This window comes from Pongo abelii, chromosome 16 (genome assembly GCF_028885655.2).
Source record: "Pongo abelii isolate AG06213 chromosome 16, NHGRI_mPonAbe1-v2.0_pri, whole genome shotgun sequence".
Taxonomy (NCBI): Eukaryota; Metazoa; Chordata; class Mammalia; order Primates; family Hominidae; genus Pongo; species Pongo abelii.
Genome location: NC_072001.2, coordinates 49,850,537 through 49,994,715, shown reverse-complemented (window position 1 = coordinate 49,994,715; position 144,179 = coordinate 49,850,537). Strand labels below are relative to the sequence as shown.

Genomic DNA, 144,179 nt, shown 5'->3' with positions numbered 1-144,179 from the left:
GCTTACCGTAAACGTTTATTGTATTGCTCTTGAACACAAACAGATAACCAACAACCATGAGATTCTAGGTACAGCCAATAACAAACACAGAAACAAAAAATAAACGAAACAACTGGAAGTAAACAGAGTCTATACAGTGTGGGAAAAAAGTAATTATTAATTTCCTCAGAGAGGGAAGATAAGATAATAAAACAAGAACAAGGTGTGAAATAAAATGGATATTCAAAAAAATAGCATTCTTAAAAATTAAGAAATTTATTGCAGAAATGTATAACTTAATGGGAGATTTAGAAGGTAAAGCTGACTGCATCTCCTGGAAAAGTTAGTGTAAACAGAGCTGGGAATGAGAAAGGGACAGTTTAATGAATCAAATAATTGGTCTTATAGGGCCAGCAACAAAATACAGGCATTTGGGAAAAGAAAAAAATACAATGAAGTATGATATATATAAATAATTTTTTGAAATGGATATGAGTTAAAGTGTATGAATTTCAGATTGAATGTGTCCACCGGAATTCAAGCCAGTGGTGAAAATAGACCTAGACCAATACACACACACACACACACACACACACACACAAATTAGCACATTCCGGAAAAAAAAAAATACTTCAAATTTCCAGAGAAGAAAAATAAAAATGGTCACTAGAAGACAAGCAAAGCCTTATAAATTGCAAAACAAATTATTTCTAATGCAGAATAGTATGCCCAACCAAACCATAAATCAGATAGGAGGAAACAATAATAAACATTTACAGCATGACAAGATTCTAAAACTCTACATCCAATACATCCTATCTCAGGAATTTACTGGAGAAGAGTTTCAATAAAATGAGGAAGTAAATGAGGAAAGAGTAGGGTATAAAGTACAGGGAATCTCTTGGTTGTTAGATGTATGGTATGTGTACACAGCAATCTGTGTAAATTAGAGCTGTCTAGAAAAAAATTTTTCAAAAAGATAAATCTGATAAAATGTCTAATGCTTCTGAATGCATTATGAGACTCATTAGAAAACTGGGGTAGAGTTTGGAGTTAGTACTTTGATACGTACATAGAAAACCAAACAAAACAAAAATTTTAAAAAATTGTCAGTTTAAGGGAAAAAAATGTTGTGTAGAAATGAAATTCAATCATTTATGCTCCATGTTTCAGGTGTGAGTAACATTTGCCTAATTATAACAGTACTAGTGTTACTGGAAAAAGGGGTCCTGATCCAGACTTCAAGAGAGTATTCTTGGGTCTCACACAAGAAAGAATTCAACGTGCGTCACAGAGTACAATGAGAAGAAGACATAGTTTATTGAAAGCTACTGCCTTTTAGAGTAGGGCGTCCTCAGAAAGCAAGCGAAGGAACACACCCTCTTTGCTTTAAGTTTTTCTGTTATAGGAGTTTTGTCTATGTAAAGACTAAATTGAATTGTCTATGTAAAGACTAAACTGGAAACAAAATAACAAGAAGAATGAATTTATGCCTAATCTTCAAATCATGAGGAATAAAATTCATACAGGACCTATCGCTTAAAGAGTTTCATAGTGGTTACCAGTGGGCATTTTGTGATGTTTATCAATGTGATTATTGAATGTAAAAAGGACTACTTACAAGATTTCATATTTTGAATTAATGTGCAGCATATTATGTTAAATTTTTTAACCAATTTTTAAAGTTTTGAGTTTAAATTAGAAATCTTACTGTTCTATTTATAAATCTAGTACATTTAAAATTATTTTTAAGGGGGACTTTGATTAATGTTTGCTTCCATTTATGACTTAGTTAATTAAACTCCCTTAAAGATTTTAAACTACATTTATAAATTTAATATGTTCAGTTATCTTTGTGAACATTTTAATTATCGGACTAACAAATAAAACCTTTCAGAGTACTTAAACAACCCTTATAGAGCTAATAAATTAAACTCACAAAATCATGAATCTTAAATTATCTTAAATGTTAAACCACTACTGGCAACTTGGTAAAACTGCTTATAATTTCAACTAAAAAAAAATAGTATCTAAAATATTCTGTTACACACTTAAAATTGGAATGTAAAATGCTAATCTATATTTAAATACTAATACAATTATGAATAAATATCACATCTCTAAAGTATAAATATTATAGTTTTGATATACTTCATCATCTCTAAACTTTTTTTCAACGTTTCCCTGGGATAAAAAAAATTATAGAAACAATTACATTCTCTTAAGCAAATGGGGTTATCACCTCAGTGAGTTGTGGCTACTTTTTCAGGTTGTTTACCCATCAGAGATTTTGACTGGAAAATGAGATCTGGAGCTTCAGATACTCAGGGTAATTGTTTGTTTTTCCCTCATTAATATGGGAACAAATTCTAACGCTGTAAAAGTTAATAGACATTCCAAGCCCACGAACTCTAAGTGAGATGGCCATGCAATCCATGTTTTCTAGATCCATGTTGCCTATATCTTTAGCCTGATTTTAATATCTAACCTCCCTACTCTGATTGTTTAGATACTAGATTAATTTCAAAAATCTATTTACTGTATGATTCTTGACAGAGTTCTTTTTATATTCTTCATACTTGGTGAAGTCATAACTTTTCTAGATATTTGAATGACATACAAATTTATTATTTAATCTCATATGTTTATCTGATTCTGTGGTCACATTTCCCAAGGCCAGATAAATGACTGTAGCTAGACAGATGTAGGGCTAGGTGTAAAAAGAGATGTTCCCACAGATTATATAATTGCTGTGTAGAGAAAACTCTCTCTGTGTTTTTTCTCTAGTCTCACACCACAAAGATCAATCAGCAACACAGAAGACTTCTGTGACCAAATATGTGGGTTTTTTCCTCCATACATACACCAAGGAGCAGAAACCAGCTGAGTGTCCTCTAATTCAGTTCTGACACTACACTGTCTACCTGGAGATAGTGTCATATCTCACAGGTCAGTTCCCAAGACTGCCCACCCTCAACCTACCAGCCACAAGTCCAGGCCTCTGAACTTCTGACCTACTGGCTTCAAGTTGGGGTTCTCATGACCCCCTCTTTGGGTTTGATTAATTTGTTGGAGTGGCTCACAGAACTCAGGGAAACACTTACATTTACTGGTGTATTATAAAGGATATTACAAAGGATATAGACGAAGAGACACTTAGAGCAATGCATGGAGGGAGGGAGCAGAGCTTCCATGCCATCCCTGGGTGGGCACCCTCCAGGAACATCCATGTGTTCAGCTATCCAGAAGCTCACTGAACCCTGTCCTCCTGGATTTTCATGGAAGTTTCACGATATCAGCATTCCTTCCTCCAGGGTATAGGGTGGGACTCTCTCCTGAGATGGTCTTAAGACCCACAACCAGAAAGTCAGGAAGATAAAAATGAAAAAAGGCCATGAGAAGGTGAGAGGCCTGCTCCTGGGGCCTAACACACCCAATATTATAACAAAAGACTGTAACAAGGGCTAGGGGAGTTGTAAACCAGGAACTGTGGATGAAAACCAATATATATCATAACACCACAGTTGCTGAGAAAATATTCATGGAAAACAGATCCAAACTGATACTGCCTATTGACATAATTTACTTTACTGATCTTTTCCTTCACCATTTTAATAAATAGCTCAGACAATAATGAGTCCCATTCAAAGATAATAATAGAAAAGATACCAGCACTGTGCCTGTGTAACATATATTTGATGTTAGAGAAAAGCAAAAAAGACAATATAACATTAAAACACAGAAAAAAATTACATGCCACATTGACTATCATTGAGTCACAAAGTGAATACAAATTTTTAATGCATTGTTTCATTAAATCAAACTCCCCTACCCGCACCAATACAACTCCTCTGATGTAAGTGACCTAAAAAGACATAAATATGTTTTAAAGCAGATATAAGATAAATGCAATATATGTAGCGTGAGCTTAGGAAAAGATAAAAGAGAAAATAAATGTATTTTATCTGAGAAATATATACCACACTAGAAACAGCAAAAATGAAGAACAGATATTTTCAAAACTTACTCAAATAAATCATGTGTAAGAAAAAAATTGAGCAAAACAAAATGAAAAGAATAAATAAATAACAAGGGTAGAACAATATTTATAGTTGTTTGAAGACAGACAAAGCTGACCTAACATATGTTACCATGTATATTTTATCCAGTTTTACAAGTTTGTTTTTATTGCTGGAAGGTTAGTTTGGTCAGAGTTACTTCACCATATCAGCAAGTATAATTTTGTAAACTGACACCCCTTACTTTTTATATCTTATTTTTTATCCTATTATGATTACACATTTTATAATATTATATATTCCATACTGAATTATACAGTAAATAAAAAATAAAATATGAACAAAACGATTTCATAGAAATGCTGAGGTATTTTTTTTAATTGAAGCAGAAGTTCATGACTTGAAAATAGAATGATGCAGTAAAGAAATAAACTCAATAACTCACTTTATGGAAAAAGTGAAAACAATTGCAACATTAAAATAATTAATCAGAACCTCAATCCAGATAAAGAAGGAATAGAGAATAAATATTAAAATTGTAAGGCAATGAAAATATAATCACAGATATTGATCAAGTAATTAGATAAGATCATTTTTTTAATTTTACACAAATATATTGGAAACCCTGGATTATATGATTTTCTTCCATATGAAAATATAAGTGACCAAAATGACTACAAGAGTTATAAAATCTCAGTATCTTATTAATGCAGAAAAAGATGTTGAAGATATAAAATTCTGAACATTCTCCTCTCAACAAACAGACAAATCAGCAGGCATGAACATTTTCAAGAAGAAATGTATCAAGGCATGAAAGTACTGATAACTCAATGCTATTTAAAGTTTTCCACTTCTAATTCTAGCTATGACAAGTTAATTTGTATCAAGCCATCCCACCTGGCAAGAACAATTATGAAAGCTGGATAAAATTAATTAAAAATAAGTAGCTATTTAAGGGCTTCCGATAGCAATCAAAGCATCCAGAACTTGAGTGTCTAAGCTCCCAGAAAGAAGAGAAACACATTGAAGTGATTTCAGCATTCTCCACAACTTTCATTTGGATGCATTTGCTGAGCAGATAGCTAAGAAGAAAATGGTAGCTCAGAGATTTTGGAAATCTGATAGGCCTGCATAGACAAAAATTAGAATTCATGACTATCATGGTGGCCAGGGCTTGATAAAGGGCCAGTAGAAACAAAACAATTTTGTTTTGTTTTTCCTTCACAGCATTTTCTGATTCTTTAGTTGCAGAAGGTGAGCAACTAAGAAGCTTAGCATAAAATAGAGGTACCCGACTAAAAGGAAGTTAAGCAGACCTCTCAGCAAAAGGATAGACAAAATTGGAGTTCAACAAGGAACAGAGGACCTAGAAATCTCCCTAGGCATTGAGACCCCTAAAAAGCTAATCCCTAGCTGAAAAGGCAACCTAGAAATGCACCAGCTGCCACAAAAACTGAAATTTAGCCTCAAGGCATTTCTGTCTGATTGGACCAAGAGGATCTACCTCTAAGCCAGAAGAAAACTACAACTTCTTTGGAGGGAGATTCCATCTAAAGACTTTTTCTCTTAGGTCAATGTCTGGCTTTTGATCATAAATAACCAGGCATATCAGTCAGCAGGGCTAAATGATGCATGTAATGCACACACATGCGCGTGCACACACACACAAAAAGAGCGAGAGTGACAGTGAGAGGGAGAGGAGAAATCTATAGCTTTAAATGTTTCCATGTACAGAAAATAAAAATACTTCCAAATATATATTTATGAATAAATATTGTATTTATAATAAAATTGACCAAAGCTGAACACATGTGTTCTCTTCCCATCCCTTTCCCTTCATCTCTCTCATATACATTACACACAATAAAATACAGGCCTATTCCACTAATAAATATTAATGCAAATATTCTAAAACCATACTTTACAATTAAAAGTTGCAATCACATTAAAATCATACTTCATAATCAAGTAGTGTTCACGTTAGTAAGCAATAATGGATGACCATTAGGAAATAGTTTACTATAATTTATCATGTTAATAGAAAAACAATAATCTCCAGAAACTTCAACATATATTACCAATTAAATAATATTAATAAAATAGTATTATAATGAGATAGATGTAATTTAACCCAAAATTCAGAATTTATGTGATGATGTTTGGATACAGGGCCTTTGGGAAGTAACAAGGTTTAGATGATGTCATGAGGGCAGGGTTCTCATGATGGAATTAGTTCCCTTATAACATAGACACCAGAGGGCTTTCTCTCTTTCCCTGCAATGTGAGGACAGAGTGAGAGAACTTGACTGTCTGCAAGAGAACGCTCACCAGATAGCAAACCTTCACAGAGCCTGATCTTGGACTTTTCAGCCTCCAGATGTGTAAGAAAATACATTTCTGTTTAAACCACTCAGTCTGTGGTATTTTGTGATGGCAGTTCGAGCTGACTAAGACAAATAATGACACCATTCATGATTGTTCCCGTCTACCAGTCACCAAAACAAGTTCTAACAAGGTTAAAGAATAAATTCCCCCAAAAGGTAAACTTCAAGCCTAAAAATTAGAATAAATTGTAAATAAAGATTAAAAATATAACTGGAGGCAATCAAAAAAATATATATCCTAAGGAGATTGTTAAAGCTATATGAAAAATGTATGCTAAAAATCTCACTGGAGCACTATTCATAAATCTAAATAATTATAAATAATAACTGGGTTATGGTTATGTTGATTGAGGTAAATCCATATATGTTAACATAATGTGGCAATTTGTAAATGTTTATAAAGCATTGTTAGTATATTAGCGAAACAATTTGAAGAGTCCAATTAAAAATCCTGAATAAAAAATTACATGTAAGTTATAATCCCAAGTATGTTTGAAAAATTACATATTAAAATAATGGAAGTAAATGCAACAAACTATTTGTAGCAGAATTTTATTTTACAGCAACTCAAAATAATGAAACAAATCCTTTGGCTTACAACTTTCAACTAGGCATTGTGATTTTCTTACTATTCCATTCAGTAGGATATAGGTAGCATGGTTGTATTCTCAGTTTGTCAGTGTTCTCCTGGCATCATTATTAATAGTGTCCCTATCACTTTCAGAAGTTTCCTAGTTTGCAGAATAAATTATGTGGTTATCTGAGATATGGGAAACCTAATTTTCTTCCTTCTTCCCCAGTAATAATCTATACAATTCTGGACAACTCACCTATCCATAAAACAATTTGATCTCTACCTTAAAATAGATATATCTCTGCTAGTTAACTTCATAGAAATATTGTAAGGATTAATGAGGAGATGCTTGGAAAATACTTAGAGCTCATCAGAGAAAAGTGCTATGATATTGCCACTAATAAATTTATTTACTAGCTTGCTGAGTAGAAAGTCAAGGGGAATCAAGATTTTGTGGGTATCAGCAACAAAACCAAATCAATCATGCGTGTTCTGGCAGCCCATTTTATATAAGTTCCCCAGAGTACAGTAGCTAGTGAACATAGAACTTCTCCAAATATATATATATATAATATATGAACATAGAACTTCTCCATATATATATTATATATATAATTTATATATATTATATTATAATTTTTATATAACTTATATATATTATATATATAATTATTATATAATATATTATATATAGTTTATATAAATTATATATATAATATATTATATATATAAATTATATATATATATAATTAGAGACACGTAGGCTAAATTTTGACTCTATATAGGCTATTTAGTTAGCAGTTATGAGTAAATGTATTGAACTTCTCATTCTTGGTGAAAATATTGTGTTCCATCAAGCACTAACCATATGGAATGTTTGGAAGTTGAACAAAGACTGTTCATTAAGCTTGAAAGGGACAGATCTGAGCCAGCCAGCACTTTGTAACCTGCCAGGCAGGACTCAAAATCAAGCCTATTATTTTAGTAGGCCAATTAAGTTCTTTAGAAACTCAGTGGAAAGGTGGCATCTTCACACATTTTCAGCACCTTATAAATTAGGTACTTTTGCCTGGCACTAAAACATCCTTCTTGAACTTAAAAATCAAAATCGATAAATCAATCTACTTCTCAGGCAACAAAGAAGCAGATGAAAGGCAACAACGGGGCAAATTAAACTTCTAGCAGTGAATCCCAAAAATACAGGAGCCTTAGTTTGCTCAAGATGACAAAAAAACACCTGGCAGAAGGGCAGTCAAGTCTGGCTCATGGTCTCTTTGTTCTTCCTAAAACCTACATCCCTTGCATCAACCACAGTACTATACTTGATACTTTGAAGTTGAAGCATAATATCTTATTTTTTCTGACATTGCAAGTATATAACAGATCACAAAGTTGATTCTCTTTTCACTTGTTCAAGTTCTTACCCTGTCTATCTAAAATTCATATCTTGACCTTTCATGTCTGTCTTCAAGAACAAATCATCTCTCTTCCCACTCTCTGTCAATCTGATCTCTTTCTCTTTGCTTTGTTCTGGAGGAGTGAAAGGTGTATCTGTATTATTTTCTTATTTGTCAGAATTAAACAGCTGTTCTTGGAGAGTGGTGAGCAGTTCTTTATGCAAAGGAGAACTAGTTACTTAGTTTTGTGCCATTTACAAAAAAGTAAGAAAATGCTGAAAACCAGTATCTTAAAATATTCATTTTATTCAATTTTATTTTAACTGGGGCACAGATATAAGGGAATATTTTTAGTTGAATAAGGAATAAAAATATTTGGTTATAAATCCTCAAGAATATTTATATCTTAAAATTGTTTTTATATTTCTGTTTCTATGACATTCAAATGGGCAAATTTTTTTCTAGAATTTAGACAGATTTACAAATAATTTTATATGTCTAGAAATTGAAAAATTAAAAGAAAAATACAACAATGAGAATGTGAATTGAACTTGAAAAATACCCTAATTGTGAAAACCAAGCTTTCATAATGTTATTTTAATGTTTTCTGATTTGCATTTTGGGAATTCTTGCCTTCACTGTGGTTTTTTTCCTTAGATTTTCTCTACATACTGTTCACAAAATTCAGTTAAAAGCTATTTTAGAGATTGTCTAGGGAAAGGGCTTTATGCTCAGTCATTGACTGTTACTTACATTGGTACAATTAGGGGTATTAAATTTGAGTTCATTGGATTTATGCTTCTCCCCACACAGGCTGACTATTGTAGCTGTTGCTGCTTGGAATACATATTGGCTTAATTAATCAGTACTATTTGGAATTTTGTGAAAATGCAAACTAATTATGAACTTTCCCTGATAAGAGACAATTTTGGCTCCTGATTATTTGCTTTTCCCTACATTTATATAACAGCAATCTCATGAAATCGAGCCTTAGACCAGCATGTTATTGATTTGCATTAGGCATGTGATTACCTCTGAATTGCTTTCCTTTCTGATATCCTCAGATGCAAAATCTTGAAAGAGAGCATGCAGTCAGACATTTATTTGATTCTGTTTGATAATTGTTTTTCCTCTCTGTTTCTGTTAGCATTATTTGTGGAAGACCATAGCAATGGGAGTTCTTGTCACAGAAATCTTGTGACCTCTGCGTTTGGTAGCTATAGACTGCAATGAGTTTTTCTCTTCATAGGGGAAGTTGAGAAGAGATTACTGCTACCCGCTACCCAAGCTCTGGTTTTCTTTACAAAGCTTCTGCATAAATGACAACTACATAGCTTCAGTGAGGGACCTAACTCTTGCTTGGAAGTGTGGCAGCAGAGTTGATGGTCATGGATTTAAGCTGCAGTCTCTCATCACTAATTTATTTATAGTAAACATTCTGGGAGTGACTTTTAGTGCTAGATTCTGTGTTAGACTCTGGTGTTGAAATATGTGTCAGCTATGGCCTCAGCTCTCAAGGCATTAGTTGTGTTTGTGTGTATTGTGTGTTTTCAGGGAGGTATTAGGTGTTGGTTGGAAGAATGAGGAAGGAGAGCAAGATTTGAGGAGAAAACAAACATGTACACGTACATGGTTTCATTGAATAATGTGCACTTCTGAAATGTCAATACACCCATCTGATTCAGTCATAATTGAATTAGAATCATCCTGAGTGGCAGTGGAAAACATTGAATATTTCTTTTCACACTGAAGCCAGAACTCTTGGGTACCATAACGAAGCAATATTGTTTGCTGGCTGTCACTTAAACTCACAAAGCACCTCTGTTTTATCATCTATAATGAATACAGACACAATATTCTGTTTTTTATATATATGTATATATCTTGAAAAATTATTGTGATGATGAAAAACAAAATGTAATACACACTGAATAATACATAGTAGATGGTAAGCACTAAATAAATGGCTATGTAAGCAGTGATTCCTCTGTTATCTTCATTATTACAATTTCTGCATAGGTTTTATTTCAGTGATTTTTATAGTAATGACTTTGCTTATTTTATAAAAATACTTCATGCCAAAGAGTACAAAGAAAACAAAATAAATCACCCCAAATTTTCAGAAACAACCAATGTTAACAGTTAGTGGAATTCATTTGGGTGAATTTTTTTTGTTTCTTCTTTGCACTTTTTGGTACTATTCAAGTTTAAAAGGAATAAGCATATACAATTATTATAATAGCTATAAAATAGTTATATGTGTTTTAAATTTCATACTCCAAAGTTTGGATATAGATAGAAGATACATAACTATATGTATGTTGAGAGAGAGAGCTAGCAGAATAGATAAAAAATAATTTTATAATAAAAGAATACTGTATCTGTTTTTTTAACTGGAAGTATTAAATTTATTTATGTGACTTCATTATTTCCTAAAAGGTCACATTTAAAAAAATTTTAAAAATATTAGAAGATTAAGTCATTATAATTTCTTTCTTAAATTTTAATTATATATATATCTATGAATAATTTGTGCATAAACATATATATGTAAGGTCAAGTCCTAAGAAAATTTATATACCTTAAGGAATTACTGCAAAACAAATACCTCCACAACTACCACTCAGAATAATATTTTTTGGTTTTTTTTCGCAACATAGATTACTTCTCCTTTATTTGTCCTCAAAGATACCCACTATTTGGAGTTTACTTTTCTTAATGTTTTGATATTTATATACCCACTCTGTGGCAGGCCAATAATGCCTTCTAAAGGCATTTCGGTGTCTTAATCCATGGAGCCTGACCTTCTTTGAAGTAGGACATTTGCAGATGTAGTTAAGAAATTTGAGGCCGGGCACAGTGGCTCACATCTGTAATCCCAGCACTTTGAGAGGCTGAGGCAGGTGGATTCACCTGAGGTCAGGAGTTCGAGACCAGCCTGGCCAACATGATGAAAACCCTGTCTCTACCAAAAATACAAAAGTTAGCCGGGCATGGTGGTGGCGCCTGTAATCCCAGCTACTCGAGAGGCTGAGGCAGGGAGAATCACTTGAACACAGGAAGTGGAGGTTGCAGTGAGCCAAGATCACACCATTGCACTCCAGCCTGGGTGACAGAGCAAGACTCTGTCTCAAAAAAGAAAAAAAAAAAAAAAGAAGAAGAAAGAAATTTGAGAGGAGATCATCCTGCGTTATCTGAGTGAGCCCTAAATGCCATCACAAGTGTCCTTGTAAAAAGGAGACAGAGGGAGCAGAAGGCAATGGGACCTAGCAGCACATCAAAAAGCTTATCCACCATGATCAAGTGGGCTTCATCCCTGGGATGCAAGGCTGGTTCAATATACACAAATCAATAAATGTAATCCAGCATATAAACAGAACCAAAGACAAAAACCACATGATTATCTCAATAGATGCAGAAAAGGCCTTTGACAAAATTCAACAATGCTTCATGCTAAAAACTCTCAATAAATTAGGTATTGATGGGACGTATTTCAAAATAATAAGAGCTATCTATGACAAACCCACAGCCAATATCATACTGAATGGGCAAAAACCCTAGAAGAAAACCTAGGCATTACCATTCAGGACACAGGCATGGACAAGGACTTCATGTCTGAAACACCAAAAGCAATGGCAACAAAAGACAAAATTGACAAATGGGATCTAATTAAACTAAAGAGCTTCTGCACAGCAAAAGAAACTACCATCAGAGTGAACAGGCAACCTACAAAATGGGAGAAAAGTTTCGCAACCTACTCATCTGACAAAGGGCTAATATCCAGAATCTACAATGAACTCAAACAAATTTACAAGAAAAAAACAAACAACCCCATCAAAAAGTGGGCGAAGGACATGAACAGACACTTCTCAAAAGAAGACATTTATGCAGCCAAAAAACACGTGAAAAAATGCTCACCATCACTGGCCATCAGAGAAATGCAAATCAAAACCACAATGAGATACCATCTCACACCAGTTAGAATGGCAATCATTAAAAAGTCAGGAAACAACAGGTGCTGGAGAGGATGTGGAGAAATAGGAACACTTTTACACTGTTGGTGGGACTGTAAACTAGTTCAACCATTGAGGAAGTCAGTGTGGCAATTCCTCAGGGATCTAAAACTAGAAATACCATTTGACCCAGCCATCCCATTACTGGGTATATACCCAAAGGACTACAAATCATGCTGCTATAAAGACACATGCACATGTATGTTTATTGCGGCACTATTCACAATAGCAAAGACTTGGAACCAACCCAAATGTCCAACAATGATAGACTGGATTCAGAAAATGTGGCACATATACACCATGGAATACTATGCAGCCATAAAAAATGATGAGTTCATGTCCTTTGTAGGGACATGGATGAAATTGGAAATCATCATTCTCAGTAAACTATTGCAAGAACAAAAAGCCACACACCGCATATTCTCACTTATAGGTGGGAATTGAACAATGAGAACACATGGACACAGGAAGGGGAACATCACACTCTGGGGACTGTTGTGGGGTGGGGGGAGGGGGGAGGGATAGCACTGGGAGATATACCTAATGCTAGATGACGAGTTAGTGGGTGCAGCGCACCAGCATGGCACATGTATACATATGTAACTAACCTGCACATTGCGCACATGTACCCTAAAACCTAAAGTATAATAATAATAAATAAAAAAAGATAAAAAACAATAAAGTTATTAAATTAGACTATTAAAAAAAAAAGAAGGCAATGGGACAATGGAAACGGAGAAGTTTGAAGATGCTGTGATGCAGGCTTTGAAAATGGAGGAAGGCCCACAGGATGGAAGAGGCCATGAACGGATTATCTTTTGGAGTCTCCAGTGAGAATACAGCCCTTCTGCCACCTTGACTTTAGGTCAGTGAAACGAATGTTGCACTTCTGGTCTCTTTAACTGAGAGAGAATAAATTTCTCTTGTTTTAAATCACCAAGTTTGTGATAAGTTGTCACAACAGCCCCAGGAAACAAATACACACTGTTTTATTTTCTTTTATTGCTTAACATTATGCATGTGAGATTGACATATGTTGTTACATGTAGTTCTAATTTGTTCATTTTCATTGCTGAATAGTATTCAGTAGGCAATTTTTAAAATTCATCCTTTTTTTAAAAAACAAATAATGCTGCTATGAACATCCTTGCTTGTATCTTGTGGTATAAATATGTAAGTGAGTAGCTGCATCCATTTACTTTTTCTCTAGCAGTCTATGAGAATTTCCCTTGTTCTGTATCTTCATTTGTAATTGTTATTGTTAGTCTTTTAATGTTAGACAAACTAGTATGTGTAGAATGGTATGTCATTACAGTTTCAATTTAAATTTCTCTAACAAATAATGAGCTGTTTTCATCAGAACTGAGACTAGTGTGAAGCAAGAGAGGCATCTAGGGTACACAGTTTAAGGATGTATTTATTCCCTTTCCTTTCTGTCCTTGATTGTGATGCATTATTTCTACCTTATCAAACAAAAAGTGTAATAGGTATGCAATTGATTTTTGCTTTTTATACATTTGTTATAAATCCAGTCACTTTACTAAACTGGCTTTTATTTCTAACTGTTTGTAGATAATTTTTGACATTTGTACCTGCAAAATAGCATTTACCTTTCCTTTGCAATATTTACAAATTTAACTTCTTTTAATTGCCTTATCACACTAGCTGGGGCCACTAGAAATCTTTTATACTTCCTTTGATGTCTATAGAAATTGTAGTGATGTCCTCTCTTTTGTTAATTTCTCACACTGGTAATTTCTGGTCTCTCTTTCTGTCTCACTGTTTATCTTTCTGTCACTCTCTTCTCCTCTTTCTCCATGTGTATGTATGTATGTGTGTGTGTGTCTGTATAAAATAATTTAAATATACAGATAGTCCTTGACTTAATGATGATTTGATTTACAATTTTTCAACTTTACAATGCTGCAAAACAATCACAATTTCAACATAATGTACCATATTCAATACATTACATGAGAGATTCAACACTTTCTTATAAAATAGGCTTTCTGTTAGATAATTTTGCCCAACTGTAGGCTAATGTTGGTGCTCTGAACATGTTTAAGGTAGGCTAGGCTAAGCTATGATGTTTGGCAAGTTAGGCGTATTAAATGCATGTTCTACTTATGATATCTTCAATTTATATTGGGCTTATCAGGATGTAACCCTATCATAAGTTGAGGAACCTCTGTACTATAATTAGGTAATTATAAAGAGATTCATTATTTTTTTCCAGGAAAAACATTTTTGGTGGTGATTTTTCTCTTATATGTCTGCTGTATTAGTCAGTTTTCAAATTACTATAAAAATACTACCTCAGACTGGGTAATTTATAAATTAAAATGATTTACTTGATTCACAGTTCTGCATGGCTGGGGAGGCCTCAGGAAACATACAATCACGGCAGAAGGTAAAGGAGAAGCAAGGCATATCTTATATGGCAGCAGGAGAGAAAGCAGGAAAAACTGCCACTTTTTTTTTTTTTTGAGACAGTCTTGCTGTGTAGCCCAGACTGGAGTGCAGTGGTGTGATCTCGGCTCACTGCAACCCCTGCCTCCTGGGTTCAAGTGATTCTGTGTCTCAGCCTCCCGAGTAGCTGAGATTACAGGTGTGTGCCACTACACCCAGCTAATTTTCTATATTTTTAGTAAAGATGGGGTTTTGCCATGTTGGCCAGCTGGTTTTGAACTGCTAATCTGAAGTGATCCACCCACCTCAGCCGCCCTAAGTGCTGGGATTACAGGTATGAGCCACTGCACTGGACAAAGCTGCCACTTTTAAAGCCATCAGATCTCATGACAACTCCCTCACTATCACCAGAATAGCATGGAGAAAACCACCCCCATGATCCAATTACTTCCCACCAAGTCCTTCCTTCAACACATGGAGATTACAATTAGAGATGAGATTTGGGCAGGGACACAGTGCCAAACCATATCATCCTCATTTTTTTTTCAATAATTTCTTCATCATATCTCGTCATGTATTTATTTACATGTACTTTTAAATTGAGTACTAGGCATTATATATAAAAAACTGAAAGTAATTTGAGGCCCTGGAAATGTTAACATTCTCTAGAGAGGAATTACATTTGCTCTTTGCAGTAAGCTAAAGGCACTAGCAGGTTACTTTAATGCACCCATAAGTGTACAGATAATTGGACACTAGTTTTATGTCCCTGAGTGGGCTGGTCTTTATCGAGTGTAGTCCTTGCCCCCAACTCAAAGCCTGGAGGGTACTGTACTCCAATTCTCCCCACCACATTCCCTTGCACACTCACACAGTTAACACAGTTACATGCATTTGGCTGCCAAAAGTATTCCTTAGTTTTGCAATCTATTTTTTAACTTCCTAGAATCAGTAAAAATCTTGAGCTGAAAAGTGATGCTCAATGCCAAGCTCATCTATTGTATCTGGGCTTTGCAATTTTCCATTGCTTTGTTAACACTTAGTGTCTTGAAGAAAATTTTGTTGTTGTGTTCCATGGGAGAGTTGATATCAATTACAAATCTGCAGTTACTGGTAGAAGTTCCTGTGGTTTCTATTTTACCTTCAGATTTTACTTTTAGACTGCTTGTCTACATCTTTTTATAACAGATCATGTTGTCAGGACAGTTTTTTTTTTAATTCTCTTCTGCAACCTCTGGAGTTTTGTAACTTGCATTATTCTTATTTTACCAAAATTTATGCTTTTTATTCTATAGTCTGCAAGAAGTTTTCTTTAGTTGCTTAATCTTTGTGCTGTACTTATAGGACTTATTGTTCATCTGTCATTTCATAAAATGTCTCTATTTACTTTATCCTTATTTTGGCCCATTCTTTGGCTAGATTTTTGCGGTGATGTTATCTGAGACCTTTTATGTCTATTTGTTGCTTGAATGACCATTTTGGTTTTACATAATTTTTTTCAGCCATCCTCTTATTTTCTTAAGAATGTCCCAGTAACATGTTTCCCCTATAAATCTATATCCAAATCCTTTCTTGTTTTAAGGAATCACTACATGATAGTGAAATTTTAATTCTCTTTTATTCCAATTTGAGTTATCAATGTCAGTGCCAATTATTCTTATTAAAGATATTGCCTGCACTCTTCACGTATTGTCTTGTTTATAATGACTTGAATCTTTTTGTTTATTAACATACATAGCTACACACTCCCCAGAGGAATAGGGAACTCACATATGCAAAAGAAAATCCATGGGAACACCCACAACACAATTTATCCATCATCCAGAATTACTGAGTAAAGGCTCTTGGAATAAGAGTTTTCAACACAAATAGAATATGAAAAACTATAATATGCATACAAAATGTGAGAGGACTTGGACATTTAGAGAAGGACTTCTGGTCGAAAACTAATGTGTAGACTAACTGGAAGAAAAGATATAGGTGGAATTGATGAGCATAAAATTATTAAATAGAAAACAAAAAATATAGGAGTACATGATAAATATTTTCAAAGTATGATATTTGAAAAGGCCAATACAATACACTTTTGACAATTTCCAAAAAAAATAGAAAGAAGGAAGAAAATTTTTAAAATAGAAAAAGATAGTACACCTACAGATATGAAGAAATTTTAAAATCTCAAGCTGTAGTCATTAAATATGATTATTATCTGAATTTTAAATGCATGCACTCTTTGACTCACCCTTTGACTCTTTTTGTTACCATCTCTAGCAGATGCTTAGCGGTCTAATAGGATCAGTAACAGCACAGCACCATTGCCAAGCCACATGGAAGCATGAAGCAAAAGAAAACCTCAGTGATATTGATTTTGTCTTAATTTACAATGTTAATATGTTGTTCATCATGGATTTTCTGCATTAGTTTTGGTTTAATAAAATATTACATTATCATTTACCTTGATTACTGAGTTTATTTGACATCCATTTAAGTTTCTCACCTGAGGCAGCAAGGTCTTCATGTTCTTCACTCTGAGTCTGGACCTGCACAAGGCCTAAAAATTTTACATTTATGTCCACTTAGGCAGTCGAGGTTTTGCCTTCTAAGTTTCTCTATAGCTCGCTACAAAGAAATGGTGTTGATGTAGGGAGAGGGCTACATTCTTGCAGTGCTAGTTCCAGGAAGATGCCTATGTGCCCCTGATAGCACTACAGAGTTTAGCAATTTCTGCCTTCATTGCTTATTTTACTTTTTCTCTTCCTCAGTTTGTTTCCCTTCCAGACAACCAGGTCATGGGCACTGGAACTAGATGAATAAGGATTGAAAGCCCACTTATGTAACCTTGAATGAGTTATTTTACTTGTCTAAGTCTCAATTTTCTTATATATTAAGTGAGGATAATTTTTAATTTATAAGATTCTTATATAAATAAATATATACAGAAAGTCCATCATACACCTAGTCCACTGCATGGACTTAATAAATGTCATTTATTTTTTCTACTCTATTTCTGCTTCCCATTCTTCAACTTACTACTACAAAGCTAATCCATTATCTAGTATATAGTAGAAATTGAAAAAAATTGAAATGCATTTCTTTTATTGCTATAATCACAAATATGTTACATAGACCTACCTCAGTGCTAGAGTTCGTCCATTGAGTTGGTTCAGTTATGTTTAATATTAGTTTAATATTTCAAACATAGCAACAAAAAGTTTATTAGTTACTTATAATAGGTGGAGGAAAGTAATCAATAGGCTTCTTAGAAACACTCTGATTCCTGATTTAAACCCCAATCTTCAGTGAAATTGTTTTGATAATGTATACAATTTCAGAAATTTATATTTTTGCTTCTAAAATCTCAATGTATTTAGTTAAGAGAAATAAAAATAACTTTAGCTGACTTTATAATATATAAAGTTTATTTTAAACCTTTGCCTTTAAATGAAAAAAATAATGTTATTAAAGGTTTTATATTTTTCTGTATATAACATCAGGCTAATTTTCACTAGACTATAAATATTCTTATGTGGACAGGCAAATCGGTACTGACTATACAATAGATTTTCTTTTCTATGGATTGTGCTTAAATTCCATCAGTTTAGAACAAACACATTTAATTAAAGCCAATAAATTCAGGTGTTCTACGATTGTTATACTTGTTTGTTTTCAATGAAAAATAGCCAGACCTGTTCACTGGGGCTTGTTGTAATTATGGATTTTAATGTGAATAAGCTATCATCTGATGTTCCACCAAGAAAATGTTTTTCCATTTTAAAGAGCTTTAAGATTTGTTATTTGAGCTACTGTCTTTTGAATAATGGCTGAGAGAACAGTTTTTTTTTTTTTTTCAATTACACATGTATTTCTTCATCTATTTAGAGGCTCTGAGATCAGACTAGATTAAAAACACACACACACATTTGTCTCAGGTAATGGTGGAAAGTTACCTCCTTGGTGACTGCAGTATGCAAGATTGTGTGTGGTTTGGTTTTTAATCTTTCATTTCTTTCCAACATGAAAATAAATAACCTTCCCAGGCAAGAAAAAAACATTGTACTTGGGGAGTTGCTTTTGATCAAAGAAAGGGGTAATAGTTCCTTCCTGAAAATGGTGACAAGAATGAAAAATGGAAAGAAAGATCCATTTTAACTAGAAGTAATGATTTTGGGGGAGGAATCGGGAGAGTATATGTGAGGAAACAAGGAAGGAAACTGAGAGCAACAGTCACTGATGCCAGTTTGTGAAAGGGATGATGTTGACCAACATGCCTTGAGGCCATATCAGAAGATTTTAGTTTTCATATAAAATATTTATATTTCCATCATTTTTTTCCTATATTACTAGGGCAATCAAAAGAAGAATTTTGGCTTTGTACAGAATTTTCCTATGTGTTGATGAAGTAAAAATGCCAAGTATATTCACATTCTCAAGGTTTTACTGAGAATAAAGTTTATACCTAGAAATGATTTTAATACAAGCAATGGGATGTTCTAGGAAAACAAAACAGAGAGAGATGGTCTAACAGGAATGATGCAGCAGAATTAACATAAAGGCTGATATGCTTTGGTTCTGTGTCCCCACCCATTCCCACGTGTTGAGGGCGGAAAGTGATGGGATTATGGGGAGGTGGTTTCTCCCATGCTGCTCTCGTGATAGTGAGTGAGTCTCATGAAATCTTTTGGTTTATAAAAGAGGCAACTTTTTCCTGTGCTCCTGCTTCTCTCTCTCCTGCCACCTTGTGAAGAAGGTGCCTGCTTCTCCTTCACCTTCCGTGGTGATTGTCAGCTTCCTGAGGCCTCCCCAGCCATGCAGAACTGTGAGTCAATTAAACCTCTTTCCGTCATAAACTACCCAGCCTCAGGCAGTTCTTGACAGCAGTGCAAAAACGGACTAATACAAACGGAAAAGATATTATCAATTTTATCCTCCCCAGAACTTTCATGTTTTCACTAGATTTATGAGATATATTTTTCAATCTCCTTGAAAATCAACACAAGCCCTTCATGATCCAGTCTCATTCTAAAATAATGTATTTGTTTTATATTGACAACATGACAATTTCAACAAAATTAATGGCTTCAGCAACATAAAGTATTACCTCACACTTCTGTAGGTCCGAAGTCTGAGTGGGCTCAACCAGCTCCCCTGGTTCAACATCTGGCAAGGTCCAAACGAAGGTGACAATCAACAGGGATCTTATTGGGAAGTTCTGGTAGGAGTACATTTCCAGGTTTATTAAGGTTGTTGGCAGAATTTAGTTGTTTGCAGTTGTATCAGCATTCCCAGTATCTTGTACAGTTGTAGGTCATTGTTTTCTTGCCTGTGTCAACTGGTGGTTGCTGGTGTCAGCTCCTAGTAACCTGTCTCCAGACTAGCTATGTGAGCCTCTACATCCCAAAACCAGCAATGACGCCTCCGAACTTTCTCAGGTGGAATCTTTCTAATTTCTCCCTCTGCCAAGCCTCTCTTTCTCCAGCTGAAGAATGTTCTCTGCTCCTAAAGGGTCATATGATTAGATTGGGTTCACCTGGATACTTAAAGCTGCTCGCCCTATTTTAAGGTTTATAACCTTAGTTACAGCTACAAAGTCCATTTTGCTATATTCACAGATTCCAGGAATGAGGATGTGGACATCTTTGGGAGGCTACTGCGCATACCACAAATACTAATCTCGCAATAATCTGTTTATGGCCTATTTTTTGGCCATTACTTCACTGAAATTCATACTCTGCATTTTGTTAAATATTCACTCTCTGAGCTGAAGCACAATAATACAGAAAAACCTAGATGATTCAAAATGAAAAACATGTTGATAGAGTAAAAAGAATATCAGAAATCATTGGTTTTTGAGACTAATGTGCAAAAGTTTACTTTTCCATATTTTTTGATAGTATTTTTTGCTTGTTTTTAATTGTGGTATACTTCAGATACGGTGAAATGCACAGATTTTAAGTCATTATTCAGTGACTTCTGATAAAAATATATGATTGAGCAACCCACAGCCCACAGAACATCGACATTACCCCAGAAATTTCTCATGCCACATGCCAGTCAATTCCTGTCACCCTCCAGCCATTACTCTTGTTTCTGTCACTACAGATTGATCTTGCCCATTCTGAAACTTTATATGGATGTGATCATACAATACATACTTTTGGTGTCTTTTTTTGTAGTACTTTTGAGTAGTTTTCAATTATTTGACTATATCACAGCTTTTTACAATCCATTCTCCAATTTTAGGGGCCTTTGAGTTCTCTTCAATTTGGGGTTATCGAGAATAATTATACTGTTATCTTTATTACTGCTAGGCTTGACAATATTTCATAACATGTATTCTTAGAATAATGTACAATTTATTTATTTAAGCAGTCATATTGATTTTTAGGTAAATATTTTTTAAGATTACCTGCCCACAAACATAAACTACCTATTGAGCCCTGCTTGTATTTTGATAGGCATATGCACATATACACTCAGAGTTAAATGTGGCCACTTTAAATGACTTCTGCCATTCTCATAAAATAATTAGCAGATTATCCAGTTTACAAACTTGATGACATTGCTATATAAGATACTGGAAAACAAATTCCATTATATAATATTTACAGAGATAAGTTTTTGAAATTGATAAGCCACTTTTCCAGGATTTTTTATGCTAAGTACAGTTGTTTGGATAAGGACATTCTTGTAGATACCTGGCTTCATAACGAATACAAGCAATTTATCATAACATACCCACAGTTAATTTTTTTCTTCACTTTTGCCCTACAATGGGTGCTCTTAAATTCCTTTGTAATACCTTTAAAGGCACAGAAGTAAGAAATGGAGAGAAAAATAAGCCTGAGAAGTCTTTGGGCTCCAAAATCTTTTCTCTTGGTAACCATAGCACTCGTGACTCAATAAAATGATAAAAAGACTTCATATTTTGGGGTTAAAAAACTTGAATATGTTAGTTTTTCTGACAAAGACAATCATATACGACAATTACTAAATCAGGATATTAACCTAAAACTATCATCTCAGGATAACAACAATTATGTATTTTGCTGTTGAAACTTTAGATTCTTTGTTGCTGTCATTGTTCCTTAAGGAAAACCTATCTGTCCTTGTGCCCCACTAGCACTCCACATCTTTGGTAGACATGAGTTTACATTTTTTTGAGCTTTATTATTATTATTATTATTATACTTTAAGTTTTAGGATACATGTGCACAATGTGCAGGTTAGTTACATATGTATACATGTGCCATGTTGGTGTGCTGCACCCATTAACTCACCATTTAGCATTAGGTATATCTCCTAATGCTATCCCTCCCCCCTCCCCCCACCCCACAACAGTCCCCAGAGTGTGATGTTCCCCTTCCTGTGTCCATGTGTTCTCATTGTTCAATTACCACCTATGAGTGAGAACATGTGGTGTTTGGTTTTTTGTCCTTGCAATAGTTTACTGAGAATGATGATTTCCAATTTCATCCATGTCCCTACAAAGGACATGAACTCATCATTTTTTTATGGCTGCATAGTATTCCATGGTGTATATGTGCCACATTTTCTTAATCCAGTCTATCATTCTTGGACACTTGGGTTAGTTCCAAGTCTTTGCTATTGTGAATAGAGCCACAATAAACATACGTGTGCATGTGTCTTTATAGCAGCATGATTTATAATCCTTTGGGTATATACCCAGTAATGGGATGGCTGGGTCAAATGGTATTTCTAGTTCTAGATCCCTGAGGAATCGCCACACTGACTTCCACAATGGTTGAACTAGTTTACAGTCCCACCAACAGTGTAAAAGTGTTCCTATTTCTCCACATCCTCTCCAGCACCTGTTGTTTCCTGACTTTTTAATGATTGCCATTCTAACTGGTGTAAGATGGTATCTCATTGTGGTTTTGATTTGCATTTCTCTGATGGTCAGTGATGATGAGCATTTTTTTGTGTGTTTTTTGGCTGCATAAATGTCTTCTTTTGAGAAGTGTCTGTTCATATCCTTCACCCACTTTTTGATGGGTTGTTTGTTTTTTCTTGCAAATTTGTTGGAGTTCATTGTAGATTCTGGATATTAGCCCTTTGTCAGATGAGTAGGTTGCGAAAATTTTCTCCCATTCTGTAGGTTGCCTGTTCACTCTGATGGTAGTTTCTTTTGCTGTGCAGAAGCTCTTTAGTTTAATTAGATCCCATTTATCAATTTTGTCTTTTGTTGCCATTGCTTTTGGTGTTTTAGACATGAAGTCCTTGCCCATGCCTACGTCCTGAATGGTATTGCCTAGGTTTTCTTCTAGGGTGTTTATGGTTTTAGGTCTAACATTTAAGTCTTTAATCCATCTTGAATTAATTTTTGTATAAGGTGTAAAGAACGGATCCAGTTTCAGCTTTCTACATATGGCTAGCCAGTTTTCCCAGCACCATTTATTAAATAGGGAATCCTTTCCCCATTGCTTGTTTTTGTCAGGTTTGTCAAAGATCAGATAGTTGTAGATATGTGGCATTATTTCTGAGGGCTCTGTTCTGATCCATTGGTTTATATCTCTGTTTTGGTACCAGTACCATGCTGTTTTGGTTACTGTAGCCTTGTAGTATAGTTTGAAGTCAGGTAGCGTGATGCCTCCGTCTTTGTTCTTTTGGCTTAGGATTGACTTGGTGATGTGGGCTCTTTTTTGGTTCCATAGGAACTTTAAAGTAGTTTTTTCCAATTCTGTGAAGAAAGTCATTGGTAGCTTGATGGGGATGGCATTGAATCTGTAAATTACCTTGGGCAGTATGGCCATTTTCATGATATTGATTCTTCCTACCCATGAGCATGGAATATTCTTCCATTTGTTTGTATCCTCTTTTATTTCCCTGAGCAGTGGTTTGTAGTTCTCCTTGAAGAGGTCCTTCACATCCCTTGTAAGTTGGATTCCTAGGTATTTTATTCTCTTTGAAGAAATTGTGAATGGGAGTTCACTCATGATTTGGCTCTCTGTTTGTCTGTTATTGGTGTATAAGAATGCTTGTGATTTTTGTACATTGATTTTGTATCCTGAGACTTTGCTGAAGTTGCTTATCAGCTTGAGGAGATTTTGGGCTGAGACGATGGGATTTTCTAGATATACAATCATGTCATCTGCAAACAGGGACAATTTGACTTTCTCTTTTCCTAATTGAATGCCTTTTATTTCCTTCTCCTGCCTGATTGCCCTGGCCAGAACTTCCAATACTATGTTGAGTAGGAGTGGTGAGAGAGGGCATCCTTCGAATCCAGGAACACATCAAAAAGCTTATCCACCATGATCAAGTGGGCTTCTTCCCTGGGATGCAAGGCTGGTTCAACATACAAAAATCAGTAAATGTAATCCAACATATAAACAGAACCAAAGACAAAAACCACATGATTATCTCAACAGATGCAGAAAAGGCCTTTGACAAAATTCAACAACGCTTCATGCTAAAAACTCTCAATAAATTAGGTATTGATGGGACGTATCTCAAAATAATAAGAGCTATCTATGACAAACCCACAGCCAATATCATACTGAATGGACAAAAACTGGAAGCATTCCCTTTGAAAACTGGCACAAGACAGAGTTTACATTTTTATCACTACTCTTCTGCTTGAAGAGCATGCTTTAACATTTCTTATAGTGCTTTTCTGGTGGTAACGAATTCTTTCACCTATTATTTTAACCTTATTAAAGTGTTAATTTTGCCTTTTGAAGATTATTTTCACTGGATATATAATTCTGAAATGACTTATTATTTCTTCTCTATACTTTAAATAATTTTTAGATTTTCATTTAGCTTACATTTGTTCTGATGAGAAGTCAGAAGTATTTTTTACCATTATTCCCTTTTCTATTATGTGCCGTTTCTCCTGCCTACAATTAAGAATTTTGAATTGTGTTATTTTGTTGATATTCTACATCTCTCCACTGTTCTTCCATCTTTTCTTCTAAATCCTTGGACATATTTTAATACCAGCTTAATAATGCTTGTTTTTATTCTTAACAACATCCTGGCTATCTTAGGTCTGTTTCTATTGCTTATTTTTCTCCTAATTTTCTCATAGTTTTCCACTATTTATGCATGTTTAATAATTGTTTTTATTTTATATTTGACATTTTTCATATTATATTATTTAGGTTCTAGACTTCTGTCTTTGGTAGAAGTGTGTTGAATTTTATTTTGAGCAGACAGTTAATTTACTGGCACATTAGTTTGATCCAGTTGGTGTTTATTTTTAAGTTTTTAAGGCTGATTTTAGAGTATTTCTTCTGATAGGAGTAGATGAGCCCTACTTTGGAAGCTGACTTTCCTGAATTCTTATTTAAACACTGGGAGATGCTTAGTGAGTCTTTTCACTTTGGGTAGTTGAAACTCTAATGGCTCTCAACATTGTTGAACCAGTGAAATCCTCGTTCAGCTCATTGCCTCTCAGAAACTGTTCTCTGTGTGGCCTTCTGAAATCTTACTCTGTACATGCGTAATATGTTGTTCACTCAAAAAATTCAAGAAGACTTCATTTGTAGATTTTTAGATCTCTTTCTCAGTTTGACTCTTTCTTCTCTGGAATCTTCTTTATAAATTCCAGCCACCTCAGCTGCATCCTACAATCTGTTTCTCCATTAAGAAAAATTGCTACTATCTATTTAGGCTCCTCTTTCCTTTTCTGCAGTTTTGGAAGTAGCCTTATATAAAAGGCCAGCTTTAAATTTGGAGTTCACTTCAAGGATCATGACTCTATGCTGTGTGTTGTACATTGCTTTAAAATGGGCACATCATACATTTTGTCTAGTTTTATAGTTGTTTACAGCAGAAGAATCAGTCTGAAATCCATTATTTTATTATGGCCAGAACCAGAAGTCAAGCACTCTGTTTTTTAAAAAAGCACATATTGTGTACCTGCTATCTTCCACGTACCATACCAGGTGTGTTCAAATACATAGTCAAGTCAGCTTTTACTATTTGTTGTTCCCCATGAAGGGCTTACATTTTATATTTTTTTCAGAGAGAGGGCTTAGGCAGATTTTTATTCAATATCTATGCATTTGCTCATGCTGACTATTTCTGGTATATTTTTACATACTTCCTAAATACTGTTTGTCTTGCAAGATTTATGGCACTTCTTTTTTGCATGTTTTTCTAATTCATCTCCAAAATCAACCTTTCCCAACTTCATTTGTTCATAAGATACTTTTAAATTCACCTCTGTTATAGCATTTACCCTGTTGAATTATAGCTATCTCTGTATGTGTTATAAAAACCTTGCAAAATTTTAGGCTGCAACTGCCACTTTTTCATCTTTGTAACTCAGCTTGTCACAGTTGCAAGTGCACATATTAGGCCATTTCTAAGGGTTCGTTATACTGAATACATGCTACCTAATTTAAGTCATATAATAATCTTGTGAGGTATATAGTATAATTATCATTATGTTTAATAAACGAATTGGGTCTCAGATAAGTTAATTATTTATTCTAATTTACTAGTGTCTAATTTACTAGCTTGAATTCTGAATTCAAGCTCCATGTTTCCAACTCCAAATTTAGTAATCATCACTATACCACATTTATCATGCATTGCCTTCACTCTTGTTAGCCCGACAAATAGGAAAATAATACAATAATCCTTAAATATCAGTACTATCTCATACAATTTCATATAACTCATACAATTTTAATCACAATTGAAAAGGTCTACACAGCTTAATTAGTCTAACTCCCCATTCAATGGCCATATTTTCTCTAAAGTATTTCTAACCATAAGACTCTGTTTTGACCCTTCTGTTTGTGTCCCCCATCCCTTAAAACAATTCATGTATGATAATAATTATTAATTCCTTATAGTAGTTTACATATGCCATCCTAAAACTTGTATCCACCATTTCTTTCTTCACCCTTAATGGCTGTATAAAATTTGTCTCTTGGTCATTCATTGGCAAGCCTTCAAATATTTGATAACAACTCTAATGTTGCCTTAAGTCCTCTTTCTTTCAAGCTAAGCATCTTTAGTTGCTTTTCTTTGCTCTTATTCTTAGATTGGTTTCTACTCTTTACATGAAATATTTTCTGTTTGTGGCCCAGATTTTAAGAAATCTAAAACTATAAAACATACTGTCCTGTATGATCACAGTAATCTGTGAGGCCATTATTATCTTAGGTGTTATTACAAAGCTCTTACTTTCCCTTTCCAGGATGAACAACATAACAACATGAATAAAGAAAATTTTCCTTCTGGTAACTAGAAGAGTTAGAGTAACTATGATTTACAGATGAAAACCTAGGGCCAGAGCCTTCCTGTAGAACATTAGACTTCCTTTTCAAGAGGTGGCCCCCTATATAATATTTTTAAATTATCTGCCCTCTTCCTTCAATTCTGTCACTCTGTTATGCTCTGTTGAAAAGAGGCAGTGAAGGAATTATATTTGGAAATATGCCCCATATTTTTTCTGGTCACTGGAATGCAGAGGTGAATATGGATTTTATGAGTCTGTAGAGTTAGGGAGTGCATATTTTCAGTAATTAATTCTACATACTTAAAAATAGCTCTCACTGTAAATCAACAGCTGAATGGTGGGAGTTGGACATAATGGAGAAAATATGGACTAAAGAGATTATGAATAGGTATTGTAGAGAATCCATATTTTAATTGAGTGAATTAGGTAAACTCTTGGATGGACTAAAAGGTTAGGCTCTGGTTGGATGTGGTTTTCCATTAAGTTCCAGAAATATGTCAACTCCCGATTTACAACAAAGGCCCAGATTCACAAAAAGGGAAAGGCACCTCCTTCCCTACTTAGTAGAAGAAACTAATATTGCCATCAGACAATCCATATGCCATTATTTTGTTATATTACTCAGGCTATAATAGGCAGTGAACTTTCAATAATATATCACCTGATCTTTTGGTGTTTATATTAGAAACCTGTAATCTTTCTCTGATAAAGAGAATGAGCCCATGAGCTGATATACCTGACAAATGTGTAAAGGCAGGGGCAGTGCCCAGGTGTCCCTGAGAAGTCTATCTCTGCCACTACTTTCTCAGAGCCCCGGAGGGTACATATCTCATGCAAGCACACACTTGCACTCACGTGTGTGCATGTTTACCCTCTGGATTAGCCCAGTTCTCCATTCACCTTTAGTTTTGCCTCATATTTGGGGAGTTCAGATTAGAAAACTGATCTAATCCATCCACATTTCTGGCATCCCTAAGCTTATATGGGATCAATGACCTCATGATCCTTTAGATTTATTATTAATATCTGAGTATTTACTTTCAAGGGTTAATTAACCAAGGTGAAATCTTAAAACCTTCAGCTAAAGATATACTACATGACAGGCATACAATTTTGGAACTGCTTTGTTATGAACCTATACAAGGTAAATTGGCAGTGGTCACATATTAAAGTGGCTGCTTGAACAAACCTTAATGGCACAGCTTCCATCTCAGGACTTACTAAGATCCAGTGGTTGCTTAAAGAGAAATTAGTTTGTTTGCTATAATTTGTTGAGGAAATCTCCAATACAATATGCCATTAGAATGCACATATTTCTTATAAGATACCTGTGGTAAAACTCTTCATGTCATCCTAAACTGGAGAACGTACTGAAATTAGCTTGCATCATGGAAGTTTAGATGCAGCTGAAAATTCAGAGACAATTGTTTTATCTTAAAAGCTATTTTCACTTTTCCATTGCCACATTTAAAAGTTAAGGTTTATAGAGAAATATTCTCGAGTGATTATGGAACAAGTGCAGGAAAATAGAAGAATAAAAATATGTATTTCAAGGCATCAATTCTAATTCCGCTTCTAAAAATAGTCAGTGTGCAAAGCTGCGGTTGCTGGGGGATTGCTTCAATGAAGCTGCATCATCACCATCAACTACATTTTCAGGATCCAAAATCTTCACAGATATACTTTATTTTTTAATATTATAGAGGAAGAAAGTGTAATAGTTTGGTGGGAATTTCTTCCAATGTATGATATAGGAAGGTAGACAAATTAGCATCTGCCTGTGCTATGATGATCACAGGAACAATCTTGCAACTGACAATGCCAAGAAATTACTGTCCTTCAATAATGTCAAGCTTTAAATTTTTGATTACCAAAATTTCAGTAGCAAATATTGCAATCAAAATTGAATTTCATAACACTTTGGATTCATTCTACGATAGTAATATTCAGCTTCAGGTGAATAATGATGTTGATACTCAGCCTTTCAGTGTTCAGCCAAATATTTATTTGGTGCTTCTCTACTTTATATATATTTGCAGATTTAAAAATATTTTTTCTGCTGTGTATCATCATAACTGATACACATACACATATATACAAACAAAATCTTATGGAAGGCAAATGCAAACATATACACAAAGAACATGTTACAGGAAAAGGTGAAAAAAGAAAACATTCAAAGCAGAGATCATTACATAGATGACAAAACTCAAACTAAACATATCTTCACTGTTATATGTAATGAAATAAAATTAATAATTAAAGCAAAAGACTTATGTTGGACAAGAAAAAATGTGTTGATAATTCTGTTAGCTCCACCCAAATCCTTTATCTGACTTTCGGTACTTTGTTCTGTGCTCCAGGAGGTGAACTCCTAAGACTTTATCATTCAGGTTCCTCTGCCAGCTAGCTCATTGTTGAACTGGATTAATGTAAGGCACTGGCAGTGGGTCAGATGGCAGAAGGAGAGAGAGAGAGAGAAATCCTGATATCTATTCCCTACTTTCTTCCTAATTCTGCATGAATATAGTTGCTACCAGATAAATCTTCTCCACAGCACCAGCTCTTCCTAGGCTTCAATAATGCAAATTATACACCTTGTCCCTTTAGGTCTAGGGATGGTAACAGCGTTTCACTGTTCCTGGTGTCTGAGTATTACAGAATCCTTTGCTGGGGTTTTAAATCCTGCTCTAACTGAGGTAAGTAGTCCATTCACCAAAGTGTCTATTGTGGACTATTGAAGCAGATTTCTTTTTCTTTTCTTTCTTTCTTTTTTTAATAATAGTGAAGGGTCACTGTGTTGCCCAGGATGGTCTCGAACTCCTAGGCTCAAGTGATCTCCCTCCTTGGCCTCCCAAAATGCTGGGATTACAGGTGTGAGCCACCATACCAAGCCTGAAGCAGATTTCTGTTTTATACAAGGGTCCCAATTAATGTAGAAGCTATTACAAAATGGGGTATGTAAGAATATCTCTTTCTTAGGGAATAACAGGTAGCTATACCTTGTACTGCCTACCACACAGAAAGAGCAGAGTGACTGAGAGGCTTCTCTGGATTTTGGAAGTAACATTACTACATTTGTGTGTATTCAAACCTATTTACAGGCTAACTCACAAGTCTACCCATTTAGAACAAAGAGCTCTTTGCAGCAGGTTCAGTCTGTGCTGTAGGCTCCTCTGCTGCATGGGTATTTTGACTCAGTAGATCTAAGTATCTGGCTTAGAGTAATGCTGTTTGAAGCTTCTAAGTAACCCCTAGAAGACAATCACAGTTCACCTAACTAATGATTTTGGAACAAAACTATGTCTCCTTCTGCCAAATACTTTTATCTATTTAAGAAGTCTGGCTTGTCACCATGTAACTATGTGATTTGAAGTGTTCACCATCAACTGGGTGCTATCCAATTTATCAAATCTTAAAATTGTGCTTGAAAATTAGCAGGTTATTATATAATGGAATTGATATGGGTGACATTAAGCCTGAACAGGAAGGGGAGTTACAAGTATATTGAATGAGCAGGTGGTTCAGACCTTTGTTAGCTATTCCTGCTTAGTTATCAAATTTTCCTCAACTCTCATTCATATTCAACACGGGAATCCCCTAAAGAGAAGGTGCTCAACAATCAGGTAGATTAGGTGTCTGATCTTTCCTGTTGATGTCTATCAAGCTTTCTCCCAGTGATACTGGTGCTTACTTAGTGGAACCATGCAAAAAGTAATCATAGTTGCATGGATGGTAAATATGCATGAACTCAACACAGTGGACTACCCTTTAGCAACCCTGATCTGTCTACTATCACTGAATGTCTAACTTGTTAATACCAAGGGCCAATGTGTTCCTGATAGGGCACCATTTCATATGGACACCGACCAGTCACCTGGTGCCAGGGTGATTACAGTGAATCCTTTATATTGTGGAGTAAGCAATCATTTGTCCACATAAAACCAAATATATATTCTAGAAATGTGTTTCTCTTCTCTGCCCTCAATGCTTCTACCAGTGTCACTGTATGTCACCTTATAGAATGCTTTATTCATTGCTGTAACATCCCATACTACATTGCCTTTGACAAGGAAACTCATTTTGTAGCAAAACAATTGTCACAAAAGATCCATGCCCATGAAATTCATGTTTCCCCACGTGTCCCATCACCAGTAAGCAGCTGGCCTGATAGAATGATGGAATGGCTTCCTAAAGGCTCAGTTTCAATGCCAGCTGTGACACAATATTGTTTGAAATTGTGGTGCTGGCCTAACAGATTAAACTATTAGCCAATATATAAGCCATATTTCCAAAGGCCAGAATATGTAGGATCAGGAACTAAGAAGTAGAATTATTTTGCCTAATATTCTATTTATGGAATTTTGTTTCCCTTCCTGGAAACTTGTATTTGGTAGCTTTGGAGGTTCTCTTTTCCAAGGAAGGAACATTTCTTTCAAGAAATATAGCTATGTTTCCTTTAAATTTGGACCTGAAATTGCACCCTTGCTATTTTTACCTCCTAATACCATTGACCTAACTGGCAATACAGAGTTTAATTATACTGAGTGGATCGATTAATTCTGATTAACAAAGGAAAATTAGGCAAGTAGGCCTAGTTGGAATCCAGGAGATCTGCTGTGGAGTCTTTTAGCACTTATATGTCCCATAAAGAGCCACCAAATAAAGACAGGATCACTAGGGACTTTGATCCTATGAAATGAGGATTTGGGTCATCCCATGAGACAGTAATTCCTGTACTACAGAAGTAGTAAAGTGTTGGTTGAAAATGGGATGGATGGTAGAAAAAGGAAATTATGATGATAAAATTTAACCTTATGACGAAAAGTGAAAACAGTAGTAGCTAATTTACATATTTATGTTAACTGAATATTTCTTTCCCCTCACTCTCCTTGCTATCTCATATAAAGAGTACTGATAGTGGGTGACATTAACATTTATAATCCAGTTGGGAATAAGACTGAATTGCTGACACCCTGCCACAATTTAAATTATGCTAGGACTGTGGTCTCCCTGTAATGGGGATCCAATTTTCTTAATCTAAGCAAGAGGCAAGAATGAATGCGAAGTCGGAGTAATGTTCTGGTAAGTTTCTATTGACTTCATGGATTTATTTTCTTCCTTTGTCTAACTTGCTCTGTGCTCATGGATGCAGAGCCATGCAGTCAACATCATCCAAATTCCTTCGTAGCCTGAATTTCAGCAGAAGGCACTCAGTGGGAGGCTCCTGTAGGGTTCAAGTTAGGTGGAGAGGAGAATGGGTTATTTCTTCCCCGATTCCCTCTGCTTTGGTTCTGTGCTTCTGCCAGGGGCTGCATCTCTCCATAGCTAGAACTCCTGCTATGTGACCTTTCCTTGCAGCTCCAGAACTCACTTAGCTCTGGTAATACTATCTTTTCTCTTGTCCCTTTATGGCTTCCTGTGGTTGGTGTCTTTGTTCCTCTGCATCTCTCTCTCTCTCTCTTATTTTTTTAACCCTAGCTACATCTCTGTAAACAGACTCTTTAGGTTCTTGACAGTGGAAACTCTGAGAGGAATCATAATTCCTTCCAGGATTACATTCAGTAACAAAGCCAATGATTTATTGCATACAAGCAGCAACTCTAATAAAAATTAACTCAAAAGCTTGAAAGTGAAGCTTTGGGCAAACGAATTACAGGCAAATGGAAATTAAAAAAAAAAAAGCAAAGATCACAATATTTAGAACAAATAGGTTTTATTCATGATTGGTAAAAAATACGAAGTAGGACAAAGGCACTTTGTATCAATAAAGAGGTCAATATAATTAAGTAACTGTCATAAATATTTATTAAATATGTATGCAAAATTCAGAAAGCACAAACTTCAGAAACATTTTTTAAAAGACAATTTATGATGCTATTTTTCAGCTGATGGAAGATCAAGTGAGAAAACATAAGTGAGATTTAGGAGGACATAAGCAATTAATGGAGGATAACTAATATGTGCATATTTATTCAAATACTCATGGAATAATAGCCAAAGTGGACAAAGTATTGGGCCTCAATGAAAACCTTAGCATACTCCAAAAAGTAAAAATAGTGTATAATTTAGTCTATGATGACAATGTAATCAAACTGGAAATTATTTCTGGGAAGTGATATTGCCTGCAATTGTTAATTTCTACATTTTTAAAAATAATGATTCTATTATTTTGTTCAGTAAACATTGTATATTTTTATAGTTAAAATATCAAAATACCCAAATATATATAAAAAGTTCATAATATATAATTTTAAAAATACCATACAAATATCAAAGCATAAACAATTGTAGCTGTGCTAATAGCCCTCAATGAATTCAGAATTTTATAATTAGATCTTAAAAGGAGGGTAAGAAGTACATGTATAGTAACTGGACAGTGCACAGCCACAGTTGGGTATAGCCCTATAAATTGTCTATTTTAAAGTATACATATATAGTAATTTGCTATTCAGAAATGTTGAATCATTTAAAAATAATTTTATCATTACAGAAACAGTATATGTGCATCAGAGAAAAGTTTTTAAATGTGGAGGAGAAAAATGTGTTGAAATAGTCCTATAAACAAGAAACCACCATTGTTAGTACCTTTGCCTCTAGCCTTACATGTTATTTTTCATCAAATATACACTTTGTAACCTGTTTTTCAATCAATAATTTTCACATTTTTCTTTTCATTATATATAATATCCATGCTGTATTTAGATGATTTTAATTAATTAAACATTTTTCTTTAGGGCTGATTTCTTTAAACCAGTCTCAGTGCAGTCCTGCACATTATATCTAATTGTCCGTCCCTTAATTTTTTTAAAATCTAGAATTACCCCCCTTTTTAAGTGGTACTGACTTGTTAAAGGAATGAGGCCAATTTACCTACAAAATGGCATACCTTAGGGCTTTGCTTGATTGCTTTCTGTGTCTAAATTTACACCTAATACCTTAATGGCTGCCAGTTAAACATGCTTGACTAGATAAATCACAGGTGAAATTTTGTACCTCATGTAGTACTACATCAGAAAATTTGTAATCTCAGGTTGACCTACAGTTGAGACAGTAAGAGTGATCATTGGTTTGTGTGATATCTGATATCTGATACTGATATCATCCTTCAGTTAGATTGCCCCTTTTGCAAGTATGGGATGCTATGAAGGTCTACTTCCCCATAAGCCTTCACTTAATGAATTTTAGCAGCAATGTTTCTCTTTCTTAAGCTTCCACTGAAATATAATATAATTGAATTGTGCAAATCATAATTGTATAGCTCAAGGAATTAGTTCAGAGTGAACACACCCATGAAACTACCAACCTGGGTCAAGAAACACTCAAAGGACATAGGAGGCTCCTCATGCCCCAACCACATTACTTCCCTCTCCCTTCTCCCAAAATGTAACCCCTGTCCTAATGCCAAATGGCAAAGAATAATTTACCCCCTATAAATAGACTAATACAGAAAGTGTTTGTATTTGTTCCTCTTGTTCAAAATTATGATCAAGATTCACAGATGTTATTGTGTGTATCTTTATAATATTCATTTTGATAGATGTAAAGTAGCACAATCTATTCATATACCATATTCTTTCCTGTCTCGCTGGACATTGCTTTCCTTCTGTGGCTAAATAATCGATTTGTGAACATTGTTATAAGTTTCTATGACTACATATGTGCATACGTTTCTGTTGAATGCATACCCAGAAATAAAATTCTTAGATCATACAGGACTCATGTGTTCAAATGTTGTAGATAATATGAAACCTGTTTCCAAAGTGGTTGTTTGAAATTCATCTGATAGCATTGTAAGAGATTTCCAGTTGCCTCAAAACCACATCAACACTTTAAATTGTTTCCTATCTTTTAACTTTTCTGGTGAATGTATAGTATTTTTCCCGATGGACTTAATTATTATTTAAGGACAAGTGAGGTTGAACGTCTTTTAAAACGTTTATTAGATATTTGTATAATCTCTTTTGTAAACTGCTTTTTCAACATACTTGCCCATTTTCCTATTGGGTTGCCTCTCTTTTTAATGTTGGAATTTTTATGTATTCTGCATATAAGCCATTTGTCAATTATATAAACCGCAAATAATCTAGTTTCACTTGCTTTTGCTCTCTTACTGGTGCCTTTTTAGAGAAGAAAACACTTAATTTTAATACAGTTCAAATCATTAATGTTTTTCATATCCTGCTTAGGAAATCTTTGCCTTCCAAGGCCCTGAAGATATTCTTTATTATCTTATAAAATTATTGCTTTTCCATTCCCATTTAGATCTACATGAACGAAATGGTTTTGTGAATGAAGTGAGATAAAAATCTAGATTTCTTTTTCCATACTGATACAGGATTCTATACTGTTATATTGGTCTATCTATGCTTGTGATATTTACCTTTCTTCATTACTATGGTTTATGTTATAGCCTTGATATCTGGGACTGTAAGTACTTTGTTCTTTTTTGAGATGTTAGCTGTTCTTAGCAATTTGCATTGTCATCTAAATTCTAGAATCTACATGTCAATTTTTGAAGATAAAGAAGCCTCTTGGAACTGTGATTGATATTGTAATCAACAGATGAATTTAGGAAAATGGACATCTTTATAAATTTAAGTTTTCAATTTATGAACACATTCTATCTCTTCATTTATTTAGGTTTCATTCAATATTACCCAATAAAGTTATATAGTTCTGTAGAGATTTTGCATATATTTGATTAAACTTATCTAAAGTATTTGATGTTTTGATGCTATTCAAACGGGTATCATTTTTTATATTTTAATCTTCTATTTATTGTATAAAGAAATACAATTTTAAAAATATTGGCCTTATATCAGAAACCAAACAAAACTGTGATATTAATTCTAATAATTAAGTAGAAAATTATCTTGGACATTTCATAAACACAAATGTATAGTGTGAAAATGGGAGTGGCATTTTACCTTTCTGGTCTTTAGTCTTTACTCCTTGACCTCTTGCACTGGCTATGAATTGATTAAAATAAAGTAGGATGGACTAATGAGAATAAGTTATCTAGGCTCATATTTTATCTTGCAGACAAAATGTTTAACATTTCACATTAAGAAGGATTTTGCTGCAGATTTTTTTCTTTTTTTTTGAAGATTATGTTTATCAAATTAAAATGCTACAGTTTGCTGAGGTTTTCAATTCTAAAAAATACTATTATCAGAGATTTTAGACAAACATCTGATTTTTCTTTTTATTCAGAAGTAAATTGCACTAATAGACTTTTAAATGTTTTTGGCAAATTTGAGCAGAAGGAGGATAACCTTTCAAACACAAAAGCTGCAAGAAAAGTATAAGAAACCACAGAATATTTTTACTGAGATTTTCAGATTCACCAGTTGTTTATGTTTTGCTCCATTTATTTATGATTTTTCCTCCTCTCTCATTCTTCTCTTTTTTTAAATTATTTAAGACTAATATGTCAAATTTGCCCTTCTACCCTGTTAGGGTTGGCTGTGTCCCCACCCAAATCTCACCTTGAATTCCCACATGTGTGGGAGGGACCCAGTAGGAGGTAATTGAATCTTGGGGGCACGTTTTTCCCATGCTGTTCTCATGATAGCAAATAAGTCTCAAAAGATCTGATGATTTTATACAGGGGAATTTCCCTGCACAAACTCTCTTTTCTTGTCTGCCACCATGCGAGACGTGGCTTTCACCTTCTGCTGTGATTGTGAGGCTTCCCTAGCCATGTGGAACTTTGAGTCTATTAAACCTCTTTTCTTTTGCAAATTGGCCAGTCTTGGGTATATCTTTATCAGCAGCATGAAAACTGACTGATACATACCTCCAAATGAATCAATTTGACTTTCTAAAAAAAGGACATCTCCCTATAACCAAAGTATAATTATCAAAATCAAAAAAGTTTACTCATTGATTTTTTAATGTTAAAACATCCTTGCATTTCTGGAATTAAAGGAAGTTTGTTAGTCTACATTAAACTTTTAAAATATGCTACTGAATTTGTTTAAAAATTTGCATAAGATTTTTACATCAATTTGTATATGAAGCCTGGATTTTGTTTTTCTTTCGTGTACTGCCCTGGAAGATTTCCTATCAAGATAATGTGGCCATCACAAAATGTGTTGGAAAGGGTTTCTGCAATTATAGAAACTAAGTGTTATAGAACTCTAAGTGTTATAAAAAAATTACTATTCCATTATTAAATCTTTAGAAGAATTTGCAGGCAAATCCTGGCATGGACTATTCCAAAATTGAATATGTTAAATATTTAATTTCATTAATATAAATCAGATTACTCACATTTTCTTTTTTTCCAGTGTCTGCTTTAGTAAGTAGTATTTTTCTTAGAATTTGTTCATTTTTTCCTAAATTTTCAAATTGTTGCCAAAATTTGTTCATACCCTTAAATTTTTAAAAATCACATGTATTGATGTATAATTTACATTCATTAGAATTTACTCTTCTTAGATATCCAGTTTGATGATTATTGATAAATTACATTCATTAGAATTTACCCTTCTTAGATATACAGTTTGATGATTATTGATTAATGTGTATAATCATATAACTACCACCGCAATTAAGATACAGAATACTCTCATCATCCCCATAGATTCCCTCAATTTCCTTTGTACTAAGTCTCCAAATCCTACTTATATATCCTGCAACCACTGATCTGTTTCTATAGTTTTGCCTTTACCAGAATATCATATAAATGGAATGAAACAGTGTATTGCCTTTCATGTCTTTTGCAAAATTATGTTCTTTCATGGATTTTAAGTTCCTTCCTTTTAAATTGCTAATATTAACCTACTATCTGTATATAGAAAACTTTGTTTATCACTAGCTGATTGATGTACATTTGAGTTGTTTCCAGGTTTAAGGTATTGTGAATAATGCTGCTATAAATATTTGCATATAGGGATTTACATGAACTTCCCCTGCTCCCTTTTTTGGGGGTAAATTCTTAAGAGAGGAATTTCTAGGTTGTATGTAAGATAATATTTTAAAACGATAAGAAACTGCCAACCTGTTTTCCAAAGTATCATTTTGCATCCCGCTAGCAAACTGAGAGTTTTGTGGTCCACATCCTCACTATCACTTGATACTTTCAGTTGTCTACAATTTTTAAATTTTAGCCAATTTAGTTATATGTGTAGGGGCATCTCATTGTGGATTTAATTTACATTTTTCTAGTGAATAATAATGTTGATCATTTCCTATGCTTACTGGCCATTTGTATGTCTTCTTTAGTTAAGTGTTTGCTCAAATCTTTTCCTACTTTAAAATTTTAAAAATTTAAAATTACTTTATATTCTGCTAATATTTTACAACTGAAGTTCACAAAACACTGAAAGGGTTAATTCAGACAAACTGGCAGAAACTGCAGTATCTGATAATCTACATATATTACTTACCAATAATTGGTACAGAGTTCTGATTACTGATTACTAGGACAAAGCACTTCTGAGCCTTTAGAGAACTTATTTTCTTGGACTGGATTTGCCAAAACAAAATTTATCTTTGGCTATATGTTTTTGGTCATATCTCAAAGAATAATATCTTTAGGAAATAATTCAAAATATCCAGAAAAATGCATGTCTCAAAGTCTACTTCTGAACCTTTAAACTTGACCCAACCTCCCACATATGTTTTCCAGGCAATTACTTTGGCTTTCTCTAATTCATTCTCTAGTCAGGATCTTAACTTTTTTTTCCCCCCAGCTTTCTTGAACTAATAGTGTCTGTGAAACATATTCTTGGAAAGCAAAGCAAACAAAGAAACACATAGTTAACCAAAAGTTAACAATTTGATGAACAATATCATGCCAAATGTTAGAATACCATACTAGTAGTATGCTTCTGTTGTTTGCTTGAGGATCTAATGAAATCATAACATACGACTCTCAGAAAACAGCAAGGTAAAGATGACTTCTTAAAGACGTCCTAGGCTTAAGAGTGATCAGGTTCTAGGTAGGAGACTGGGTCCAAGTGCTTTTTAACTTTCACTCCAGTAAGATTTCATCTTTATCAGAAGGAATGATATTTTTTAAATAGTAGTTAAAAACAGGTAAGAAATGAGCGATTATTACACAACAGTACACTGTATAGTATGTGATAAACATCTCTCTCTTTTGACTTAACAGTCTGAATTAAAATACTACTATTTCATTAATCAATATGATATTTAAATCACCAAATTAAAAATGATCACCGTGTGTTAAAATTTGCTCTGATGACACTTCACTATGCAGAACATGGTAATTACTTTATGAAATCAGCTATTCCAAGGTAACTGGGCAGTTACAATATTTTATCAGGTAAATTACCAGTCACCATCAACATTCATCATGGACTCATTTGGATTTTATTACAGATTGACATTTACTTATTTGCCCAATTTTTAAAATTACAACTGTTGCACGATTGCCCCAGGGTGCAACTGTAGAAAATTAGCACACTAATTACATTAATTATCATAAATAAAATGTTATTAAAGAGTAGCATGTAATAACATAGCATTTTTTAAAAGCAACTTAGGGCATCCCTATAATAGCTTAAATTTAGGTATTACATTGAAATTTTCAAGACTGCTTTACCTCTACAGTTTTAATCTTTAACACCTCGGCCATAGGAGTGTTATTATTAATGCCATTTCAGAAATGAAGAAGCCGCAGCCAAAACAGCTGTGTGATTGCCCTAAGATCATATACAGCTAGAACATTTTAAGGTCAAGTCAAAAACCATATTTCCTAAACTTCCAACATTCTATTTTTTGCCCCTATATTTTTCTGCCTTTTAGGGATGAAAAGTAAAATATTTATCTTTTATGCTCCAATGTATCAACACTTTAAGTGAACTGAAGATCAAAAAGTTATTCTGATCTGCTTGCTTTTTCCCACCTCTATTGCTACCGACCTAGTCAAGCAAACATCATCTTTCCTCTCCAGTACCTGTAACAACTCCCTTCCTTCTTGCCCCGTAAAAATTTGTATTATACAGAGAAACCCAACTGACTTTTAAAATATGAATGAGATCATGCCCTTTTTTTTTTTTTGCTTAAAATGATCTGTGGATTCTCAACATATTAGAATGAAATCTAAATCACCAAGTCCTATAAAATTCATGTAATCTGACCCCTTCTCCAATTTCATCTCCTATCACTCTGTATCCCCTCATTATTCTGCTTTTTTTTTTTTTTCCTGATTGTTGAGCTTATTGCCAAGATTGAGCCTGCCTGTGAGTCTTTGTTCTTCTATTTTGCTCTGTTTGGAATGTTCTACCCCTAGGTTTCTGCAGAACTGGTTTCAAATTACTACTCCTCAAAGAGACGTTCTTAAATAACTGAACCTAAACTGACCTTTCCTCTTTCTCCTTCTTTCCTACAGCCTATCCTCTAGTCATTCCTTATCACCTTCTGTTTTATTTTTGTGTCATTTTTCTTTGCTCTCAGAAATTATCAACTCCCACACCTTAGAAGTCCGCAGAAGAGCTTGTGTATCTTGATTACTACCTGTAACAGAAGCTATGCATTCTTCACTCCTATCTCTAAAGGCTGCTCTGGAAATCACCTGCAACTTCAGTTGATGGTTCTCATATATTCCAAAGAGCTTTCTATCTCAACATCTCTCAGCCTGAGGCCACTCTCTGAGTATTCTTCCTAGCAGACAAGAAATGCTAGGAAGTTAATGGTTCAAGGTACTAGGTTGGTGCAAAATTAATTGTGGGTTTTGCTATTAATACAACCTTTAGTCCATAGATAAAATCAGGAAATTACTATGTACACAGCTCCTTCATTCCTCAGGTGGCCAATTATAAAGGTGTGTTCTACATCTTTCACAGTCTCCAGCATGACTGAACCCTAGCTGCACACAGTAGAAACCAGCTTATTCGTGTGCACTTCACTGCCTTTCATTTCTCTATCTATTTTGTTGTTAAATAAAATAAAATCACACCCACTTCCCTGTCCCCAGTGCCTGATTGGACACATCGTACATACTATTGTCCTCTTCCCTGCTCTTTGTTTTCACCATTTTTCTTCCCCACTGGCTTGTCTTGTCTCCACTAATAATCTTTCTATAACTTTCCTCTCTGAGCCATATGCTTTTATCTCTCACCAATGTCCTGGGTCACTGTCTTAAAGGTGGTTATTTCCACACGGACTTTTTGTCTTCAAGTTTTGATAACTAATACTGCCCTTCATCCCTTCAGGCCTAGAGAAGGTAACAGTTGCAGGGTACATAGAGAATTATCCCTTTTGGTTTATCTATACTCTATCCACAGCTTTTAAATTGCTCTTTTATTATATACTATTTAAATTAAACAACTTAAGTGTGTTGTATATTTTCCCTAGCACACTGATAAGTACCATTTGTACATTCAGGTTTTAGTGTATACTCAAAGAGAGATTTTCCTTTCTTTCTTCCTATGAGATTTTTCACTTATTTCTTGAAATTGGTTTAAAGAATACAGCATATCCAGGTTTTAGGGGAAAAGAGAATCAGCACTAAAAGCAGTAATACTTTGCTATGCACTAAATTCACAAGAATAATTTTTTAAATCTATTTCTGCTTTTTTAATTCCTAGAGAAACCACTTTCTGTCTGATATATCTTCTTTCTTCAGAAACCTTATTTTTGTTGTAGTTCAAAGCAAACCTCTCGTGCTTCGCTTTTGGAGGCAAACCTTCTCTTTGGAGTAGCATAAAGACATTGTACTCTTAGTTACTTCTCTTCAGTTTTTTTGTTTTATTTTATGAGGAATTAAATGTATAGAGTGAAATATACACATATTAAAGTTATACACCCATGTGACGCACATCTTAATCTGAACAGAAAACATTTATTTCACCTCATGAACTTCTCTCATGCCCCTTTCCAGTCAACGTTGTGGCAACATAAGGCAACTGGTGATTTGGTTTCTATCACCATAGGTTAGTTCTGCCAATTCTTGAACTTCATATAAATGAAACCATAGCACATGTAATCTTTGGGTCTAGCTTCTTTCACTCAGTGTAAAGTTTTGGAAATTTGTCTGTTGCTCTGTGTCTTGATAGTTTGTTATCTTTTGTTACTGAACAGTGTTGACTAAGAGTCAAACTCTGTAAAATATTTGAAGAGATTTATTCTGAGCCAAATATGAATGACCATGGTCTGTGACACAGCCCTCCTCAGGAGACCCTGAGAAAATGTTCCCAAGGTGGTTGGGGTTCAGGTTGATTTTCTACACTTTAGAGTGTTAAAACAAACTAAATATGGCCTGAGAAGGACTCCATACTTCTATATTTGAATCTTTGTGGACAAACTGCAACCTAACTTAATAGGTAGACAAGATTGAAAAACCTAACTTAGGAGTATGCACCTGTAACAATAGCTGAGTGTTGGCCAATCCCAGCAGATGTACTTCAACCACTCTTACACTACTGAGTGTTCAAACTGTGTTCAACTAAGGCAAATGCTAAGCTGTAACCAATTCAGTTGTTTCTGTACCTCACCTCCAATTTCTGTACCTCATTTCCCTTTTTATGTCTATAAATCTTTCACCATGTGGCTGTGCTGGAATTTCTCTGAAACTGCTGTGATTCCAGGGACTGCCGTATTCACGAATTGTTGATTGCTGAATTAAACTTCTTTAAATTTAATTCAGCTGAAGTTTTTCTTTTAACAGATGGTGTCAGAAGTGAGATCTGAAGTGGCACCTTAACAATTCCCAGGAGTGCTGAGTGAACAAGCAAGGTACCTGCAAGGACCTACTTTTGTCCCTTGATCTCTCAAAGTGGCTGGGGATCATGGGTAAGTTCTCTCAGATTTCAGAACTCCATGGATTTTTATTTGGAACTCTCCGAGTTTCTTTGAACAAATTTGTGATCCAAACAGTTTGAAAGTCAGGACAGAAACTGAACTGGGTCTAGGATCGTATTTGGTCTGGTAATTAACTGATTTGGATCCAGCTGGAGGACTCTCTCTCTCTCTCTCTCTCTTTTTTTTTTTTTTGAGATGGAGTCTTGCTCTATCACCCAGGCTGGAGTAGAGGGGCGTGATCTAGGCTAACTGCAACCTCTGCCTCCTGGGTTCAAGCAAGTCTACCATCTCAGCCTCCTGAGGAGCTGGGATTACAGGTGCCCACCACCATACCCAGCTAATTTTTGTATTTTTAGTTGAGACACAGTTTCACCATGTTGGTCAGGCTCGTCTTGAACTCCTGACCTCAAGTGATCTACCCACCTAGGCCTCCCGAATTGCTGGGATTACAGATGTGAGCCACCATGCCTGTCCCAGTAAGAGGCCTCTTTACCTTTGGCTGAGTCAGAAAGAAACTATTAGTAAATGGTAATATTGCAGTGGTTGTAAAATTTGGCTTTTAGAAATGCACAGGGATTTTTGAGTTCTACCCCTTCATTTCATTTTTCTTGTGCACTTAGGTAGAAAAAAATTATTGGCTAAGTCAATCAAGGGAACCTAAGATTAAAGCCAATATTTTAGGTAAAAATGGGATTTCTTAATTTTTGAAAGTCTGAGTTCCTTCCATCTTATTCATTAGGCCTAGGAGGCAGCAAAGTCTTACAGAAATGGCCCAATCTTACTAAAGATAACTTACAGTGGAACATTCCAGATGAACAACAATGCACTGAAGTGCATTTTTTTAAGAATGAGGACTTTCACATTAGTGTCGTCTAGGGATGCCTATTGATATGCAGAAACTTCTAAAAGGGTTTCAATATTTTTATTTAAAGACTTTATGAAAGGCAAATAAAAAACTTAAGTGACTAATTGATTAAAAATTAAATCTGCCTGCCCTTTAGCTTAGTTACTATTTTGATCCAAAGGAAATAGATTGCAGCACGAATTGGCTGATGTTAGTTAAGTAATGGGGTACATGTTACCTGAGTAAAGGAAGGGATTGGTTTAGCGGCCCTCCCCTCAGTAAAGTCTCTCTTGGTTAAAAGTGGATTAACGATGATGTGGCTCAACAGGAAGCAAGTTGAGCCTTACCAGTTCAATAATTGGTGCTAAGCAGAGTGGCTAATGTCTGTGTTTTGTCACATGTATTTTGCTCTGGCCAGAATGGAGAATGTTAATTTGGTTACTCCATGCAAACTCTTGGGCAGCATCTTGCAAAAATGAGAGGATTTTGCCTATGGTTCCATCATTTTCCTTTGTGATGCAGCTTGGCCCCTGGAGCTATTATGTGGAGAGCAGGATCGCTAGGGCCACTCAGGGAAGGGGAAACCAGAAATCTGACATGCCAGCAAAAGGGTAAGAATTTCCTACCAGTTAGACTTCTGGTGTCTCTCTGTGCAAACCAGTTAAATGAATTGTAACAATCACTGTTTATCTCTTCTGTAAAGTTTTGATTAATGCAAAAAATAATTCTGAGGCTAGTCTTGAGCTGTAGCAAATCTGGTGTATTTTGTGCTATGAATTTGTCTTTCTGTGTTGTTCTGTCATGAAGAGGGGTACCTTAGGATAGAACATGGGCTTAGGATCCCATAAGCTCACTGTGGAAGATGGCCCAGCAAGCTGGTAAGTAACAAACTTTGCTGCAGTTCCCTGAAGCAAACAAGCAAAAAAACTGGATGAGGTCTCCATCTTGTTTTATGTCTTAGGGAGTTTGGCCTTGTAACCATGTGGCAGTACTTTCTCTTGGTCTCTGCCTTCCAGGGAACACGAATTTTAGGGTTTAATGTCATAGTTAGCTCTAAAAATTATCTTGAGTAGTTAAAAGCCTTTGCAAGCTCAAAAATAACTACTCTAGACTCCTTCCAGGAAGGGCAGTGGAGACTGCCAAGTGCCATAGCTCAGTAGCTAAGGTTTTGTTTTTTCACACCGGTGGCCAGGGTTCAATTCCCAGCTTAAGGGATGTGTCTTTTCTGACTTAGGGAATGAGTCCTTTCTGGTTCGATATCTGTGTAATCTTTTCCATTTGTTGATTCTCTTCCCCTCCACAAACCATCTTGAATTTTTCTTTGAGCACCTAGGAGGGTACCTTTGGTAAACTTCAAAAGCCAGAAATATTGGCAGTTTGGCATGGCTATAGTCCAGTAATAAATTTAAAAGGACATTTTAAAAGAGCACTATGGTTACAAGGCAGCTTAATTGAAAGTGGATATTCAAGCTCTAATAGCCTGGGACTCCTTGGCAGAAACAGGAGGCACCACAGATTCCGTTTTGGAAAAAAACCTCTGTTTTCCTCATGAAACTCCAGGAATGGGAGGTGGATAGATCCCTCTGAAAATCTAAGGCTAAATATACCTTTAGTGATGGCTAATGGCAGTTATGGGGGGATTATGGGACTCCATGTTTGAATCAGAGAAACATGCTGTTAGCCACCTGCAAGGTGTGGTGACATCCCTACCCCCAAAGAAAAATAAGACTCCCATGGGGGATGGGCTATGTGCAAAAAAACAGGCTAATTGGTTTTGGGTAGCTGTGCAATAAAATGCATGGTAAAAGCATTGTACTGTCTTCTCCTATAACATTTCCCTCTTTGGGGGGATCTAAGATCTGATATAAAAATGAGACCCTTAATTTTAGGGATCTGTTTTTGTCTTCCAGCTGTGCCTGCTTATTAGTCCCTATAAACTGCATGTTTTCCTAGCTTTGTTTCTCGAAGGGCTCCACCCTGAGGCCAGTAAGCCAATTAAGAAACTGGCAAATGAAAAATTCTACAACTACTGGTTCTTCTTCTGTCTGTATAGTTATATATGTGTTTTATGTATAATGTTTATATAAAAGAGCTCTAATTAATCGGCTTAAAGAAAACTAAGCACTTAAATATTTTGAAAGAAAAAAGTCTAATGTCTTTTAATTCACGTAATCTTTGGGAAATAAAAACGGCTTTAAGAATTATTGATAAAATAAAGATATCTGGTCTAAATTAGTTCAGATATTAGGTCTGCTAAATGCTGTAAGGATTATGGGGACCCTGGGTAAAAAGCATACTCCAAACTCTTGGTATTATCCTCCCGATAGTTACAATAACAGTCTCTTTTGTGTGCTATATTCCATCAAAGGTTTTAAATGTTTGCATACAGCCATGGTGGTGTCTCTTCAACTGTAATGACAAGAGCTGAAAGAAATGTACAACCATGAGGGCACCATAACCTATGATTGACATAATGAGACTGGAAAACCAAAATGATGGTAACTAAGAGTGGCACTAAGGCCCGAAGTTTTGGTCACACTCTCACCTAAGTGAGAAACTGGCCAAAAACGGGGACTTCGTTTTTAAACAAAATTGTGAGATGGCATTGTTTTAGACTGAGCTCATACATTATACCCCAAATGACCAAACCAAATCAAAATGGAGTCACTCGTGCTAAATATGCCATAATCAAACTAACTCTTTAAGGAAACACATAGATCCTAGAACAGACCAGGTTTTGTTTTTCCCTATAAACAGGACGTTCCAGCATAAGGGAGTTACCCTTTACTCAGTCCTTGTTCCTACCTTAACAAAACTCACTGTTCTACTCTTTCCCAGTGGGTTTTAAGACCAAATAAGTACATTTGCAATGGTAACAGTTACATCAATGGCTAAAGTTTTGGTCAATCTCTTAAAATTGAGAAAGTGGCCAAAAGGAGGGAATTGTTAAAGGGAACTAAATATGGCCTGAGGACTCCATACTCCTATATTTGAGTCCTTCTGGATGAACTGCAACCTGATTTATAGGTAGACAAGATTGAAAACCTAATTTGGAAGTAGGCATCTGTAACAATAGCTGAGTCTTGGCCAATCCCAGCAGCCATACTTCAACCACTCTTACACTGCCAAGTGTTCGAACTGTGTTCAAATAAGACAAACACTGAGCTGTAACCAATCTACTTGTTTCTATACCTCACTTTCCTTTTTTTGTGCCTCATTTCCCTTTTTTTGTCTATAAATCTTCTTCCACCATGTGGCTGCACTGGAGTGTATCTGAGTCTGCTGTGATTCTGGGGACTGCCGTCTTTGTGAATCATTGATTGCTCAATTGAACTCCTTTAACTTGGCTAAAGTTTTTCTTTTAATAAAGGAGATGTGAGATATCAATCAAATACATTTAAGAACTACATTGGTTTGGTCCAGAAGGTGGGACAACTCAAAGGAAGAGGGGGCTTCCAGGTTATAGGGAGACTTCAACATTTTCTGATTGGCAATTGGTTGAAAGAGTTATTATCAATAGAAAAAGATGTCTGGGTTGCAATAAAAGGTTGTAGAGACTAGAGGTTTATCATGCAGATGAAGCCTCCAGGTAGCAGGCTTCAGAGAAAATAGATCATAAATATTTCTTATGAGACTTAAGGTCTCTGTTGATGTTAATGCTGCCGGGGTATGATAATGAGGCACGTTTGACCTCCACTTTCCATCACGGCTCCAACCAGTCTTTCAGGTTAAATTGTAGAGTGCCCTGGCTGAGGAGGGAATCCATTCAGATGGTTGGGGGACCTTAGAATTTTATTTTTGGTTTACAATAGTATTTTATTGTATGAATAAACAACAATTCGTTTATTCTTCTGTTAAAGAAAATTTGATTGTTTTCAGTTATGCTTCTTCTTTTTTTTTTTGAGACGGAGTTTTGCTCTTGTTGTCCAGGCTGGAGTGCAATGGCGCAATCTCGGCTCACCACCACCTCCGCCTCCCGGCTTCAAGCAATTCTCCAGTCTCAGCCTACTGAGCAGCTGGGATTACAGGCATGTGCCACCATGCTCGGCTAATTTTGTATTTTTAGTAGAGATGGGGTTTCTCCATGTTGGTCAAGCTGGTCTCGAACTCCTGACCTCAGGTGATACACCCGGCTTGGCCTCCCAAAGTGCTGGGATTACAGGCATGAGCCACCACACCCGCCCCCCCATGCTTCTCTTGCTCTCTACAATTTTTGTAATGATGAAAGTCTCTGGCAATTAGTGGATAAATTTGATTTTCCTTCCTATTAGTGCCCTCTCACCATCTGCTTCCAGCCTTGAACTCTGGGTTAATGTCTAATTCAGAATTTGAATTTGAAGGAAGCCAATTATTTTGATTAAAAAGTAATTTAATATGGTTATACTACTTACACAAAATTCTAAATTAACATAATAAATATACTTTATTATAAGTAGGAACCTAAAAGTGTAATCTCTAGCTTTGGAGAAATAAGTTTTAGAGATCCCCAATAACATACATGATGCCACAATTATACCTGCTGTCCTGATGCAAAGCCACTGCATAAGGTTTTACAGGTTGCATCTTCTATGAGGATGCCCATCAATGGGGAAAGTGGAGCACAATCACACTAATGCTGTGCTCTCCAACTCCGGACACTGAACTGGGACTGCTGGAAAGCAGTTTGCAGCAGATAATGAACCTCGTTTTCTAATTTTATAAAGAATACTTAGGTGAGGTAAGCTATGAGCTTGAGGAGGGTATATACCTGGAGAGTCTGTCTTTCTCCAAGTCCATCAAGAAAGCTATTTGGGATAGCTGCATGTCATTTCAAAGGGTCTGCCCTTACAGACATGAGTGTTTGTAATGAATAGCATATTTTTATAAAGATTCTTAAATACATTTACATATGGTGCTGCGCTCTTTTTTAATTTCTAAAACTTAAATGGAAAGACAGTAAATTCAAAATTTTGGGCAAATTTCTGTTCCAAGGAGGTTGTCACATGAGTTTGCCTTTGACGTTTTCCCTTTTTTTCTGAAAAAGAGCAAAAAAAGTCATTTAATTATGCATATATAAAATGAGTATTCACCCATTATTCCAGGGAAAAGCATGTGCTACATTAAAAAGAATCTTTTTAAGAAGACATAGAAATGGCTAATAGGTATGTGAAAAAAATGCTCAACATCACTAATCATCAAGGAAATGCAAATCAAAACCACAAGATATCACCTTCCACCTTTTAGAATGGCTATTGCCAAAATGATAAAAAATAACAAGTATAGATGAGGATGTGGAGAAAAGGGAACTCTTATACACTGTTAGTGGGAATGTAAATTGGTACAGCCATTATGAAAAACAGTGTGGAGGTTCCTCAAAAAATTGAAAATAGAATTAGCATATTACCCAGCAATCCCATGTCTGGGTATGTATCAAAAGGAATTAAAATCAGTATGTCAAAGAAATATCTGCACACTCAAGTTTATTGTAGCAATATTCACAATAGCCAAGATATGCAATCAACCTAAGGTCCACTGATGGATGAATGAATAAAGAAAATGTTGTATATATAGACAATATTAATCAGCATTAAAAAGAAAGAAGTTGGCTGGGCACGGTGGCTCACACCTGTAACCCCAGCACTCTAGGAGGCTGAGGCAGGCAGATCACAAGGTCAGGAGTTTGAGACAAGCCTGGCCAACATAGTGAAACCCCATCTCTACTAAAAATACAAAAAATTAGCTGGGTGTGGTGGAAGGTGCCTGTAATCCCAGCTACTTGGGAGGCTGAGGGAGGAGAATTGCTTGAACCCAGAAGGTGGAGGTTGCACTGAGCCAAGATCACGCCACTGCACTCCAGCCTGGGCAATCGTGTGAGACTCCGTCTCAAAAAAAAAAGAAAAAAGAAAGAAGTTATGTCATTTGCTAACAACACAAGTGAATCTTGAAGAAATGCTGAGTGAAAGAAATTAGGCACAGGATGACAAATGCTGCATGATCCCACTCACATAAAGAATCTTAAGTAGTTGAACTCATAGAAGCAGAAAATAGAATGAACGTTGCTGGAGGGGGACGGGGAGGAGGAAATGGGGAGATGTTTGTCAAAGGATTTAAACTTTTAATTATTCAGAATCAGTAAGTTCTAGAGTTCTAAAGTACATCATGGTGATTATAGTTAATATCGTATTGTTTACTATAATTTGCTAAGAGGATAGATCTTAAGTGTTCTCAACAGACACACACACACACACATGTAATTATGAGGTGATGATACATTAATTAGCTCAATTGTGGTAATCCTTTACTGCATATATATATGGTTGGTAAATGTGAATGGGTGTCCATATATGCTGATATTCTGTTTTGAGGTCAGCTAATGGTTTATTTTTTTCATGTAAGGATTTAGACTTTGCTATCTCTGAAAATCATCCCTTAATCCTGGAGGGAATGCCTGTGTTTAATCTTTTTCAACTAGTTATTTTATTAGGTAGGCAAGTAGTCTCACAGAGATTACAGAAAAAAAATGTTCAAGCCCAATTTTCATCCCAAGGCAGTGGATAAGATAGTAAAAAGGACTGGCCTGGACCACTGAGGCTTAACTTGGAGCAGTCTGATGGTGCCTCAGGCATGACTGAATACCCAGGCTTAGGGAAGATGCTCCTATCATGCAATTATGTGCTGCTGGATTACTCCATGGATGCTCATCAATCAAGATTGTCTGAGGATGTGAGGATAAGTGGGTGTTCTGAAAGCTTTGGAAATACCCACCATAAATCATTCTTGGAAGAGAGGACAAAAAACATGGGCTAAAAAGGAAAATCTTGCACTCTGGTGATGAGGGGTTTTTCCCCCTCTCTCTGAATTTGTGGTTATCACCTTGGATTCCAAATAGAGTATACATCGTTCTACAGAAGTAATTCACCCCCTGCTTCAGAGCAGTTGTCAGGGACCTGGACAAGGATACCCTATTTGATCTGTGAATGAGTCTGGATTTAAATCTACATGCATGTGGGCTGATCACATCTAGCAGCACTTTACTACCTGTGCTGTACTTATATTTCTTCCGTTATTCTTGAACTTTTGCAAAAATTGTTTAAATATGGAAAACTGTTCCAGCTATCATTGTTGAAAATTAGGGAAAGTGTTTGTCCCCTCATATGGAACAAAAGTAATCTTAGATTTTTAGTCTGTACATAAGTACTTCAGAAACTGTTGAAGTGGTCAGCAGTGGAGCCAGCCAAATGGATGGTTGAGCCACAAGAGACATCATTACAGATGTGTGAAATATATAAGCCTGTTCTGGGGAATCCAAAAAGTATTTGAGGAAGTAAGATGAATGAACAAATCAAAAAAACTGAAAAGGAAAGGAAAGGAAAGGAGGAAAGAAAGAAAAAGAATAGAAAGAAAGAAAGAAGAAAGAAAGAAAGAGAAAGAAGGAAAGAGGGAAGGAAAGAAAGAAGGAAAGAGAAAGAAAGAAAGAGAAAGAAGGAAAGAGGGAAGGAAAGAAAGAAGGAAAGAGAAAGAAAGAAAGAAGAAATGTACTTACTATAGAGTAGAGAGATGGGAACTTGAGTCATTGTCACTTAAGGACTGACAAATAAGATGACCTTGTTTTGTGGTTATAAGATGGAAAATACTTTGTCATATCTAAATATGTTCACTTTATTCTATTCTTTTGTAGGATATAGCCATCAAGGTTTGGTTTCTCTGTTCTTGGATGGCTTCTTACTGAAAGTGGAAATGTACTAAGCAGATTCCTACCCTTTTTATAGTACCAACCTGGGTAGGGGCTGAGGGATAAGAGTAAAAATATGAGGTTCTAGAAATTCAGATTACATTCTTTTCTCCTTCCATTTATTTACAGGTAAGTGAAATCTGCTTAAAACAAACATCAAGGACACCTTCCTAGGTGAAAACAATTATAAGGGTTCTCAAAAATGGGCAATTTGTAGGCAAGCAAGGGGTAATCATCATCATCATCATCATCATCAATTTATAGTAATAACTACCATTTACTTAACACTTACTATTTGGTTTGCATATATATTCTTCAATCCTTTTTACAATCTAAATAAAGTGTTATATTCCTACTTATTGTTATTGATGACCAAGCTGATGCTCAGATAAGTTAAGTGAGTTGGTTAATATAGCTTAGCTAATAAGTGACTGTATCAGGATTGAAACCTAGTTTGGACGGGTTCCAATGCCAGGGAGTATTTCTGCAAACCAGAATGCAGCCCAACACAGTTTTCTCTAGATTGTATATCTATGAATTCTTAAGTGCTTTTTTAAAAAAACTTTTATTTCATAAGCTAGCAAAGTTCTTTTCTTCTCATAGACCTGCCTATGACTCATTCATTTAATTGATAAGTCTAATTTGTCATTACCTATGGAGATGTCTCTGGAATCCCACCAAAGTTAGTCCATAATTTCCAATATGTACCCAATTTATTTCTTTTCAATGAACAGAAGACTAGAGGCTCCTTGACTGACATGACATCAGTTGCTACATCAGTTCCTAAACTACTTGAATTGTTTGTCTTGTGCATCTATACTTGCAGCTAATCAGAAATTGACTAGAGTTAGAATAAATGAAATTCATATTAAATCAAATTATACCTTTATTTAAATCATTAATCAAAAATATTTGATTTATGCCTTTCCTTCCTGTACTCCACCAGAAACATTTACTACATGACATAACTTAAACCATAATACATAATTTTCACAACTCAGACAAGAATGTCAATTTAATTTTTAGAACTTACACAGTGCACGTTTGCCATGATTTATAGTGTTATTTTACCAGATTAATTCTGCAGTTGCATCAGAAAACTGCACATCTAGATTTGCACATGTAGACAGCTGTACATTTATCATCTTCAAAGCGGTTTCTTCCAGAAAGGAGCATTTTTCACAAGGGTTAATTTGAGCTATTTCTTATGTGAGTTGTTTGAATTTTACATAAATGCTTGTCTCTTAAATATGGAGAGAAAATTCACTAAAATATTCTGAAACAGAAAGGTCACTTTTTGCTTATACTGCCAGGGTAGGTTTTGCTTGTTTCATACTATCTTTTCATGAAATATCAAAGTAATGAAGGCCAGTACAAATGAATACAAATAGCTTACTATTTAACATTCCCATTATTTGCTAAATACTGTGATGATCACATTCCTTCATTATTTTATTTACTTCTTATGTCAACATTCAGAAGCAGGTTTTGCTATTCCTATTATGTTTATGGAAAAAAGGCACAAAGAAGTAAGAGTTAATAGGTCAAAAGCTGCACTGTAAATGTGATTCAAATCTGTATTATAACTATGATTTTTAAAACCCATGCCATAACCAGGATGTTGAATGCACTTCTGGGTCATCCTGAGAATTTAGCTCCTTATTGTTTCTGGGCTGTTAACTCAAATGGTTGCACCACCCTTTTATGGCATCTGCGCTCCTTGATTTGGCTTATACCATTCCTGAAAGTTGCTTTACTCTTTTGAAATTTGGTAAGTTTAAAGACTTTGCTTCAATTGGACAAAAAAGAAGAAAAATGGATCAACCTAAGTGAAAAAGTAAAACAAAGAATCTGTCCATTTTGTTTCTGAGACAAGTTCATATGCAGGAATATTAAACCACTTATATAGGTATCATGAATGACAACTAGGGCCAGAAAAGAGGCCCAGTCTCTCCTTTGCTTTATAATCCTTTCAAAATATGTTTTCTTGACCTTGTGAAAAGAAACACTAAATTGCATGATCTCAAAGATACACTATTTAACAACAGCAAGTCTCACTTAAAACACTGTAGAAAAAGATAAAGTTCAGAGATCCTCATCTCTAAAAAGAAAGCATAAACAGGCCCAGCGCAGTGGCTCATGTCTGTAATCCCAGCACTTTGGGAGGCCGAGGTGGGCAGATCACCTAAGGTCAGGAGTTTGAGACCAACCTGGCCAACATGGTGAACTCCTGTCTCTAATAAAAATACAAAAATTAGCTGGGCGTGATGGCGGGTGCCTGTAATCCCAGCTACTTGGGAGGCTGAGGCAGGAGAATTGCTTGAACCTGGGAGGCAGAGGTTGCAGTGAGCGGAGACCTTGCCCCTGCGCTCCAGCCTGGGCAACAAGCAAGACTCTGCATCAAAAAAAAAAAAAAAAAAAAGCATAAACTTTGATTTCCTAAGATTAGGATCCAAAACAAACACAATGTGGCTCCTGGTCTAAAAAACTAGGGCAATCATGAAAAGGAAAGAAAATTGAAGTAATTATTACTTTTATTTATAATTAGAAGTTACCCGTACCAGAATTTATAATTATTAATGGAACAAATATTAGATACAATGGATAAATATAGGAAAACCTTCCAAGATAAAATTAACACAATATGATAAATTTAAAGAATTCAACAAATCATTAAATCTACAACTATTTAGTAATTCCACTAAAAAATTTGTAATGTACCCATAAGAGTCCATAGTAATTGAAGCACTGAGTGAAAATTCAAGCTGTAATTTGAAGACCTTGAGACAGTTAGGTAATACATGAAAACACATGTGCAATTAGCATTGACTCAGAAAAACAACAACAAAAAAGTTTAGTTGGTATAGTCAAGAAACTGCACTTATCTAAAAAAAAACTAGATGTCATCCAAATTAAAGAAGAATTATAAAGATAAATTTAAAGAATATAACTAAACACACAAGTTTCTAGAAGTCTTAAATCACTACTAATGATACAGCACTCATTAAAGGGTTTTGGCAGTGATCTAACATTTTGAAAAGTGAGGAGCAAAATTTAATTAGACTACAATAAATCTCGTTATTTTAAAATGTGAAGAACACATTTTTGTTTTCTATTATTTTGGTGTCTTCTGACACCATGAATAAGTTACATAGGAGATATGGCAACACTCAAATATGTTACATTATTATTTTCTTACTCATTGTCTCATAGGCAGTATATCAGGCACAGCTAACTTGTCCCTAGTCACTTTCACCTCCCTCAATTTGTATTCAGCTTCAGAATTCACATTTGCCCCATCTGATGCTGACCTTAACCACTTTCTCTTTCTGTCTACTTCATTTGGTCAGTTCAGGCATCATAACTAACTAAGAATTTGTTGTATTGATACATCAAATATATAGAAAGATGACAAACTAAATATCTCTAACTAGGCTGATTCTATATAAAAATACAAAAACCCCAAATACCCTGTTTAGGTGCAAATTGTAGTATAATTTTGCAAAGATGAGTGACCAGTTTCAAGTTTTATATGCTACTATAAGAATCTGACTTTGTTTCATTTATATGCTACTATGAGAATCTGACTTTATTTCATCCATTCTTTGTGGTTATTGCTCTTTTCATTCAAAATGATAAATACATAAAAATATTAAAACAATATTTTATATATTTATAAACATACATTTATATAAGACATATTTATATAATACATATATTTAAATTCACATGCCCTCAACTGTCTTTTGAATAAGTTCAATCCAAATACAAACTGCAGAATTTTTTAAAATGTAGAAATACAAGGCTTCTGGATTAGAGAACCATTTTCACAGACATAAATATTACCTCAGTTACATGTCTAAAATATATTTTATAATCATTTTAGCTCAATGACCTGTTATAGTTTCATCTGATTCAATGAATCTTGCAGTGCTGAATTGGATAAGAAACTTTGGGACATATTAGAAACAGAGACTGAAGAGCTAAGTGTGTCTACAGATAAACATTTTTCAAAATAGTAATTGGTCTTGGGTAACAAAGCTTTTTTGTGATAAAAAGCTTGCTAATTGAAACTTTTAATCTGAATGTTGTCTGAATCTTATTAAATGTTACTTTCCTGCCTCAATTCATATTTTCTTGATCTTCATTTTCATGTTGAATATTGTTATACTGTCTGCCTCATTATGCTAAAGAAAGATGAAGTAAGCCATTAAAATTCTGAACAGCCTATGAGATGTTATGATATAGAATGTCATTCATTTTTATGAGTTAGCTGTCAGTTCAGGCTTCAACAAACTTATAATTCTTTCCTGGCAGGATGTGATGTCTAGTGCTGTTGCAAAATCCTTATGAAAATTTCAATAATTGTAAATTAAAGGAAAAGTAAACAGGACTTTTATGAAATGGTTGCTTCTGAAAGTCAAGTGGTACAGAACAGGACTCTACAAGATGGACATTATTTGCTTTGTAGTTCTGAATCATCATAAAGCCAATGTTATTTTCTTTACCAAAAAAAAAAAAAAAAGTTGTGACTCAAGAGTCATTCAGTCCTTTCAGCTGCAGAACCTGACTTGCCAGTGCTGAGGGAAAGGTGAGATGACAAAGCAGCATTATTGCTAATACCAAGTCTACTCTTAAATTGCTGCATGATGTCATTTGCCTGAAAACCTGAAAGTTGGAATTTGAAAAGGAAATTTTTCCATTTAAACATTTGAAAGAGAAGGGGCAGACAGTGCTTTACACATTATCTCATGACCTTATTAAATGAATATGTTAATGTGGCATTCAGTTTGCAAATTTTCTCACACAATATAGGAAATAGCTACAAGGAAAATTCTCCTAGGATAGATAATGCTGTGTTATTTAAGTATGTGTTACTAAAAAGATGCAAACTGTCATTCAAAACAAAGAAATTTATACTCAGAGCTCTCTTGTGTATTCATTGTTTAGCAGGCTGAAAAGTATGCAGCTACAAAGATAGAAAATATTTAAAATCAAGTAGATGACAAATTTCATTATAAAGAATATGATTGGGAAAGAGGATATAAAAGACTGTAGTCGGGCACGGTGGCTCACGACTGTAATCCTAGTACTTTGGGAGGCTGAGGTAGGCGGATTTCCTGAGCTTAGAAGTTCGAAACCAGCCTGGGCAACACGGTGAAACCTCATTTCTACTAAAATACAAAAATTTAGCCAAGCATGGCAGCGTGCTCCTGTAATCCCAGCTACTTGGGAGGCTGAGGCAGGAGAATTGCTTGAACCCGAGGGCGGAGGTTGCAGTGAGCTGAGATTGTGCCACTGCACTCCAGCCTGGGAGACGGAGCGAGACTCTGTCTCATAATAAAAAATAAAATAAAATAAAGTAAAATAAAATAAAATACTAGTAATTTAATGCCATGTATCTCATTGCATTTACTCTCATCTCTATCATCTTCTTAGATTGCAGTAGCTTGCTGATAGAAATTTGGTGGTTTTTAAGCTCTGTTTAATTTTGTTTAGTGCCAGTAAGATAGAGTAATCAAGATCAACTTGACAAATATGTAGATCCCCATGAAATACAACTTGCCTAACAGTATAAAGACAGCCTGCCTAAAAATAGCTTTACCCACTGAGCTTTCAGGGCACCTTAGATTCTACCACTACCACTTAATAAAAAACCTTTATTACGAGTTTTTAGCTGTGAGTCTTTGGTTAGTATACACTAGTATTGTAGTAGTAGATATTTGTTGTTTAACTCTCAATTTAGAGGTGGGGTTGGTGAGATTTTTCCACTATATTCCAGAAGAGTCATGTCTTCTAGACCACAGTTGCCATTTTCATGACTTCTACCAACTCAACCTGGTGGTACTTGGTTTTGGTATAAATAACTAAGAAAGTACAAACTATCATTGAATCAGCAAAATATGCCTACTCTATGAAAATTCATTAGAGTTGCAGCTTAGTTGCTTCTATAAGTGAAATCCATAGATCACATGCATCAGAGTCATATGGAATGCCTGTTAAAATGTTGATTTCAGGATGCCACCTCAGAGCTACTGAGGTAGAATCTGTGTGACTTTTTTTTATTAGTAGACTATTTTTTAGAGCAGTTTTAGTTTCACAGCAAAATTGAGTGGAAGGTACAAAGATTTCCCATATATACCCTGCCCCTACAGTTGCATCATCTCCTCCATGATCAATATTCCCATTACAGTGGTAGATTTGTTACAACTGATGAACCTACATTGACACATCATTCTCATGCAAAGTCTATATTAGGGTTCACTCTTGGTGTTGTATGGATTTGGCCAAATGTGTAATCACATGTGTCCATCATTGTATTATCATACAGAGTGATTTTGCTGCCCCAAAAATCTTCTGTGCTCGGTCAGTTCATACCTCTCCTGCTATAAAAATCTTAGTGCAGGTTTTTGTGTGGTCATTTTTAACTCCTTTGTGTAAACACCAAAGAGTGCAATTGCTAAATCGTATGGTGAAAGTATGTTTAGTTTTATAAGAAACTGCCAGTGTCCTGCTAAAGGACTACATCATTTCGCATTCCCACCAGTGATGGATGAGAGTACCTGTTGCTCCACATCTTTGCATTTGTTGTTGTCAGTGTTCTGAATGTTAGCTATGCTAATAAGACTGTACTTATATCTCACTGTTGTTTAAATTTACATTTCCCTAATGACATATGATGTGAAATGCCTTTTCATATACTTATTTGTCCTCTATTATGCTCTTTGGTGAGATGTCTCTTAAGGTCTTTGGCTTATTTTTAAGGCAGGTTGTTGGTTTTCTTATATTTGAGTTGTTAAGTGTTTTTTTGCATATTTTTGGTATAATAACAGACACATAGACACACAGAATAGTATAGAGAGCCCAGAAATAAATCCATGCATTTATGATCAATTTGTTTTCAATAAAGATGCCAAAAACATAAAATGGGGAAAAGGACAGTCTCTTTAATAAATAGTGCTGGAAAACCAGATATCTACATGAAGAAAAATGAAATTAGACCTTAATCTCACACCATCTATAAAAACCAACTCAAAATGGATTAAAGATTTAAGTATAAGACCTGAAACTAAAAAATGCTAGAGGAAAACGTAGGAGGAAAAACTCCATGATATCGGTCAAGGTAAAGATATTTTTGGACATACAAACAAAAACAGACAAATGAGATTGTGTCAAACTGAAAAGCTCCTGCACAGAAAAAGAAAAAAATCAACAGAGTACAGACAATCTACAACCTACAGAATGTAAGAATATGTTTACAAACCATACATCTGATAAAGAATTAATATGCAAAATATGTAAGACCTTCAAACAACTCAACAGCAAATAAACAAAGACCCCAGTTAGAAAGTGGGCAAAGGCCTTGAATATATATTTCAAAAAAGAATACATATACATACCAAAAGTTATGTGAAAAATACTCAGTATCACTAATCATCAGGGAAAGGCAAATCATAACTACAATGAGATATCACCTTACATCTGTTAGAATGGCTATTATTGAAAAGACAAAAGATAACAAGTACCAGTGAGAATGTAGAGAAAAGGGAAACTTTGTACACTGATGATTAGAAAGTAAGTTGGTACCATCATTATGAAATAGTATGGAGGTTTCTTAAAAAGTTAAAAAATATAATTAACATATTACCTGGCAATTCCACTTTGCCATTCTATCCAAAATAGTTCAAATCAAAATCATTACACTGAAGAAATATCTGCAATCCCTGTTCACTGCAACATTATTCAAAATAGAAAGTTATAAAATCAACCTAAGTACCATCAATAAATGAATAGATAAAGCAAATGTGGTGTATATATATGGAATAGAATACTATTTGGCTTGAAAAAGGAAGCAAATCTTGTTATTTATGACAATATGACTTAACCTGGAGGGCATTATGTTAAGTGAAATAATCCAGGAACAATAAAACAAATGCCACATGATCTCACTTATATATTAAGTACAAAAATGTTCAAAATGGTGATTACCAGACCTTTGTTGCATGCATAGTTTGTGAATATTTTCTCCCATTCTGTAATGGGCGTGTTTACTCTGTTGATATTTTCTTTTGCTGTGCAGAGCTCTTTGGTTTGATTAGGTCCCACTTGTCCATGTTTTTTTGTTGTTGTTGTTGCTATTGCTTTTGGGGATGTAGCCATGAATTCTTTGCCAAAGCTGATGTCAATATGGGTATTTCCTAGGTTTTCTTCTAGGATTTTTTTTTCTTTTAGCTCTTACATTTACGTCTTTTAATCCATCTTGAGTTAAGTTTTGTATATGGTGAAAAGTAGGGGTCTAGTTTTATTCTTTTGCATATGGCTAGCCAGTTTTCTTAACACTATTTATTGAATAGGGAGTCCTTTCCTGATTGCTTATTTGTGTCAACTTTGTCAAAGATCAGATAGTTGTAGCTGTGTAGCTTTATTTCTGGGTGCTGTATTGTATTCCATTAGTCTCTGTGTCTGCTTTTGTCCCAGTACCATGCTGTTTTGATTACTGTAGCCTTATAATATAATTTGAAGTTGAGTAATGTGATGCCTCTGGCTTTGTTCTTTTTGTTTAAAATTGCTTTGTCTATTTGGGCTCTTTTTTTTTTTAGTTCTGGGTGCATTTCAGAGTAGTTTTTTCTACTTCTGTCTAAAACGATCTTGGTATTTTGATAGACATAGCATGGAATCTGTAAATTGTTTTCGGAAGTATGAACATTTTAACTATATTAACTTCCTATCCATCAGCATGGAATGTTTTTCTATTTATTTTTGTTATATATGATTTATTTCAGTAGTGTTTTATAGTTCTCCTTGTACAGATATTTTACCTCCTTGCTTAGATGTATTCTTAGGTATTTCATTTTTGCGTCTGTCTATTGTAAACGGGATTGTGGCTTAATTTGGCTCTCAGCTAGAATATTATTGGTGTATGAAAATGCTACTGATATTTTACATTTTTTTCTTTAACCTGAAACTTTACTGAAGTCATTTCTCAGTTCCAGCAGCCTTTTAAAGTTCCAGGGGTCTTTAGGGCTTTCTATGCCTTGAATCATATCATTAGCAAAGAAAGATAGTTTGACTTCCTCTTTTTCTATTTGAATTTTTTTTCCTTTACCTGATTGCTCTGGCTAGCTCTTCCAGTACTATGTTGAATAGGAGTGGTAAAAGTGGGCATTCTTGTCTTGTTCCAGTTCTCATGTTTCCAGCTTTTTCCCATTCAGTTTGATGTTGGCTGTGGTTTTGTCATAGATAACTCTTATTATTTTGAGGTAAGTTCCTTTGATGCCTAGCCTGTTGAGGGTTTTTATCATGAGGGATGTTGAATGTTATCAAAGGCTTTTTTCTGTATCTATTGAAATGATCATGTCATTTTTGTTTTTAATTATGTTCATATCATGAATCACATTTATTGATTTGTGTGCGTTTGAACCAAACTTGTAACCCAGAAAGAAAGCCTACTTGATTGTGGTGAATTAACTTTTTGATGTGCTACTGGATTCAGTTTGCTAGTATTTTCTTGAGGATTTTTACATCTAAGTTCACCAGAGATATTGGCCTGAAGTTTTCTTTGTTCAGTGTGCTCTGCCAGAATTTGGTATCAGGATGATGATGGCTTCACGCAATGAATTAGGGAGAAGCTCTTCCTTCTTGATTTTTTTGGGAATAGTTTCAATAGGATTGGTACCAGGTTTTTGTTGTATGTCTGGGAGAATTTAGCTGTGAATTCATCTGGTGCAGGGCTTTCTTTGTTTGGTAGTTTAATTTTTACTGATTCAATTTCAGAATTTGTTATTGGTTTGTTCAGGTTTTCACATTCTTCCTGGTTCAATGTTAAGATGTCGTGTTTTCTTGAAATGTATCTATTTCCTTTAGATTTCAAATTTTTATGCATAGAGGTGTTCATAATAGTCTCTGAGGATCCTTTGTATTTCTGTGGCATTGGTTTTAATGTCATCTTTATCATTTCTGATTGTGCTAATCTGGATCTTCTCTTTTTCTCCTTGTTATGTAGCTGATGGTCAACCAATCTTGTTTATTATTTTGGAGAATCAACTCTTGGTTTCATTGACCCCTTGTATGGACTTTTGTTTCTCAATTTTATTCAGTTCTTCTCTGATTATAGTTATTTCTTATCTTCTGATAGCTTGTGGTTTGTTTTTAATTTTTTTCTAGTGTCTCTAGGTGCAATGTGAAATTGTTAATTTGAGATCTTTCTAACTTTTTGATAAAGGCATTTAGTGCTACAAACTTTCCTTTAACAGTGCTTTAGCCAAATCCCAAAGATTTTGGTAAGCTGTTTCTATAATTTCATTGATTTCAAAGAATTTAATTTTCATTTCTGCCTTAATTTCATTGTTCAACAAGAGTTATTTAGGAGGAAGTTTTAAAATTTTCCATGTTTTTGTGTAGTTTTGAGAGAACTTCTGGGTATTGATTTCCACCTTTATTGTACTGTGGTCTGAGAGTATGCTTGGTATGATTTTATTTTATTTTTGAATTTATTGGGACTTCCTTTATGACTGAGCATGTGGTTAATCTAAGAATATGTTCCATGTGTGGATGAGAAGAATGTATATCCTGTGTTTGTTGGATGGAATATCCTATAGATGTCTATTAGACCCATTTGGTCAAGTGTAGAGCTTAAGTCCAAAATTTCTTTGTTAGTTTTCTGCCTTGATGATCTGTCTAATGCTGTCAGTGGACTGTTGCAGTCTCCCACTATTATTGCATGACTAAGTCTTTTGGTAGGTCAAGAAGAACTTGCTTTATGAATCTTGGTGCTCCAATTTTGGGTGCATATATATTTAGGATAGCTGTATTCTTGTTGTATTGAAACCCTTACCTTTATGTAATGCCCTTCTTTCTTTGTCCTTCCTGATTGTTGTTGGTTTAAAGTCTGTTTTATCTGATATAAGAATGGCAACTACATGTCTTTTTTATTTTCCATTTATATGGTAAATCTTTCTCTATCTCTTTACTTTAAGCCTGTGGGTGTCATTATATGTTAATTCAGTCTCTTGAAGCCAGCAGTGAGTTGAGTCTTGTCTTTTTATCCAGCTCGCCACTCTATACCTTTTATGTGGACATTTAGACCATTTACATTCAGTGTTAGTATTGATATGTGATGTTTTAGTCCTGTGTTGTACCATACCATCATCATACCATACCTGTCATCATACCAGCTGGCTGTTTGGTAGACTTGTTTGTGTAATTGCTTTATATTGTCTGCAGGCTATATGCTTGAGTGTGTTTTTGTGGTAGCAGGTTTATTACTCCATTAAGGACCTCTTGAAAGGCTGGTCTGGTGTTAGTGAATTCCCTTAGTGTTTGCTTGTCTGAAAAGGATTTTATTTCACCTTTATTTATGAAGCTTAGTTTCTCAGGATATGAATTCTTGGCTGGAATTTCTATTTTGAGGATGCTGAACATAGGCCCCCAATTTCTTCTGGCTTGGAAAGTTTCTCTTGAGGGGTCTGCTGCTGCTTTGATGGGATTTTCTTTGTAAGTGACCTGACCATTTTTCTAGCTGCCTTTAAGATCTTATTTTTTGCATTGCCCTTGGTGAATATGATGGCTATGTGCTTTGGGGATAGTTGTCTTATATAGTATCACACAGGGGTTCTCTGTATTTCTCAAATTTGCATCTCCACCTCTCTAGCAAGATTGGGGAAATTTTCATGGACTATATCTTCTAATATGTTTTCTGAGTTCCTTACTCTCATTGTCTCTGGAATGCCGATGAGTCATAGATTTAGTGTCTTTACATAATCCCATATTTGTTGGGGGTCTTGTTCATTTTTTAAAATTCTTTTTTCTTTATTTTTCTCTGACTGAGTTGACTTGAAGAACCAGTTTTCGAGCTCTGAGATTTTTTCCTCAGCTTGGGCTATTCTGCTATTAATGCTTCTGACTATATCAGAAATTCTTATAGTGAATTATTCAATTCTAGAAATTCAGTTTGGTTCTTTTTATTTTATTTTATTTTATTTTATTTTTTGAGATGGAGTTTTGCTCTTGTCATCCAGGCCAGAGTGCAATAGTGCAGTCTCAGCTCATTGCAACCTCTGCCTCCCAGCTTCAAGCGATTCTCCTGCCTCAGCCTCCAGAGTAGCTGGGATTACAGGCACCTGCCACACCAGGCCTGGCTAATTTTTATTTTTTTATTTTTTTATTTTTTATTTTTTGTATTTTTAGTAGAGACAGAATTTCACCATGTTGGCCAGGCTGGTCTTGAACTCCTGACCTGAAGTGATCCACCCACCTCAGCCTCCCAAAGTGCTGGGATTACAGGTGTGAGCCACCATACCCAGCCCAGTTTGATTCTTTCTTAAAATGGCTATTTTGTCTTTTAGCTCTTGGATTATTTTACTGGATACCTTGGATTGTTTTTCAACTTTCTCTTGGCTCTCAATGAGCTTCCATGCCATCCAGATTCTGAATTTTATATCTATCATTTCAGTCTGGTTAAGAACAGTTGCTGCGGGGCTAGTGTATTCATTTGAAGTAAGGGGACATTGTTGTTTTTTAAATTGCTAAAATTCTTGTTCTGATTCTTTCTTATCTGAGAGGGCTGATGTTTCTTTGACTGTGATGTAAGATGAGTATGATCAGTTGACTTCATTTCTGGGTACTTTAAGGGGGACAGGTCTCATATAGGATCTTCATTTATGGTTGAATTTTTGCCTTAGATTTCACAGATACTATTTACTGGCAAATTTTTGGTGTCATTGTTTGGGCTGTAATCCAGTAGATGGCACTGAAGAGTGATGGCTGGCAGATGGGCTCCTTAGTGGTAGCATTCTTTTGTATTTCAGCAAATTCACAGTAGTGCTCTGTGGAGGAGGACAGTGATGATCCCCTTACCGGGTTTACTCCTGCGCCTTGGAGAAGTCCCTTCTGATCACTGGTGCCATGCCTGTGTTTCCTTTGTTAGGTATTTCAAGCTATGGGGCTCCCTCAGGCAGAAGCTGTGACTGGCAGGCAGGTCACATCCTTCCTGAATTGGCCCTGTGGAGTGAGGCATGCCTCATTCCCCTATGGGCCCATGATTACAGGTATCTCACTCCTCTCAGTGTTCTGAGAGTGGAGACTCCTGCCCTGCTTGGACATTGCCCAACCCAGTGAGGCTTGCCTGGCTAGACGAAGTGTGGGTGGGGAGAGTCATCTGGTTCACTGTATAGGTTTTTCTTGGAGAAACACAGAAATTGGTGGGGCCACTGTGCTGGCAGGCCAAGCCAGTGAGTCTGGCCTGATTAGGAGCAGCAGTGGTGCCTGGAGTCACCTGGTCAGGCATCTAGGGGTTTCTTGGGGGAATGCATCTCTTTGCAATGCCGCCAGACTTCAGACATGAGCAGCGTCACTGGGCTGTAAGCAAGACTCAGGTCTTTCCTGGAAATAAGTGGAGTGATCTTATGGCACCCTGTCACCATGATTGCAGCCTCTATTGGTATTATGGCAGCTGGTGCCAGGCTCCTCAGGGATCCAAGTCTTGTGGGGCTCCCCACAGTCTTGAGCAGTGCCTCTGCAAAAACTGTGTGTGGCTCTTTGTATCAGTGTAGATACCCAGGCAAGTCAGGAAGGTTTTCTTTTTCCCAGGATTGCACAGATCCCCAAGGGAAGTGTGGATCCCATTTGGCTCTTACTCTCTCACCCTTTCTTTGTGTCAGGTAGCTTCCCCTGGCTCCATGCTGGTCCCAGGTACATGGCTGCCCAGCTCTGCTCTTCTTTGTTCTCTGTGTGTCCCCTCACTCCCTTGATACATCCTGACATGGTTTCTTAGGTGATCCACCTGAAGAGTCAGTATTTACTCACCACTTTGTTTCCTATCCATGAAAGCAGTGCACACTAGCCACTTCTAGTCAACCATCTTGAAATTGTGTGTCCTTCTTTCTTTTGCTGATGGCACTTAGGTTGAATCCACAACTTGGTAATTGTGATGAATGCTGCAATGAACATAGAAGTGGAAACAACTCTTCAGCATACTGATTCCACTTTTTTTTTTTTTTTTTGGATATACACCCAGCCGTGAGATTGCTGAATTATATGGTAATTTTATTATGTTTTCTAAGGAACCTGCATACTACTTCCATAATGGCTGTATTAATTTATATTCTCATCTGCAGTATATAAGGTTTTCTTTTTCTTCACATCCTCAACAACATTTGTAAATTTTTGTGTGTGTGGTTTTTTGTGTTTGTTTGTTTATTTGTTTGAGATGGAGTCTTGCTCTGTCGTCCAGGCTGGAGTGCAATGGCACAATTTCAGCTCACTACAACCTCCGCCTCCCAGGCTCAAATGATTCTCCTGCCTCATTTCCGGAATAGCTGGGATTACAGGCACGCACCACTGTGCCCAGCTAATTTTTGTATTTTTAGTACAGACGGGGTTTCACCATATTGCCTAGGCTGGTCTTGAACTCCTGACCTCAGGTGATCCACCCACCTCGGCCTGCTAAAGTGCTGGAATTACAAGTGTGAGGCACCACCCTGGCCGTGTTTTTTTTTTGTTTTGTTTTGTTTTTGAAATAATAGCCATTCTAATAGGTGTTATGTGATATATCATTGTACTTTGAATTTTTATTTCCCTAATGATGAGTGATGTTGAGTATTTAAAAATATATATTTGTTGGTCATTTGTATGTCTTATTTTGAGAAATATCTATTTGGATCTTTTGCCCATTTTGCAAATTTTTTTTCTTCTTGCTATTAAGTTCAAATTCTTTGTGTATTTTGGATATTCACTACTTATCAAATCTACAATGTGAAAATTATTTTTTCCTGAGGGTTGTCTCTTCACTCTATAAATTGCTTACTTTGCTGTGCAAATGCTTTTTAGTTTGATGCAGTCTCATTTGTTTATTTTTGTTTTTGCTGCTTATGCTTTTTGTATCATACCAAAGAAATTTTTGCCTCAACAGTGTTGTGGAGGATTTTCACTGTGATTTATTCTAGTATAGTATTACTTTTTTTTTTTTTTTTTTTTGAGATGGAGTCTTACTCTGTCGCCCAGGCTGGAGTGCAGTAGTGCAATCTTGGCTCACTGCAACCTCTGCCTCCTGAGTTCAAGTGTTTCTCCTGCCTCAGCCTCCCAAGTAGCTGGGATTACAGGCACATGCCACCACTCATGGCCAATTTTTGTATTTTTGGTAGAGATGGGGTTTTATCATGTTGGCCAGGGTGGTCTCAAACTCCTGGCCTCAAGTGATCCACCCGCCTCTGCCTCCCAAGGTGCTCGGATTATAGGAGTGAGCCACTGTGCCTGGCCTTAGTGTTACATTTAAGTCTTTAATCCATTTTAAGTTGATTTTGGTATACAGTGTAAAATGAGAATTGAATTTCATTCTTCTGCCTGTGGATATCTAGGTTTCTCAACAGCATTTATTACCAACACTTTCCTTTCTCCATTACATGTTCTTGGCATTTTTGTTGAAAATCAATTGACCATAAATGCCTGGGTTCATTTCTGGGCTCATTATCCTGTTTGATTGGCCAATGTGTCTGTTTTTATGCCAGTACCATTTCTGTTTTGATAACTAAATGGTTGACATAGAGCTTGAAGGCAGCAAGTATAATGCCTCCAAATTTGTTCTTTTTGCTTAAGATGTTTTGGCTATTTGCAGTCTTCGTGGTGCCAGATGAATTTTAGAATTGTTTTTGAATTTTTGATAGGGATTACATTAAATCTGTGGTTCTTTTTGAGTGGTATGGGCATTTTAGCAATATTAATTCTTCTAATACATAAATGTGAGATGTTTTTCCATTTATTTCTGTCTACTATTTTTTTCATAAATATTTTATAGCTTTTCATATACAGATTTTTCATTTCTTTGTTTCAGTTTACTCCAAAGTATTTCATGTTTAAATGCTATTGTGAATTGTATTGATTTCTTTTTTTAAAGATAGTTTGTTGTTAGTGTAAATAAATCTTCTTTTTTTTTCTTTTTTTTTTATTATATGGCCATCAGAGAAATGCAAATCAAAACCACAATGAGATACCATCTCACACCAGTTAGAATGGTGATCATTAAAAAGTCAAGAAACAATAGGTGCTGGAGAGGATGTGGAGAAATAGGAATGCTTTTACACTGTTGGTGGGACTGTAAACTGGTTCAACCATTGTGGAAGACAGTGTGGTGATTCCTCAGGGATCTAGAACTAGAAATACCATTTGACCCAGCCATCCCATTACTGGGTATATACCCAAAGGATTATAAATCATGCTGCTATAAAGACACATGCACATGTATGTTTATTGCAGCACTATTCACAATAGCAAAGACCTGGAACCAACCCAAATGTCCAACAATGATAGACTGGATTAAGAAAATGTAAATAAATCTTCTAATTTGTGTGTGTTTATATTGTATTTTGCAACTTTACTGAATTAATTTGTCAATTCTAATAGTTTTTTGGTAGAATCATTAGAATTTTCTGTATAGGAGATCATGTCATTAACAGAGAATTTTATTTCTTCCATTCCTATTTGAATGTTTCTATTTCTTTTTCTTGTTTATTGCCCTGGCTAGAACTTCCATTAATATGTTGAATAGTTGAGTAGGCATCCTTGTTTTGTTTCTGATCTTAGAAGAAAAGCTTTTAATTATCTGTTACTGAGTGGGAGTTTAGCTATGGACTTTTCATTTATAGCCCTTATTGTATATAGATTCCTTCTATGTCTAATTTCTTTAGAGTTTTTAACATAAAAGCATTTTGAATTTTGTCAAATGCTTTTTCTTTTTATTTTGATGACTGTAATGTTTTTGTCCTTCATTCCATTAATGTGGTTATCAAATTTATTTATTTGCAGACATTGAACCATCCTTGTATCCCAGGGATAAACCACCCTTGATCACAGCGAATGATCCTTTTAAATTGTTGTTGAATTTGTTTTGCTATTACTTTGTTCAGGATTTTTGCATCTATGTTCATCAGTGATATTGGCCTATAATTTTTATTTTCTTGTAGTATCTTTCTCTGGCTTTGGTATTAGGACAATGTTGGCCTCAAAATATGAGTCTGGAAGTATTTCATAGTCTTTGATTTTTTGGAAAAGGTTTGAGAAACATTTGTATTAGTTATTCTTTAAACGTTTGTGGAAGTCTTCTGTGAAGCTATCTGGTCCAGGACTTTTGTCTTTGATGAGAGATTGTTATACTATTGAGTCACCCTCCTTACTCTGACTGTTCAGATCTTCTATTTCTTCTTGAATCAGACTTTGAGGTTTATGTGTCTACAAATTTATCCATTTCTTCTAGGTTGTCCAATTTGTAGGTATAGAATTGTTCATAGTGGTTTCTTAAACTCCTTTGTATGTCTGTCTTATCAATTATAATGACTGCTCTTTCTTTTCTAATTTTATTTAAGTCTTAGTCTCTTTTTTCCTTGACTAAAAGTTTATTGATTTTATTTTTCTTTTTAAAAAATGAACTCTTCATTTTGTTGATCTTTTATATTATCTTTTTAGGATTTATTTCAGTTATTTATGTTCTGATTTTTATTACTGTCTTCCTTTTTCTGACTTTGGTCTTAGTTTGCTCTTTATTGTTTAATTCCTTGAGGTGGAATGTCATTTGTTTGAAATCTTTCTTCTTTTTTGATATAGGCAATTATTTCTACAAACTTCTGCCTTTGTCTGTTATTGTTGTTATATAGGAATACCTGAGGCTGGGTAATTTATTATAAAGAAAGGAGCTTTATTTATCTTATGGTTCTGCAGGCTGTGAAAGAAACATGGTACCAGTATCTGCATGGCTTCTGGTAGGGGCTTTTGTGCTGAATCAAAACATGGTGAAGAAAGTCAACGGGGAAGTGGGCATGTGTGAGGAGCGACAAAATCCAGAGGTTTTCTTCTTTATAACAACCCACTTTCTTGGGAACTAATCCGTTTCCTCGAGAACCAATGCAGCCTCAAAAGAATGAGAACTCATTCACTACAATGAAACTGCCCCCAAGTCATTCATAAAGAATCTTCTACCATGACCAAAATATCTGCCACTAGATCCTACCTTGTAACACAGCCATACTGGGGATCAAATTTCAAAATGAGATTTGGTGGGAACAAACAAACCACAGCGACTATGACCTGGGAATCGCTATGGTTGCATATCATGTTTTGGAATTTTGTGTTTTGGTTTTAATTTGTCTCAATTTTTTTTTAAATTTTTCTTTAAAATTTGTCTTGACCCATTGGTTGTTCAGGATCATGTTGATTAATTTCCCACGTATTTGTTAATTTTCCAAAATAATTCCCATTATTGTTTCCTAGTTTAATTCTAGTATGCTGAAAAGACACGTGATGTAATTTCAATCTTTTTAAATTTGTTAAGACTTGTTTTTTGTCTTAATATATCATCTATCCTAGAGAAAGGACTATGTGTGCTTGAGAAGAATGTGTATTCTGCTGCCACTGGATGGAATGTTTTGTGTATGTCAGTTAGGCCTTTTAGTTCTAAAATGTTATTAAAGTCCACTGTTTCCCTCTGATTTTCTGTTTGGTTGATCCATCCATTATCAAAAGTACTCTACTGTTATGTATTGCAGTCTATCTCACTCTTGGATCTATTAATATTTGTTTTGCATATTTAGATGTTCCAATGTTAGGTACGTATATGTTAAAAATGTTCTATCTTTTTGATGAATTGACCCCTTTATTATTATAAAATAACCTTTTAAAACATTTTTAAAACCATTTTTGACTTAAAGTCTATTTTATTTGTTAAAAGTATAGTCACCTGGGTCTCTTCTGGTTTCTATGTGTGTGGAATATATTTTATCATCTCTTCACTCAGTGTTTGTGAGTCCTTAAGGCTAAAGTGAGTGTCTTTAGGCAGTATATTGCTGGATCTTGTTTGTTTTTATATCCATTTAACTACTCAGGTATTTTGATTGGATAATTAATTTACATTTAAAGGAATTATTAATAGGTAAGGACTTACTACTGGCATTTTGATGATTTTTTACTGATTGTTTTATAGTTATTTTGTTCCTTATAATCCTAGTGTCTTTCTTTGTGATATGTTGTACTTTTTAGTGGTATGCTTTCTTTTTCTCTATCTTTTGTATGACTACTAGAAGTTTTTTTTCTTTGTGGTTACCAAGAGGCTTATATAAAATAGCTTTTATAGCTTAAATTTCGTAATTTCAGTTTGAAGTACCTTATCTTCAATCATATACAGAGATTCTAAATTTATACTTCAATCCCACATTTTATGCTTTTGATGTCACACTTTACATCTATTTATATTTTGTATCTGTTCATTGTTTACAATTATAGTTGTTTTTAATATATTTGTCTAACTCTGATACTAAAAGTGAATTACACAGTGCTTCTACAGTATGACAATATTCTGGTTTTGACTATATATTTCCCTTACCAGTGAGTTTTACACTTTTGTGTTTTTATATTGTTACTTATCTTTCTTTTTTTTATTTTTTATTTTTTTTGAGACGGAGTCTCACTCTGTTGCCCAGGCCAGAGTGCAGTGGCGTGATCTCAGCTCACTGTAAGCTCTGCCTCCCGGGTTCATGCCATTCTCCTGCCTCAGCCTCCCGAATAGCTGGGAGTACAGGCGCCCACCACCACACCCAGCTAATTTTTTTTTTTTGGTAGAGACAGGGTTTCACAGTGTTAGCCAGGATGATCTCGATCTCCTGACCTCCTGATTTGCCCGCCTCGGCTTCCCAAAGTGCTGGGATTATAGGCATGAACCACCGCGCCCAGCCCTTTCTTTCATTTCAACTTGAAGAACTCTCTTTAGCATGTCTTATAAGGTTAGTCTCATGGTGACGAACTTCCTCAGCTTTTGTTTGTCTTGGAACATCTTTATCTCTTTATATTTTTGAAGCACAAATTTGCTCGGTATAGTATTTTTGCTTGGCATTTTTGTTTTTCCTTTAGCATTTTGAGTATGTCATTCCATTCCCATCTTGTTTGCATTTTCTGTTGAGAAGTCTGCTGATAGCCTATGGGATGTATTTTATATGTTTTAAGTTTTTCTCTCTTGCTGCCTTTAAAATTACTTATTTGTCTTCAGCTTTTGAAAACTCGATTGTAACATGTCTCAGAGTATTCTTTTTTGAGTTGATCTTGCTGGAGATTCTTTGAGTTTTCTGAATTTCTTTGTCCATATTTCTCCTAAGATTTGGGAAGTTTTCAGATATTTCTATAAATAAGCTTTCTGCCCTTTTCTTTTTTTCTCCATCTGACTTCTCATAATTCATATGTTTACATATTTGATAGTGTTTCATAAGTCTCTTATGCTTTATTCATTTTTTTTTTTTTGAGTTGGAGTTCCACTCTTGTCACCCAGGCTGGAGTGCAATGGCGTGATCTTGGCTCACTGCAACCACCGCCTCCTGGATTCAAGTGATTCTCCTGCCCCAGTCTGCTGAGTAGCTGGGATTACAGGTGCCTACAACCATGCCCAGCTAATTTTCTATATTTTTAGTAGAGATGGGGTTTCACTATGTTGGCCAGGCTGGTCTCAAACTCCAGACCTCAGGTGATCCACCAGCCTCAGTCTCCCAAAGTGCTGGGATTACAGGCATGAGCCACCGCACCTGGCAGCTTTATTTACTCTTTCTCTCTCTCTCTCTCTCTCTTTTTTTTTTGTTTCTTTAATTGGTTGGCTTCAAATGGCCTGTCTTTAAATTTGCTAATTCTTTCTTTTACATGATTAAGTCTGTTGTTGAAACCATTGAGATTTTCAGTTCTGTCATTATATTCTTCAGATCTAGGATTCTTCGTTAGTTTTTTATGGTTTTTATTTTCTCCTATACTTCACATTTTGTTTATGCATTTTGCTCAGCATTTTGTTCGTGTCTTTCTAATTTTATTTAGTTGTCTACCTGTATTTTCTTACATCTCATTAGCTCCTTGTGGATGACTATTTTGAATTCTTTTTCAGGCAATTTACATATCTCCAGTAACTTAGGGTCAGTTATTGGAGTTTACTAATTTGCTTTGGTGGTGTCATGTTTGTCTAATTTATTGTAGTTTGTATAACCTTACATTGGATCTCTGCATTTTAAGGGGAAAACCCATCTTTCCATCTTCACAGATGAGTTTTTTGGCATGTTAAATTCTTCTCCTGTTAGGTCTCTGGGCTGATGAAGTTGCCTGTGGGATCACAATAACTTAGGGCTGGATAAGGGTCTTGTAGTTGATGCTAGGTCCATACTGGAGAGAAAGTTTTGCAGGGCTGGTACCAGAGACTTTAGTGGGTGTGGGTACTATTTGGTCCCTAGGTGTATTGGACTGTCTACAGGACCTTGGTCTGTGGTGCTGGCCCTGGGATGAGGATCTTTTTCAGGGCTTACATATGGCAGGCCTTTTACCAGGTGTTCTAATGGGTGTGGCTTCCTCTAGGTCTCTGGGAGAGATCCCATTGTATCACCGGATGGGCCCCTGGGCTGGCACTGTACTGCCCTAGTCTGTTGCTGAGACAGACTGGAACTGAAACATGAGGTCATTTTAGCATCCACAGGTGACACCAAGGTCTTCAGGACTGTCTTTAGTGTCACAGATAGGTGTGTTTTCCAGTTTCCTGGGTGAGCAGTTATGCTTTCAGACTGCAGCTGAGAAAGGCTATGAGTTATTTTAAAATGCATAATGTGACTGAGGTCAGGGCATCAGCCTTCAGGGGCACTCCTCGGTGTATCTCCCTCCAGGTCTCCAGGTGGGTATAAACACTCCCAGTCCACTTCTTGGAGGGGCTGAAACTGAGCTTCATGGTTATTTAAAAGTCTTCTATGAGACTTGTGTTGGCAAGCTCAACCCAATGGTACCAAGGGTGAGACTCCAAGCAGATCTCTATGCAGGAAGGACAGTTCCCAGACTACTAAGTCATAGACTAATTTTCAGGTCCACTGCTGAAATTGATGTTGGCAGGTAGATGAGCCTGTCTGCCAAGGTACTAGAATGTGTTATTCCTTCCAGACTCCATGAAGGATGATATTGGTAGCAGGCTCAAGGCCAAACAGGCTGTAGCCATGCCTTTTGGGGAACAGGGTTGTTTCTAGGTCTGAAGCTGAGACCACAATCAGTGAGTCAGCCACCTGGGTGTGGGTTTCAAAATGACCCTTCTAGGTCTTGGGCTCACTGAAATATCCCAACCTCCTACTTGAATCTAAAGGGTTCCCACAAAGAGATTTTTGTCTGTGGATGGGTACAGAATTCTTGTTGATGTGGGAGGATATGAGTGGGTGACTATGACCTCAAGGAAGGTTCTATCAGGCCTCCTGCCTTGACATCAATTCTTTATGAGCTTCTGATGGGAAGGCTCTTGGAAAAAAATCTGATGAATTTTTGTGAACTATGTATCTGAGGCTTTCAGTGATTTTAAATTTTCATGCTAGGCCATAATGGACTCACGAATTTGTCAAAAATTCAGGTATTATGCTTTTACCTTATTTTTGACAGCTACTTTTTTTTATGCTATGTCAAATGGAAAAGAGATGAGTGATCTACCTCTCACTAGAATAGTTTCTCACTCTAGAATCTTAATCATCTCAATACTCTGATGCACTGAATATTTTGTCTATTATTTGGAACATTCTCACTGTTAGTATGATGTTTTCTTCAAGAATTTGCATTCTATGTGGAAGCAGAACTTCGCTTGTTACTTGATCCCCTCCAGTTACTTTTAACTAGTGTTTGTACATGTAACCTAGCAAATCAGAGGAATAAAACAAATGCAAAATATAACGCAAAATAACAATGTACTTCTCTTAGTATAATTTTAATATTCTCCTTTTGATTATACTTTAATATGTATTCAATCATTTATTAATTCATTTAACAAATATTTAACCAACATATAAGTATTACACATTTTTCAGCAATATTTCCTAAGTACTTACTACTATACTAGTTTTTAGACATATAAAAATAATATCATTTGCAGATTATGTAATTGTATTTCTAGGAACTTGAAGGGAAAAAGTTGTATAAATACTAGAACTAAAAAGAGATTTCAGTTATATGGTCAGTTACCATATAAATACATACAATATTATAATAATGTTTTATAATTTACATTGATTACAAATGCTAAGATAATGAAAGAAAAAGTCTCATTCACAATAGCAACACAAATTATAAACTACTTAGATTTAAATGCAACAACAACTGTGAACAAACTACATGAAAGGAAAGATAAATATTTATGAAATACATTAAATGAGACCTCAGTGGATAGACACTCGTATCCCATTTCCCCAAATGGAAAGAGTCAAGATTTTAAAGATTTTGATTCTTTCAACAAAGCACATGAATAAATTTATAGTATTTTCAATTAAAACTACATAGTTAATTTTTAGGGGAACTTGATTAAATAACATCTCATGAAGGCAAAAAAAAATCCCCAATCAAATAGTAAAGCATAATGAATGAAAATAGTTACTGAGTATCTTTTTATTACAGTTCTTATGTGAGGTACTAGGGACAGTGGATAACAAGATAGACAAGACCCTGCCCACAGAGAAATTACAATCTAAAGGAAGAGTCTTACACTGAATAAGCAATTGCATGAGGATCAGTTTTATCAAATTGTCTGGAAATTCTTCCTAAAAAAAATGGTAGTGAAAGTGAGCATTTGTGTAAGAACCAACTTTTTTGTTTTAGATGTTAACTTTATTTCTTAACTTGAATACTTTCACAGAGAATGGAGACATGAAAAGTTTTGATAAAGTATGAGTATATTTTAGTACTGTCACTGGTCTTTATAAACTAGTGGGTGAAGGAGGAGGAAGATATCTAGTCATTGATGGAAGTTAATTTTTAGGGTGTTCCATTACTTTAAACACATCTAATAGAGGAGACAAAGGGAAGGAAGAGGGATAGAACTGTTTCAACAGTCATCAGGTACCCAAGTGAAATGAGTTCTTGCTGGCATAGTTGGGGTAAAGAGTAGCATCTCTATCAGCTGGTCTCAAAGGTTGTAAAAAACTAAATTATCTGGGCATCACTCATTATAAAGCTATAATAATTAAAATAGACATATAAGCTTAAATGACAGGAATTAAATATATGATTAAATTGGAATTTTAAATTAATGACAAATGGGTGGATTATTTAAAATGTGACAGCCAGGTGACTTAAATTTAGGATTATGTTGTTATCTTACATCTTATGATGAAAGAAATTCAAAATGTATGAAAGGTTTAAGCATGGAAAACACAGAGAAATGAGCATAAGGATAACTATTTGCGTCATTTAAGTATGAAGAGGAATCCTAAAAGAAAGAGATCAAGTAGAGAAGTCATGCAAAATAAAGATTATTTGACTACATAAGAAAAAAATTAAAATTATAAATAAATATATTATGAATAAGTTAATTAGGAAAATAAAAATCAACCTAATAGAAAATCTACATATGATATAAGTAAGAAATTCATTAAGGAAAAATGTAATTGGCCAGAAAACATATTTTAAAATCATGTTTTTTCTGAGAATGAAAATACCAGTTAAAATGTGTATTTATATATTTCATGGTCAAATTGCTAAAACTTGTTTAAAAACAATTCCCTTCTTACCATTTGTAAAAAATATACTTTTATGTACTGATAAAAATTGGTATTGTACTGGCATAATAGCATATAATATTAATATAAAATTAATATAATAAAGAAGATAATTTGGTACCAAGAATTAAAAATATTATATATACAGTTGCCTATTGCTTTGCCTTATGTCTTCATGTATTTCAACATAATACATTTCTGGAACAGAAGTGAAATTTTACCAAGTATTTGGCTATAAAGATGTTCATCAGAGTGTTATTTACAGTAGAAAAATGGGGAATTGGTAAAATGAAACAAGATAATTCTATATAGATATTTAAAGTGGTGCTTTGAAATGCATTTGCTGATATGATATACTTGTCTTGCCTTAAAATATTAAGTGAAGAAATACATTTTAAAAACCTACTTATAATATATATTTTATTAAAAACAAAAACAAAGATAAATAGGTTGGACTTAATTAAACTAAAGAGATTTTGCACAGCAAAGTAACAGTCGGCAGAGTAAGCAGACAACGCACAGAGTGGGAGAAAGTCTTCACAATCTATCCATCTGACAAAGGACTGATATCCAAAATCTACAAGGAACTCAGATAAATTAGCAAGAAAAAAGCAAACAATCCCATCAAAAAGTGGGTTTAGGACATGAAGGCAATTATCAAAAGCAGATATACAAATAAGTAACAAGCATGAAAAAATGCTCAACATCACTAATAATCAGAGAAATGCAGATCAAAACCACAATGCGATACCAACTTACTTTTGCAACAAGGGCCAACATAAAAACAATTAAAAAATAAGAGATGTTGATGTGGATGCGATGAAAAGGGAACAGTTTTACACTGCTGGTAGGAATGTAAACTGGTACAACCACTATGGAAAATAGTGTGGAGATTGCTTAAAAAATGAAAAGTAGAATTACCATGCAATCCAGCAATCCCACTACTGGGTATCTACTCAGAGGAAAAGAAGTCATTACATACTTGCACATACATGTTTATAGCAGCACAATTCTCAGGTGCAAAAATATGGAACCAGCCCAAATGTCCATCAATTAATGAATGAATAAAGAAATTGTGGTGTATATATACGATAGAATACTACTCAGCCATAAAAAAAATGAATTAGTGGCATTCGCAGCAACCTGGATGGAACTGGAGACTTATTCTAACTGAAGTAACTCAGAAATAGAAAACCAAACATCAAGTATTCTCACTTGTATGTGGAGCTAAGCTATGAGGATGCAAAGACATAAGAATGATACAATAAACTTTCAGGACTTGGGGAAAAGGGTGGCAGGAGGATGAGGGATAATTGGCTACAAATTGGGTGATGGATGCACCAAAATCTCACAAATCACCCCTAAAGAACTAACTCATATAACCAAATACCACCTATTCCACAAAAATCTATGGAAATAAAAATAGAATATATATATATATAAAAAATTGAAAAATTGAATATATATTCAATTTTTATTTACATACATACATACATACATACATACATATATATATAGAGAGAGAGAGAGAGAGATAGTAAAACAGAAACTATACATGAAGATGTTTAAATGGTTATTTTACTTGGGAGTGATTATTTTCTTCTATTTACTTATTTTTGAAGTTTTTCTCTAGTAAATAACTTCTTGTGCACTTTTGAGGTTTTCTAAAACAATAAACTTAGTTTGATTCATTTTATGCCATTTATTAGCTATGTGCTTTGGATAGTGTCTTACTTTTCAACTTCACTTTCCACATCTTTAAAACAGAATAGAAATACTCATTGTATGTTGTTTTGAGTATCTTATACTATTAGAAATATCAATAGGTACAGTCATACATCACTTAACAATGGGGACACATTCTGAGAAATGAGTTGTTAGACAATTTTGTCTTTGCTTGAGCATCGTAGAGTGTACATACATAAACCTACATACTAATAGCCTACTGCATGCACATCTAGGCTATATGGTAGAGCCTATTACTCCTAGGCTACAAACCTTGACAGCATATTACTGTACTGAATACTGTAGACAGTTGTAATACAATGGTACTTTTAAATCTACATATAGCTAAACATATAAAAGGTACAGTAAAAATGCAGTATTATAATTCTGTGGAACACTTTCATATATATGGTCCCTCATTGACCAAAACATTGCTATGTAACACATGGCTATATTACTTTCATTCTTCCCTTTCCAAGAGATTTTCTTTGGTTATCATTTCTATCGTACATTTTTTTCAGAATGTTATTTTAGAGATATATATTTTTGCCAAGTTTGCATTTTTGCAAATTTGATGGAGGACATAAATTTCAAAATTTGACCAACAGTCACAAGTCAGAGTAGCAGCAACATCAAAACTGTCCCTGATGATCACTTATTTTCCAACTTTTTCACATGTAAACACTCTTTCCTCAAGTGAAAATGTAATTTGCAGGTGTGGGAGGATGTGGTAGCTTCAATTACTGTGTTTTGGCTTCAAATACCATGTTTTGGAGGCCCAGCAATAGGATATGTCATCACTGGGGAGAAAGCCTGGAGAAATTTGATCAGCCCTGGACATTCCTATTCTTGCCAGACGTATTTTGCATCTAGGTACAGTTGTCCCTAAGATACATCAGGGAATTGGTTCCAAGACCTTCCCTAGTACCGAAATCTGAGGATGCTCATGTTCCTTGTGTAAATGGCATAGTATTTGCATATAACCTACCCACATCCTCCGGTATAGCTTAAATCATCTCTAGGTTACTTATGGTACCTAATACAATGTGAAGGCTATGTAAATAGTTGTTATATTGTATTGGTTTTCATCTGTATTACATTTTTATTGTTGTATGTTATTTTTTATTGTTTTTTTCTCAAATATTTTTGATCCATGGTTGGTTGAATCTGTGGATGAAGAACCCAAGTAGACAGAGGACTGACTATATTGCCAGCAGCATCGCAACCCTGTTTTTACAGAAGCTTTGGACATTGCTCATAGCAATGACTGCAGTATATGAAGAGACAAAGGAAGCAGGGATGCACTCAACAGAATCACATTGCTGTCCAGATCACACATTTATAGTCTTCAACAAGCTGTTCTTGATCAATAATAAACATTTACTGAGTGCTCACAGCATACCACGTTATGATATTTTAACATCTCATTCAGTTCTTAGGAGAGTCAATTTTGCAGATGAGAAGGCAGACTCAGAAAAGTTAAGCAATTTTCCCATAGTCACATAGCTAGTAAAGTGTCTTAAACAAAGATTCGTTGGCCCTGACTTTGGAGGCCCTCTGAAGCAATGTCCCTTTCCTTTTTCCTTCTGAGATTTTATCTTTCCTTCTTCAACCTTTTGGGATGCATAGCAATGTTTATATTTTTTGTTGGCCTGAGCTTTGGGTAGTTCTATGAACAGCCTTCTGTACCCCTTCTGCCTATCGCCTTGAGCGGTCTCCCATGGCCTTTTGTTCTATGCAGCAGCTTGAGTGATGCCCAGCCACACTAGAAAGGCACTCTGCTTTAGAGAGTAAACTGATTCAAATGCTTACCTCATCTAGAAACACCCTCACAGACACAACCAGAAATAATGTTTAGTCAAATATCTGAGACCCCATGATCCATTCAAGCTGAAACATAAAATTAAACATCACACGTCCCAAATGGCTTATATGTATATTAAAAAGAAGGAATAATCATGAGCTTTTCAGGCAAGTCTCTTTTACTAGCTGTGCAATATTGGGCCAGGTTGTTTACTTCCTTCTTCAACTTACCTTTAAAATGTAAATAAGAAAAAAGTGAGTAAGTGATTAATTTCTAACTCAGTGCCTAGAAGTCAGGAGATATAAATGCCAGTTCCCTCCTTTAGCCTCCCCCAACCTCACATACTTTCCATTAACTAACATTTATCTTCTTTAAATTTGTAAAATCAAACAAAATCTCATTTTGTTAGATAGCCAAACAGATGATCACATGATTGTTTCTTAGCAGATATCTTGGTAAGATGAGATCATGGGCACTATTTCTGTTCCTCCTCTTATTAGCTAAGATTATTAAAACAGAATGGAAGAAAGTGAAGATTTCTTTACAGATCTTTAGGAATTCAACATGTCAGAATGCCTTAATAAATAAGGTTTGCGAATATTTGCTTTACACAGTTATATACCCATAACACTAAAAAGAATTCTTCAAATGACTTCCCTAAAAAAAATTGTATCTATGTGCAGCTGCTATCTCTCGTCTTCCCATGATAAAAACAGAAGAGAAACAGCGTGTGTACACACAAATACACACACAAACACACAAAACCCCCACAAAATATATAGATAAATAAGTCATAAAAAATGTACTCACTAATAATAGGGAAAGTTGTCCCAATGAAATCCTGTAAAGTTGCATATATATATACATATATACATATGTGTATATATATATATATGAGCAGCTTTCTTTCTTTCTTTCTTTTTTGATAAGTTTTTTAGTAGTGATTTCTGAGATTTTGGTGCACCTGTCAGCCGAGCAGTGTACACAGTACCCAATGTGTTTTCTCTTATCCCCCACCCCTCTCCCACCCTCTTCCCCAAGTTTTCAAAGTCCATTGTATAATTCTTAGGCTTTGAGTCCTTATAGCTTAGCTTCCACTTATAAGTGAGCACATATGATGTTTGGTTTTCCATTCCTATGTTACTCTTAGAATAATGGTCTTCAACTCCATCCAGGTTGCTGTGAATGCCATTATTTCATTCTTTTTTATGGCAGAGTAGTATTCCATGCTCTATGTATACCACGTTTTCTTTACTTGTTGGTGGATGGGCATTTAGGCTGTTCCATATTTTTGCAATTGTGAATTGTGCTCCTATAAATATGTGTATGCAAGTATCTTTTCTTATAATAACTTCTTTTCTCCTGGGTAAATACCCAGTAGTGGGACTGCTGGATCAAATGGTAGTTCTACTTTTAGTTCTTTAAGGAAACTCCATACTGTTTTCCATAGTGGTTGTACTGGTTTACATTCTCACCAGCAGTGTAAAAGTGTTCCCTTTTCACCAAATCTATGCCAACATCTATTATTTTTTGATTTCTTAATTATAGCAAATACAACAAAAACAAAGATAAATATATGGGATCTAATTAAACTACAAACTTCTGTGCAGGAAAAGAAATAATCAGCAGAGTAAAGAAGCAACCCACATAGTGGCAGAAAATCTTTGCAAACTCTCCGTCTGACAAAGGACTAATATCCAGACACTCCAAGGAACTCAAACAAATCAGCAAGAAAAAAAATAAATAAACAAATCCATCAAAAAATGGGCTAAAAACATGAATAGACAATTCTCAAAAGAAGATAATATACATACAAAAAGGATATTTTCTCCCTGATTATTTTCTTATGTTTATTTTTATATTATTGATTATTTTATAAAAGCAAAGCAAGTAATATGTAAACCATACTACCGATCTATATTTTCTGTTGCAACCTCTCGTTTTTCATAATCCATGCTACTAGTTGTGGGAGTTTGTGGGCAAAAACCTCCCTTTTCTATTTTAGGATTTATTTATTATGATAAGCTTTCACATTTTACAGGTGAATTTGAGGAGTCTGCAAAATAAAGAAATATATATTTTTATGTTATGTATGAAACCCAAGGACAAAAGATTGTGTAGTATGTATCATCACTATAGTCACTAGGCCCATAAAAGGTAAGTAAATTGTCTAAAAGTATTAAGAAACAAAAGGGAAATTTTAGTATTTTCCAATTCTGATGTGAGCTCACTTCGTCTGCAACAATATTGACAGTGGACGTGTGGCATGAAGAGATAATCTGGTGCATGTGTGGGAGGGAGAGCACAGTGATTGTAGAATTTTGCATTGGAACACAGTGCTGCCCTGTCACAGTATAATGTAACACAAGGCAGACTTCAGCTGGTGACAATGAGGAACACTTAGACCACCCCTAGCCAGAGGTGAATCCTCCATACCAGTAGTTAGAATCTGGGTTCTGGCAAGCTCCACCACCATGGACTGAAGAGCTCTGGGGTCCTAAATAATCCTAAAAGGCAATCTAAGCCACCAAGACTGCAACTCTTGGGCAAGTCCTGATGCTGTGTTGGGCTTGGAACCAGTGGACTTGGGGTACATGTAACCTACTAAGATACCAGCCAGCTGGAGCAGCCAATGGAGTGCTTACATCACTCCTCTTCCAACCCCAGGACATGCAGCTTGCAGCTCCAGGAAAGACTTCTTCCTTCTGCTTGAGGAGAGGAGATGGGGAGATTAAAAGGACTTTGTTCTTATAACTTGGATACCAGCTCAGCCACAGTATAATAGGGCATCAGGCAAAGTTCTGAGTCCCCCATTCCAGGCCCTAGCTCCAGGATGATATGTCTAGACACACTCTAGGCCAGAAGGGAACCCATTACCTTGAAGGCAAGGACCCAGCCCTGTAAGGATTTATTGTCTGTTTACTAAGGAGCCCTTGGACCCTGAAAAATCAGCGGTGGTAGTTATGCAGTCCTTGTCATGGACCTTGGGTTAGACTCAAAGCCATGTTGGCCTCAAGTGTGATCCAGCACATTCCCAGCTATAGTGGCTGTGGAGAGAGTCTCCTTCCACTTGAGAAAAGTGGAGGAAAGAGTAAAGGTTATTTTGTCTTCAAGCTTAGGTACCAGCTTGGTCACTGTGGGGTAGAGAAGGTTCCTGGGTTCCCTGATTCCAGGATTTGGCTCCTGGACAGCACTTCTGGACTGCCCTTGACCAGGTAGTATTCCACTGCCCTGAAGGGAGAGACTTGGGACTAGCAGCATTCACCATTAGCTGACTACAGAGCCCTTGGGACTTGAATGAACATTGGTGGTAGCCAGGCAGTACTTGCTATGAAACTGGGGTGTTGGTGGCGATAGGGAGACACTTCTCTGCTTGAGAAAAGGGGAATGAAGAGTGGGAACAACTTTGTCTTGTTACTTGGGTGCCTGCTCAGATGCAATAGAATAGAGCACTAGGTAGATTCCTAGGATTTCTGATTCCAGACCATGGCTTCTGGAAAGCATCTTTGGAACTGCCTGGGGCCAGGGAGAACTTGCTTCCCTGAATGGAAGGAAACAAGCCTAGCTGGATTCACTGTTTGCTGACTACATAGTACTTGGGCCTTGAGTGAACATAGGTGGTAGCCAGGCAGTAGTCACTGTGGGCCTTGGGTGAGATCCAGTGCAGTCCTAGAAGTGGTGGCCAGAGGGGTGCTTGCATCACCCTTCCCCCAGCTCCAGGAAGCTCAGGACAGTGAGACTGTGTTTGGGGGAAAGTAGGGAAGAGAACAAGAGTCTCTGCCTGGTCATGTGGGGGAATTCTGGATATTACCCCTAAACACCAAGGCAATAGCTTTATGAGACTGCAAAAGCCACACAGTTACTGGGCTTCAGGTACCCCCTAATGCAGATATTGCTGCAGAGATAAAAGACTTATATCACAATACTCAAATCCCCTTGAATACCTGGAAAGCCTTCTTTAGAAGAGCGGGCACAAAACAAGCTCAGACTGTGAAGACTACAATAAATACCTACGCTTCAATGCTCAGACACTGAGAAGCATCTGCAAACATCTACAATATCTAGGAAAACCTGATATCATCATATGAACTAAATAAGGCAACAGGTGCCAATCCTGGAGAGACAAAGCTCTATATGTGACCTTTCTAACACAGAATTTAATGTAGCTGTTTTAAGGAAAATTAATGAAATTCAAGATAGCACACAGAAGGAATTGGAATCCTATCAGATAAATTTAACAAAGCTAATGAAATAATTAAAAAGAATCAAGCAGTAACTCTTGAGCTGAAAAATGTAATTGACCTGCAGAAATATGCATCAGAGACTTTTAATAGTAGAATTGATCAAGTAGAAGAAAGAATTAGTGAACTTGAAGAAAGACTATTTGAAAATACACAGTGAGAAGATACAAAAGAAGAATAAAGAATAAAACATGGATATAATATCTGGAAAATAGTCTCAAAATGGCAAATCTAAGAGTTATTGGCCTTAAGGAGGAGGTAGAGAGAGAGATCAAGGTACAAAATTTGTTCAACTATATAATAACAGATAACTTCCCAAACCTAGAGAATAACATGAATATTCAAGTAGAAAAGGTTTGGGCCAGGCATGGTGGCTCATGCCTGTAATCCCAGCACTTTGGGAGGCCAGGGTAGGTGGATCACTTGAGGCCAGGTGTTCAAGACCAGCCTGGCCAACATAGTGAAATCCTGTCTCTACTAAAAATACAAAACTTAGCTACTCCAGAGGCTGAGGCAGGAGAATCGCTTGAACCTGAGAGGTGGAGGTTACAGCGACCTGAGATGGTGCCACTGCACTCCAGCCTGGGTGACAGATGAGACTCTATCAGAAAAAAAAAAAAAAGGAAAAATATTATTGAACACCAAGTAGAAATAAGATTACCTCAAGACTTTTAATAATCAAGGATATAAAAAGGATTCTAAAAGCAGCAAGAGAAAAGAAACAAGAAAAACATACAAAGGAGCTCCAATGCATCTGGCAGCAGACTTCTCAGTGGAAACTTTACAAGCCAGGAATTAGTGGCATGACATATTTAAATTGATGATGGAAAAATCTTCTTTTATGCTAGAATAATATAGCACAAAAATATCCTTCAAACATGAAGGAGAAATATTTTTCTTAAACTAAAGCTAAAGAATTTCAGCAACACCAGACCTGTCCTACAAGAAATGCTAAAGGAAATTCCTCAGTCTGAAAAGAAAATGACATTAAAGAGCAATAAAGACACTACCTGGAGGTACAAAACTCACTGACAATGGTAAGTAGACAGAAAAACACAGAAAACACAGAACATTATGACACTGTAATTGTGGTGTGTAAACCACGAATATCTTGAGTAGAAAGACTAAAAGATAAACCTAACAAAAATAAAAATTACAACAACTTTTCAAGACATAGATATTATAATAGTATAGAATAGAAACAACAAAAAGTTAAAAAGCTAGGGGATGAAGTTAAAGTGCAGAATTTGTATAAGTTTTCTCTTTGCTTGTTTGCGAGTTTGTTTATGCAATCAGTGTTAAGTTTGCATCAGATTGAAATAACAGGTTTTAAGATGCTATTTGTAGACCTCATAGTAACTTCAAATAAAAAATCTACAAGAGACACACAAAAAACAAAAAGCAAGAAATTAAAACACAACACTAAATAAAATCAACTTTACAAAAAGAAAAACAGAAAGTAAGAGAAGGAAGAAAAGACCACAAAAAATAAAACAGGAAATTAATAACAAAATGGGAGGGGTGAGCTATTTCTTATCAATAATAATATTGAATAGGAATGGACCAAACTCTTCAATTAAAGGACATAGAATGTGGCTAAATGGATAGACAAACAAGACCCATTGATCTGCTGCCTATAAGAAACACACTTTAGCTATAAAGACACACATGGATGGAAAATAAAGGGATGGAAAAAGATATTCCACTCAAATGGAAATCAGCAAAGAGCAAGAGTAGCTTGACTTATATCACACAAAATAGATTTCAAGACAAAAACTATAAAAAGCAACCAAAAGGTCATTTTATAATGACAAAGGAATAAATTAAACAGGAGGATATAACAATTATAAATATATATGCAGCCATCATTGGAGCACCCAGATATACAAAGCAAATATTATTAGAACAAAGAGAGAGATATACTCCAATTCAATAAGAGCTGGAGACTTAAACACTGACTTTCAGCATTGGGCAGATCATCCACACAGAAAATCAACAAAGAAACTTTGGACTTAACCTGCATTGTAGACAAAATGGACCTAATATATATTTACAGAATATTTCATCCAAGAACTGCAGAATACACCTTCTTGTCCTCAGCACATGGGTGATTCTCAAGGGTAGACCTTATGTTAGGCCACAAAACAAGTTCTAAATAATTACAAAATAATACTAAATTACAAAATAATACTAAATAATACTAAAATTATATCAAGTATCTTCTCTAACTACAGTTGAAGGAAATTGGACATCAATAACAAGAGGAATTTTGGAAACCTACCAGTGCATGGAAATTAAACAATATACTCCTGAATAACCAGTGGGTCAATGAAGAAATTAAGAAGGTAATTTCAAAATTTGTGGAAATAATTGAAAATTGAAACACAACATACTAAAATCTATGGGATACAGCAAAAGCAGTACTAATAGCAAAAAAATTATAGCAATAAGCACCTACATAAAAGAAGTAGAAAAACTTTAAGTAAACAACCTAACAATGCACATAAAGAACCAGAAATGCAAGTGCAAACTAAAGCTAAAATCAATAGAAGAAAAATAATTAATGTCAGAATAAGTGAAATTGAAACAAAAAGTAACAATAACAAAATCCATGAAATGAAAAGTTGGTTTTTTGAAAAGATAAAATTTGCAAACCTTTAGTCCAACTAACTGAAAAAAAGAGAGAAGATTCAAATAAATACAATGAGAGATGAAAGGGACATACTACAACTGATATTACAAAAAGTCAATAGAATATTAGAGGCTACTATGAGCAACCGTATGCCAATAAATTGGAAGACCTAGAAAAAATAAAGTCCTAGACACATATAACCTACCAAGATTGAACCATAAAGAAACACAAAATCCCAACTGACCAAAAAGAAGTAATTAGACCATTGCAGAACTTTTCACAATAACAAAGACATGAAGTCAACCTAAATGCCCATCAATGACAAATTGGATAAAGAAAATGTGGAATACTATGCAGCCATAAAAAGAAAGATCATGTCTTTTGTGGGAACATGGATGCAGCTGGAGGCCATTGTCCTTACCAAACTAATGCAAGAATAGAAAACCGAATGCAATATTTTCCATTTGTAAGTGGGGATTAAAAGGTGAGAACTCATGGACACAAAGAAGGAGACAACAGACACTGGGGTCTACTTGAAGATGGAGGGTGGGAGGAGGGAGAGGAACAGAAAAATAACTATTGGGAACTAGGATTAGTACCTGGGTTGTGGATAATCTGTGCAACAAATCTTCATGACACAAGGTTAACTATATAACAAATATATATACAAATATAACAAATCTAATATTTCTGTTATATGATATATAACAAATATGCAATGTACCATGGAACCTAAATTAAAAGATTTTTTTAAAAAAGCAGTGAGATCAAAGACATAATAAAAAGTATTTCAGGAAGAAAAGCTCAGGACCCAATGGCTCCACTGCTGAATTTTACCAAACATTTAAGGAAGAGCTAATACTAATTCTACCAAAACTATTCTGAAAAAGAGAAGACAAAGGATTACTTTCAAACTCATTCCATGAGGTCAGTATTACCCTGATACCAAAAAAATTCACACATAACAATATTAACCTTACATGTAAATGAGCTAAACACCCCAATTAAAAGACACAGACAGGCAAATTGGATAAAGAGTCAAGACCCATCGGTGTGTTGTATTCAGGAGACCCATTTCACACATACAGTCACACATGGGCTCAAAATAAAGGGATGGAGGAATACTTACCAAGAAAATGGAAAGCAAAAAACAAACAAACAAAAACAACAAAAAAACAGTGGTTGCAATCCTAGTCTTCGACAAAACAGACTTTAAACCAACAAAGATCAAAAAAGATAAAGGACATTACATAATGGTAAAGGGATCAATGCAACAAGAAGAGCTAACTATCTTAAAAATATATGTACCCAATACAGGAGCACACAGATTAGTAAAACAAGTTCTTAGAGACCTACAAAGATACTTAGACTCCCACACAATAATAGTGGGAGACTTTAATATCCCACTGTCAACATTAGGCAGATCAATGAGACGGAAAATTAACAAAGATATTTAGGACTTGAACTCAGCTCTGGACCAAATGGACTTGATAGACATCTACAGAACTCTCTGCCCCAAATCAACAGAATATACATTCTTCTCAGCACCACATAGCATTTATTCTAAAATCAACCACATAATCGGAAGCAAAACACTCCTCAGCAAATGGGAAAGAACAGAAATCATAACAGTCTCTCAGACCACAGTGCAATCAAATTAGAATTCAGGATTAAGACACTCACTCAAAACTGCACAACTACATGAAAACTGAAGAACCTGCTCCTGAATGACTACTGGGTTAAAAATCAAAATTAAGGCAGAAATAATGAAGTACTTTGAAACCAATGAGAACAAAGAGACAATGTACCAGAATCTCTGGGACACAGCTAAAGCAGTGTTAATAGGGAAATTTATAGCACTAAATGCTCACATTAGAAAGTGGGAAAGGTCTCAAATCAACACACTAACATCACAATTAAAAGAACTACTAGAGAAGCAAGAGCAAACAAATTCAGCAGTTAGCAGAAGACAAGAAATAACTAATATCAGAGCAGAACTGAAGGGTGGAAAAAGATACTCCACTCAAATAGAAATCAACAAAGAGCAAGAGTAGCTTGACTTATATCACAAATGGATTTCAAGAAAACACCATCGTCTCAGCCCAAAAACTCCTCAAGCTGATAAACAACTTCAACAAAGTCTCAGGATACAAAATCGATGTGCAAAAATCACAAGCATTCCTAAACACCAATAATAGACAAGCAGCAGAGAGCCAAATCATGAGTCAACTCCCATTCACAATTGCTACATTAAGAATAAAATACAGAGGAATACAACTTACAAGGGACGTGAAGGACCTCTTCAAGGAGAACTACAAACCATTGCTCAAGGAAATAAGAGAGGACACAAACAAATGGAAAAACTTTCCATGCTCATGGATAGGAAGAATCAATATCATGGAAATGGCCATATTGCCCAAAGTAATTTATAGATTCAATGGTATTCCCATCAAACTACATTGACTTTCTTCACAGAGCTAGAAAAAGCTTTAAATTTCATACGGACCCAAAAAAGAGCCCATATAACCAAGACAATCCTAAACAAAAAGAACAATGCTGGAGGCATCACGCTACCTGACTTCAAACTATACTACAAGGCTACAGTAACCAAACAGCATGGTAGTGTTACCAAAACAGATATATGGACCAATGGAACAGAACAGAGCCCTCAGAAATAATGCCGCATATCTACAACTATCTGATCTTTGACAAACCTGAGAAAAACAAGAAATGGGGAAAGGATTCCCTATTTAATAAATGGTGCTGGGAAAACTGGCTAGCAATACGTAGAAAGCTGAAACTGGATCCCTTCTTTACACCTTATACAAAAATTAATTCAAGATGGATTAAAGACTTAAATGTTAGACCTAAAACCATAAAAACCCTAGAAGAAAACCTAGGCAATACCATTCAGGACATAGGCATGGGCAAGGACTTCATGTCTAAAACACCAAAAGCAATGGAAACAAAAGCCCAAATTGACAAATGGGATCTGATTAAATGAAAGAGCTTCTGCTCAGCAAAATAAACTATCATCAGAGTGAACAGGCAACCTACAGAATGGGAGACAATTTTTGCAATCTATCCATCTGACAAAGGTCTAACATCCAGCACCTACAAGGAACTTAAACCAATTTACAAGAATACAACAAACAACCCCATCAAAAAGTGGGTAAAAGATATGAACAGACACTTCTCAAAAGAAGACATTTATGCAGCCAACAAACATATGAAAAAAAAAGTTCATCATCACTGGTCACTAGAGAAATGCAAATCAAAACCACAGTGAGATAACATCTCACACCAGTTAGAATGGCAATCATTAAAAAGTCTGGAAACAACAGATGCTGGTGAGTGTGTGGAAAAATAGGAATGCTTTTACACTGTTGGTGGGAGTGTAAATTAGTTCAACCATTTTGGAAGGCAGTGTGGTGATTCCTCAAGGATCTAGAACCAGAAATAGCATTTGACCCAGCAATCCTGTTACGCAAAGGATTATACATCATTTACTGTAAAGACACATGTGCATGTATGTTTATTGCAGCACTATTTACAATAGCAAAGACTTGGAACCAACCTAAATGCCCATCAATGATAGACTGCATAAAGAAAATGTGGCACATATACACCATAGAATACTATGCAGCTATAAAAAAGAATGAGTTCATATCTTTTGCAGGGACATGGATGAAGCCAGAAACCATCATCCTCAGCAAACTAACACAGGAATAGAAAACCAAACACTGCATGTTTTTACTCATAAGTGAGACTTGCATAATGAGAACACATGGACACAAGGAGGGGAACATCACACACCGGGGCCTGTCAGCGGGTAGAGGCAAGGGGAGGAAAGACATCAGGACAAATATCTAACGCAGGGCTTAAAACCTAGATGATGTGTTGATAGATGCAGCAAACCACCATGGCACATGTATACCTATGTAACAAACCTGCACGTTCAGCACAATGTATCACGGAACTTAAAGTAAACAAAACAAAGCAAAAAAACAAAACTGAAGGCCAATATCCCTGATGAACATTGACGCAGAAATCCTCAACAAAATACAAACAAACCAAATTCCACAACACATTAATATGATCATTTATTATCATAGGATTTTCCCAGTGATGCAAGGATGGTTCAACATATGCAAATTAATCAATGTGATTTCTATCAACAGAATGAATGACAAAAACATATGATAATTTCAATTGATACTGAAAAAGCATTTGTTAAATTTCAACATCCCTTCATGATAAAAACTCTAAAAACCTGGGAATACAAGAAACATACCTGAACACAATAAAAGCCATATATGACAAACCCAAAGCTGGTATCATAATGAATGCGGAAAAACTGAAAGCCTTTTCTCTAAGATCTGGAAAATTATGATGCCCACTTCCACCATGGTTATTCGACACGGTACTACAAGTCATAGCTACAGGAACCAGATAAGAGAAAGAAATAGACATCTAAATTGGAATAAAATAAGTCAAATTATCCTTGTTTTCAGATGATATGATCTTAATATTTAGAAAATCTTAAGATTCCACCCAAAACTGTTAGAACTGATAAACGAATTCAGTGAAGTTAAAGGGTACAAATTCAACATACAGTAATCAGTAGCATTTTTATATGCCAAGAGTAAACAATCTGAAAAAGAAATTTTAAACATAACCCCATTTACAATAGCTACAAATAAATAATATACCTAGGAATAAACTTAACCAAAGATGTGAAAGATCTCTATAATGATAACTATAAAACATTGATGCAAGAAATTGATGAGGACACAAAAAATGGAAAGATATTCCATCTTCATGAATTGGAAGAATTAACATTGTTAAAATATTTATACTACTAAAAGCAATCTACAGATTCTATGCAATCTTATCAAAATACCATTTTAATCTTCATAAAAATAGAAGAAATAATTCTACAATTTATATCAAACCACTATGAAGACCCACAATTGCCAAATCGATACTGAGCTAAAAGAACAAAACTGGAGGAACCACAATACTAGACTTTCAAATTATACTACAAAGGCATAGTAACCAAAACAGCATGGTATCGGAATAAAAACACACATAGACCAATGGAACAGAATACAGAACCTAGTAAGAAATCCATACATCTACAATGAAGTCACTTTTGAAAAAGAAGCCAAGAACATACAATGGGGGAATCACAACCTCTTTAATAAATTGTGCTGGGAAAACTGTATATCCGTATACAGAAGAATGAAACTAGACCCCTATCACTCATCATATACAAAATTTAAATAAAAATAGATTAAAGATTTAAATCTAAGACCTCAATCTATGAAACTACTAAAATAATACATTGGGGAAACTCTCCAGGACATTGGTCTAGGCAAAGATGTCTTGAGTAATACCCCACAAGCACAGACAACCAAAACAAACATGGACAAACCAAATCCAAAGCTAACGTAAGGAAATTAATAATAATAATAATTAATGAAAATAAAATACCATAAAACAATGTTATTGAAAAGAAATAATAGAGAAGGGCAATGAAACAGAGAACTGGTTCTTCAAAAACAATAATAAAATTGACAAACCTCTAACAAGAATTACACAGAAAACAAGAAAGCACCATTGACAATATCAGGAATGGAAGGAAATATCACTAGAGTCTGTAAACAGCAAAAGGATAATAAGGGAATACTACAAACAACTCTCCACATATAAAATTTTACAACTTAGATACTAAAAATCCTTTAAAAATACAAACTACAAAACTCATTATTTTGAAATAGATAATTTTAATTGCCTTATCACTATTAAAAAATTTATAATTTAAGAAATACCAATGGAAAAAAAAATCTACAAGCTCAGTTGTGGCAGGCCAATTCTCCCTAATAACCACACAAACAGGCCTGCATGACAATCACACAGACAGGCCTGCGTAGCACTTCAGTTACACAGACAAATTTCCACAGAGCAGCACAGACTAACAGTATAGGGAAGCTAGAAGTGGACACGGGGGTGAGGGGACTAGGGGGCTGGAATGCCTGCAGCTGCAAGAAGATGTCTGGGAACAGACACAGAAACTCTCTCTCCTAGATAAGCAAAACACAGCAGCACAAAGGCAACTGTTTGAATAAATTCACTGGAGAGTCTGAGGCAGTTCTCCAGACCAAGCGGTAAAAGAGATAAGATAGAAATAGTCACCCCAGTAACACAATAGACAGGCCTTAAAGGTACTGGGGCTCTCACAGCTTAATCAAACTTAGCAAGCTTCTGACCTTCTAGTTGAAACAAAATTAGTTGCCAGTAGACTTAGGCAAATGCTATACTGTACTTAGGCACATAACGCTAACCAATATAAGCACTAAGAAAATTGTACAACTTTGAGTTGGTCTGGTGGAATTATCTCCAGCCTTCTCCCTGTATCCAGTTACAGCAATGAATTCCCTTCTTTCCTAGTTTTTCTGCTTCTTGTTATTGGGCCTCAAGAAAAAGCAGTCAGACCCAGCTTGGTTCTGGGACCATAGTGAGTTTCACTGGTTTTACCAAAGAAATATACCAAATGTTAAAAATAAGTAAAACAAATTTTACATTGTGTCTTTCAAAAAATAATAAAGAAGATTTCTCAACTCATTTTTAGGAGCTGGTATTACCTTGATTTCAAAACCAGGCAGAACCAATGCCAAAAAAAAAAATTACAGACTAATATCCCTCATAAATATAGAAACAAAACTCCTTAAAATTTTAGCAAATGAAATCTAATAATATATAAAAAAGATTGTACCCTATGAACATGTTAGGTTTATTTCAGGGATGAAAAGCTGATTTCATTCTGGAAAATCATTTGGCAATCTCTTTAAAAATGAAATATGTGATTACCTTATTACCTAGCATTGTATTCCTAAGCATTTACCCCAGGGAAATAAAGACTTACATGTTTACACAAAAATCTGTACAAGAATCTTTTTAACAGTTTCATTCGTAATAGCTTAAACTGGAAAAAGAATGAGATGTCTTTCAGAATGTAAATGGTTAAACACAGTATGGTATATCCACACTACGAAATACCACTCTGCAGCAAAAAGGAACAAATTAGATACATGCAACAACCTGGATGCATCTCCAGAGAATTAAAAGGGGGAAAGAAAGCCAATCCTGAAGAGTTCCATATTGCGTGATTCTATTTATAATAACATTTTTTAAATGGTAACATTATAGAAATAAAGAACACATTAATGATTTTGCCTGGGGTTGAAGAAAAGGTGGATGTGGATGAAAGTGGGTGTGGTTACAAAATGCAAGAGGATCATGCCTGTAATCCCAGCTACTTGGGAAGCTGAAGTGCGAAGATTGCTTGAGGCTGACAGTTCAAAACCAGCCTGAACAACATAGCCAGGCTTTGTCTCTAAAAAAATAAAATTAGCCAGGGTAGTGGTGCGCTCCTGTAGTCCCAGTTACTTGGGAAGCTGAAGTAGAGGATCACTGGAGCCCAGGAGTTTGAGGCTGCAGTGAGCTATGATTGTGCCACTGCATTCCAGCTTGGGCAACAGAAACCTCATCTCTTAAAAAAAAAAATGCATGAGGAAAGATTGTGGTGATAGAGGTGTTCTGTATCTTGATTGTATCAATGCCAGGATCTAGGTTGTGATACTGTAGTATTCTCTATCTTGATTGTATCAATGCCAGGATCTGGGTTGTAATAGTGTAGTATTCTCTATTTTGATTGTATCAATGCCAGGATCCTGGTTGTGATAGTGTAGTATTCTCTATCTTGGGTGTATCAATGCCAGGATCCAGGTTGTGAAAGTATACTATGGTTTTGCAAGATTCTTTTTTGGGGAAATGGTAAAGTGTACATGGGATTTCTCTGTATTATTTTTTACAATAGCATGTGCAGCTATGAGTATCTTAAAATAAAAGGTTTAATTTGAAAAAAAGCATGTCCTACTTACATCTGTTGGATTTTTTAATTAAAGAAAACCTCAAAGTATCCCTAATTTCATCTTCTCAACAGAATAAAATACAGAGCCACGAGATTACCAAGGATATACTGTGATTGGGTATTGATTATATGAATGAATGTCATAATTATTTACAACTACAAGAGATACATTTGGATATGCAGGATTTCCTATGTTTAAAGATGTTAAAAACATTTGTATACTTACAAATATTAAATGTTATAAAAGTTTTTTTTTGTTTCTGTAGACCCCTTAAGTATCTGGCATTAGCAGAAGTCTGTTTTTCTTTCAGTTGACATCTTATTAGGAAGCTCTATAGCAGGAATGTGTGGTGATTCCCATATTTGTGTAACAAAATAAGTGTAAAAATCTGCATAGGCTGGGCACAGTGGTTCACGCCTATAATCCCAGCACTTTGGGAGGCCAAGGCGAGTGGATCACCTGAGGTCAGGAGTTTGAGACCACCTTGATCAATATGGTGAAACCCTGTCTCTACTAAAGATATAAAAATTAGCTGGGCAAGGTGGTGGGTTCCTGTAATCCCAGCTACTCAGGCGGCTGAGGCAGGAGGATTGCTGGAACCCGGGAGGTGGAGGTTGCAGTGAGTTGACGTCATGCTACTGCACTCCAGGTGCAGAGCAAGGTGACAGAGTAACACTCTGTCAAAAAAAAATGCATGAAACAAGAATGTAGATAATCATGATTAAGACAATATTTACAAATAAGAATGGTTTTTATAAGTTGGGACAAAGAAAAAATAAGTAGTTTTTAAAAGAATATATTTATTTGATCCTTTTATAAGAATAGCCCTTTTTCTTTTCAATATCTGACTGTACTTTTAAATTAAAAATAGTGCCCATCTGTGTTTCGGCCTTGCAAAATGCTAAGGGACTTTTTTTGTGAAAGCCTGGAATGGATTTACTACATCATTTGCTACTGGCAGCACTGAGAGGAAGAGGTAATAAAAATATATCTGTGCAGCAGTTCTGGTGGATATAATTCTGGGGATCTCCCAGCTGGAAAAAACTGGCACTTTGTATCTTGGACTACATGTGAAAAGAAACATAATTGTGAAAATCATGCAATTAGACTGAAGGCTATGGCAGAGTCATAGATATGTGTGCATATGTGTGCATGCTGAAAATGTAGCTTGTGTTGTTCCATACACTTCCAAAGAAAAGCACAGATCTCAGTTCTTATATCTGTTCTCAGGCTCTTCATGCACTTTCTTGCAATCTCTGTGTATGCTTAGCACAAGAGAGGGATGGAGTCAAAATGTCACCAGAAGCAAAAGAATCGTGTCAATGTTTTCATCATCCACTAGGGAAAAAGGGAAGTTTTGCATTCATTCTACTGAAGGAAAATACTCCACTCCCCAATCACACATATATTTCTATGTGTCAATGCACTGAAATACTGCAAAAAGGGGGACAGGGCCAAGATGGCTGGCTAGAAGCAGTGGTAAACAGAGGCTTCCATTAAAAAGAACCATAATACCCTGTGAATCCTGCACCAGCTACCAAGGTATCCAGGTTCTCTCATCAGAACTGACTACTTGGCTGGCATGACCCACAGAGAGGAAGGAAGAGCAGTGTGGTGTGGCGGCCCCCCTGAGAACCACATGGGGCTGGGGACCCCCAAACCCCCACCCAAGGGAGGCAGTGAGGGAGCATGCTACCCAGCTCAGGAAACTGCTTTTTCCATGGAACTATGCAACCCACTGATCAGAAGATCCCACTTGCAAACCCATGCCACCAGGGCCTAGGGTCCCAACCCTGGAGCAGGGTAGATTCTCAACAGTCCCTCAGCTAGAATTACTTAAGCCTGCGGAGCTCCTGGGAGGAGGGGAGACTAGCACTACAGCTGTAGCTACCTGCTGTCTAAGCCTTTTGAGCTCTTGTGGGAGCGGCAGCAGCCAGCACTGGGACTCATAACTGCCTAACACACTAAGCTCCCTGGGCGAGGGAAGGGCAGCATCCATCTCTATAGCTCCAGACTGTGCTTTTTCCCTGCTGGAGCCAGGGAGGCTGGACAGCTTGGTCTCAAGAGGTGTCCCCTACAGCCCAAAACTCCGGCTGTGGCAGACTGCAGCCAGAGCGTCTCTTCAGGCCTGACCCTGACTCATCCTTCCTCACTGGGTGGGGCCTCCCTGCAGGAACTCCAACAACTCCAGTCAGAGGCTCAGGGACAGAAAGCTGATCTCTGTGGGCCTGAGACCCTAGGGGGAGGGGTGGCTACAGTCTCTGTGAACCAGCAGACTTAGCCTTTCCTCCTGGTAGTTCTGAGGAATCTGGGCAGCCCAGACGAGTGGGCCTCCCCCAACTGTCGCACACCTTCTCTACCAAGGGACAAAGTGCTTCATTAAATGGGTCCTGTTCTCCATGAACCCAACCTGGTGAGACCCTTGAACAGGGGTTTTTAGACACCTTATACAGGAGCAATCCTACCTGCATCAGATTTGTGCCCCTTGAGGTCAGAGATACTGGAAGAAGGAGCAGGCACCCATCTTTGCTGTCCTCTAGCCTCCTTGAATGACACCTCCAGGCACCCAGGCATGGGAGCGAACCAGATGAATAGGGCCTGAAGTGGACCCCCAGCAAACTGCAGCAGCCCTACAGAAGAGGGACCTGACTATTGAAAGAAAAACAAACAAACAGAAAGCAACAACAACAGCATCAACAACAACAAAAAGCCCCCACCAAAACCCCATCTAAGGGTCAGCAGCCTCAAAGATTGAAACTAGACAAACTCATGAAGATGAGAAAGAATTGACAAAAGCTGAAAACCCAAAAGGCCAGAGTGCCTCTTCTCCTCCAAATGGTCACAATGCCTCCCTGGTAAGGGCACAGAACTGGATGGAGGATGAGATGGTTGAATTGGTAGATGTAGGCTTCAGAAGATGGGTAATAAAAAACTACTGAGCTAAAGAAGCATGTTGTAACCCAATACAAAGAAGCCAAGAACCTTGATAAAAGGTTAGAGGAGCAGCAAACTAGAATAAGCAGTTTAGAGAGGAACATAAATGACCCGATGGAGCTGAAAAACATGGCACGAGGACATCATGAAGCATATACAATACCAATAGCAGAATCAACCAAGCAGAAGAAAGGATATCAGAGTTCGAAGACCACCTTGTTGAAATAAGGCATGCAGACAAGATTAGAGAAAAATGAATAAAAAGGAACGAACAAAGCCTCCAAGAAATATGGGACTATGTAAAAAGACCAAACCTACGATTCATTGGAGTACCTGAAGGAGATGGGGAGAATGGAAACAAGCTGGAAAACACACTTCAGGATATTATCCAGGAAGACTTCCCCCAACCTAGCAAGACAGGCCAACATGCAAGTTCAGAAAATACAGAGAACACCACTAAGATACTCCACAAGATGATCAACCCCAAGACACGTAATCATCAGATTCTCCAAGATTGAAATGAAGGAAAAAATGTTAAGGGCAGCCAGAGAGAAGGGCCAGATAACCTAAAAGGGAAGCCCATCAGACTAACAGCAGACCTTTCAGCAGGAACCCTACAAGCCAGCAGAAATTGGGAACCAATATTCAACATTCTTAAAGAAAAGAATTTTCAACCCAGAATTTCATATCCAGCCAAACTAAGCTTCATAAGCAAGGAGAAATAAAATCCTCTCCAGACAAGTAAATGCTAAGATATTTTGTCACCACTGGGCTTGCCTTGCAAGAGTTCCTGAAGGAAGCGCTAAATATGGAAAGTAAAAAGCAGTACCAGCCATGGCAAAAATACACCAAAATATAAAGACCAATGATACTATGAAGAAACTGCATCAACTATTGTGCAAACTAACTAGATAGAATCATGATTACAGGGTAAAATTTACACATAACAATACTAACCTTAGATGTAAATGGGCTACCTCTATTTACATTTAAATGCCCCAATTAAAAGTCACAGAGTGGCAAATTGGATAGAGCCAAGACCCATCAGTGTGTTTTATTAAGGAGACCCATCTCACCTTCAAAGACACACATAGGCTCAAAATAAAGGGATGGAGGAAACTTTACCAAGCAAATGGAAAGCAAAAAAAAGCAGGGGTTGCAATCCTAGTCTCTGACAAAACAGACTTTAAACCAGCAAAGATCAAAAAAGATAAAGAAGGGTATTACATAATGGTAAAGGGATCAATTCAACAAGGTGAGCTAACTATCCTAAATATATATGTACCCAATACAGGAGCACACAGATTCATAAAACAAGTTCTTAGAGACCTGCAAAGAGACTTAGACTCCCACACAATAATAGTGGGAGTCTTTAACTTTAACACCCCACTGTCAATATTAGACAGATCAATGAGACAGAAATTTAATAAGAATATTCAGGACTTGAACTCAGCTCTGGATCAAGTGGACCTAATAGACATCTACAGAACTCTCCACCCCAAATCAAGAGAATATACATTCTTCTCAGTGCCACATGACACTTATTCTAAAATTGACCATATAATTGGGTATAAAACACTCCTCAGCAAATGCAAAAGAACAGGAATCATAACAAACAATCTCTCATACCACAATGCAATCAAATTAGAACTCAGGATTAAAACCAAACAACAACCACACTCACTCAAAGCCAAACAACTGCATAAAAGTTGAACAACCTGCTCCTGAATGACTCCTGGGTAAAAAACAAAATTAAGGCAGAAATAATGAAGTTCTTTGAAACCAATGAGAACAAAGAGACAATGTACCAGAATCTCTAGGACACAGCTAAAGCAGTGTTAAGAGGGAAATTTATAGCACTAAATGCTCACGTCAGAAAGGTAGAAAGATCTCAAATTGGCACCCTAACATCACAATTAAAAGGGCTAGAGAAGCAAGAGCAAACTGATCCAAAAGCTAACAGAAGACAAGAAATAACTAAGATCAGATCAGAATTGAAGAAGATAGAGACAAAAACAGACAAAGAAACACACAAACCTCCAAAAGAACCAATGAATCCAGCAGCTGGCTTTTTGAAAAAATTAGCAAAATAGATAGACCGCTAGCTATACCAATAAAGAAGAAAAGAGAGAAGAATTAAATAGATGCAATAAAAAACAAAAAGGGATATTACCATTGACTGCACAGAAATACAAACTACCATCAGAGAATACTATAAACATCTCTATGCAAATAAACTGGAACATCTAGAAGAAATGGATACATTCCTGGACACATTAACGCTCCCAAGACTAAACCAGGAGGAAGTCAAATTTTTGAATAGAAACAGATTTTGAAATTGAGGCAGTTATCAATAGCCTACTAACCAAAAAAAGCCCAGGACCAGACAGATTCAAGCCAAATTCTAACAGAGGTACAAGGAGGAGGTGGTGCCATTCCTTCTGAAATTATTCCAAACAACTGAAAAGGAGAGACTCCTCCTTCACTCATTTTTATGAAGCCAGATACCAAAACCTGACAGAGACACAATAAAAAAAAATGTTTGGCCAATATCTCTGATGAACATTTATGTGACAATCATTAATAAAATACTGGCAAACCAATTCCAGCAGCACATCAAAAACCTTATGCATCATGAACAAGTTGACTTCATCCCTGGGATACAAGGTTAGTTCAACATACAAAAATCAATAAACAAAATCCATCACATAAACAGAATCAAAGATTAAAACCATATGATTATTTCAATAGACGCCGAAAAGGACTTCAATAAAATTCAACATTCCTTCATGTTAAAAACTCTCAATAAACTAGGTATTGATGGAACATATCTCAAAATAATAAGAGCTATTTATGACAGACCCACAGCCAATATCATATTGAATAGGCAAAAGCTGGAAGCATTCCCTTTGAAAACAAGGATGTTCTCTCTCACCACTCCTATTCAACATAGTATCGGAAGTTCTGGCCAGGGCAATCAGACAAGAGAAAGAAATAGATGGTATTCAGATAGGAAGAGAGGAAGTCAAGCTGTCTCTGTTTGCAGATGACATAACTTTTTATTTATAAAACCCCACAACCTCAGCTCCAAAACTCCTTAAACTGATAACCAACTTCAGCAAGGTCTCAGGGTACAAAATCAATGTGCAAAAATCACAAGCATTTCTTTACATCAGCAATAGACAAGCAGAGAGCCAAATCACAAATGAACTTCCATTCACAAGTGCTACAAAGAAAATAAAATACCTAGGAATACAACTTATAAGAGACATGAAGGACCTCTTCAAGGAGAACTACTTCAAGTGAAAGAATAGATTACTACTTCAAGGAGAACTACTGCCCAAGGAAAGAAGAGAGGACATACACAAGTGGAAAAACATTCCATCCTCATGGATAGGAGCAATTAATATTATAAAAGTGACCATACTGCCCAAAATAATTTATAGATTAAATACTATTCCCATCAAATTACCATTGACGTTCTTCACAGAATTGGAAAAAAACTACTTTAAATTTCAAAGGGAATCAAAGAGCCTGTATAGCTAAGACACTCCTAAGGAAAAAGGCCAAAGCTGGAGGCCTCATGGTACCTGACTTCACACTATACTACATGGCTACAGTAACCAAAACAGCATGGTACTCATACCAAAACAGACATATAGACCAATGAAACAGAACAGAGATCTCAGAAATGATGCCACACATCTACAACCATCTGATATTTGACAAACCTGACAAAAACAAGCAATGGGGAAAGGATCTCCTATTCAATAAATGGTGCTGGGAAACTGGCTAGCCATATGCAGAAAACAGAAACTGGACTCCTTCCTTACACCTTATATAATAATTAACTCAAGATGGATTAAAGATCTAAATGTAAAACTCAAAACCACAAAAACCCTAGAATAAAACCTAAGCAATACCATGCAGGACACAGGTATGGGCAAAGACTTCATGAGGAAAATGCCAAAACCAATTGCAACAAAAGCCAAAATTGACAAATGAGATCTAATTAAACTAAAGAGCTTCTGCACAGCAAAAGAAACTATCATCAGAGTGAACAGGGAACCTACAGAAAGGGAGAAAATTTTTGTAATCTACCCATCTGACAAAGGTCTAATTTACAAGGAACTTGAACAAACCTACAAGAAAAAAACAACCCCATCAAAAAATGGGCAAAGGATATGAACAGACACTTCTCAATAGAAGACATTGACAAAGCCAGCAAACAAATGAAAAAAAAGTTCAACATCACTGATCATTAGAGAAATGCAAATCAAAATCACGATGATATACCATCTCATGCCAGTAAGAATGGCGTCTGTTAAAAAGTCAGGAAACAACAGATGCTGGCGAGGCTGTGGAGAAATAGGAATGCTTTTACACTGTTAGTGGGAATGTAAATTAGTTCAACCATTTTGAAAGACAGTATGGTGATTCCTCAAGGTTCTAGAACCAGAAATATCTTTTGACCCAGCAATCCTATTACTGAGTATATACTCAAAGGAATGTAAATCATTCTTCTCTAAACACACATGCACACATATGTTTATTGCAGCACTATTTACAATAGCAAATTCATGGAACCAACCCAAATGCCCATCAGTGATAGACTGCATAAAGAAAATGTGGTACATGTTCACCATGGAATACTACACAGCCATTAAAAGGAATGAGATCATGTCCTTTGCAGGGACATGGATGAAGCTGGAAGCCATCATCCTCAGCAAAGTAGCACGGGAACAGAAAACCAAACACCACATGTTCTCACTCATAAGTGGGAGTTGAACAATGAGAACACATGGACACAGTGAGAGGAACAACACACATCAGGGCCTGTTGGGGGCTGGGGGCTAGGGGAAAGAATTTAGAGCATGGATCAATAGGTGCAGCAAACCACCATGACACACGTATACCTCTGTAACAAACTTGCATGTTTTGCACGTGTATCCAGAACTTAAAGTAAATTTTTTTGAAAAAGAAAAAAAATTGTGACAAATTATAGAACAATGACGTGCAATAGAAATATATTAATTAATTTAAAATACTATAATTTTACATTAACTGTCCAGTATTATTTTCCTGTCTTTTTATGATTTCTAGCTCAATTTCTCAAAGGCCTTATGAGTTTACAGGTTTAAGTTAAGAATTACCCATTTGTCCATTAAATCTTTGAAAGCTGTATTGTTCAGGTTTCAGTTGAAATAATGTTACATAAAAATAATCCAATACTTACTTGTTTGCCACAATGAGCATTAATTCCTTCTCGTGGATGTGCAAGTAGGCTATAGTTCTTTTAGGCTTGGCTGAGATCAGCTGCAGTCATCTCCTGGATGACATTTGGGTTCAAAACTGCTTCACATGTCTACCTATAATTTTTATTACTTAACCTGCTGCACTTGCTATTATCTCTTATACAATATTAAATAGAAGTGGTGATAGCAAGTTATTCTTGTGTGGTTCACTGTCTCAGAGGGATTAAATTCCATTTTTTACCATTAAGTATAACATATTTTGTGGGAACTCTATCAGTATAAGCAAGTTCCTTTCCTCCATAGTTTGCTAAGAGTTTGTATTACAGATGCTGAAATAGATGAAGAGTTTTATGGTGTATGTTGAAATGGTTTCATGATTTGTTTTCTGCTGATAATACAGTGAGTTGTATTATGTAGTATTATTTCTTGATGTTGGACCAAACTAGCACTCATGGAATAACTCAAATGTTCATATTTTAAATATATTATAAAATTCAATTTACTATTATTTGAAGTAGAATTTGTGTTAATAATGGGAGATTAGTGTGAAATTTTTGCTTCTTTTCACATTATTGTCAGCTTTTGACATCAAATTCATGCTGGCCACATAAAATGGGTTGGGAAGTGTTGTCTTTTTTTAATGTGTGTATAATATGTTTTTTAAAATGTGTGTATATGTATGTGTATTCTGAAGTTTTAGAAGGTTTACACTATTTAATTTTAAAAACTTCGGAAGAACTTAAAAGGCAGCCATCTGGGCCTTATGCTCTATTTGTAAAAACATTTTATGTGCGATTTTGATTTATTTAATAAAATAGGGTTAGATTTTCTTCCTAAGCCAGTTTTCTGTAGTAAAGTGAATTAGTCCAATTTATTGGCTACTTTTCCTGAAAGATTACTTTTATTATTGTTTTCATGTCTTTAGAATCTGCAGGGATTTCTCTTGTGAAAAAATTCTTGATACTCATCATCTGTGATTTCTTCTTTTTATTAGCCTTGCTGTGGATTTATCAATTGTATTGGTCTTCTCAAAGACCAAGCATTTGTTACTACTTTCCCAATTGTACATTTATCTTTTTTATTAATAGCTTCAGTCATTTTCCTGTTTCAATTTATGAATTTTCTTTGAAAATTCAAAAAATTTTGCTGTTATTGAGGAACTTTTTGAAATGGATTCTTATATTAATTTCTACACTTTATTTATTTTATGCATTTTAACTTCTATATTTCTAAGCACTGATTTAGCTGTGTAGCTCAAAGTTTTTCTATTTTTATGTAACATTTCAATTATCATTCAATTAATATATTTTCTAATGCCTTTTTGTTATCTTCTTAAGCTATCGTGTTATTTAAAAGTATATGGCTTAAGTTTAATTAGATCCTATTTGTCAATATTTGCTTTTGTTGCTGGATTAGCCAGGGTTCTCTAGAGGGACATAACTAATAGGATAGATGTATATATAAAGGGGAGTTTATTAAGGAGTATTAACTCAAAGGATCACAAGGTGAGGTCTCACAATAGGTCATCTGCAAGCTGAGGAGCAAGAAAGCCAGTATGAGTCTCAAAACCTCAAAAGTAGGAAAGCCAACAGTGCAGCCATCAGTCTGTGGTTGAAGATCCAAGAGTCCCAAAGCTGAAGAATTTGGAGTCCAATGTTCAGGGCAGGGAGCATCCAGCACAGGAGAAAGAGGTGGGTGGAAGACTAAGTCAGTTTAGTCTCTTCATGTTCTTCTGTCTGCCTTTTATTCTGGCTGCACTGGCAGCTGATTAAGTGGTGCCCACCCAGATTGAGGGTGGGTCTGCCTTTCTCACTTCACTGACTCAAACATTAATCTCCTTTGGCAACACCCTCAGAGACACACCCAGGAACAATACTTTGTATCCTTCAATCCAATCAAGTTGACACTCAATATTAACCATCACAAGTCCACCCCTTGTTAACTTGAAACCATACACATCTCCTGAAATCATATATAAACTTCAAATAAAGACAATATTTAGGTCATAATTGTGCCTAACATAATACAGCTATCCTTTATATAACCAGAAATGCACCAGTCCCCAACTCCAATGCTATTACATAAAGTTAACAACACTTAAATGTTGATATAAAGTCAATAAATCTTATGTCACATGATAAAGGAAAAATAAAGGGAATAAGATGAAGATATTTTCTTAGTACAAGTGTATATATGCACAAACATGTTCTTAACAAAATAAGGAGGAAATACTCCTGACAATTACAATCCTCAGTTCTGCAACTGGTCACCTGATAATAGCTACCCATTCTGTATTCCCTTTGCCTTCAGCAAACACCTCAGCAAATCATGGTTTTTTACCTGGTAGAGTGACCCAAACCTTCATTCCTGAAGGGTCTAGGCCATTTGTAGTCCTGCCTGGATTGGGCTGTCGTAGTTTCCCATTGACCTTAGTCACAGGGCATGGTAATAATAAGAGACGCCCTAAGGGAACCCCTGTATTCCAAACATACTCTTCCTTACCTCCGTTGTGGAGTAGTAGACTGATTGCATCTTGATATTCTGGGTCAGTTACCCCAGTCAACACTGTAACTCCCTTCTTACCCTGTTGACTTAGAGGTAAAAGGAGCCCAAAATGGCCAGGTGACAATTTTAACTCCCAGTTTATGGAACCATTTTGTCTCCTGGTGGCAGTGTTCTTCCTTCTGGAGCTGAGACCTCTAGGCCAGCAGAACATAATGTCACAGGAACAGGAAGCAAAAGTTTTGCTAGTGGGTCATTAGGGGTGATGGTAAGTGGTGCCACTTCCACTTCCACCCCTTGATTCCTGAACACATGAATCCTGGCTATGGGAGAAACAGTACCATATATTGGATGCTGATTCAGAGCATACACAGACTTCTGGAGAACTTTTCCCCGGCCCTGCAAAGTATTGTCACCTAGTTGGCATTGTAATTGAGACTTCAAAAGGCCATTCCACCATTCTATCAATCCAGCTGCTTCAGGATGATGGGGAACATGGTAAGACCAGTGAATTCCATCAGCATGAGCCCATTGCTACACTTCTTTAGCCATAAAGTGAGTGCCTTGGTCAGAGGCAAAGCTATGTGGAATACCATGACAACAGATAAGGCATTCCATGAGTCCATGGCTGGTAGTCTTGGCAGAAGCATTGCATGCAGGATAGGCAAACACATATCCAGAGTAAGTGTCTATGCCGGTGAGGACAAACCACTGCCCTTTCCATGATGGAAGAGGTCCAATATAATCAACCTGTCACCAGGTAGCTGGCTGATTACCCTGAGGAATGGTGCCATACTGAGGGCTCAGTGTTGGTCTCTGCTGCTGGCAAATTGGGCACTCAGCAGTGGCCTTAGCCAGGTAAGCCTTGGTGAGTGGAAGTTCATGTTGCTAAGCCCAAGTGTAACCTCCATCCCTGCCACCATGGCCTCTTTGTTCATTTGCCCATTGGGCAATGACAGGGATGGCTGGGGAAAGAGGCTGAATGGTGTCCAAGAACAGGTCATCCTATCCAATTATTAAAATTCTCTGCTGAGTACTCACATGGGATACAAATATCTTCACAGTTTTTGACCACTCTGAGAGGTCCATCCACATATCTCTTCCCCAGATTTCTTTGTCACCAATTTTCCAATCATGCTTCTTTCAAGTCCCTGACCATTTGGCCAAACCATTGATTATAGCTCATGAATCAGTATATAATTGCACATCTGGCAATTTCTCCTTCCAAAAAAAGTGCACAACAAGGTGCACTGCTTGAAGGTCTACCCACTGGGAAGATTATTCTTCACCACTGTCCTTCAGGGATGTCCTAGAAAGGGGCTGTAGTTCTGCAGCTGTCCGGTTTTGGATGGTGCCTTCATATCATGCAAAGACATCTGTAAACCAGGCCCTTGTCTTCTTTTCCTCTGTCAACGGATCATAGGGAATGCCTCATGAGGCCATCGGTGCAGGCTGGGGAAGAGAAGGCAGGATGGCAGGAGTGGGGACCATGGGCATTTGAGTCACTTACTCATGTAACTTACTTGTGCCCTCAGGACCTGCTGGAGCCCAATCATATATAAACCACTTCCATTTGATGATGAAATGCTGGTGTGCACATCACACTTTATGGCCAGATATGTCAGAAAGCACCCAGTTCACAGTAGGCAGTTCAGGTCACATGGTGACTTGATGACCCATAGATAAATGTTCAGTTTCCACCAGAGCCCGATAACAGGCCGAGAGCTGTTTCTTAAAAGGAGAGTAGTTGTCTGCAGAAGATGGCAGGGCATTGATTCAAAATCCTAGAGACCTCCACTGTGATTCACCTATGGGGGCCTGTCAAAGGCTCCAAACAACATCTCTATCTGTCACTGACACCTCAAGCAACATTGGATCTGTTGGGTCATATGGCCCAAGTGGCAGACCAGCTTGCACAGCAGCCTGGACCTGTTGCAGAGCCTTCTTCTGTTCTGGACCCCACTCAAAACTGGCAGCCTTTCAAGTCACTTGATAAATGGACCTGAGTAAAACAGTTGCAGTGGCTTTTGGTGTTATCATCATGAAATTCTTGCCAGTTCCTATGTCCAGAATGGTGTTGCCTAGGTTGTCTCCCAGGGTTCTTTTAGTTTTTGCGTTTTACATCTAAATCTTCAATCCACCTTGAGTTGATGTTTATATTAATATATGATTTGAGGAACGAGGTCCAGTTTCAACTCCTGCATATGATTAGCCAGTTGTCCCAGCACCATTTATTGAGTAGGGAGACCTGTTTCCATTGCTTGTTTTTGTCAGCATCATCAAAGATCAGATGGTTGTAATTGTGTCACCTTATTTCTGGGCTCTCTATTCTGTCCCATTGGTCTATATGTCTTTGTACCAGTACTATGCTGTTTTTGTTACTGTAGCCATTTAGTATAGTTGAAGTCAGTTAACATGATACCTCTAGCTTTGTTCTTTTTGCTTAGGATTGCCTTGGTTACTTGGGCTCCTTTTTGGTTCCATATAAATTTTAAAATAGTCTTTTTCTAGTTCTGAGAAGAATGTCATTGGTAGTTTGATAGGAATAGCATTGAATTTATAAATTGCTTTGGGCAGTATGGCTGTTTTAATGATATTGATTTTTTCTATTCATAAGCATGGAATGTTTTTATTAAAACAATTAAAAGTAATGGCAAAACCACAATTACTTTTACAGAAACCTAATATATTTGTTTGCATCATCTTTGATTTATTTGAGCAGTGTTTTTAATTCTCATTGTAGAGATTTTTACCCCCTTGGTTAGCTGTATTACTAGGTATTTTATTCTTTTTGTGGCAGTTGTGATTGGGATTGCATTTCTAATTTGGCTCTTGGGTTGGCTGTTTTTGGTATATAGAAATGCTAGTAACTTTATACCTTGACTTTGTATCCTAAAACTTTGTTGAAGTTGTTTATCACCTAAAGGAGCTGTTGGGCTGAGGCTATGGGGTTTTCTAGATATAAAGTCATGTCATCTGAAAACAAAAATAGTTTGACTTCCTCTCTTCCTATTTGGATGCCCTTTATTTCTTTCTCTTGCCTGATTGCTCTGGCCAGGACTTCTGATAATATGCTGAATAGGAGTAGTGAGAGATGACACCTTTGTCTTGTGCTGGATTTCAGTGCTAATTCTTCCAGGTTTGCCCATTCAATATGATGTTGGCTGTGGGTTTGTCATTTTGAGGTATGTTCCTACAGTACCTAGTTTATTGAGAGTTTTTAACATAAATGGATGTTGAATTTTATCAAAAGCCTTTTCTGCATCTATTGAGATAATGATGTGGTTTTTGTCTTTAGTTCTGTTTATTTGATGAATTATGTTTATTGATTTTCATATGTTGAACTAACCTTGCTTAAACAATTTATAGAGTGGGAAAAAAACACTTACAAGCTATGCATCTGACAAAGGTCTAATATCCAGCATCTATATGAAATGCAAACAAATTTACAAGAAAAAAAAACCCAATTAAAAAATGGGCAAAGGACATGAACAGACACTTTTCAAAAGAAGACATACATGAGGCCAACAAGCATATTAAAAAAAGCTCAACATCAGTGATCATCAGAGAAATGTAAGTCAAAACCACAATGAGATACCATCTCACACCAGTCAGAATGGCTACTACTAAACTGTCAAAAAATAACAGACATTCTTACACATTCTGGGTGGGAATGGAAATTTGTTCAACCATTATGGAAAGCAGTGTGGTAACTCCTCAAAGAGCTGAAAACAGAAATGCTATTTTACTCAGCAATCTCGTTACTAGGTATATATCCAAAGGAATATAAGTCATCTTGCTATAAAGACACATGCACATGTTTATTGCAGCACTAATCACAATAGCACAGATATGGAATCAACCTAAATAGCCATCAGTGGAAGGTTGGATAAAGAAAATGTGGTATATATACACCATGGAATACTATGCAGCCATAAAAGAGAATGAGAGCATGTCCTCTGCAGAAACATGGATAAAGCTGAAAACCATTACCCTTAGCAAACTAATGCAGAAATAGAAAACCAAATACCACATGTTCTCATTTATAAGTGGGAGCTTAATGATGAAAATACATGGACACAAAGAGGGGAAGGACAGAAAACTGTGGCCTACTTGAGGGCAGAGGGTGAAAGGTGGGAGAACATTAGGAAAGATAAATATTGTGTATTAGGCTTAGTACCTGGGTGGTGAAGCAATCTGTACAAAAAACCCTCATGACCTAAGTTTACTTATATAACAAACCTGCACATGTACCCTGGACCTAAAATAATAGTTTAGAAAAAGAATAATTATCTGGCTTCTATGATCATACCACTGTACTCAAGCCTGGAAAATAGATCAAGACTTTGTCTCTAAAAAAACAGCCACATAAAAAAAATCCATACATCTGAGGTTTTTCTGGTTACACACACACACACACACACACACCTTGAGGTTTTTCTGAAGATATATCTAGATATCTATATCTATATCTATCTATCTATCTATATGCATATGTGTGTGTGTGTATATATATATATATATATGTACTTTTTTTTTTTTTTTTTTTTTTACAAATTTTTAGTTCAATTCTACTTTGGTCAGAAAGCAACATCGAGCATTTTCTTATGTTTAAGTACCTGGTTATATTTGGTAAATATTCTGTGTGCACGTGAAAAGAATATGTACTCTGCCTTTGTTGGGTGCAATATTCCATATGTGTCAACTGAATTGAGTTTTATCAACACATTTTTTCTTTTTATTAAATACTAAATGATACGTGTGAAAATCTTTCCCTATGATTTTGAATTTCCCTATATCTCTTTTTACTACTGAAATTAGGTTATTAGGTACATAAAGATTATAATACCTTTCTGGATAAAGCAACCTTTCATTATTCACTTTTATACTTAATAATGAATATTCTTGTCATACCTAATAAGGTTTTTATGTTAAAGTGTCCTGTGACTAATATTAGTACAGCAATATCAGCTTTTATTTGATTAGTTTTTTCATCCAATATGTTTTTCATTATATTATCTTCCACTTTTCTGTGTTCTTAAATTTATGCAATATAGTTTTAAAATCTAATTTGAGAATTTAATCTACTTACATATGATTACAGATATATTTGAATTTAAATCTGTCGTCATACTATTTTTCATTGCACCATCTTTCCTTTTTTTCCCCCTCTTGTTTTCTTTTAGGATTAATAAATTATTAATCCATTTCTGTATTTCTACACTGTTGACTTTGTAGTTATAAATTTTAAAATTATTTTCACAATGGTTACCCAAGGTATTATAGCATGAATCCTTAACTAATTAAAGCTTAAAATAAATTGAACATTTACATCTTTTTTGTCAAAGCAAGAAACTTAGAATACTTAAGTCCATTTATCTGTCTACTAAAGTGCTTTGGGGCATATGTTCTAGTCATACACCAATGTTATATTATATTATATTAAATTAAATAATATCATAGTGTAATACAGTCAATATTTATGTTTAACCACATATATACCATTTTCTTTGTTCATCATTTATTTTTAAATTTCCATTGGACATCATTACCCTTTTGCCAAAAGAATTTACTTTGTTCCTTTATTTAGTAAGTCTTCTAGTTAGGAGGGTTCAGCAGGGAATAAATTCTTCCAGTGTTCCTTTTTGCTGTCAATATCTTTGTTGTACATTAATTTTTGTAGAATATTATCACTGCATATAGAATTCTAGTTTGGCAGTGTTTTTCTTCTGGCACTTAGAAGAAATGGCTTTTTATTTTTCTGGCATCCGTCATTTTTGTTGGAAAGTAAACGATGAGTTGATTGTTGTTCTTTGAAGTTTATATGTCTGTATTTTTTTCTCACTGGCTGCTTACAATAAAACTATATTTAGTTTTCAGCAGGTTGGCTCTTTGCCTCGTTTTGGTTTTCTTTGTACTTTGTTGTTGTTGTTGTTAGGTTGGTGCAAATGTAATTGTGTTTTTGCCATTGAAAGTAATGGCAAAAGTTGCAATTACATTTGCACCAACCTAATACAATTCACTGAGCTATGTAAAATTCTAAATGTCTGTTTTTTTCCATCAATTTTGGAAAATTCTTGGACAGTATATTTTCATGTATTGTTTTTAACCCATTATTTTTTTTTCTATCTTTTTGAAACTTCTACAAGTCTTCTCAATTTTCTGCCTGTAACCCACATGTCTTTTTCTGTCTTGTCTTTATTGGTCATACCTTGCTATCTCTGTACTTCAGTCTGAATATATTCTATTGAATTATCATCAATTCACTAATGCTTTTATCTGCTGAATTTCATCTGTTTTTAATCTGATATACTACATTGTCATTTTCATTTGTAGTAATTTTAGGTTTTAAAATTTATATTTGCTATTCTTTATCAGTATGAGTCCTTTGATACAATTTCCCACTTGTAATTTATTCTAATATATTAATCAGAATTAGTTTAAAGTGCCAATTTGAAACTCTAATATTTAGATGACCTGAAGTTTGTTTCTGTGATGTCTCAACCTCTCCTCCCCCATGATATTTTATCACATGTTTCTAACAACGGGTATGTGGGTGATATTTTATGAAGTGCCATCATTTGCTTATAGGCATTTTAGTGAGCTTTATATGTCATTTGAGATATGTTTTTGATGGATACTCTCTTAGTCTGTTTTCTACTGCTACAACAGAATATCTGAAACTGGGTAATTTTTAAAGAAAATAAATTTTTTCTCATACTTCTAGAGCCTGGGAAGTTCAATATCAAGGTATTGTCATCTGGAAAGGGCTATCATGCAGTGTCATACAATGGTAGAAAGTGGAGGAGCAAGAGAGCATAAAAGAGAAAGGGATTATGAAAAAGCAAGAGAGAAAGAGGGGGTCAAACTCATTTTTATAACAAATCCACTTTTGTGATAATTAACCTGCTCCAATAGCAATGACATTAACCCATTGTATTAGAGTTCTCTAGAGGGACAGAAATAATAGGATATTATATATATCCTATTATTAATAAACATCTATATATACATGTAGAGTTTATTAAAAATAGGATATATATATATCCTATTATATATATGTAAAGGGGAGTTTATTAAGTATTAACTCACATGATCATAAGGTCCCACAATAAGCCATCTGCAAGCTGGGAAGCAAGGAGAGCAAGTCTGAGTCCCAAAACTGAAGAACTTTGGAGTCTGATGTTTGATGGCAGGATGCATCCAGCATGGGAGAAAGATGTAGGCTGGGAGGCTAGGCCAGTCTAGCCTTTTCACATTTTTCTGCCTGCTTTATATTCCAGCTCTGCTGGCAGCTGATTAGATGATGCCCACCCAGATTAAGAGTGGGTCTGTCTTTCCCAGCCCACTGACTCAAATGTTAATCTCCTTTGGCAACACCCTCACAGACACACCCAAGATCAATACTTTGCATCTTTCAATCCAATGAAGTTGACACTAAGTATTAACTATCATACCCATTTATAAGGGTAGAGCATTCATGACCTAATCACCTTTTATTAGGTATCACTTTCCAACACAAGAACTTTGGGAGACACATTCAAACTATAGCATTCTTTCCCTGGTCACCCAAATTTATGTTCTTTGTATTTATTTAAATGCAAATGACGTTTAATCCATCTCAATAATTCCAAAAGTCTTACATCATTCCAGCATCAACCAAAAGTTCAAAGTTCAGATTTATCCAATGAGACACATGTTAGATTGGAGGCATGATTCATCCTGAGGCAAATTCCTCTTCTGCTGTGAGCCTGTGAAATTAACAAGTTAATACTTCTCAAATACAATGGTGTGACAAGCATAGAATAGACATTCCCATTCCAAAGGGAGAAATAGGCAAAACAAAAGGAGTCACAGGTCCAAAGTAAGTCCAAATCCTGATAAGGTGCACAACACTAAAGCCTGAAAGCTGGAAAGTCATCTTTGTTGATTCCCTATCACGCATCCTGCTCACATTTTAATGAGTTTGAGAGTCCCAAGGCCTCAGGAAGTTCTACCGCCACGGCTATGCTGGACTCAGTCCACACAATAGCTCTCATGAGTTGAAATCCCAGGCCTGCAGCTCTCCCAGGATGATGCTGCAAGTTAGTAGCTCTACAGTTTTGGGGTCTAGAGAGTGGCCCCACTCCCACAGCTCCATGAGGCATTGCCCTAATTGGGCCTGTATGTGGTGGCTCCAGGCCCCACAATTTTGCTTGTCATTGCCCTAATCAGGGCGTTCTGCAGTGGCTCTGCCCCTGTAACAAGTCTTTACCTGGTATCCCAAGCTGTTCATGACATCCTTTGAAATATAGCTGGAGGTCTGGCAGCCAAGATGGCCAAATAGGAACAGCTCTGGTCTACAGCTCCCAGCGTGAGTGATGCAGAAGATGGGTGATTTCTGCATTTCCATCTGAGGTACCGGGTTCATCTCACTAGGGAGTGCCAGACAGTGGGCGCAGGACAGTGGGTGCAGCACACAGTGCATGAGCTGAAGCAGGGCAAGGCATTGCCTCACTCGGGAAGTGCAAGGGGTCAGGGAGTTCCCTTTCCTAGTCACAGAAAGGGGTGACTGATGGCACCTGGAAAATCAGGTCACTCCCACCCTAATACTGCGCTTTTCCGGCAGGCTTAAAAAACGGCGCAACAGGAGAATATATCCCGCACCTGACTCGGAGGGTCCTATGCCCATGGAGTCTCGCTGATTACTAGCACAGCAGTCAGAGATCAAACTGCAAGGCGGCAGCAAGGCTAGGGGAGGGGTGCCCACCATTGCCCAGGCTTGCTTAGGTAAATAAAGCAGCCAGAAAGCTCGAACTTGGTGGAGCCCACCACAGCTCAAGGAGGCCTGCTTGCCTCTGTAGGCTCCACCTCTGGGGGCAGGGCACAGACAAACAAAAAGACAGCAGTAACCTCTGCAGACTTAAATGTCCCTGTCTGACAGCTTTGAAGAGGGCAGTGGTTCTCCCAGCATGCAGCTGGAGATCTGGAGGCAGCAGACTGCCTCCTCAAGTGGGTCCCTGACCCCGACCCCTAAGCAGCCTAACTGGGAGGCACCCCCCAGTAGGGGCAGACTGATACCTCACAAGGATGGGTACTCCTCTGAGACAAAACTTCCAGGGGAACGATCAGACAGCAGCATTTGTGGTTCATGAAAATCCACTGTTCTGCAGCCACCGCTGCTGATACCCAGGCAAACAGAGTCTGGAGTGGACCTCTAGCAAACTTCAACAGACCTGCAGCTGAGGGTCCTGTCTGTTAGAAGGAAAACTAACAAACAGAAAGGACATCCACACCAAAAACCCATCTCTACATCACCATCATCAAAGACCAAAAGTAGATAAAACCACAAAGATGGGGAAAAAACAGAGCAGAAAAACTGGAAACTCTAAAAAGTAGAGCACCTCTCCTCCTCCAAAGGAATGCAGTTCCTCACCAGCAATGGAACAAAGCTGGACGGAGAATGACTTTGACGAGTTGAGAGAAGAAGGCTTCAGATGATCAAACTACTCCAAGCTACAGGAGGAAATTCAAACCAAAGGCAAAGAAGTTGAAAACTTTGAAAAAAATTTATACGAATGTATAACTAGAATAACCAATACAGAGAAGTGCTTAAAGGAGCTGATGCAGCTGAAAGCCAAGGCTTGAGAACAATGTGAAGAATGCAGAAGCCTCAGGAGCTGATGCAATCAACTGGAAGAAAGGGTATCAGTGATGGAAGATGAAATGAATGAAATGAAGCGAGAAGGGAAGTTTAGAGAAAAAAGAATAAAAAGAAACAAACAAAGCCTCCAAGAAATATGGGACTATATGAAAAGACCAAATCTACATCTGAATGCTGTACCTGAAAGTGACGGGGAGAATGGAACCAAGTTGGAAAACACTCTGCAGGATATTATCCAGGAGAACTTCCCCAATCTAGCAAGACAGGCCAATGTTCAGATTCAGGAAATACAGAGAACGCCACAAAGATACTCCTCGAGAAGAGCAACTCCAAGACACATAATTATCAGATTCACCAAAGTTGAAATGAAGGAAAAAATGTTAAGGGCAGCCAGAGAGAAAGGTCGGGTTACCCACAAAGGGAAGCCCATCAGACTAACAGCGGATCTCTCGGCAGAAACTCTACAAGCCAGAAGAGAGTGGGGGCCAATATTCAACATTCTTAAAGAAAAGAATTTTCAACCCAGAATTTCATATCCAGCCAAACTAAGCTTCATAAGTGAAGGAGAAATAAAATACTTTACAGACAAGCAAATGCTGAGAGATTTTGTCACCACCAGGCCTGCCCTAAAAGAGCTCCTGAAGGAAGCGCTAAACATGGAAAGGCACAACCGGTACCAGCCACTGCAAAATCATGCCAGATTGTAAAGACCATCAAGGCTAGGAAGAAACTGCATCAACTAATGAGCAAAATAACCAGCTAACATCATAATGACAGGATGAAATTCACACATAACAATATTAACTTTAAATGTAAATGGACTAAATGCTCCAATTAAAAGACACAGACTGGCAAATTGGATAAAGACTCAAGACCCATCAGTGTGCTGTATTCAGGAAACCCATCTCACGTGCAGAGACACATATAGGCTCAAAATAAAAGGATGGAGGAAGATCTACCAAGCAAATGGAAAACAAAAAAAGGCAGGGGTTGCAATCCTAGTCTCTGATAAAACAGACTTTAAACCAACAAAGATCAAAAGAGACAAAGAAGGCCAGTACATAATGGTAAAGGGATCAATTCAACAAGAAGAGCTAACTATCCAAAATATATATGCACCCAATACAGGAGCACCCAGATTCATAAAGCAAGTCCTGAGTGACCTACAAAGAGACTTAGACTCCCACACAATAATAATGGGAGACTTTAACATCCCACTGTCAACATTAGACAGATCAACGAGACAGGAAGTTAACAAGGATACCCAGGAATTGAACTCAGCTCTGCACCAAGCGGACCTAATAGACATCTACAGAACTCTCCACCCCAAATCAACAGAATATACATTTTTTTCAGCACCACACCACACCTATTTCAAAATTGACCACATAGTTGGAAGTAAAGCTCTCCTCAGCAAATGTAAAAGAACAGAGATTATAACAAACTGTCTCTCAGACCACAGTGCAATCAAACTAGAACTCAGGATTAAGAAACACACTCAAAACTGCTCAACTACATGGAAACTGAACAACCTGCTCCTGAATGACTACTGGGTACATAACGAAATGAAGGCAGAAATAAAGATGTTCTTTGAAACCAACGAGAACAAAGACACAACATACCAGAATCTCTGGGACACATTCAAAGCAGTGTGTAGAGGGAAATTTATAGCACTAAATGCCCACAAGAGAAACAGGAAAGATCCAAAATTGACACCCTAACATGACAATTAAAAGAACTAGAAAAGCAAGAGCAAACACATTCAAAAGCTAGCAGAAGGCAAGAAATAACTACAATCAGAGCAGAACTGAAGGAAATAGAGACACAAAAAACCCTTCAAAAAATAAATGAATCCAGGAGCTGGTTTTTTGAAAGGATCAACAAAATTGATAGACCACTAGCAAGACTAATAAAGAAGAAAAGAGAGAAGAATCAAATAGACGCAATAAAAAATGATAAAGGGGATATCACCAACGATCCCACAGAAATACAAACTACCATCAGAGAATATTACAAACACCTCTATGCAAATAAACTAGAAAATCTAGAAGAAATGGATAAATTCCTCGACACATACACCCTCCTAAGACTAAACCAGGAAGAAGTTGAATCTCTGAATAGACCAATAACAGGCTTTGAAATTGTGGCAATAATCAATAGCTTACCAACCAAAAAGAGTCCAGGACCAGATGGATTCACAGCCAAATTCTACCAGAGGTACAAGGAGGAACTGGTACCATTCCTTCTGAAACTATTCCAATCAATAGAAAAAGAGGGAATCCTCCCTAACTCATTTTATGAGGCCAGCATCATCCTGATACCAAAGCCGGGCAGAGACACAACCAAAAAAGAGAATTTTAGACCAATATCCTTGATGAACATTGATGCAAAAATCCTCAATAAAATACTGGCAAACTGAATCCAGCAGCACATCGAAAAGCTTATCCACCATGATCAAGTGGGCTTCATCCCTGGGATGCAAGGCTGTTTCAGTATATGCAAATCAATAAATGTAATTCAGCATGTAAACAGAACCAAAGACAAAAACCACATGATTATCTCAATAGATGCAGAAAAGGCCTTTGACAAAATTCAACAACCCTTCATGCTAAAAACTCTCAATAAATTAGGTATTGATGGGATGTATCTCAAAATAAGAGCTATCTATGACAAACCCACAGCCAATATCATACTGAATGGGCAAAAACTGGAAGCATTCCCTTTGAAAACTGGCACAAGACAGGGATGCCCTCTCTCACCACTCCTATTCAACAAAGAGTTGGAAGTTCTGGCCAGGGCAATTAGGCAGGAGAAGGAAATAAAATGTATTCAATTAGGAAAAGAGGAAGTCAAATTGTCCCTGTTTGCAGACGACATGATTGTATATCTAGAAAACCCCATTGTTTCAGCCCAAAATCTCCTTAAGCTGATAAGCAACTTCAGCAAAGTCTCAGGATACAAAATCAATGTACAAAAATCACAAGCATTCTTATACATCAATAACAGACAAACAGAGAGCCAAATCATGAGTGAACTCCCATTCACAATTGCTTCAAAGAGAATAAAACACCTAGGAATCCAACTTACAAAGGACATGAAGGACTTCTTCAAGGAGAACTACAAACCACTGCTCAATGAAATAAAAGAGGATACAAACAAATGGAAGAACATTCCATGCTCATGGGTATGAAGAATCAATATCGTGAAAATGGCCGTACTGCCCAAGGTAATTTATAGATTCAATGCCATCCCCATCAAGCTACCAATGACTTTCTTCACAGAATTGTAAAAAACTACTTTAAAGTTCATATGGAACCAAAAAAGAGCCCGTAACACCAAGTCAATCCTAAGCCAAAAGAACAAAGCTGGAGGCATCACGCTACCTGATTTCAAACTATACTACAAGGCTACAGTAACTGAAACAGCAGGCTACTGGTACCAAAACAGAGATATAGACCAATGGAACAGAACAGAGCCCTCAGAAATAATGCTGCATATCTACAACTATCTGATCTTTGACAAACCTGAGAAAAACAAGCAATGGGGAAAGAATTCCCTATTTAAGAAATGGTGTTGGGAAAACTGGCTAGCCACATGTAGAAAGCTGAAACTGGATCCCTTCCTTACGCCTTATACAAAAATTAACTCAAGATGGATTAAAGACTTAAACGTTAGACCTAAAACCATAAAAACCCTAGAAGAAAACCTAGGCATTACCATTCAGGACATAGGCATGGGCAAGGACTTCATGTCTAAAACACCAAAAGCAATGGCAAAAAAAGCCAAAATTGACAAATGGGATGTAATTAAACTAAAGTGTTTCTGCACAGCAAAAGAAACTACCATCAGAGTGAACAGGCAACCTACAAAATGGGAGAAAATTTTCGCAACCTACTCATCTGACAAAGGGCTAATATCCAGAATCTACAATGAACTCAAACAAATTTACAAGAAAAAAACAAACAACCCCATCAAAAAGTGGGCGAAGGACATGAACAGACACTTCTCAAAAGAAGACATTTGTGCAGTCAAAAAACACATGAAAAAATGCTCACCATCACTGGCCATCAGAGAAATGCAAATCAAAACCACAATGAGATACCATCTTATACCAGTTAGAATGGCAATCATTAAAAAGTCAGGAAACAACAGGTGCTGGAGAGGATGTGGAGAAATAGGAACACTTTTACACTGTTGGTGGGACTGTAAACTAGTTTAACCATTGTGGAAGTCAGTGTGGCGATTCCTCAGGGATCTAGAACTAGAAATACCATTTGACCCAGCCATCCCATTACTGGGTATATACCCAAATGACTGTAAATCATGCTGCTATAAAGACACATGCACATGTGTGTTTATTGTGGCTCTATTCACAATAGCAAAGACTTGGAACCAACCCAAGTGTCCAAGAATGATAGACTGGATTAAGAAAATGTGGCACATATACACCATGGAATACTATGCAGCCATAAAAAATGATGAGTTCATGTCCTTTGTAGGGACATGGATGAAATTGGAAATCATCATTCTCAGTAAACTATTGCAAGGACAAAAAACCAAACACCACATGTTCTCACTCATAGGTGGGAATTGAACAATGAGAACACATGGACACAGGAAGGGGAACATCACACTCTGGGGACTGTTGTGAGGTTGGGGGAGGGGGGAGGGATAGCATTAGGAGATATACCTAATGCTAAATGACGAGTTAATGGGTGCAGCACACCAACATGGCACATGTATACATATGTAACTAACCTGCACATTGTGCACATGTACCCTAAAACTTAAAGTATAATAATAATAATAAAATAAACAAAAGAAATATAGGTGAAAAAAGCGATGCCCCTGCAGCTCTTGCGTTCTGCATTCCTACAGAATTAGCACCACATGGAGACCTCTAATGTTTATAGCTTGTGCCTTCTGAAACAGTGGATTGAGCCGCACCTGGGCCCATTTGAGCCATGGCTGCGGTGGCTGAGAAGTCATGTACTGGAATGCAGGGAAGAGAGACCCAGGTTCTTCTGGGAAATGAGTCTGTGGAAGATTCTCTTGGTGGGGTCACCTGAATTCATTCTGCTGTTTTAGTGCTCTGGACCTACGATGGGAGAGCCAGTCTTGAAGATCTCTAAAATGCCTTTAAGTTTTTCTTCCACTGTCTTGATGAATAACAGCTAGCACTCTTTTATTCATGGTAATCTCTTCAGCAAATAGTCATTTGGCTCCACATGTTGTTTGCTCTCCTGAACACCTTATTTTTAATTGTTTACATGGCCAGGGTTCAAAATTTCCACATCTTTACACTCTATTTCCCTCTTAATTATAAATTCCATCTTTAATTCATTCTTTGGCTCTCACATGTCACTTATGTGGTCAGAAGTAGCCACTGAATAGCCTGAATGCCATGCTGTTTAGATATTTCTTCCAGAGATATTCTAGTTCATTACTCTTAATTTCTGCATTCCATAAAGCCATGGGACATGGACATCATTCCACCAAGTTCTTTGCTACTTCATAACAAAGATAGCTTTTATTCCGGTTTCCAATACCTTGTTTCTCATTCCTGCTTGAGACCTCACAGAATGGCCTTTACTGTCCTTATTTCTACCAGCATTTTGGTCATGACCACTTAAGTAATCGCTAAGAAGATTCAGACTTTCCATAGTTCTGAGGTAGTCTTCTGAGCTCTCAAAAGAATTGCCCTTAATACTCTGTTCACAGCAATCTAGACTTTTTCTGGCTTGGTACTCTAAATTATTTCAACCTCTACCAATTACCAAGTGCCAAAACCACTTTCACATATTCACATATTTGTTAGTAACAGCCCTACTTCTCAGTACCAATTTTCTATCTTTATATGTTTTCTGCTGCCATTATAGAATACCTCAGACAGGTAATTTATTTATTTATTTATTATTTATGTATTATTTCAATAGGTTTTTAGGGAACAGGTGGTGTTTGCTTACATGGTTTAATTGTTTGGTGGTGATTTCTAAGATTTTGTTGCACCCATCACCCGAACAGTGTACACTGTACACAATGCACAATGTGTACTATTTTGTTCCTCCCCTCCACCCTTCCCCTTGAGTCCCCAAAGTCCATTGTATCGTTCTTATGCCTTTCCATCCTCATATTGTAGCTCCCACTTATAAGTGTGTATATACAATGTTTGGTTTTCCACTCAAGTTATTTCACTTAGAATAATAGTTTCCAATCCATCCAGATTTCTGTAAATGCCATTTTTTCATTTCTTTTTATGGTCAAGTAGTATTTCTTTATATATCTATATTTTTTGATGTATATACATTATATCCCATATACATGTATGTATATACATTATATGTATATATGTATATGTATATATGTATACATGTATATATGTACATATATGTATGTACATATATGTATATATGTATATATATGTATGTACATATATGTATATATGTATATGCATAATGATGTATATACATTATATACCAATGTATATATCGTATACATTATATACCAATGTATATATCGTATACATTATGTATATGTATATTTTATATATATATATAATGAAATACTACTTGGCCGTAAAAAGGAATGAAAAAATTGCATTATATATATGGTGCCTATCAATTAATGAGTGGATAAAGAAAATATGGTGTGTGTGTGTGTGTGTGTGTGTATGTATATATATACACACCATATTTTCTTTATATGGTGTGTGTATATATATATATATATATATACACACACCATATTTTCTTTATATGGTGTGTGTATATATATATATATGGTGTGTGTGTATATATATATATACACACACACACACCATATTTTCTTTATCCACTCATTGATAGGCTTTTGGGCTGAAAAAAATCCATATTTTTGCAATTGTGAATTGTGCTGCTATAAATATGCATGTGCAAGTGTATTTTTTTGTATAATGACTTCCTTTCCTCTGGGTAGATACCCAGGAGTGGGATTGCTGGATCCATTGGTACATCTACTTTCAGTTCTTTAAGGAATCGCCATACTGTCTTCCATAGTGGTTGTACTAGTTTACATTCCCACCAACAGTGTAAAAGTGTTCCCTTTTCACCACATCCATGCCAACATCTATTTTTTTTTATTTTTAAATTATGACCATTCTTGCTGGAGTAAGGTGGTATCACATTGTGGTTTGGATTTGCATATTCCTGATAATTAGTGATGTTGAGTATTTTTTTCATGTTTGTTGCCATTTGTGTATCTTCTTTTGAGAGTTATCTGTTAGTGTCCTTAGCCCACTTTTTGATGGGATTGCTTTTTCTTACTTACTTGAGTTTCTTGTAGATTATGTATATTTGTCCTTTGTTGGATGCATAGTTTGTGAAGATTTTCCCCCACTTCGCTGGTTGTCTGGTTGCTCTGCTGATTATTTCTTTTGCTGTGCAGAAGCTTTTTAGTTTACATATCATCTGTTTATCTTTGTTTTTGTTGTGTTTGCTTTTGGGTTCTTGGTGATACAGTTTTTGTCACAGCCAATATCTAGAAGGGGTTTTTATAATGTTATCTGATAGAATTTTAATGGTTACAGGTCTTAGATTTAAGTCTTTGATCCATCTTGAGTTAATTTTTGTGTAATGTGAGAGATGAGGATCCAGTTTCATTTTTCTACATGTGGCTTGTCAATTATCCTAGCACCATTTTCTGAATAGGGTATTCTTTGCCCATTTGTTTTTGATTGCTTTGCCAAAGATTGGTTGGCTGCATTTGGCTTCATTTCTGGGTTCTCCATTCTGTTCCATTGATTTATGTGCCATTTTTATGCTAGTACCATGCTGTTTTGTGACTACAGCCTTAATTATAAAGTTGGGTAGTGTGATGCCTCCAGATTTGTTCTTTTTGCTTAGTTTTGCTTTAGCTATGTGGGCTCTTTTTGGTTTCATATGAATTTTAGGATTGCTTTTTCTAGTTTCGTGAAGAATGATGATGGTATTTTGTTGGGAATTGCACTGAATTTGTAGATTGCTTTTGGTAGTATGGTCATTTTCACAATATTGATTCTACCCATCCATGATCATGGGATGTGTTTCCATTTGTTTTTGTCACCTATGAATTCTTTCAGCAGCGTTTTGTAGTTTTCCTTCATGTAGAGGTCTTTCACGTCCTTGATTAGGTATATTCTTAAGTATCTTATTGTTTTTGCAGCTATTGTAAAAGGGATTAAGTTCTTGATTTGATTCTCAGCTTGGTCACTGTTGGTGTATAGTAGTGCTACTGATTTGGGTACGTTGATTTTGTATCCTGAAACGTTACTAAATTCATTTATCAGTTCTAGGAACTTTTTGGATGAGTTTTATTTTATTTTGAGACAGAGTTTCACTCTTGTCTTCCAGGCTGGAGTGCAATGGCGTGACCTTGGTTCACTGCAACCTCTGCCTCTCAGGTTCAAGTGATTTATCCTGGCTCAGCCTCCCCAGTAGCTGGGATTACAGGTGCCTGCCACCATGCCCAGCTAATTTTTTGTGTTTTTAGTAGAGATGGGGTTTCACCATGTTGGCCAGGCTGGTCTCAAACTTCAGACCTCAGGTGATCCACCCACCTTGGCCTCCCAAAGTGCTGGGACTGCAAATGTGAGCCACCATGCCCGGCCTGGTGAGATTTTTAGGGTTTTCTACGTATATGATTAAATCACTGGTGAACAGCGACAGTTTGACTTTCTGTTTACCAATCTGGATGCCCTTTATTTCTCTGTCTTGTCTGATTGCTCTGGTTGGACTTCCAATACTATGTTGAATAGAAGTGGTGAAAGTGAGCATCCTTTTCTTCTTCCAGTTCTCAGGGGAAATGCTTTCAACTTTTCCCCTTTCAGTATAATGTTGGCTGTAGGTTTGTCATAGATGTCTTTTATTACCTTAAAGTATATTTCTTCTATGCTGATTTTGCTGAGGGTTTTAATCATAAAAGGATTCTGGATTTTGTCAAATGCTCTTTCTGTGTCTATTGAGATGATCATGTGATTGTTTATTTAAATTCTTTTTATGAAGTGGATCACACTTATTGACTTGTGTATGTTAATCATCCCTATTATGAAACCCACTTGATCATGTTGGATTATCTTTGATATGCTGCTAGATTTGATTAGCTAGTATTTTGTTGAGGATTTTTGCATCTCTGTTATTCAGGGATGTTGGTCTATAGTTTCTTCTTTGTTATGTTCTTTCCTGATTTTGGTATTATAGTAGGTGTGAAGTGGCATCACATTTTAGTGTGATTTTTATGATGACCAGTGATGTTAAAAAGCCTATTCATGCGTTTATTTGCCATTAAAAATAAACCTTCTTTGGAGAAATGTCTAAATCCTTTGAAAAAATTTTAAATTATTTGTAGTTTATTGTTGAGTTCTAAAAGTCCTCTACATATTTTTGATATAAGTTTCTTATCAGATATATAATTTGCAAATACTTTCTCTTATTCTGTGGTTTACTTTTGCAATTTACTGATAGTATCTTTCAAGTACAACCATTTTAATTTTGAGAAAAGCCAATTTATCATTTTTTTCTCTTTCATTGCTTCTGATTTGTTGCTATATCTAAGAAACAAATGCTTAATTCAAGGCCACAAATATTTAACATTATTTTTTATTTTTAAATTTTTATAATTGTAACTATTAGATTTAGGACTTTTGTAAAAATTGAGTTAATTTTGTATAAGATGTGAGGTAGGGGTCCAAATTAATTTTTTTGCGTGTGTCTATTTTGTTGTCCTCAACATTTGTTCAAAAGACTATTCTTGGCACCATAGCCAACAACCAAGTTGCCGTAATGTCTGGGATATTTTCTGAACTCCCAATTCTATTTCATTGAGCTTCATGTTAATCTTTAGACTAGCACCAAACAGTCTGCTAATAGTAGCTCTAATAATTTTTCAGCAATTTTTAAATAAATTTCCATTTACAAGATTATGTCATCTGCAAATAGAAACAGTTTCAATTCATTATTTCCAATTGGAATGCATGCCTTTTAATTATTTTTCTTTTCTTTTCGTTTTTTTTTTTTTTTTTTGAGACAGAGTCTCACTCTGTCACCAGACTAGAGTGCAGTGGTGGGATCTCGGCTCACTGCAACCTCTGCCTCCTGGGTTCAAGTGATTCTACTGCCTCAGCCTCCTGAGTAGCTGGGATTACAGGCACCTGCCACCATGCCTGGCTAATTTTTCTATTTTTAGTAGAGACAGGGTTTCACCATGTTGGCCAGGATGGTCTCGATCTCTTGACCTCATGATCTGCCCACCTCAGCTTCCCAATGTGCTGGGATTACAGGCATGAGCCACTGCGCCTGGCCTTTTCTTTTCTAATTGTCTTCCCTAGGGCCTCTAGCACAAGGTTGAATAGAAGTGGTGAGAGTGGAGATTCTTGTCTCCTCCTGATCATGAGGAGAGATACTTCAGTATTTCACTGCTAAGTATGCTGTTATGGGTTTTATTATTTACGTCCATTTTCTAATTAAGAAATTTCCCTTTATCTCTAGTTACTTTTTTCCTAATAATGAGTGTTTTATTTTTGTCAAATACTTTTGCTATAGTTCTTGAAATATGTTTTCTTTTGTCTATTATCTGTTGAGATAAACATGTGATTTTAGTCTTTTATTCCATTAATATAGTGTATTACATTGATGGATCTTTGTATGTTGAAATAAATTTGCTTTCCGGGGATAAATTCCATTTGGTCATGGTATGTTATCCTTTTTACATATTGCTGAATTTGAAATGCTAATATTTGTTTGAAGGTTTTGCATCTATATTCACAAGAGATATTGTTCTGTCGTTTTCTTTTGGTTGGTAGATGCCTTTGTCTGAATTTATTATTAGGCTATTAATAATTTGACAGAATGAATTGGAAAGCCTTCCTTTCTCTTTTACTTTTTATAATAGTTTGTGTGGGAATGGTGTTCGTTCCTCTTTAAATACTTGATAGAATTCACCAGTGACCACTGGTCTTGGGATTTTGTTTGTGAGAATTCTTTTAATTACTATTTCAATCTTTATACTTGTTATAGGTCTATATTGATTTTCAATTTATTTTCATGTTAGTTTCAATAGTTTGTGTTGTCTTTTTAGGAACATATGAATTTCATTTAAATTATCTAATTTTTCAGCATGTAATTGTTAATAATATTGTTTCTAAAAGTCAGTAGTAATGCCCACTCTTTCATTTCTGATTTTAGTAATGAAACAATTTCTTATTTTTCTGTTGGTCAATCTAGCTTTGGCTTCATCATTTTTGTTCACCTTTCAATGAATCAACTTTTAGTTTTGCATACTTTCTCTCACTTATTTGCATTGAAACTCATTATTTTCTTTCTTTTGCTTACTTGGGGCTTAGTTCGCTTTCTTACTTCTAACTTCCTAAGATGAATGATTATTTAAGATTTTTCTTTTTTTCAAATCTGGGTGTTTGCTGCCATAAATTTTCCTCTAAGTTGTGGTTTAGCTGCATGCCATACATATTGGTGTCTTGTATTTTTGTTTAATTCATCTCACTATATTTTCTAATTTCCATTGTGACTTATTCTTTGGCCTATTGTTTAGCAGTGTGTTGCTTAATGTCCATATTGAATTGCAAATGTACTTCTATTATTGATTTATATTATTTTTAGTGATTGAAGCCATGCTTTCAGAATTTCACTTCTTTCAATTTGATTTAGAGTTGTTTTTGTAGACCAATATATCATTTATCCTACAGAATGTTTCATGTGCACTTAATACGGCTTTATATTATGCTCTTGTTAGTTTTCCACGTTCTGTATGTGTCTGTTTGGTCTATGTGGTTTATAGTATTGGTTATGTGATCTATTCTCTTTTGATCTTCTGTCTAGTTGTTCTATACATTATTGAAAGTGAAGCATTAAATTCTGGAACTATTAATTTTTTTGGTCTATTTCTCCCTTCAATTCTTTTTTTTTAAACCTTTATTTTCCAGGTACATGTGCAAATTTGTTATATGGGTAAATTGCTTGTTGCTGAGGCTTGGTGTATGAATGATCCCACCACCAAATTAGTGAGCATAGTACCCACTATGTAGTTATCCAACCCACTCTCACTGCTACCCTCTCCCTTCAAGCAGTCCCTAGTATCTGTTGTTCCATCTTTGTGTCCATGTGTATTCAATGTTTTGTTTCCACTTACAAGTGAGATGTGGTATTTGGTTTTCCGTTCCTGCATTAGTTCACTTAGCATAATGGCCTTCAGCTGCATCCATGTTGCTGAGAAGAATATAATTTCATTTCTTTTTATGGCTATGTAGTATTCCTTGATGTATATGTACTATATTTTCTATATCCAGTCCACCATTGATGGGCACCTTGGTTGATTCCATGTCTTTGCTATTGTGTATACTGCATAAGTCTTTTTGGTAGAACAATTTATTTTACTTTATATATATACCCAATAATGGGATTACTGGATCAAATAGCAGTTCTATTTTAAGTTCTTTAAAAGTCTCCACACTGCTTTCCACAGTGGGTGAATAATTTACATTCCCACCAGCAGTGTATGTGCTCTCTTATCTCTTCAACCTTGCCAGCATCTGTTGTTATTTGACTTTTTAATAACCACCATTCTGACAGATGTGAGATGGTATCTCATTGTGGTTTCAATTTGCATTTATCTAATGATTAGTTTAGATGGCATTTTAAAAATATATTTGTTAGCTGCATGTATGTCTTTTTTTAAAGAAGTATCTATTCATGTCCCTTGCTCAAGTGTCCTTTGCTCATTTTTTAAATGAAGTTATTTATTTTTTGCTTGCAGATTTGTTTAAGTTCATTATAGATTCTGGATATTAGGCCTTTGTCAGATGCATAGTTTGTGAATATTTTCTCCCATTCTGTGGGTTGTCTGTTAACTTTGTTTATAGTTTTTTTTACTGTGCAGAAACTCTTAAATTTTATTAGATCTCACTTGTCAATGTAATTTTTATAACAACTGCTTTTAGGGACTTAGTCATCAATTCTTTGCCAAGGTTGATATCCAGAATGGTATTTTCTAGGTTTTTAAAAAAGATTTTTATTGTTTTATGTCTACATTTACGTCTTTAATCCATCTTGAGTTAATTTTTGTATACTGTAAAAGATGGAGTCCAGTTTCAATTGTCTGCATATGGCTAGCCATTCTTCCCAGTACCATTTATTGAATAGGGAAGTCTTTCCCCATTGTTTGTTATTGTCAACTTTGTTGAAGATCGGAAGTTGTAGGTGTGTGGCTTTATTTCTGGGTTCTCTATTCTGTTCCTTTGGTTGATGTGTGTTTTTGAACCAGTATCACACTGCTTTGGTTACTGTAGCCTTGTAGTATCATTTGAAGTCAGATAGTGGGATGCCTCCAGGTTGTTCTTTTTACTATGGATTGTTTTGGAGATTCAAGCACTTTTTTGGTTTCATATAAATTTTTAGAATAGTTTTTACTGATTCCATAAAAATTGATCTTCATAACTTGATAGGAATAGCATTGAATCTGTAGATTGCTTTGGGCAGGATGGCCATTTTAACTATATTTATTCTTCCTATCCATGAGCATGGACTGTTTCTCCATTTGTTTGTGTCATCTCTGATTTCTTTCAGCAGTGTTTTGTAATCTTATGAGACCTTTCACCTCCTTGGTAAGCTCTATTCCTAGATATTTTATTCTGTTAGTGCCTATTGTATTTCAATAAATGGAATTGTATTTTTGATTTGGCTCTGAGCTTGGACATTTTGGTGTATAGAAATGCTACTAATTTTTGTACATCAATTTTGTGTCCTGAAGTCACTTATTAGTTCTAGAAGTCTTCTTGTGGATTGTGTGGAAATTTCTAAGTATGGAATTATATAGTCTGTGAGGAGAGATAGTTTGACTTCCTCTTTCCTGATTTCAATGCTTTTATTTCTTTCTCTTGCTTGACTGCTCTGGTTATCACTTCTAGTACTACGCTGAGTAAGTGTGGTAAGAATAAGAATTCTTGTCTTGTTCCAGTTCTCAAGAAGAATGCATCTAGCTTTTACTTGTTCAGTATTATGTTGGCTATGGGTTTTTCATAGATGGCTGTTATTATTTTGATTCCTAATTTTTTGAGGGTTCTTAATATGAAGCAATGTTGAATTTTATCAAAGGGCTTTTTCAGCATCTATTCAGATGATGATGTGGTTTCTGTTTATATGGTGAATCACATTTACTGATTTGCACATGTTAACCCACTTTGTATCTCAGCAATAAAGCCTACTTAATCATAGCGAATTAGCTTTTCAGTGTGTTCCTGGATTAGGCTTGCTAATATTTTGTTGAGAATTTTTGTGTCTATCTTTATCAGAGATGTTGGCCTGAAGATTTCTTTTTTTGTTGTGTCTCTTCTAGGTGTTGGTATCAGCATGATGCTGGCTTTATAGAATGAGTTAGGGAGGAGATATTTCTCCTTGATTTTTTGAAGTAATTTTAGAAGGATTGGGACTTGCTATTCATTATGCATCTGGTAGAATTTGGATGTAAATTCATCTTGTCCAGAGTTTTTTTTAAGTTTGTGTGTGTGTGTGTGTGTGTTGGGGGAGGGAGGGGTTGGTAAGCTTTTTATTAGTAATTTAATGTTGGAACTTATTATTGGTTTATTCAGAATTTTAATTTCTTCCTGGTTCAATCATGGGAGGATCTGTGTTTATAGGAACTAATCCATTTCTTCTAGGTTTTCTAGTTTGCATTCATAGTAGTGTTCTTAGTAGTAGTCTCTAAGAGTTGTTTGTATTTCTATGGGATTAGTTGTAATGTCCCCCTTGTTATTTCTGATTGTGTTAATTTAGATCTTCTCTTTTTTAAATTAATGTAGCTAGTGGTTTGTCAATCATATTTAATCTTTCAAATAAACAATATTTTATTTTGTTGATCTTCTGTATGGATTTTCAATCTCAGTTTCATTCAGTTTAATATGATTTTGGTTATTTGTTCTCCTCTTCTGTCTTTGGTGTTTGTTTGCTCTTGTTTTTCTAGTTACTCTAGGTGTGATGTTAGGTGTTAATTTGAGATCTTTCTAACTTCTTAATATAGGTGTTTAATTCTATAAAGTTTTCTCTTAAAACTGCTTTAGCTGTGTCCCAAAGATTTTGGTATGTTGTATCTTTATTTTCATTAGTTTCAAATAATGTTTGATTTCTGCCTTAATTTCTTTCTTTACCCAAAAGTCATTCAGGAGCAGGTTGTTTAGCATCCATGTAACTGTATGGTTTTCATCGATCTTCTTTGTATTTACTTCTATTTTTATTGCTCTGAGGTCTTTGATTGTACCAGTTGTTATAATTTTAATTTTATTGTTTTGAATTTATTGAGACTGGCTTTCTGGCTACAGTATATGCCATGTGTATATGTTGTATATTCTATTGTTGTTGGGTGGAGTATTCTGTAGATGTTTATTATGTCCAACTGGTCAAGTGTCAAGTTTAAGTCCAGAATATCTTTCTTAGTTTTCTGCCTCAGTGATCTATCTAATGCTGTTACTGGGGTGTTGAAGTTTCCCAGTATGATTGTGTGGTTGCTCAGATGTCTTCATAGATCTCTCAGAACTTGTTTGATAAATCTTGGTGCTCCAATGTTGAATGAGTATATGTTTAGGATCATCAAGTCTTTTTGTTTAATTGAGACTTTTATCATTATTTAATGCTCCTCTTTGTCCCTTTTGATTGTTGTTGGTTTAAAGTCTGTTTTTCCTTATATAAGAATCGTTATGCATACTCTGTTTTGTTTTCTGTTTGCATGATAGACCTTTCTCCATCCCATTATTTTTAACCTATAGGTGTTCTTACTTGTGAGATGGGTCTCTGGAAGATAGCGGACAGTTGCATCTTGCTTTGATGTCCAGCTTGCCACTCTATGCCTAAATGGGGCATTTAGTTCATTTACACTCAGGGTCAGTTTTGATATGTGAACATTTGATCCTGCCATTGTGCTGTTGGCTGGTTGTTATGTAGACCTGACTGTATGGTTATTTTTTCATGTCAATGGTGTGTATAATTAATTGTGTTTTCATAGTGACATCTCCCTTCAATTCTGTCAGTTTTTACTTAATGTATTTTGGGTCTCTATTGTTAGGTGCATATTTGTTTAGAGTTGTTATATATTTTTGATGGATTTACTGCTTTATCTTTAGTCTTTATTTCCAGTAACAATTTTTGCCCTGAAGTCTATTTTGTCTGATAATAGTTAAAATGGCTAAAATTAGCCATTTTAGCTCTCTGTTGGTAACTTTTTGCATGGAATATCTTTTCCCATCCTTTTACTTTCAGCTTATTTGTACTTTGAATCTAAAAAGCCTATCCTGATAGACAATACATATTTGAATCTTGGTGTTTTTTAATCCAGTCCGTCATTTTCTGCCTTTGATTTGAATTATTTAATCCATTTATATATTATGTAATTACTAATAAGGTAGAATTTACACCTAGCATTTTGCTATTTGTTTTTTATATGTATTATACTTTTTCTACTCTTCTTACTGAGTTCTTTTGTGTTAAGCAGACATTTTCTAGTTTAGCAATTTTATCTCCTCATCATTTCTTTTACTACTTCCTTTGAGTTTTTTTAGTGGTTTTCTTGGAATTTAAAAATAACACTTCAACATATAGCAATCTGGTTCAGATAGTATCAACTTAAATTCAATAATATATAAAATTGTTGCTCCTATGAACTTCATTCTCTGCCACCTACTTCCTTTGGCTGTTATTTTACATAAATTAAATATTTATCCATTGTATGCTTAACAACATAGATTTATAATTATTGCTTTATCCAGTTATTTTTTAAAAATCAGATACGACAAAAAAGTTATAAACAAAAAGTACACTTACACTCCCTTTTCCATTTACCTATATAGTTACCTTTATCAGAGTTCTTTACTTCCTGTATTTCTTTAAAAATTTATTTTTATTGATACAAAATAATTTTACGTATTTATGGGGTAAATGAGATTTTTGATACATGCATGCATTATGTAATGATCAAATAAGGATAATTATTCATCTTAAACATTTATTATTTCTTTGTATTAGGAATATTTCAAATTTTCTCTTCTTACTATATTGAAATACATAATAAATTATTGTTAACTATAGTCACTCTACTGTTCCATCAAACACTAGAACTTACACTTGCTATCTAACTATATGTTTTTTACCTATTAACCAACCTCTGTTTGCAGCCCCCCCAACTCTTCCCAACCTCTAGCAACTATCATTATACCCTCTTCCTCCATGAATTCATCTTTTTTGGCTCCCACATATGAGTGAGAACATGTGATATTTGACTTTCTGTGTTTGGTTTTGCTTAACATAATGACCTCCATTTCCATCCACATTGACAGGATTTCTTTCTTTTAATGGCTGAATAGTATTTGTTTTGTGTGTGTGTGTGTATGTATATATATATACATATATCACATTTTCTTTATTCATTCACTGATGAACACTTGGGTTGATTTTATCACTTAGTTGTTGTGATTAATACTGCAATTAGCATGAGGGTATTAATTGCACCCTTTGATGCAATCAAAATCAGTAGATTTTCTTCCCTTTGAATAAATACACAGTAGTGGGATTCCTAGATCATATGGTAGTTGTATATTTAGTTTCCTTGAGAAACCTCTATAGTGTTTTCTATAATGGATGTACTAATTTACATTTCCACCAACAGTGCACAAGAATTCTCTTTTCTTTGCATCTTGGCCAACATTTATTTTGTCTTTTTTATAATAGTTATTCTAACTGTGGTGATATATCTCACTGTGGTTTTGAATTGCTTTTCCCTGATAATTAGTGATGTTGAGAATTTTTAAATATACTTTTTGGCTATTTAAATATCTTCTTTTGATTGATATAGGTCTATTCAGATTCTTTGCTTCCTTTTTAACATGATTATTGCCTAATTACCTTTGTTTCAGTCTGAAGGATCCATTTATCATTTCTTGTAGGGCAAGTATAGTAGCAATAAACTCAGTTTATTTTTTTCTTGGAATGTCTTATCTTAATTCCTCCTTTACTTGTTTTTTTAAGACAAGGTCTTGCTCTGACACCCAGGTGGAAGTGCAGTGGTATGATCCTGGCTCACTGCAGCCTCGACCTCCTGGGACTCAAGCAATCCTCCCACCTCATTTATTTATTTATTTATTTATTTATTTAGAGACAAGATCTCACTATGTTGGCCAGGCTGGCCTTGAACTCCTGGGCTCAAATAATCCTCCTGCTTTGGCCTCCCAAAGTGCTGGGATTACAGGAGTGAGCCACTGTGCCTGACCCCTCTCCTTTACTTTTAAAGAAAATTTTACCTGATATAGGATTCTTGATGACAGTCTTTTCCTTTCAGCACTTTGAATATATCATCCTATTGCTTCCTGACCCCCAGGGATTCTGAAGAAACGTCAGCTTGTTAAGTTTATTTAGAATCACTTGTACATGATGAGTGCCTTCTCTCTTGTTGGCTTTAAAAACTTCGGTAATGAGGTGTTTAGGTTTCAGTTTCTTTGAATTTATTTTCCTTTGCATTTATTGACCTTTTCCAATGTATTGATTAAGATTTTTCATCAGATTTTGGACATTTTCAGTCATTATTTTTCCATATTCATTTGCTCTTCTGTTTTCTTCTTTTGGAGCTTCCATTGTGTGAATATCAGTATCTTTGATGATGCCTTATGATACTCTGAGGTTCTGTTCATTTGTCTTTACTCTTTTTTTCTTTTACTTCCTTTGACTGTGTAATGAATTAAACTATCTTCTAGGAAATATATTCTTTATTCTAGCTGGTCAAATCTACTGTTTCACTTCTATGGTAAATTTTTAATTTTTGTGATTGCATTTTTCAACCCTAGAATTTCCATTTGGTTCTGTTTTATAATTTTAATATCCTTATTACAGTCTTCTTCTAGTTGGTGAGACACTATTTTTATATGTTCCTTTCATTATTTAAATATGTCTCTGTATTAGTCCATTCTCATATTGCTATAAAGAACTACCTGAGACTGGGTAATTTATGAAGAAAAGAGGTTTAATTGACTCAAAGTTATATAGGCTGTATAGGAAGCATGGGTATAGAGGCCTTAGGAACTTACAATCATGGAGGAAGGTGAAGGGGAAGCAGGCATATCTTAACATTGCAGAGCAGGAGACAGAGAGTGAAGGGGGAATTGCTATACACTTTTAAACAACCAGATCTCGTGAGTACTCACTCACTATCATGAGAACAGCAAGGTGGAAATCTACCCCCATGGTCCTGTCACCTCCCACCAGGCCCCTCCTGCAACACTGGAAATTACAATTAGACATGAGATTTGGGTGGGGACACAAATTCAAACCATATTAGTTTCCTTTCAGTTTTTCAAACACATCTAAACAAGTTTATTTAAAATATTTGTCAAACAAGTAAAACTTCTGGGCCTTCTCAGTGACAATTTAATTGATTTTGTTATTGTTGTTGTTGTTTACTGGCCATACTTTTGAAGCAGTGCCATAGTCTGGGGTAAATACCTGAGGTTTGTTGCCTCATGCCAAGGAAATCAAGGACACAGACACATGTGGGGTGAAGTTAAGAGTAGAGGGTTTAATAGGCAAAAGAAAAAGAGAATAGCTCTCTCTCCTGCAGAGAGAGATGGGAGCTCTTGAATGGGTCTTCCACCCTGCAGTGGAATGCCCAGGATTTTATAGACAGGCTTGAGGAGGCAATGTCTGATTTACATAGGGCCCACAGATTGGTTGGACCAGGTGTGATGCTTACATAGCATGAGGAAGCTGGCCACCCCATCCTAATCTTCTTATGCAAATGGGCTTTCTACTTGGCTGACGCCATGTTGTCTGCTCCCTACTGCACAAATGGTTGGTGAGAAAAAGGGAAGATAGAACCACCATGTTGAACATGCCTAGTCTCCAGGTAGCCTTTTCCCATTGGCACAGCTGCCAGCGTTCACCCGTGCAAGCTTCCAACTTGCTTGTCTATGTCTGCAGCTTGATTTTACAGACTGCCTTTTGTTAGAAAAGAAATGATTTGGGGGCTGCTTTTCATCAAAAGGAAAACCTTACTGAGGACTTCCTTACCCTCACTATCTGCCTAAATAATTTCTGTCTTTGTCATGTGAAATCTTTGCTTGATTAGCATAGCAGCCTGCTGATGATGGAACAGAGATTTCTTAGATACCTGGAATCAATCATTCTTCAAATCTTTGTCAAGTGGCTATGTGTGCATCTAAGTGCATCTCTTGAACTCTCACAGAGTTTACAACACTGCCTTAGCCTTCACTTCCTGCTTGTGAAGAGCATTGGCCAGAGATGAGAATGTAAAGCCTTTTCACATGTTTAAGCTTTCTTAAACATGTACATAGCTTTGGGAATGCAAAAATCTTGATATCCAGGGCATTTTAGATTCCTAGAAAATTTTCAGAGCATTTTCAAGTCCTCTATTGACTTCTCATTTCCCAGGATTTTAATATTTTGATGACCTTATTGTGTGTTTCAACTATTATCAATTATATCAGGCAGCTGTGATGTTCAACATTTGTCTATAATTGTTTTTTAGGCAAATGCTTTTCCTAGCCCCAGGAAAAGGCTGTTCATATTCTGCAACTTACAGGTCAGTTTAAATAAATATAGCCTTGCAAAAGAAATCTTCCAAAGAACCGCCAGATATGTCAAATAATGAAAAGCTCTGAAAGTGAGACTTTGAAGATCAAACCCTTTTCTGCCCTGTCTAGTGACTACTATATTGCTCACTTTCACTGCATTCACAGGTTGTTCATATTCAATGATATCAAAAGCTTTGGAGGTGGGGGATATGGGAATAGGGAAGGTTAAATTGCCACAAGCTGGCCTACAGACATTCAGCTATTTTTCTTGAATAAATGCTCCCTAGTTTTCTGTAAGCCTTTGGTTAATTTCCAGAGTTCTGAAAAAGTTTATTCTGATGATATTTTTGAGAATATTCTCATTACTTTTATGAAGGAGAATATTTTCTGAGGTCCTTACTCCACCATTTTTATTGATGTCACTTCTAATAAACTTCTAATATTATACCATTGCTGAGTTCCTGGACACAGCTCAATGTGTGGTATATTACACATTGTTGCATATTCTTAAATATTTCATTTAAGATTTTTAGATCGCATTCTCATGGTTTTCCCATTTTAATTGGAGGTGGAAACTAAATCATAGCTTAAAATAGACATTGTCCTGGTGTCAATATATATCCAGTCTAATTATCTAGATTTGTGGGCAATTAAAATGAATGTTCTGAACAATGGCCATTAGTTCTGTAACAACTACACCTTTAAAAATACAGTCATGAATTGCTTAATGACTGGAATACATTCTGAGAAACATATTGTGAAGTGATTTTGCCATTGAGTGAAAATGATAGAGTATATTTATACAAACCTAGATGGTATAGCCCAGTATACACTAGATTATATTGTATAGCCTATTGCTCCTAGGCTACAAACCTGTATAGCATGTTACCGTATTGAATACTGTAGGGAATTGTAATGCAATGGTAAACATTTTTTATCTGAACATATCTAAACATGGAAAAGATGCAATAAAAATTGTATCTTGTAATCTTATGAAACCCCCACTGTTTATATGTGGTTCATCGTTGATCAAAATATCATTATATAGTGTACTTTTATTAAGGGAACTATGAAGAATGGGTTTCTAGATTTTAGAAATGTTTTGTTAGATGCTGATATAAATAGTTGGTGATTTTATCACAGCTAATTTTATCACAGCACTCAACTCCTCAAGCCTTTTACTTAGACAAGATTTTACTGAGCTCTATAAAGATTCTGTACCAGTCTACACAAAGCTCACAAGCACCTGTGACCTACCCACTGAGAATACGTAAAAGTACTGAGAATACGTAAAAGTACTGAGCAGTACTTCATGTTGGATACAGTTTCTAGATCTGTTTCAAATCTTAGTTCTAACTTTTTGAATTATCACAACATCTTTTTGATACATATATACCTTTATAATGTGTATAAAATAAAATTAGCTTGTTCTACAATTTTATATCACACCATTTGAAAATATACTGTGGAATCACTTTAGTAAGATTGATGTCCCTGGTATTTATCCATCCATCTACAAGTTGATTTATTCATTGCCTCCCTCTCTTAACAAAATATTGAATGTTGACTGTGTATCACACATTACATGAGACCCTGCTTATGTAAGAAAAAGTAACAAGCTTTCCTTCTCTGCAAGGAATCCACAGACTATTGAAAAAGAAGGTACATAAGCAAAATCTTGTAATGTTTTGGAATAAGTGCTGTACTTTGGGTGATAATGTAAGTTTGGTTGCACAATGATATGGAAGCAAAATGGAGGGGAAGAGGGACTATTATTTTTGGAAAAGTATAATTTTTATTCTCTAATTTTTTATCTCAATTTTTCTGTGTATCTACTAAATGTTGTCCTTCTGCAACATCTTAGAACTTGGCTGATTCAGTAATTTCTTATTAACCAACTGTCTTCTGACTTTATTTTCTCTTCCCTGAAGTTCTGGGATTCATCAAAGTCAGGATTTAATCACACAGGCTCAGGCCAGACATATGTGAGAACACATTCCATTTGCTACTTGGCTCTGCCAATACACATAAATCTATCCTGTTTTAAGACTGCTTTGTATCAGAGGCAAACATCCACAAAGGAGTCTCTGATCATTCTAATAGGGCCCCTGCTGAAATCACCAGATGCATCTGCTAGTGGGTACTTGGTTCTCATCCAGACCCAGGTTCCTGAAATAAAATTTTCAAAACACAAATCTCTATGTTCGTGGAAATTTTAATGCAACCCATCAAATACAGTTTCTTTGAGTCTTTATTTATTAACTGCAGTAATTTAGAGAGAATAAAAAAGAAAACCCTTGTCAACTTTTAAAAAATCTTCAATAAAACCAGAAGATGCTGAATTTCCAGATGTCTTAAAGATTTGGAGGCTGGATAGAGCATTGTAAGCCAAGCCATTTCTTAGACTAAATCTGCAGAGTGAGCAGGTAGGAATGTGACAAGAATTCTAGGGGTTGGAAATCTCCCTTCCTATAATATACTTGATATATTTATGATAATGTTTTAGTTTATTCCTGTGACTAAGAATTGCTCTTACTCACTTTGTGAATTTCTTTTTTAAAATGTTTAAATTGTGTGTATTTGATTTTTTGAATAGGTAATACATATACATGGTATAAAATTCAAACATATAAAGTATTTAGAAAACACTCTTCAATCCGCCTCTGACCTCAGCCATTCTGCGTACTATAGGCAACCAGTATTTTCTGTCTCTTGCAGTGGCCATGGTGGTGTGCACATCTGTAATCCCAGCTACTCCAGAGGCTGAAGTGAGAGAATTCTCTGGGTTCATTGCTTGAGCTCAAAAGCTGGAGACAAGCCTGGGCAATGTAATGAGACCCAGTTTCAAAAAAGAAATAAAGAAAAAAATGCTTTCTGTCTCTTAAATATTTTTCCAAAAATATTTTATTCATACAAATATATATATATGTATATATATATATATATATATAGAGAGAGAGAGAGAGAGTTGCATGTGTTACTTTAATGGATGGAGCTTTGTTTCTCACTTAAAATTTGTCTTGGAGATAATTTCGTATCATTATGAGCTCTCTAATTCTCCTTTAAGGCCAAATAGTTTTTCAACATGAGGATATATTTTCTCCTACTTGCCTGCCCTCTATCGATGAAGGTTTAGGTTATTTCTAAATCTTATATGCAATACCTTATGTATAACAGAGAGCATATACAATTTCACACTTGTGTGAGTAGATGTGAGGGTGTCTTCTAGTGAAATAGCTGGTTAAAAGAGAACTTTGCGCATTTGCATTTGCTGGATTCTGTGATAGATGATAGATTTTCAACAGCAATATGTGCGGGTACTTCTTTGCTCGTGCCTTTGCCAGCACTGTGAGCCATCAAGCCTACTTTATCTTATACTAAATTCCTTCTACATTTGGATCTATTACTACATTTTCCATTCCATCTCATTATTGTATCTTTATTTTACATGAGCAAATTCCTCATTAGTTTAATTACTTTACACTTATATTAAGTTTTAATATCTGTGTAAGCTAATTATTTCTCAATATTCTTCCCATTTCTTAAGTTCTCTGACTATCCTTGGTTTTTAAGTTTTCCATATTACCTTGACATAGCTTTGCTTATGTGGTTGTTATTAAAATTGTTGTCAGGTTACATTTAAAGATTATCATATGTAAAGTTTTTATGTTTGCAACGTGAAGCCTTCCTATTTAAAAAAACCTTATGTGAATTTCTGTTACATTACTTTTAATCAGAAAAATTTTTAGTTTTATTTGTACATGTCTTGCATATTTCTTAATACACTTATTCCTATATATTTCAACATCTTTTTGCTATCAGAAATGGAAAATTATTTACCTTTAAACTGTCATTGCATTATATATGAATGCTATAAATTTCTATCTATAGCATTGAATGTCATCAAGTTGATATTCACTTACCTTGTAAAATTCTCTTATTTGTTATTGATTTTCAGTTGTAGTTTTTTCATTTTATGATATAAAATAATATTGTCTGAAATTAGTTGTGATTTTACATCCTCCTCTTTTCCCTGCTTTATAACTATACTAATAACACCTTCAGAACAATGTTAAATAATAGTAATGACAAAGGACATCTTACCTAATATCATATCATCCTATTTTATATCATAATATAATCTCATTCTATTAAAATTTTTAAAAATCAAGATTGAAAAATAAATATTATGAATTTCTGTCTAATCTGTGGGAACTATTTTCCACTTCAAACTATTAATATGTTTAATTATATAAGTAGATTTCCATTTTATTTTTTATTATTTTTTAACATCTTCGCATTCCTAGAAAAATTTCACTTGGCCTTATTGTATTTTCCAATGTGTTGCTGGTTTCTGTTTGTTGATATTTCACCTAAGATTTATTATCAATTGTCATAGGGAGATTTGCTACATTATTTTTTATTGCAATATTTGTTGCTGATGCTAGTTGAAAATTTTGTTAACTTCAAATAAAATTTCAGAAGTTTTCCTTTTCTGTGCTTTAGAAAAATTTAAATAGTATTAATTTATCTGGTCTTGAGAGATGTTTTACTCTTCTTAAAATTATCTTAACTTGGTGCTTTTTTGGAAGTAGCTCTTTGATAATTTCTTCATCTTTGTGACTCTCTTTTCTGATTTCCTATTTCTTTTAGAGTAAGTTTTGATAAACATAAATATTTCTCCAGGGGGGGCCAGATGGCTCTGCTCATAAATTTCCTGAAACATTTAAGGCTGAAAATTATCAGCAATGTTAATATGCAAACTCAGAAAATAGGAATGGCATGAACACTTCCCAAATCATTTTATAGAGAGAGATATATTTATTGATTATGTCATTTAGATTACACGTGTACTTAGAGTTTTAAAAAATCACTCATTTGATCTATCATAGAATGAGATTCATGTATTAAAATCTTTTGGCCGGGCGCAGTGGCTCACGCCTGTAATCCCAGCACTTTGGGGGGCTGAGGCGGGTGGATCACGAGGTCAGGAGATCGAGACCACGGTGAAACCCCGTCTCCACTAAAAACACAAAAAATTAGCCGGGCGCGGTGGCGGGCGCCTGTAGTCCCAGCTATGCCAGAGGCTGAGGCAGGAGAATGGCGTGAACCCGGGAGGCGGAGCTTGCAGTGAGCCGAGATCGCACCACTGCACTCCAGCCTGGGTGACAGAGCGAGACTCCGTCTCAAAAAAAAAAAAAAAATTTTTGTTAATTTATTTTTTGTTATCACTTATTTTTCAGCTCCCATAATCTTAGCTTTATAATTGCTGATGCTACTTTCAAATCTTTGTCTGTTACTTCTTCATAGAATATTTCATCCATAAGGAGTTGAAAGTGCCTGTCTATGATTCATTTAATGCCTTTTAAAAGAATTTATTTTATCTGATATAAAGGTCACATTCACTCTTTTTCGTTTGTCTGTATTTTACTGGCATTTGTTTGCAAATCCTGTTATTTACAACACTCTTTGCTTTAGATTATGTCTTAAAAATAATGCAAGGAACATTTTTCTTTGTAAGCTGATATGAATGGCTTCTTTTACTGAGTATAAGTCTTTTGCATTTTTTGGTATAGCATATACGCTTGTTATCTCAAATTATCTTATAATCTGCTTTCTATTTTATATTAGGATGGTACAAAAGTAATTGCTTTTGCACCATCCTAATAGCTTGTAAAAATCTTTAATGTGGCTATGGTGTTGCTTTGTTTTTTGATGTCTATTTCCTTTGATATATTTATTTTTGCCATAATGGTACTTTTATAACTATACCGTTATATAATCCCCCAAGATCTACTTCTTCAGACAGTATATGCTATCACACTAACATGCCAAATATCTTGTTTTCCCCTTCAGATTCACTCTCCATCTTTCTATCTCTTCTCTTTGATTGAGAAGTCTGACCCTTAGGAACCATGTGAATAAATTCCCATAACCTCTGGCTTCTGATTAGGCTCAGCCAATGATGAATTCTGGCAAGTCATAGGCTAGAGGGAGGAGGGAAAATCTGTGCCCTTGACTTACCACCACTGTTCTTTTTATTGGGACCAATTCTATATAACTCTGTGCTCCTGAATTCTAGCAATGCTGCTTTCTTCATTCTTGCTGAGATAGGTATAATAACCCTGGTTCCTGCTTCATTCCCTGCGATTTCCTTAAACCCTCATGTTGTAAAATATCCCTTTGAAAATATTTCATGTTGTAAAATATCCCTTTGAAAATAATCCTGTCTTAAGTTTTCTTCTTTTAAGAATGCTATCTCTTTTCTGTTGGGACCCTGACTGATATGCCTATTATAAACAATGATAAAATTAGCATATTTCCTTTTCTCTCCTCTCATTTCTCTACAATGTCGTCTTCTACTTAATTATGATTTTTCGTAATGTCTACCATCATGCCATTATGAGTATAGACTTATTATTTAAGTAGTCAGTTCTATTAGGTTGGTGCAAAAGTAATTGTGGTTTTGCCATTACTTTTAATAGCAGTAACCACAATTACTTTTGTGCCAGTGGAATAACATAAATTCTAATTTCCTGGTAAAAATGAAGAACTCTGCATCTGTAGACTGCTGCTCACTTTTCACCCCCATCCTCACCTTCAAATGTTTGTTAGTTACAGGCTTTCTACATACTCAGAGCATATGTTTACACCTTATTTTGGTAAACTCATCCCCGTATTTGTTTTAGCTTGCTATTAAATAAATTCAGTGCTTACTGCTAGATGTTTTACCCTCATTTTATAATTATTTTTTGTTTGGCTGGAATTCCACCTCTAGTAGATTTCTTAAATAGTGCTTAGAAGCATTGCCAGATAAAATAAGAGATGCCTGGTTAAAATTTGAACTTCAGAAAAACAACGAGTTGTTGTATTTATTTTATTTTATTTTTTTTGGTGTAAGTGTGTCCCAAGTATTGCATGGGGCATTTTTATTTGCTAAATCTGGCATCCTTATGTCTGGCATATGGTAAGTACTCAGTAAGTGTTAGCAATTTGTATAATTTGGAGTCTGTGAAAATGACAAGCCTATGGTTTGATGGTGATTATTTAGGTTCAGTTTTTCCTGGAACACAGGATGTATTTTCAGCATGTTATTCAAATTTTCTTTTATTTCTTATATATTTTCTTGAGTTATGTACTGATGTAGTAGAAGATGGGTGCAAATTCTTTGCCACTCCCCACCAGAATCAAGTGGTGGGAAATATTCTCACCTAGAATCTGGGCAGGTTGTCTGTTTTTGACCAATAGAATCTGATGGAAGTGAGGCTGTACAATTTCTGAGGCCAGACCTCAAGAGATCTGCAACTTCTGCTTTTACCTTACTTGGAAACTCCCGCTTGGAAGCCAACCACTATGGGCTGGTCAGATGGTTAGACTACCCTGGGATGAAGCCCAAATTAGCTATGTAGAAAGACAGGCCATGTGAAAGAGCCAAATATATTTGGAACATGTAATTCAGCACAGCCACCAGCTGACTGCAGTTGACAGAACAGAGAGCAAAATAATTACCCAGCCGAACCCTTTCTGATTCCTCACCCACAAAAACTGAATACATGAAATGGTGCTTGTTTGGAGTCATTGAATTTTAGGGTATTTTGTTAGGCAGCAATGAAGTTATTATATCAGATTTTTAGAAAATTTTGGGTACTCAGTTTTACAAATGTACACTATCCTTTTTCTCTTCTATAACCAGCATTTTCTATATAGGTATTTTAATCATTTATTCATTATAATGATTTTATTTTGCTCACTTTATTTTTTCATTTCTATAATCATGATCATTATTCCATTTTTAATATTGTCTTTTTGTTTTTTCAAATTTAGCTTAATTTCTATAATGGTTAATATTACATTTATCTTACAGTTCTATTCTGAACACGCCTACTAACTGCTAAGTTCTTTTGCTGTTGGCTTCCTGAATTTCTATACTTTGTACACTTGTGGTTTGTTTCAAAGAAGCAATGGCTTCGTTGATTTAAAAAAAATAAATCATTGTGAAATTTGGCCACAATTTTCATCTTCTTCTATGTTTTCTTCCTTTTCCATGTGGTAGAGTCATGCAAATTTTTCTGCTTTTTCCCTTTTTTGACTAATTATTTAAGTAACAGGTGAGTATTGTTTTACCCTATAATAGCTATTTCTTAGGTGTTTGTTTAAAGAAAGTGTAGCTTGCTGAAATGTCTTTCATTTGAAATGTCTTTCATTTCTCAGAGTTTGGTGTGTGAGTTTATGTGGCCTTTTCTTTCTGCTGCCTAATGACAACAATAGGTAGTTCTGAGATATTGCTTAATACAGTTTCCGTCTTCCTTGAAGTCACTGAGACAGCCTACTTAATGAAAATATAGCTAGTCTGTCTGGCTTTTATTTCTCTCCGTTTCCTGTGCTTTGCAAACACGAAACTCATCCAGCAATATTTTAGATCCCAGTATGGGTACATGCCAGTGGGTGTACCTTAAGATGTGTCTTTCACCTGTGAGAAGGTTTCTGGTCTGTCTGTTATCAGCAGCTTCAGTATTTGCTTTCCTCATCCTCCTGAGAACAGTCCTGCTTGTTCTCTACTGTCTGTGGTACCACTTCCTGCTCAATTATGTTTTGAGGTTGTTATCTGTGTCCATTTTATATAGTTAATGGAGTGTTTCATTTAAAGCAATTCCACTTGTTGCTTTTGAGTAATTCAAAGAAGAGAAGTAGACATTGCCAAATTACTATCATTATCTTCACATGGAATCTCTCTAAAAACTTTTGAGGTTGTCACATTTCAGTATTTATTTTTATTTAGTGATATATTAAATATATAACTGTGGGCATACAGTGTAATGTAAATGAAGAATTTAAAAATAGAATAGCAAAATGAAAACCTATTTATCAATCATCAGTATAAGAAAGACAAAAAGGAAAGTGACTAGAACATAGGAACGAGAAGCTCTTCCCTCTCCGTCACCCCATTGTTTTTTCACAGGCTTGCGATGGACATTGTGTTCTAAGAAATTTTTGGAGATTTTGACTTTTTTCCCACTTGATATAAATTAATATTGTAGGACATATCTTGTGACTTGCATTTTTTGTGCCTTACTATTCCTCTG

At 35.7% G+C, this 144,179-nt stretch overlaps 1 long non-coding RNA gene across 1 annotated transcript; it reads left to right on the top strand.

Moving 5' to 3' along the window:
* Nucleotides 1-44,180: 44,180 nt before the first annotated feature.
* LOC134760205 (uncharacterized) lies at nucleotides 44,181-137,979 on the top strand. The gene is made up of 3 exons (XR_010137153.1): nucleotides 44,181-44,224; nucleotides 103,887-104,055; nucleotides 137,815-137,979. It is a non-coding gene; the product is annotated as an uncharacterized LOC134760205 (long non-coding RNA).
* Nucleotides 137,980-144,179: the final 6,200 nt, after the last annotated feature.